Source organism: Ovis aries, chromosome 3 (genome assembly GCF_016772045.2).
Source record: "Ovis aries strain OAR_USU_Benz2616 breed Rambouillet chromosome 3, ARS-UI_Ramb_v3.0, whole genome shotgun sequence".
Classification (NCBI taxonomy): domain Eukaryota; kingdom Metazoa; phylum Chordata; class Mammalia; order Artiodactyla; family Bovidae; genus Ovis; species Ovis aries.
The window spans coordinates 104,712,901-104,856,537 of NC_056056.1; the positions used below are offsets into that span (position 1 = coordinate 104,712,901).

At 45.8% G+C, this 143,637-nt stretch overlaps 3 protein-coding genes and 1 long non-coding RNA gene across 12 annotated transcripts in view; 2 read left to right on the forward strand and 2 right to left on the reverse strand.

The window, feature by feature from the left end:
• Positions 1-3,288: 3,288 nt before the first annotated feature.
• On the reverse strand, positions 3,289-71,337 carry NPHP1 (nephrocystin 1). Of its 8 annotated transcripts, none has more exons than XM_012173874.5 (20): positions 71,254-71,337; positions 68,054-68,127; positions 64,147-64,207; positions 62,923-63,047; positions 55,755-55,983; positions 55,328-55,429; positions 51,869-51,969; positions 51,183-51,225; positions 47,530-47,614; positions 45,654-45,748; positions 45,429-45,557; positions 29,446-29,520; positions 26,474-26,584; positions 25,040-25,122; positions 22,713-22,789; positions 21,404-21,503; positions 9,374-9,486; positions 7,293-7,366; positions 6,130-6,174; positions 3,289-4,110 (listed from the first exon to the last, which is right to left on the reverse strand). In XM_012173874.5, the coding sequence occupies exons 1-20, from the start codon at positions 71,320-71,322 to the stop codon at positions 3,838-3,840; spliced, it is 2,064 nt and encodes a 687-aa protein (XP_012029264.1). In that variant the 5' UTR covers positions 71,323-71,337; the 3' UTR covers positions 3,289-3,837. The 8 variants fall into 8 exon arrangements, with proteins under 8 accessions (XP_012029264.1, XP_004006230.1, XP_060269965.1 ...); XM_004006181.6 differs by having other exon boundaries at positions 47,530-47,617; XM_060413982.1 differs by having other exon boundaries at positions 47,530-47,617; positions 68,054-69,215.
• Positions 7,363-9,956, forward strand: LOC132659605 (uncharacterized). Its single transcript, XR_009600192.1, has 2 exons — positions 7,363-7,788; positions 9,553-9,956. It is a non-coding gene; the product is annotated as an uncharacterized LOC132659605 (long non-coding RNA).
• A 5,397-nt stretch (positions 71,338-76,734) lies between the features above and the next one.
• On the reverse strand, positions 76,735-77,735 carry MTLN (mitoregulin). The gene is made up of 2 exons (XM_027965923.2): positions 77,419-77,735; positions 76,735-76,829 (listed from the first exon to the last, which is right to left on the reverse strand). Exon 1 carries the CDS (start codon positions 77,724-77,726, stop codon positions 77,556-77,558), a length of 171 nt encoding a protein of 56 aa, XP_027821724.2. The 5' UTR covers positions 77,727-77,735; the 3' UTR covers positions 76,735-76,829; positions 77,419-77,555.
• Positions 77,736-94,350: 16,615 nt separating this feature from the next.
• The window catches only part of LOC101117749 (two pore calcium channel protein 1-like), a 58,768-nt gene continuing 9,481 nt past the window's right edge, over positions 94,351-143,637 (forward strand). Inside the window, exons 1-16 of one of the 2 annotated variants that reach the window (XM_042248147.2) lie at positions 94,351-94,569; positions 106,680-106,768; positions 107,790-107,904; positions 110,431-110,559; positions 117,203-117,319; positions 117,895-118,013; positions 118,220-118,321; positions 120,216-120,342; positions 125,946-126,147; positions 134,374-134,518; positions 136,612-136,797; positions 138,071-138,132; positions 139,587-139,674; positions 141,107-141,176; positions 142,403-142,622; positions 142,830-142,920. In XM_042248147.2, coding sequence (XP_042104081.1) covers positions 94,495-94,569; positions 106,680-106,768; positions 107,790-107,904; positions 110,431-110,559; positions 117,203-117,319; positions 117,895-118,013; positions 118,220-118,321; positions 120,216-120,342; positions 125,946-126,147; positions 134,374-134,518; positions 136,612-136,797; positions 138,071-138,132; positions 139,587-139,674; positions 141,107-141,176; positions 142,403-142,622; positions 142,830-142,920 — 1,937 coding nt within the window. In that variant the 5' untranslated portion in view covers positions 94,351-94,494. The remainder of the gene's footprint in view (positions 94,570-106,679; positions 106,769-107,789; positions 107,905-110,430; positions 110,560-117,202; positions 117,320-117,894; positions 118,014-118,219; positions 118,322-120,215; positions 120,343-125,945; positions 126,148-134,373; positions 134,519-136,611; positions 136,798-138,070; positions 138,133-139,586; positions 139,675-141,106; positions 141,177-142,402; positions 142,623-142,829; positions 142,921-143,637) is intronic. The other variant, XM_060413986.1, reaches the window with a different exon arrangement.

The following is a 143,637-nucleotide window of genomic DNA, read 5'->3' on the forward strand; positions in this document are numbered from 1 at the left end:
GTCACTAGAAGTCTGTCAATGAAAGAAAGGAATGTCTTAAAACTCAGAATGGCACCAGGCCCCTCACCCATAAGATGCATTTTGGGATAATCTTGGCACCAAATGGTTCATCCTGGGCTATAAAATGATTAGCTTGAACCTTGAAGGAGGGCAGAGCACCATACAAGTAGTTTCATTCACATATATTAGGGGAACAATATCTGAGTATAACATACTGGTTTGTCAAGTAGGTTCTGAGCCAAGAGGCGGAACCAACTTGAAGACAGAGTTTGGCGTAAATGCATAGTACGTTTGGAGAAGGCAATGGCACCCCACTCCAGTACTCTTGCCTGGAAAATCCCATGGGCAGAGGACCCTGGTAGGCTGCAGACCGTGGGGTCGCTAAGAGTCAGACACGACTGAGCGACTTCCCTTTCACTTTTCACTTTCATGCATTGGAGAAGGGAATGGCAACCCACTCCAGTGTTCTTGCCTGGAGAATTCTAGGGACAGGGGAGCCTGATGGGCTGCTGTCTACGGGGTCGCACAGAGTCGGACACGACTGAAGCAACTTAGCAGCAGCAGCAGCAGCAGCATAGTACATTAGCATAGCTTAAGATAAACATTTCCATAAGAAAAATGCATTGGTTATCTCTAGGTTTGAGAATAGTTAACTTCAGGTGAAACCAGGTGTCATTATGGCAACACAGAATTTTAAGAGAAACCTCCTTTTAAATTTGTATAGAAAAGGAAAAAATATCGCATTTTGTTTCCTCCTGCCACTTAAGAGAGATAAAAATGTCTGACCCTTGCAGGCTATTTCCTCCGTTTGGAGACCCCTGGCCTTCCTGCCCGTTACCCTCTCGCTGGGAAAGACTGAAGGCAGAAGAAGGGGATGACAGAGGATGAGACGGTTGGATGGCATCACCGACTCAATGGACTTGGGTTTAGGTAGACTCCAGCAGTTGGTGATGGACAGGGAGGCCTGGCATGCTGCAGTCCACGGGGTCACAAAGAGTCGGACATGACTGAGCGACTAAACTGAAGTGAGATGCAGCCCAGGAGTTTTGTAATACAATGGGGCTCTAAAAGTAACCGCCTCCTAGACACTGCCCTGGTGGTTCAGTGGTTAAGACCGATTCAGGCGACCTGAGTTCGATCCCTGACCAGGGAACTAAGGTCTCACACGCTGCGTGGTGCAGCCAAATAAAATAAAATAAGTAAATGCTTCCTTTAAGGCAGTACGTTTCAAGACAAGTCCCTCAGTCAGCACTCTGATAATTTAGATTAAACTCTAATTTGATTGTATTTTTCTTCCAACAGCCTTCTCATGCTATATTTCACGTACAATTTTTAAATGTCTCCACTGAGGAGGGGAATGTCTTTGGTTGTAGAAAGTTATACTTGACGTCTCTATGCAGTGTATTAGCTGTGCCACTTACTACCTCTGACCTTAGGCAAATTACCAAATCTGCTTGGCCTGTCTCTTCAGCAGCAGTACTGATAACACTGGAAACCCAGTACTGGCCCCCTATAGCACTTGTGAGCGGTAACCTCGTAAAACAGGACGCCCACAGGAGGCACCCAACAAATGCCAGCTGTACTGTTATCATTAACATGAAAGGCTTGGGACGATTCACCAGCAGTCACAGGATTATTTGAAAGGCAACAAAATCTTTGTTCTTCGACACAGAGGTAAGTCAACACACTGTCCAAAGCCTGAAAGTGTTTTTGTTTGTTTGTTCTTTAATGAGCACTAATTATACGGACTTGAAAAAGGAAACCTGGATTTTGTTTTTATATCTAATTAGAATAAACCTGGGCTTCCCAGGTGGCTCAGGGGGTGAAGAATCCGCCTGCCAATGCAGGAGATTCGGGTTTGATCCCTGGGTGGGGAAGATCCCCTGGAGGAGGAAATGGCAACCTACTCCAGTATTCTTGCCTGAAAAATATCGTGAACAGAGGTGCCTGGTGGGTTACAGACCAGAGGGTTGGAAAAGAGTCGGACATGCCTGAGCCACTGAGCAAAAGAAAGCACGTTCAAATGTTAGACTCAAGTGAGTGATCAATGACACAGCTTTTTCAAACAGATTATCCTGATTTCCTCTTCATTTTATAACATGCATTTTATTAGCAAAAATCACACGTGCGTGCGTGCTCAGTCACTTCTACTGTGTCCAACTCTTTGCAACTCCATGGACTGCAGCCTTCCAGGCTCCTCTGTCCATGGGATTTTTCAAGCAAGAATACTGGAGTGAGTTGCCATGCCCTCCTCCGGGGGATCGTCCCAATTCAGGGGTCAAACCCACATCTCCTGCATTGCAGGTGGATTCTTTATCACTGAGCCACCAGGGAATCCCCATTCTGGATTCTAGACACTTATCAGATACATTATTTGTAAATATCTTCTCCTATTCTGTGGATTATATTTTCGCTTTCTTGAATAATCATAAATTTGACTTTTGATAAAATCTTGCTTTCATACAGATGTAGAGATGGAGTCAACTTAGATGTTAGTTAGTGTAACATATAGAAGGCTTCCCTGCTGGCTCAGGGGTAAAGAACCCGCCCGCCAATGCAGGAGACGCAGGTTCAATCCCTGGGTCAGGACGATCGCCTGGAGAAGGGAATGGCAACCCACTCCAGTGTTCTTGCCTGGGAAATTTCATGGACAGAGGAGCCTGGTAGGTTACAGTCTTTCAGTTCAGCTCAGTCACTCAGTCGTGTCCAACTCTTTGTGACCCCATGAATCGCAGCACACCAGGCCTCCCTGTCCATCACCAACTCCCAGAGTTCACTCAAACTCATGTGCATCAAGTTGGTGATGCCATCCAGCCATCTCATCCTCAGTCGTCCCCTTCTCCTCCTGCCCCCAATCCCTCCCAGCATCAGAGTCTTTTCCAATGAGTCAGCTCTTCACATGAGGTGGCCAAAGTACTCGAGTTTCAGTCCGTGGGGTCACAAAAAGTCAGACATGACTTAGTGAGTAAATAACAACAAATTACATAAAGAACGGATGGACAACAGGTCCTACAATATAGCATTAGGAACTATATCCAATATCCTATGATAAACTGTAAGGGGAAAGAATATTAAAAGAGGATGTATATACGTATGTGTAACTGAGTCACTTTGCTCTACAGAAGAAATTAAGACAACATTGAAATCAATTGTACTTCCATGAAAAAAAAAGAAACAGACACAGAACAAACGTGTTACCAGTGGGGAGAGGAAAACAGGGGCAGGAAAGACAGGGGTAGGCGATTAAGAGATAAAGCTGTTAAGTATGCAATAAACAGTGCGAGGATATATTGTGCAACACAGGGAGTATAGCCAGTATTTTATAGAGCTTTAAAGAGAACATAACTTTTAAAAATTGTTCATCACTGTGTTGTACACCTGAAACTTTCACATTTCACATCAACCACGTTGCTGTTGTTCCGCCACTAAGTTGTGCTTGACACTTCACGACCCCACGGATGGCAGCACGCCAGGCTTCCCTGTCCTTCCCTGTCTCCCAGAGTTTGCTCAGACTCATGTCCGTTCAGTCAGTGATGCCACCTAACCATCCCATCCTCAATATACCATACTCAACTATACTCAATTTTAAAAGAAAAGTAGCAGTTGCTTTTTGAAAAAAAAAAAAAAAAATTCTCTTTAAACTCAAACAACATTACTTATAAAAACTTGTTTTACTGTACTGACCCACATTCAAATTACCAGATAAACGTTTCCTGTAGAATGCGGCCTGTGCAGAAAAGTGACAGGGCCGTTAGTTCCGGTTTGGCCACGTGATGCAGGGCATCGTGGAGGGTCTATCATGTTCAGCGGGGAGCTGAGGGTCAAAGGCCACTGCTGTCAGGCTAGGTTCTTTCTTCTTTCACCCAAGAAGTCATAGGTCTGCTCGGAAATGTCGAAAGGTTCATGGACCCCCTCTGGCGACAGCAGAACCTGGAGGGCGCCCTCATTTTCCTGGTTTTGCTTGAGGAAGTCGGCGATGCCCTTCCACCGGGCAGCCTCAGTCTCCTCCTCTGCCCATCGAGACGGGGGCAGGAGCGCAGAGTGCAGCAGAGGGAGCACGCAGTCGTGGTAAACCAGCAGGAACACCGCCTTCAGGAGCTCCCTGTCTCCCTGGGAAAACACCCGCAACAGCAGTCACTGCGAGCGGACCCAGGCCGTTACTTCTCAAGCATTACATTCTAGGGATTCTGCAAACTAGAAGCTGTCGAGGGAGAGGGTGGGATGGAGGTGCCAGGGATGCCTGGCAGGTAACGGGCTCTGAACCAGCTGTTCAGTCAGGACGTGGACACAGCAGGAGTCACCTCGGGGACAAACGAGAGGTTCTCTCTGAGGGTCTGAGAGGGACTCCTTGAAGCCAGGGCGCCCACCGAGCTCCACTGAGGATCTCGCACATTCCATCAAGGAGACTGGGGCACTGGAGTCTAATTCTGGGGACAAGGGGGCGGTTCCAGGTAAGACACAGTGCAAAGCCCGCTGGAGCACTGAATCAGCTGAGGGTGTTACAGGAGAAGGGCAGCAAGGGCCCTGCCTGAAATCCAGAGAAGGAGCCCAAGGAGTAAACGGTGTGTCGTCAACCCCACCTCCCCCGGAACAGGAGCCAGATGGCATCCCAAGGGCAGGCAGCCCAGCTCCACAGCTCAGGTGGGCACTGTAGGGAGGCAGGCGGTTTGGGATACGACCCCTCCAGGGGGAGCTGGAGAGGCCGCTTCTGCAGGCCCGAGGCCCAGCACCTGTCCACTACCGACCGAGAGCAGCATTAAAGCTGCCAATCTGGGTGGAATGGAAGCTCAAATGAGGATACAATATATACACCTTTTTTTTCTTTCAATTTTTAGTGTCTTTCTTTATTCTCCCATGTTCCTTGAGGAAAAAGTCCAAAAACCATGGACCGTGGGCCCCATGCAGCCCACCTCCATCTCTCTTTATAAACAGTCTCGTAGAACCAGCCCTACTCGGGTGTTTAATACTGCCTGTAGCTGCCTTGCATTACAAAGGCAGAGCTGGGTATTTGAGACAGAGAGCATGTGGCCCGCAAAGCCAAAAATATTTACTCTCTGGCCCTTTACCAAAAAGGTTTGTCAGTCTTGGACTGGAGTAGTCAAGCCGCTGCACACCGATCGCTGCAAGTCAGTCTGGTAACGACACGCGCTGGGCCACGGACGCACAGTCACGCGCGCTCCCAGTGTGAGGCGCAGCGTATGCCGATTTTCCTTACTTCTCCGCACCTGATGTGGACTTTGAGAGCTAGGGATTTTTTTTTTTTTTTTAATGAGAGTAATTTGATAGGCAGCTGGAACATTTTGGCTTAGGAACTTCCCCTCAATTCAATAAAACTCAGTGGTCTGACTCTCTCGGTAAATGTCACATTGCACTTGAAAATACGTGGGGTTATTTTCAAAGATTTTTGGTATTGATTTCTAATATAATTCCACAGTTAGAAACATAAGAGAACAGAGTCTGTATGATTTCAATACCTTAAGACCATCAAATTTTTGTACTTGCTTTATGTCTCTGGATATGTTCCAGTGTCTCCTATAGTCTATGGGAAGCTGAATAGAATTTGTAGCCTACTGTTGTGGGAAAATTGTATACCTCTTAATTACATTGAATTGGTTCATGGTGTCTTTCAGGTCTACTATATCCTTCTACTTTCCTGCATATTCATTCTATTAATTTTTGAGAGCTTGATATTGAAAACACCAACTAAAAATCTTAATTTATCTACTTAAAAAATAACTATAATATACAGTGAAATTGTATGTAACTTTGCTCTATATTTCCAAGTTTCCTGTAAATGTGTTATCACACTTTCATAATTTAAAAAATAAAAAAGAAACAGGAAAAAAAAAATCTCCCCAAGGAACATGGGAGAAGATAAAGACACTAAAAACTGAAAGGAGAAAAAAAAGTGTGTCTGAAATAACTGTGTTGATCAAGTATTTTTTTTTAACGCTTAGAATCGATCACCCGTGCCCTTCTTCGAAGGAGTCTTTGGAACCATAATAACATGGTTGAATTGTCAACAGGGATTATGAGTATGGCTACTCCAGCTCAAGAAGACATGTGATTAGGCCGTGTAGTGAACACAGAGCACGGAACTGTGAAGTTCGGGGCGGACCGTCATGTTACCTTCTCTGATCTTTTTAACGTACTCTCTTTCTCAGCCCAGGAACTCTAAAAAGCAAACAGAAGTACTAGATTAATCTGAGTATTCACAGGTCTTTGCCACATCTCTGTAAGTAAGCTTAAATCAGGGTTAAACATGATGTATAGGTCTGGCACACGTAAGAAGTAGGTCTCTAGTGAGGCATCAAGTCCTAAGGACCCAGAACCAGATGGAGTAGGCGGGATGGATCAGCAAGCGATCCTTCACAAGCTACAAGTCAGAACTAACTTAACACGTTTCCCTGGTGGCTCAGTGATAACGAATACGCCTGCCAACACAGGAGTGCAGGAGACAGGGGTCCAATCCCTGCCGTGGGAGGATCCCACGTGCCCGGACCCACTGAGCCTGCGCACCACAGCTCCTGAGCCTGTGTCTGCAGCCCAGGAGCCGCAGCCACTGAAACCCGTGCACCTGGAGCCTGTGCTCGGCAGCAGAGCCGCCACTGCCGCGAGGAGCTCGGGCGTTAGAGGGTGCTGCAGTCAGAGAACAGCCCCTGCGCACTGCGGCTAGAGAAAGGCCCATGCAAGCACCCCGCCCAGCCAAAAATAAACAAGTAGGCAAAATGAAAAACTAAGAACAGAGTCGGTGAAACGCTAACACGTCCATACAAGTGCACCAACGTAGCGCTTGAACAGTAAGATATCACTAAGCTTTTAAGGTGAGACAGTCACGAAAACAGAAGACTCTGCCAACGCCATGCTTTTGTACAGCTGTATCTGCTGAGGTGAGGAAATGGCCAGGGAGAGACAGAATGAAGGGCAGGCTCCCCTGGGGGCTCAGACAGTAAAGAATCCCCTGCAGTGCAGGGGACAGGGGCTCTATCCCTGGGTCAGGAAGATCCTCTGGAGAAGGGAATGGCCACCCACTCCAGTGTTCTTGCCTGAAGAATCCCATGGCCTGAGGAGCCTGGCGGGCTACAGTCCATGGGGCCGCAAAGAGTCAGACACGGCTGCATGACTAACACTTTCACTTTCACTTGCAAGTAAATATTTCTAATCTGTGCACAAGGTTTCAGAAAAGTGTCTTTAAAGAAATAAAACACCCGGAGTTCAACTAGCCCCATGAAAGTATGAAATGAAGACCTTCTGGGGCCCAGCAGGCCTCCACCATGACACATACTACCTACCCTGAGTGCATCCATTATGTCTGACTCCTCCAAGAGCCTGGGGAAGGTGGCCAGCACTGGATTACTAATTAAATCTGAAATGCAAAAGAACGGGAAGGATTTTATATAAGCTTCACCCAATGCAACTTACGGCAATAGACACACAAATATTCATTCAGATTGAAATTCCTGTGCCAGATGATTTGCTGGTTACACACTCTGCCCACTCCAACCTCTTGGGGGCTGGAAGCTGTCCCCGCCTCATCCCCACCTGTCTCCACATCCACAGCCCGGGGGTTCTGAAATGAGCCTGGTATCAAGTAGAGCCTTCAGGATGGGAGTAAAGTGGCTCTGAACAGAGTAAGACTGGAAAATCCTGATTTTCTTTCTGTGTTTTTTTTTTTTTTCCTACCTCCCTTTCCTCCTCATGACTGAACTGTGGTGTGGTAAGAAGAATCTTCCAATTACAAGGCACCCATGCTCTTGGAAGGCTGAGCGGGAACCAGGAGGCACCAAGGTAAAGGTGGCAGAGGGCGGGCAGGTCAGGCCTGACTCCAGTTCCCCGCTGCTTGGGGAGGACCTCAGCCTGGGGCCAACAGACGGTGCTGGTGATGCTGAAAGGGCTCGGGAGATGGCCGTGCGCCTACATACTATGCAGGAGAATACTGATATTTCACAATCAATGAGGTGCGTGCCAAGACGCACGCCAGGAAGGACACTCCACAAACGGCCAGGGCAGTGGCTTCAACAATCTAGTGTTCTCAGTTGAGAAAAATCCTTCCTCTAGGTCTTACTAGGCTTATTCGGATGCTCAGATCCAAATAAAGTCAACAATTTTGAGTAGCCTTCTTACCTATTAAAAAACCTAATAAGCCTTACCCTCTTTAAGGCGTCATGTCATTCAGGAAGTTTTTCCAGAGGCACCGAAACAAATTCAAAGGCGTGTGGTGACCGAAAGGCTTAACCTGTGCCTCCTTCAGAGTTGCAGTCATTCCTTGAGGAATGCTGGTGCTTCTCTGAGTCCCATTTCTCCTTGCCTACCCAGGTAGTGCGTCTCCGGGAGAGAACTCGTGTCTAAGCGCGAACTCTGTTTGTCCACGAGTGCTAAGCCACCCTGGGGTTCTCTCTCCTTACTCTATTCCAGGCACACTGGCCTGCTTTCAATCTCAATTCCTCCAGTGCACTCAGCACTTTCTTGCCTTGGGTCTTCAGACGTGCTGGTCCTTCTAGCCAGAAGGGACCCAAGCCCACCCATGTCCCCTGTATGTCTCACTCCTGTCTCAGGCCTTGTCTTACATATTCCTTGCTTGGAAAAGCCTTCCTCCATTGCACACATTAATTCAGGTTTTCCTGGTGTACGCTCTTGCTGTGTATTTCCCTTCAGAACATTTAAGGTTAGAAAGGATTATTCACATAGTTTTGTGTTTGAAGTTTGTGGCTCCAGCAGGATAAGGACGACAGTGCCCGTCTCATTCACGACAGGGCCCCGGTGCATAGTACCCACTCGATAAAGAGTATCCAATATAACGAAACGTTTTTAGAGGCAGTTCTTACAACACATGCCAATCTCTGACCAACTGCAATCATGCATGACAACTCACTGATTTTTTTTAAAGTTACTTTTTAACATTTTACTGGGGAAGAGTTTCAAGCTGACGGAAAAAGCTGCAATATAGAACCCCTGAATACCTCTCACTTGGTCTCACCAATTTTACTGATGTTTAAACTTTTTGCATTAAAACCAGTTATCTGGGGGTAATTTGTTCTCTTCCCAAAAAGAGGACATGTATACCAAACACCCAGGAAAAACATTATTAAAGACATTAAGGGAAAGATATGATTATATACGAAATCTGGATCTCAAGTCTCCAGAATTTAAGATGCGAAAAGCGAATGTGGTAAAGAACAGAACGCACACGGAACGCAGGGCGCACGCTGAGCAGGAGACTCGGCATATGAAGCCACTGGCGGCCCCTGGTGCTCTCCTGAATATTTCACCCCAGCTGTCACCACCAGAAGCAGAAGACACAGGCTGGCAGAGGCCACGTTCACTCAGGGCATGGGGCACTGTTACAAGGAGGGGAACGCCAAAGACGTCTCACCTGCACTGTTCAGGCTCATCCTGTCTTTCAGGAGAACATCTCCAAGGATCTGGCGATAAAATATCAACAAATGAACGCAGCACATGCTTCCGATTAATGTTTCTGGTAGTAGACTATTAAAGAAGAAAGAATACATTGTTTAATGTACCCATTAAACAGTCCCCTATGATCCAACCTAGGGTGCTGAAGCTGAAGCTCCAATACTTTGGCCACCTGACACAAAGAACTGACTCATTGGAAAAGACCCTGAAGCTGGGAAAGGTTGAAGGCAGGAGGAGAAGGGGAAGACAGAGGATGAGATGGCTGAAGGCATCACCAGGTCGATGGACATGAATTGGAGCAGGCTCTCGGAGCTGGTGATGGACAGGGAAGCTGGGTGTGCTGCAGTCCATGGGGTCCCAAAGAGTCGGACATGACTGAGCGACTGGACGTGACTGAACTGAACTGACTGTGCTTTTTAAATGTATACTCATCACTCTAATGAAGAGTACTGAGTTTGGCTTAATTATTGAAAAGAATGTTAAGGAAAATTTCCTTAATGTTAAGTATAAGTTAATGTTATATAAATTAACTATAACATTAACTATAAGTTGGCCACGTTAAACTTCAAAAATCTTTTATGTCTATGTATATTTTTAATTTATATAGCATATAAAAATATATACTATTTATATAAATATATAGTATATTTCAAGTCACAACTTTGAGTTACACTTTCTGTTCCACATTTGCATATACAGCCATGTCAAATGTCAAATAGAAAATAAGAGTCATCAATTAGAAAGAACGGGACTAGTCAGCTGTGAGTTTTAACAAAGCCATCTTGCCACCCCCACCCGATGCAATGAATGCAGAGGAAACATGAGCTCAGGCTTTTTGCAGTGCTGGGTGGGACAGGGGAGGGTGCGACAGATCAGACCGAGCTCTCACTTAGCTACTTCCCAGCCATGTGCTTTGGAGTTAATTTTATCCTTGAGTTTTGGTTTCTTCATTTGTAGAATACAGACAGTCATGCCTGCATTTCAGGTTACTAAAGGGATTAAAATGAGGTAAATGTGGAAAGCTTAAGGGAATGCCTGGTACATAGTAAGTGTTCGAGAACAAAAAACTTTCAATATTGAAGGTAAGTTGATATCAGTTTTATTTTTTTATTTTTTTTATTATTTATTTATTTATTTTTTTGATATCAGTTTAAAATAGACCGTAAGAACTTTAGGATGTTGTATGTAATTTTCATAGTAACCACAAAGAAAAAAAATCTTTACACAAAAGGTAATGAAAAGGGATCACTGTGAAAAAATCAATTAAAAACAAATGATGGCAGTAAGGAGGAAAAGAGGGACAAGAAGAAAAAACTTAAGGTGTACAGGAAATGGATAACAAAATGCAGCTGAGCCCTTCCCCATTAGCAATTACTTTAAATGTAAGTGGGTTAAACTCCTCAGTCCAGAGACACAGATTGGCAGAATAGATTGTTTTAAAAGTAGGATCCAACTGTATTCTATCTACAAGAGACCCACTTTAGATGTAAGGACATTCATAGGTTGAAAGTAAAAGGACAGTTAAAGATACTCCGTGCAAATAGTAAACAAAGAGAGAAGACACACTGCTCAGAGATACTGATATCAGACAAAACAGACTTTAAAACCAAAAGCTGTTATAAGAGACAATGAAAGATGTTATATGAAGGTAAGAGGGCCAATTCATTAAGAAAACATAGCAATTACAACCGTATACAATAAACATCAGAGCTCCTAGATATATGCCATGACCACCAACAGGAGTGAAGAGAGAAAAAGACCCCAGTCACAGAGGAGACCTCAGGACTCCACCTCCAATAAGGGGCAGGACAGCCAGCGCACATGCTGCATCGCTGCAGGCGTGTCGGACTCTGTGAGACCTTGGGGACTGCAGCCTGGGACTGCAGCCTGCCAGGCTTCTCCTGCCTGGAGGACAGCCAGACAGATCAGTAGGGAAAGGGAGCCTGCACGCGCTGCAGACCAACTGTAACGGACAGGCATGCGCAGAACACTGCTTGGTAGCAGAATACACATTTTCCTCAAGTGATCAAGGAACATTCTGCAAGACAGCCATATGCTGGGCACAAAATAAGTCCTAACAATTTAAAAGACAAATTATATAAAGTAGGCTTTCTTTTTTGCCTCCAAAGTATCTTTTCTGATCTCAATGGAATGAAGGCAGAAATCAACAGCAGAAGGAAAACTGGAAAATTCACAGCTATGTGGATATTAAACCTGGAGCCTGGGGCTTCTCTGCTGGTCCAGTGACTGAGAGTCTGTCTTGCAATGTAGGGAATGTGGGTTCAATGCCTGGTCAGGGAACTAAGACCCCACATGCTGAGGAGCAACTAAGCCCACGTGCCACAACTACTGGAGCCTGGGCCACAACTGGGGGGCCCACAGAGACCCCAGATGACAACGAAGATGCTGCAAGCATGACAGAGCCGAAGGGGCAATCTCAAAGCCGGACACCGGCTGCACACCAGGCTCTCAGTGGGGATATTGAGCACCGGAGGCAACCTTAGCAGACACTCAGGAAGACGTCCTGAGTCACTCCAAACATACATTTTCTAAGTGTTATTTTTAGAAACACACGAACTCTGTCACTAAGCGTGAAGAATGACCATAGAAGAAATCTCAAAAACCCGGCCAACAATGTGCTCTCTTCAAAGGGGAAGACGTCTTTGAGCTAAGAAAAACCACTTCACGTTACAGAGCAGATCTTACTTTCAGAAATTAATCCTTTATTCTAATTTCTAGGATGAGAATTTTAGAAGGGAAAGTTAATCACACAGCTAACATCCAGGCTTCCAGCCAGTTGGAAGAGAACAGAATGAATGTGACCCCCAGGGGGAGTTTCACATAATGTAGATAAGAAATCTTGACCACTCCGTAACCCTTGCATTTCTAGAAATCTCAAAAATGCAAGGTAGATTCTCTTAGCACACTTAAATTCATACACCACATTTGGCACACAGAGTCAGAAGTCATCTTTTTCCAACCCTGCTAAAATTCTGATCTTGTATATACCCGACCTAGATTTCAAGGACTGGCTGCAGAAAAACATGGCAGCTGCCTTGATGCCACCACATGCCTTCTCGTTCTCACGCTGTGATTCCCAAGGCTTTCCTGCCTCCCACCCTCTGCTCTGTGGCTCATGCGGGCAGCGTTTCAGATGCATGCCCAAACTCGTCTCATGCTGAAAAACAGCCATTAATTCTGCGAGGGGAAGGGGTGGAACCTTCCTTCCATTCTCCCCTCCCCTTCTCTCCCAGACCAGCCCGCTCCATCTGGCAGGCGCCGCAGCCAGCCTGTAGGAGAGGCCTTCAGCGCCCACTGTGTGGGCACTCCTTTCCTTCTGGCACCTCACCATGACACAAAGCAATGCTGCTGGCTCTTTATCAGAGTTTCCTTTAGGGAAATTCTTTGATTTTTCCCAAACCCAAGATGGCCAGAAAGCTCTAAGCTGAAGAAGTAAAGATATACCTTTCTGACCTCACACACAGACCAGCAGAAGTACCATAAACATGATAACAGGCCCCGGGCAAGTAACTTCCTGGTGCTTCCCTGGGGGCTCAGATGGTAAAGAATCTGCCTGCAGTGCAGGAGACCTGGGTTCGATCCCTGGGTCAGGAAGATCTGCTGGAGAAGGGAATGGCAATCCACTCCAGTATTCTTGCCTGGAGAACTCCATGGACAGAGGAGCCTGGCGGGCTTCAGTCCATGAGGCTGCAAATACTTGGATACGACTGAGCAACTAACACCCACAAGTGACACTACTATTTCCTTTATTTTTAGCAACAATACAATGGAAGTAAAGGAGAAAAAAAAGATGAGATACATCAAAAAGGCAAAGGAAAATAAATTTATAGCAAGTTTATACCCAGGCACATAGTCTACTCCCATAGACCAGGGTTTCTCAGGATTCAGAACCCACACGCACTGGGAGCCTGGGTCTAAATTTAGGGCTTTCCCTCATCAGGAGTTTAAAAACATGCCTTTGGTTTAGGATTTGACATGTACACATGGCTGTGTTTAAAATGGATAACCAACAAGGACTTACTGTAAAAAAAAAAAAAATTAAAAAATAATTTAAAAAATTAAAAGGCATAAAGCAGAGAGAGAGAAAAAGCATGCATTTGGTCAAATCGCATCAAGTTACATCCCATCAAAACACAGCTCCAGAATCAGAAAGCCAAGTCTTGGTGAAAGGCAAGGATCGGTTTGCTCTCTCTTTTGTCTCAGCTGAGGGTGTACACAATCACGGCTGCCTCTGTAAAAGGAGAGCCAGGCCCAGGATTCCAGTGCCGCTTCTCTGCTCAAGAAAATGAGTCCTGGCTTTCTCCGGGGGCTCAGTGGTGAAGAATCCGCCTGCCAATGCGGGCGACATGGCTTCCGGGAGGATCCCACGTGCAGCGGGGCAACTGAGCCTGGCTGCCACTACTGGGCTGTGCTCTAGAGCCCCGAAACCACGTCTGCTGAGCCCACGCCCCAGAGCCCTTGCTCTGCAACAAGAAAAGCCATAGCAATGAGCAGCCCAGGCACTGCGACTAGAGAAGAGAAAGCCCGTCAGCAAAGACGAGCCCGCGCGGCCAAACCCAGCCAAACAAACAGAAGGCGGGCCCACATCGGCTCACCTGCCCCTGACCCAGGGCACACTGCTGGCTGGTGAGAGGGCAGGAGGAAGCTGGCCCGCGAGGCTCCTGGGGAACCTGGGCACTGATGCAGATGATACCTGGGCTTCCTGCCCTTGGCTCTACCCACATCGGTGTATGGCCCTTGGCGTACCCCAAAAGAGTCCCTGTCCTTTCTGTTTCAGGCAGAGAAATCTGACTGAACAAAGATGAAGGTGTTTTTTTTTTTTTTTGCAGCATGTGGGACTAGTTCCCTGACCAAAGATAAACCTGTGCCTCCTGCAGCGGAAGTGTGGTATTTCAACCACAGGACTGCCAGGCAAGTCTCAAAAGATGGAGTTCTTAAGCACCGGGGAGTGGGGACAGAGGTGGGGTAGACTTTTGGAGCAGAGAAGGAGGTTGGCTATTGGCAGTGCGTGCGTGTGTGTGTGTGTGTCTCTTTGCAAACCCATGGACTCCGTCAGGCTCCTCTGTTCACGGAATTTTCCAAGCAAGAATACTGCAGTGGGTTGCCATGCCCTCCTCCAGGGCATCTTCCCCAGCCAGGGACAGAATCCACATCTCCAGCATCTCCTGCCTGGCAGGCGGATTCTTTACCGCTCAGCCACTGGGGAAGCCCCGTTGGTAACATTAATGCCTTCTTTTTCCACCCACTATGAGAGGCAGGTCAGGGAGAGGAGACTGAGCAGGGTTAGCCCCACCTCAAGGTCCACCTCCAGGGCGCACCTGAACCCAGCCTCTCACCTTGAACCCACAGCACAGCCCTTGCACCACAGCCCATGGCTCTGCAGCAAGGCCCGGGCCTCTGGCTTCTCCGTGCCCACGGCCTGTCTCTGGGACAGACTGCCTGAGGCCACAGTCCTACTGACAGGTCCCAAGGCCCACAGTGGACCCTACAAGGAGTGCACATTTCTGGATCCTGCAAGTCAGTCAGTCAGTAAGTTCAGCCGCTTAGTCGTGTCTGACTCTGTGATGCTGAACCACAGCACGCCAGGCTTCCCTGTCCATCACCAGCTCCCGGAGTTCACTTAAACGGATGTCCATTGAGCCAGTGATGCCATCCAACCATCTCATCCTCTGTTGTCCCTTTCTCCTCCTGCCTCCAATCCCTCCCAGAATCAGGCTCTTTTCAAATGAATCAGCTCTTCACATCAGGTGGCCAAAGTATTGGATTTAAGCTTCAGCATCAGTCCTTCCAATGAATATTCAGGACTGATTTCCTTTAGGATGGACTGGTTGGATCTCCTTGCAGTCCAAGGGACTCTCAAGAGTCTTCTCCAACACCACACTTCAAAAGCATCAATTCTTCGGTGCTCAGCTTTCTTTATAGTCCAACTCTCACATCCATACATGACTACTGGAAAAACCACAGCCTTGACTAGATGGACCTTTGTTGGCAAAGTAATGTCTCTGCTTTTTAATATACAGTCTAGGTTGGTCGTAACTTTTTTTCCAAGGAGTAAGCATCTTTTAATTTCATGCTGCAATCACCATCTGCAGTAATTTTGGAGTGCAAAAAAGTAAAGTCTGACACTTGCCAGGAGCCAGCGTGAGGAACTCCGCCCATGGCAAAGGTCATGAGGAAGGAGGCTTCGGCATACGCAAAGGCGGGATCGAGCCTCAGGAGACCCCCTGTTCCCGAGCATCTACCCCCCAAAAACCAGAGTGCCTACTTTACTATTTTATGCTCTCACCTACACCTCTGACTTTACGGGGGGCTGTTCCCCACCGGTTCTCTCGGAGAAGGAGTAAACTTGCAGCTCCAGTCAATAAAAATTCCTGGGCGTGACAGGAGTGTTTCGACTTACGAACTCCTCTGAAGGTTACCTAGCCTGCCTGTACAGGTTCGTCCGGCCACATGTGATTGTTTACAGCTTCCCACCCGTGAGAGGCACGAGATGTTTTAGACTTACTAAAGGCAGATTCTTTTAGGAAGTTAGAAATTATTAGTATAGTGGGTTGATTAGGAATTACATTGGTGAAGGGTTTTTCATTTGTGATGCCAATAATTGCTGCTAAGTTTCCATATTCCCTGCCCTGGGTGTGACAAGGGTGTCTCAGGTCAAACCTCTCTGCTGGCAGACTAGTTTGTGTGACATGATTATCCATACTCCTGCCACTACGCACATGATTGTTTACTACCTCTCAACCATAAACAGCATAGAGAGTTTGGAGTATTTTGAAAATCTTAATTAGCATAGGGCTTTTCTCATTGTTGAGTCAATGATTGCCGCCAGGCCTCCATATCCTTAGGCACCTGGGAATATATTAATGTATTTGGAATACAGAAAAGGAAATATAGTAGTTTTTGATGTTAGCAATACTAGACTTTTTGAGTTACTGAATTTTCTTTTGTTATAGACCACTGTACTTTGTTATAAATCACTGTGTCCTTGCTATGTAAAAATGTAACTTTATCACTATCTTAAGACGAAATAGATCTTAAGGGGAACATTGGTGAAGGGTTTTCATTTACTGGGCCAATGTTTGCTGCTAAATCTCCATATTCCCTGCTCTTATAATGAATATAACTAGCATATAGGAGAAATAAGTATTAACCTTTAAGATTAATCATGTTAACCTTAGGTTAAATAAATTCCTTTCTTAGTTGTAACCCACTACACCCTCACTCTATAGGAATGCAACTTTATCTGGTACCTTCAGAGGGTGGCGCCTGGTTTAAGAAAAAACACCCCTGGAAAAAATAAGTTTTCTGGTTAACTGACCGTTATCAGAAAGAAAGGGTCATAAAATATCAGCAGGCCTCATGGCCAGAAGATGATGTAAAACCCCTAAGACCTTTTTTTCATACATTTATGTGAAGCACCTGATTTTGATAAAGGTCAGGACTGCTGACCCCCCTGTGACTTTAAAATTTCCATTTGTCTCTATGTGTAACAAAGGGTATATAAGCAAACCTAAAAAATAAAGAAATCGGATCAGTTTCTGGAAAGACTGATTCCCCCATGTCATTCTTTCTTTCCCCTTCTGGCTGAATTCCCATCTGGAGCGTGGGTGCTCACCACGTCTACTTACTTGCCCTGGCTTCTAAGATCCATGAGACAGGGAGCCCAAGGCGGGGCACCCTCTGATATTCAAGCGGGTGCCGGTGGCCCAACGTAGATGGTGCAAATTCCTTGTTTTGGAGTTTTATTGGTATCCCACGTAATCCGTTTCTAATCTCTCTATATATCTGTAATTAAATAAGTTTTTTCCCAGGACGCTGATTCCGTCTGCCCTTCGAATTACCCTGGATCCACCGGGGCTGGACCCCGACAGACACTGTTTCCATTGTTTCTCCATCTATTTGCCATAAAGTGATGGGGCCGGATGCCATGATCTTCGTTTTCTGAATGTTGAGCTTTAAGCCAACTTTTTCACCCTCCTCTTTCACTTTCATCAAGAGGCTCTTTAGCTCCTTTTCACTTTCTGCCATAAGGGTGGTGTCATCTGCATATCTGAGGTTAGTGATATTTCTCCCAGCAATCTTGATTCCAGCTTGTGCTTCTTCCAGCCCAGCGTTTCTCATGATGTACTCTGCATATAAGTTAAATAAGCAGGGTGACAATATACAGCCTTGACGTACTCCTTTTCCTATTTGGAACCAGTCTGTTGTTTCATGTCCAGTTCTAACTGTTGCTTCCTGACCTGCATATAGTGTTCTCAAGAGGCAGGTCAGGTGGTCTGGTATTCCCATCTCTTTCGGGACTTTCCACAGTTTATTGTGATCCACACAGTCAAAGGCTTTGGCATAGTCAATAAAGCAGAAATAGATGTTTTCTGGAACTCTCTTGCTTTTTCCATGATCCAGCAGATGTTGGCAATTTGATCTCCAGTTCCTTTGCCTTTTCTAAAACCAGCTTGAACATCAGGAAGTTCACAGTTCATGTATTGCTGAAGCCTGGCTTGGAGAATTTTAAGCATTACTTTACTAGCGTGTGAGATGAGTGCAATTGTGTGGCAATTTGAGCATTCTTTGGCATTGCCTTTCTTTGGGATTAGAATGAAAACTGACCTTTTCCAGTCCTGTGGCCACTGCTGAGTTTTCCAAATTTGCTGGCATATTGAGTGCAGCACCGTCCCAGCATCATCTTTTAGGATTTGAAATAGCTCAACTGGAATTCCATCACCTCCACTAGCTTTGTTCATAGTGATGCTTCCTAAGGCCCACTTGACTTCACATTCCAAGATGTCTGGCTCTAGGTGAGTGATCTCACCATTGTGATTATCTGGGTCATGAAGATCTTTTTTGTACAGTTCTTCTGTGTATTCTTGCCACCTCTTCTTAATATCTTCTGCAGTTAGGTCCATACCATTTCTGTCCTTTATTGAGCCTGTCTTTGCATGAAGTGTTCCCTTGGTATCTCTGATCCCTTGGTGTCCCTTGGATCCTCAAAGTGGAGCCCAGTTCATGATGGTCCTCAGGGCTCTCTCTGGGCTCTGAGAGGAGAGTGGCGTGCACACAGAGATGAAACAAGGGGAGGCCAGGGACCACAGGTGGCAGGGCAGAGCTTTTACACCGGCAGGAAGACCTCTACCTTGAAATAACTTCACAAACATTTTTTGGATGCCTACTATGTTCTGCAACCAACAAGGGCCTCTATTCCTGAGGTCGGGGCTGAGGGCTGGGGGCCCTTTGAGAACCCAGTACACAGAAGAACATTAGCGGCTTTGGGAGAATGGGCCCATTGATCTGACCACTGCTCACCCAGTCAGATTGATCTAGATTGTAAAGCATATCTCCAAGCCAGTATTTGAAGCCAAAGAAACACTATTAAAAGCTGTACTTGAAAGATATGCTTGGAAGTGCTTTAGACTCTGGAAAGCTTATCAACCAGAAAAGCAGCAGGTGGTTAAAGAAGTAGGAAGAATGAGGCTGAACAGGATTCTAGCTTTCCTTTTACAAAGACCGCTCCTATGTTCCTGCTTCTTTTTTTATCTTGAAAAATAAAAACTGTCCAAGAAAAGATTGGCCAGAAAGGGGGAGTTTATAGGCTCTATGGACATCCGGGGAGGCGGGCAGGGTGGGGGGCAGCCAAGAGTGAATACTACCCATGAGTACACAATTAATGGTTGTTGAAAGATTGAACTGTTAACACTATCATTATAAAACACATTTCAGTACTAGTGATAAGAGCCAGGGATATTTAAACTGGGAGCATGATCTCAGGCGAGGAAAGCAACCACTCACAGAGAGCTCCAAGTCTCCCTGAGCCTGAGCATCCCCAGCAGTCAGCGTCCCGGCGGGCTGCCCGCCGCCTCCGCCCCCGTTCGCGAGCCACGCGCTCCTGCCCACCTCCTGCGCCCTGTGTCCTCCACAGCCCCACATCGTCACATGGCACCTCCTTCCAAACTTCAAAGCCCGATGTGAATTTCTCTGATCTTACCTGCTACACAGCACATCCTCGTGACAGCGCTGCTATCTGCTATTATATTTACATTTATCTGCACATATGATATTTACATTTATTCACACATATGACAAAACTAGGGCTTCCCTGGTGGCTCGCACAGTAAAGCGATGCAGCAGACCCGGGTTCGATCCCTGGGTCAGGAAGGTCCCCTGGAGAAGGCAGTGGCAACCTACTGTAGCATTCTTGCTTGGGAAATCCCATGGACAGAGGAGCCTGGCGGGCTATACAGTTCACAGGGTCACAAAGAGATGGATATGATTGATCCACTGAGTACACATGTGCCCATATGATAATGAGAGTAACAATCATTGTGATACTTACTGTGTATTACTGTGAGGCACTCACCATAAATACCAGGCAAATGCTTTATATGTTTTCATTTCCTTAAACCCCGTTAGAGCTTGATGGGCTTGATATCATTATGTCCATTTAAAAGACACAGACCTTGAGACCCTGAGAAAGGCGGTAAATGGCTTGTCCAGGAGACTCCTGGGTTGGACATGGATAGACCTGGGATGTTACCCATGTAAAAGCTCCCTAAGGAAGATGCAAACTAGAACCACCATGAGATACCACTGATCACTCATTAAAATGGGCAAAACAGAAAAAAACCAATCATACCAAAGGCTGTCAAGAATACTGGAGTAATTGGAACTCTCATACGTTGCTGGAGAGAGTATAGAATAGCCTGGTCATATTGGAAAACAGTTTGGCAATTTCTCATCAAGTTAAGCAAAGGCCAGATGATCCAGTAGTCTCACAAGAAAGGAAGATATAAGTCCACACACACACAAAAACTCTTATGCAAATATTTAGAGCAGCTTTGTTCATGATTGCCCAAACCTAGAAACAACCCAAATGGCTCCGAACTGGTGAATAAATAAACACACTGTGTATATCCACCAAGTGGAATCCTAGTTAGAACAAAAAGGAACAAACCACTGACACATGGGGCTTCCCAGGTGGCTCAGTGGTAAAGAATCCTGTCAATGCAGGAGACTGGGTTTGATCCCCGGGGATCTCCAAGATCCCCTGGAGAAGGCAATGGCACCCCACTGCAGTATTCTCGCCTGGAAAACCCCATGGACAGAGGAGCCCGGTGGGCTAGTCCATGGGGTCACCTGAGTCAGACACGACTTGGCGACTGAGCACGCAGGCACACGCTAACACATGCAACTGCAGGGCTGCATCTCCGTTATGCTATGCTAAATGAGGAAGCCAGACTCAAAAGGCTGTACCTTGTGTGACGCCATTAGCAGACCATTCCGGAAACGGTAGAACTGGGAGAAGAAAACTGATCGCCTGTTGCCTGAGACCAGAGCCAGAGATCTGATTACAAAGGGGCGTGAGATCACTCTTCCGAGTGACAGAAGCAGTCGTTATCTTGGTTGTCTGCTAGCTACACGACTGTATACACTTGTCACGACTCAAAGAACTTAAAGTAAGAGGGGCAAATGTTACTTGCGTGTGAATCAGACCTCAATAGACCTGACATTTAAAAAAGTTCCCCAGGGAATTTCCTGGCAATCCAGTCGTTAGGACTCTGAGCTCTCACTGCTGAGGCCACGAGTTCAATCCCGGGTCTGGGAACTATGATCCCACGAGCCATGTGGTGTGGCCAAAAAAAAAAATTCATGATGATTTTTTTAAGAAAGTTCCCCAAAGTTCCCTAAGGGAAGGATCATGGATGATAAGCCCTGCTTAGTCAAAAGCTTCTGTACTACTTTGGACCACGTCTACCATTTGTACTAACTGGTAAACTGAAGAGTAAGTTAATCTGAAACGTATTATTATTCCATTTCCCTACTGATCCTTGGCTGAAGAATCAGTGAGGGGAAAACAAACAAACAAACAAACTAACTAACAAACAGTGACTGAGCAGGAAGAGAAGCTGGAAGCAGAGAAGGTCCATAAATTCTGAATGAGCCCAAGTTCGCCAGACAGGTAACAGCGGGTACTAACCTTAGCGTGTTCCGTGATCTTCTGTTCAAAGATCTCAGTTTGACTAGAAGTTGAGGCTGCCTCCTCATTGTCATCAACTGATGGAAAACACTACCATGTGCTTTTAAAAAAGAAAAAATAAATATCAAAACTTAGTGCTTAGGCAGTGAATGTGATAAAACAGTATTTTACATAAAATTTTATAATAGAAATAAGACAAAGTTTTTTCAGCACCAGGAGCACTGAATTGTATGAAAGGCAGCAGCTGCCCATACACCCTAAATGAACTAATGAAGTACGATATGCCCTAAAGACCTTCAGAGGTCTTACCTGATAGCTCAGCTGGTAAAGAATCTGCCTGCAATGCAGGAGACCCCAGTTCGATTCCTGGGTCAGGAAGATCCCCTGGAGAAGAGGTAGGCTACCCATTCCAGTATTCTTGGGCTTCCCTTGTGGCTCAGCTGGTAAAGAATCTGCCCACAATGTGGGAGACCTGGGTTTGATCCCTGGGTTGGGAAGATCCCCTGGAGAAGGGAACACCTACCCTCTCCAGTACTCTGGCCTGGAGAATTCCATGGACTGCATAGTCCACGGGGTTGCAAAGAGTGGGAAATAACTGAGCCACTTTCACTTTCATTTTCAAAGACCCTCAGAAGGTTCCCAACTGGCCAACCCCTGGAGCTGCCACTACGGCAGATTCTTAGCATCATTCTGCCAGATTACAGAGGAGAGGGGAGTCTAAAAAGCATCTCTGACTTCAAGCAGAACTAACTGTATCCCAGACCCCAGGACCTTCCTGTTCAAAGATGGTGGGGCTGGCATTGCTGCATGTCCTAAATCATGAAACAAGGAGACGGCTGTCTGAGGAGCCAGAGGGGAGTTTCAGATCTGCCAGGCTCTGAGATCCGAGAGGCAAGTACCATAAATGTTTGCCTGACTCTCCATGTTCCCATTATCTAGCACATCGCCTGGTCAATGGACACATCGAGAGACGCTCAGTGCTTTTAGAGGGCAGCCTGGCATGTATCCCAGTGACCGAGCAATAGGAAATCACTGAACTGGCCTGTTCCGTCAGTTCTGAGGCCGTGTGCTCAATGAAAAGGAACCAATACAGGGTCCTTACGCTTCCTAATCTCCCATGTTAAAGTCTCACACGTGCTACCGAGGAAATAGAAAGATTGAGATTTTCATATCAAATGACATACGTTTAAAAATGTGAATTCAGGTGAAAAGCGTTAGGCTTTTTAGACTGTAGCTGTCTTCTCTGATGCATCGTCTGCTTGTTTAATCTTTAAGGAAAGGGAAGAAAGCAACAGAAAGAAAGTGGTACCTCTCCTGGATACTGAAGGGTCCACTTCAACGCCTTTTTCATAGGGGGTGCCTCCGTTCAAGAAGAGCTTGTAAGTCCTACAAAAGAAAAGCACGGTGTGCATGCGGCGCTGCCACAGTGGAGGCGGCGGGGGAGCATCATTTCAGCACAAGCACATCCACAGACATTTTATTTACGCCTCATTCACTGGTAAATGAGGATGCAAGCTGGTATCCTTCCCTAGGGTTATCCTCTCAGTAAACTGAGTCTCCTTCTTAACTATGAACTATAGAAAATACATTTTCCGCATTAAAGTGAGAAAGATTAACTGATGTCATTTTGAGACTTTAATGACTTGTGCCATTTAAATGTCTTTTTCAAAAGTTTTGAATCATCATTGGAAATAAAGCTGTTATGAATTTATACTACTTTTAAAATGCAAAAGTAACATGTAGATTGTTGTAAAAACTTCAAATGACATAGAAACAATCAATAAAACCCCGAAAACTCCCTCCCTGTCCTTTCCCGCCTAGCTTGGTAAGCCCCTTGTCCTATCTTTTTCTGTACAAATTATTTTAAAACAAATTCATACACACAATAAATCTCAAACTGACACACATTTCCTTCTAAAGTTGCTTCTTTAACCCTGTGGCACCGCCTCCCCACTTCTGTCCCCAGAGACAACCTCCAGGAACAGTTTCCACAGGCACACAAGCATAGCGCTCTGTGAAAAGAAGGGGGGTCAGCACACATGTGGTTCCACACCTTGCCGGTTTCAGCTAATAACACACACTGGAGATGTTTCTGCATCAATACCCAGGCCTCCATCTCATTAAAAAAAATAGTTTAAGACTTTAAGAAAGATTGGATAGATGCACTTTTCCCTCCCAGTAAGCACAACTAAAAACCCTGAACATTATTAAAAACAGAAAAACAAAAAGCCCACAGGAAGCCTGGGCTTCTACATCTACAGGCAGTACTGGGTTAGGGGGTGAGGGGTGATAGGTGCCCGCCCCCTCCCACCAGAGTGCCATCAGGAGGATTTTTACCTCTGTTCTGTGGTAAGGTCACGCCCACCCCTGTGGGGTCAGTAGAGGAGGAAGGGGGCAGCATTATCTGAATTAAACCTCTGGGATAGGAACTATTATAATCCCATTTTAAAACTGGGGGATAGTGAAGCTTGGAGACATTAAAGCACCCGTTGACAGTTACACGGACAGAGTCCAGGCTATGGCCCTGAATTCTATCATTCCAAATCTAGGGTCTCCATCATCATCCTACTGACTGCCCATCTGCATCCCTTCTGTGAGTTTCTTGTTTATATCCTAGACTTAGACTTGTGTGTGTGCACCCACTTTCAAATTTGGATTCTCTTCTTAGTTTTTGAGAGCTCTTCTTATATTAAAGATAATAATCTTGTGACTGTTAAATACTGGATATATTGCAAATACATTATAAACATTTGCTTTTGGTCTTAAATTTTAAATTTGTTTACAGTGGCTGCTGCTACAATTTCCACTTACCACCTATAGAAGAAAGGTGGAGTCACAGAGACCTGGGGACCCCTCACCTAGCTTTCCCACTCTTTAGTGAGAATTAGGCTCTATCTGGGGCTTCCCTGGTGGCTCAGCAGTAAAGAATTCATCTGCAATGAAGGAGACTTGGGTTCAAACCCTCAGTCAGGAAGAGGCCCTGGAGGAGGGCATGGTAACCCACTCCATGTTCCTGCCTGGAGAAGCCCACGGACAGAGGAGCCTGGTGGGCCACCGCCCACGGGGTCGCAGAGTCGGACAGGACGGAGGTGGACTGAGCGCGTGTACACGCAGGCTCCATCCCGGCACCGTGAAGTGTGCTAATACCACAGGGAACTGCTGAAGAAGCATTCTCGGCAGACGACTGGGGCAAACATCCTTAAAGTACCTTTGCTCTGTGCGCCATTCTCCCCTCCCAGGGTGAGATCACGTGCGCTGTTGTCATATTAAGGTGGAAGTGAAAGTGGTAGTCGCTCAGTCATGTCTGACTCTTTTGCAACACCGTGGACTGTAGCCTGCCAGGCTCCTCTGTCCAGGAGATTTCCCAGGCAAGAATACTGGAGTGGGTAGCCGTGCCCTCCTCCAGGGGATCTTCCCGACCCAGGGATTGAACCTGGGTCTCCTGCATTGCAGGCAGATTCTTTACCACTTGAGCCACCAGGGAGCCCCCCAAAGAACACTAAAATCAACATTAAGAAGCCCTCTCCCATCAAGTTACTGAAATGTGAAACCTCTGGAAACCTGAGGTGTCTAGATTCTAAAAAATGAATTTCCACAAAATTATCCACTTGGAGGGAATATGTAAACCCAACTTACTTTGCTGGAATAGGAATTCCAGTGGCGTCAAAAAGTTTCAGAAACACCCAGCCACAGCTCAACTCTCCTCTTTCACCAGTGGACTAGAAAATAAAACTGGGTATGAACCTTCATGTCTGAATCAGTCAAACCTATAAGCACATACCAAGTTCTCCTAAAAGGAATAAAACTAGAATTTGCCTTTAGAACCAAAAAGTTCTTCACAAGAAAACAAAGGGAAAGCCGGGGAGGCCCGCTGGACTTGCAGGGCAGATGGTAAAGGCAGGGTGTCAGGTGAAGATCTTACCTTGTTAAGTCGCTCCTGAAAAACCCTAAGCCTGACGCTAGGACGACTGCTGCTGTTGCTTCTTGAGTGATACAAATATGCTGGGAAATGATCCCAGATCACATCAACGCTACGTGCAAGCAGGAGGCTTTGGGCCTCAGTGAGAAATGGAATGAGTCAATTGAGTCACTGAAGGGGCTCCCTGCTCAGAACCTCACCCCCTGCCCCCATCAGTCGTCAGAGGCCAGTGCATTCACCTGGGGGTCCCGCTCCTCGCTCCTGTCCTACACAGCAACACTCACGGATGAATGTGCCTTAAAGCAATGCAAGGGCCAGGACCTCCCTGGTGGCGCAGCGAGAACCTGTCTGCCAACGCGGGGGACATGGGTTTGATCCCTGCTCCGGGAAGATTCCATATGCCACGGAGAAACTGAGCCCGTGCGCCCCCACCACTGAGCCCAGGCGCTGTAGCTACTGAGCCCGGGCTCCGCAACAAGAGGAGCCGCCCAGTGAGAGACCGGTCACCAAACGAGGAGCAGCCCCGCCCGCAGCACCAGAAATAAACAATGAGTGAGTTAGTTTTTAAAAAAGAAATGAAAGGACAGCGTAACACCATTAATGGAATTTAACAGCCGGCTCTCCGGGTTGCCATGAAGCCCAGCACACATACCACACCTGTGAAGCTATTATTAAAATATGGAAACATGTTACCACAGACCCACATCCACTGATTCAGGAGTTTATATGATGTAAGTTAATCCAAGTTTCCGATGTTCCTTTAATAAAATGACCTCTCTGCCAGGTCCTTTTATTAGAACCCCCATTTACAAGGTTAAGGGCACTCTGACCCTCAAGGACAGAGGTACAGCTCTGTGCTGGAAAGCCACTGAGCATCTATCACTTCCTGTAAAGTCCCATCTTCCTCAAATCTTCATTCTTACAAAGCACTGGAGTTCACTCCAGCTAAAAATACAAAGACTTGCTTTAAACGCTGCTGAAAAAGCCACATCATAAAAAAAAAAATTAGAATCACTGCCATTCCCGTTCCTCAAGAGGTTAATATTCTATTACACAGAAAAGTCTCAATTATTGTTACTAAGAACAGACATTTAGAAAAAAACTTCCCTTTTGACTGATAATCAGAAAGCTTTATCTTTCAAGTGACATACATTGCGAATATAAGAAATTCCAAGTTCAAATAATATCCCAAGATCTGGAGAGGAAGAATTGGATCTGATGAAACAGTCGCCATCAAGCAGGCAGGGCAAGATGCCAGTAACCTGAAACAAAGCAGAAAACGGAGGTTACTAAGAAACAAGGAGAACGGAGCGGGGAGAAACACCGAGGTCCTGCTGTCGGGCAGGGCGCCCGAGTCACTGCCCTGTGATAAAGCACAACGGGAAAGAGTGTGAGAAAGACTGAACATACATGTGTAGCCTCGTCGCTCTGCTGTACAGCAGTAACCAGTACACACTGTAAATCAACTGCACTTCAATAAAATAAACTTTTTTAAAATGGCAGGACAGTTCAGCTCTATCATCTGCACCATCATAAAGGTCTTTTTTCTTGTAAGATCTTTAAAAAATGTAGACCACTTTGAAAGTCTTTATTGAATTTGTTACAGTATAGCTTATGTTTTCTGTTTTGCTTCTCTGGTTGCGAGACCTGTGGGGTCCTAGCTCCCTGACCAGGGATTGAACCCACAGCCCCCGCATTGCAAGGCCAAATCTCAACCACTGGACCATCAGCGAAGTCCTCAAGGTCTTTTAAAGGAAACAAAAAGCAGATGGATCAGACTCATCTATACCAAAGGTTTGAAATTTTAAAATGTAATTTTTGTGCTAAAGAAAACTACCTTTCCGTTCACTTACCCTTTGCTTAGAGAAGCTGTCCCGAGGTCTTCGGAGGTGCTACAAACACAGTGTGATACGCGGCAAGATTTTTGGAGGGGAGGGGGCATACTGCATGGCACGCGGGACCTTAGACCCCCAACCAGGGGTCAAACCTGTGCCCCTTGCAGTGGAAGCTTGGAGTTCTAACCACTGGACCATCAGGCAAGTTCCTGATGAGATATTTCTATTAACCACTGTCCTTTGCAAACAGGACTAAAATTATAACCTCTATACACACGTGCCCAGCTTCCCTGAGGCAGGCCTCGGGAATTTTCCTTTCCTTTCACTCTCCCTGGACCACAACATCCCTCTTCCTTGCCGATAAAATCCACACATCCTACAAGATCAGTTTCTCTTCTGTAAAGCCTGCTTCTCCATGGTTCCACAGTACCAGGAGCCCCACAACCATTACACTCTGCCTATGTCATAGCTGCCAATAGCACCCACGGCACGGAGCGGCTCTAAGGATTCAATGGGAAGACGCACCTAGCGGCTGCCTCGGAGCCCAGCACACGGTCAGAGCTCCACACACAGAGGATATTGGTGCTGTGTATGTGTCAGTCTCTTCTGCACCAACACAGAAGCTCCCACAGTGTCCAGGAAGCATGCCTCACACCTAAACGACAGACGGTTAATTTCACTCACAAAGGAACCTATACATACTAGTTATCCCTTCCATCAGTTCATCTTTATATCCAGGAGAACATTAGAAAAGTTGTTGGGCCAAAATGAATGCGGAAGGATGCTTAAAAGACCAAACTGGAGGACTTCTCTGGTGGTGCAGAGGGTTAAGACTTCACCTTCCCATGCAGGGGGTGTGGGTTTACTCCTCGGTGGGGGAGCTCAGATCCACATGCCTCTCGACGAGAAACCAAAACAAAAGCCAGAAGCGATGCTGTCACAAACTCAATAAAGACTTTAAAGTGGCTCACGCTTAAAAAAAAGATCCCACTGGACTTGGGGGTGGTGGTGCTGTGGACAAGTGTGGACCTGTGCAGCCCACAGGCGAGGTGGCCGGGCTCCTCCCCGTGCTGTGCCCACGTGGTGAGCCTCTGCCTTGCTGTGAGATCTCTTGATGCAACAGGAGAAGTTTAATGAAGGGTTCTTGGGGTCAGTGACACAAGGGAGTGAACCGTGGGAAGGAAGCAATGAAACTGGAGGTGGAAAAAAGTAAACAGAGCTATAGACAACTAATATTATTAAAAGAACATAAAGGCAACTTCATCTCCCCGGCATCTATATGACACTGACTCAGTGGCTTGAAGCCACTTAACCTCATTCCTGTCTTTGTTTGTTTCAATCTTGACAGTCCCTGGATGTCAAGGGATGATCGGCTCCCTAGCCCATGAGTTTATTTGAAGAAAGCACAGCTCTCCTGAGCACAGCTGGAGACTGCATTTAAAAAAAAAAAAAAAAAAAAACACTTCTTAAGAAATGTTAAGAGTCCCTTTTAAGGTTTTTCTTTTTGTTTTCATTTTCCATCAGACAGAATTTTCTAAAATTGAACCTTGTGATTCACTGAATGAGATGATTCATAGGCATGGTAACTTTGGTGAGGCAGAAACTTGAGTGATTTTTATCAAAGTCCTCCGAGAACATTAAATAATCTAAAGGTTCAAGCCTGGCACCATATATTCTGTGCTAGATAAAAACACGTAATTTCAGGAATCTGTTGTTCTTTTCAGTCACTCAGTTGTGTCCTGCTCTTTGCAACCCCATGAAAGGCAGCACGCCAGGTTTCCCTGTTCTTCACTATCTCCTGGAGTTTGCTCAAACTCATGTCCATTGAGTCAGTGATGCCATGCAACCGTCTTATCCTCTGCCACCTCCTTCCATTGAGTCAGTGATGCCATGCAACCGTCTTATCCTCTGCCACCTCCTTCCATTGAGTCATTGATGCCATGCAACCGTCTTATCCTCTGCCACCTCCTTCTCCTCCTGCCCCCAGCAGCAGGGTCTTTTCCAAGAGTCAGCTCTTCGCATCAGGTGGCCAAAGTGCTAGAGCTTTAATTTCAGCATCAGTCCTTCCAATGAATATTCAGGGGTGATTTCCTTTAGGATTGGCTGGTTTGATCTCCTTGCTGTCCAAGGGACTCCCAAGAGTCTTCTCTAGCAACACCAAATACACCAAAGTGCATTACCAAATACATGTTGATAATCTTACCTTAGAAACGAATTGCATAATACTTAATAATACTTAATGGGTAAAAAACTCATGTTTCACTCAATTCACTCAGCAGATTCCTTACCTGGGGAGAAAAGGTCCATGTTTGGGGCTTCTTAGGTTGCCACGTGGCCCTGACTGTGTGAATGTTGCTCAGAACCTGAAATGAGATTTCCCATTTGGAATCACACTGTTGGAACTTCGCCACCTCCATGCTCCATCAGTGAACAGCGGAGCAGAGGGAAAGGTGGGCATCTTTCTCCTTCGGGCGATTCTGCATTTCTTTTTTTTTTCTTTTTATATCAGCTACATACATAACTTTTTAAATGATTAACAAAAGGGAGCATGTGAATGCTCCTGGAATGGGATGGGGTGTGGGTGGGTCCACAGGGCCTTGGGTAACCGGCAAGCTGAAGTGTGGCCCCATGGGCTGTGCCCTAAGTGTCCCATCGCTGAGACCATCCCACATCTTCACAAAAAGGAATATGTTGGGCTGAAGAGCTGGGTGACCGGGCGGGGCAGGGGCCCAGTGGAGGGAGACAAGGGAGAAGCATGGAAGAAGGTGAGCCTGGCAGGGCTTCCTTGAGGAGCAAACTTGGGTTAGTCGCTCAGTCGTGTCTGACTCTTTGCAACCCCATGGACTGTAGCCCAGGAGGCTCCTCTGTCCATGGGATTCTCAGGCAAGAACACTGGAGTAGGTTGCCATTTCCTTCTCCAGGGGATTTTCCCAACCCAGGGATCAAACCCAGGTCTCCCTCACTGCAGGCGGATTCCTTACCATCTGAGCCACCAGCGAGGCCCGAGAATACTAGAGTGGGTGGCCTATCTGTTCTCCAGCGGAAGAACCAATTCCCTCCCAACCCGGGAACTGAACCGGGGTCTCCTGCATTGCAGGCAGATTCTTTACCAGCTGAAGGAACTAAGCCCACAGTTAATCACACTAAGCCGCTACACACCTCATTACGTTAATAGTGCTATTTCAAACATATCCTTATACAGAAACATACACAAGCAGCCTCGTGAGCGGTCCCGTCTGCTCCAAGCTTCGCCATAATCCTCGGGCACTTCATTATCCCTTTGAAATACCCATTTGTTTGTTCATGTAACATAGAATTGAGATTTTTGTAAACCAGTACTGTTCTAGGCACTGGGAATATACAGCAGTGAACACAACCGACAAGTATCGCTTGTTCATGGAACTGGCAAGAGAAATAACCAAACAGACTCACGAAAAGTGAACAAATCTGCCTGGCGCTGAGGAGCACCACAAAGTAAAAGCTGAGGAGGAGGGTAAGAAGTGTGCTCGGGGGCAGGGGAACAGTGATTAACAAAGCCTAGTGTCACAGCACCTATAAAACAACAAAAGAACTGACGAATTCAGACTCAGACTTCTGCATTAATAATCAACGGTACTAAGTGAAATGCTTAATATCTGAGAGAGATTAACCAGAAAATTAGGAGAAACTTTAGGTATAACTGACCTTTCAAGAAATATGGCCAATGGGAGCATTTTATGTGCAATGATAATAAGATGGGGCAGTGGGGAGTTAAAGCATGTGAGTATCTTGGTGTGTTAGTGAGGAATACAGAAATACAGACTGATTTTAGATTTATGAGAATAATTACAGCTAAGTAGCAAGCCTAGAAATTTACATACTGCAATCTTAGAGGCTTCAAAAGAACTAGGTGACAAGGCCATGGATAGCTTTTTTTTTTTTCCTGCATGTTTCTATGTATTTGAAATAGTTCCTAATTTAACAAATATTGCTAATTTCAATAAAAGTCAGATTGTAGTATAAAATGCATGTAAAAGGAAAAAGAATAAGCAAATTGGAAGTATAATGTTCAAAGATAAGAGTCTAAATGTGAGATTTAGATTTGTTTTCTATTTCTCTAATTATTGGCAAAATAGGTATATAGTTTGTTGATGTATTATTTCTTACTGAGTTCTTAAGGCTTTTCAATCACTGTTTAAGGATGAAACATACAATGATGGTTGATTATAAAACATGTCAAATATACCAGACAAGTTAAAAGAAACTTACAGTACACCCGAAGCTCATCACCTAGATTCTGCCATCAGCATTTTACTTCGCTTGCTTTATCACATATACCACCTAGCCATCCATCAATTCATCTCAGTTTTTGATACACTACAAACTTGCAGACATAAGTAAACTTTTATCTAAATATGTTAACATGCATAGCATAGAGTTCATTATCTGTTCATAGTTCTCTTTTCGATGGAAAATTTAATACAGTGAAATTCAGAAACCTTATTTTTATCCTCTTGTAATGTCCAGAGTGGGGAAAGGAAAGTGGGCTGGCTAGGGACCATAGGTCCTAAGCAATGACACGGCAAGTGCTGTCACTGGAGGCCTACAGAGGAGCCTGAGCCTCATCAGGGTCCCCATGTAAGGAGACACGCCTTTCCCCAGAGGTGTGTGCAGAGGCCCGGAGGCGGCCTCGCTCTCACCTGGCAGGAGTGGCGTCACTGTGTGCGCTACAATAGGGGCAAAACTCATCAAGATCCAGACTCCCCGCTCTCAAATGTCTAGGATACAACTGTTAAAGAAAAAATCATTCATTACACCAAATACCAGGAAAATCTCAACTTAAGTGAGAAAAGAACCAAAAGATAACAACACTAACTCTGCTCAGTGTCTTGTGGCAGCCTGCATGGGAGGGGCGTTTGGGGGAGAATGGATACGTGTGTATGCATGGCTGAGTCCCTTTGCTATCCACCTGAAACCATCACAACGTGGTTAATCAGCTATATTCCAATATAAAGTTAAAAGTTAAAAAAAAAGATACCAACACTAAGATGACTGATGTTGGAATTATTTGAAAAGCATTTTAAAGCAGTCATCTAAAAATACTTCAATAAACAACTATGGAGGTGCTTAAAATAAATTTAAAATATAGAAAGAAATATGGAGTTTCAAGAAAGAAATAAGGAAATTTTAACAAAAAGAAAAAAGAAAAAGAGGACCCTAATGGAAATTCTAGAACTGAAAAATACAATGAAAGTGGAAGTGTTAGTGACTCAGCCAGCAGGCTGCTCTGTCCACGGGATTTTCCAGACAAGAATACTGGAGTGCATTGCCATTTCCTTCTCCAGGGGATCTTCTGACCCAGGGATTGAACCTGGGTCTCCTGTATTGCAGGTAGATTCTTAACTGTCTGAGCCACCAGAGAACCCCAAGTCTGAAAACAGACACACACACACACCTACACAAGTCACTAAATAGACTCAGCCACAGAATAGAAAAGAGGGAAAAGAATCAGTGAGCTTGAAGACAGGCAAACAGAAATTACAGTCTGAACAACCGAACAGAATAGAGGGAAAGGAAATGGTCATAGCTGAGAAAACCTGAAACAGCGTAAGTCCAAGAAACCCATGACAAAGTATATAAACTTCTAGAAACTAAACACAATATCCTGAAAGCAGTGAGAGAGGAACACCACTTAGATTCACCCCTAAGGGTAAAGTCAACTCCAATGAAGCGGAACAGTATTTTTTAAGTGCTTAAAGAAAAGAACTGCCAACCTAGAGTTCTATATCTAGTGAACATACCCACCATGAAGAAAGGGAAAGCAGGCTTTCTCAGATAAAGGAAAACTAGGGGAATCTATAGCCAGCAGACCTACCCTAAAAGAATGGTTAAAGGAAGTTCTCTAAATAGAAAAGAACGTGGGAGCAGAAGGAATCTCTGAGTATCAGGAAGGAAGGAAGGAAGAACAATGGAAAGAGTAGAAACAAGGGTAGGGCTTCCCTAGCGGCTCAGCGGTAAAGAATCTGCCTGCCAAAGCAGGAGACACGGTTCAATCCCTGATCCCGGAAAATCCCACTAAGCCCACGTGCCACAGCTCCTGAGCCTGACTTCAGAGGCCGGGGGCCGAGACTACTGTGCCCCCGTGCGGAAACTGCTGAGGCCCCCGCAGCCGAGAGTCTGTGCTCTGCAACCAAAGAAGCCACAGAGACGAGAAGCCCGCACGTGGCAACTAGAGTAGCCCCTGCTCTCTGCAACTGGGGAAAAGCTTAGTGGTTGAGGCAAAATTATCATACTGTGTGATGCGGTTCTCAATGTATGCAGAGGAAATTCTTAAGATAATTATAAAGCAGTGAGAGGGTTAAAGTTTCTCCTGATCACTTGAACTGGGATGTTGACAAGGAGACTGGGGGAAGTTATGTAGATATAAAATAATACCTACTTATTTTAGTTCAACTACTGAAAAAGCTGTACAAAGAGAGCCACTCAATAACACCGCAGGCACTTCAGAATGGAGTTCTAAAAAAAATGTTTAACACACAGGAAGACAGAAAAAAGAAAACAGAGGAATGAAAAAGAAAGGGAAGGAAGGGAAAAAATAAAACAGCAGGCTCGAGAGTTAAGATTCCCCTCCAGGATCCACCTGCTTTGGGATGCTTGTCAGAGACTTGAGGGAGTGGCGTTTTGTATATTACCCAAAATTTACAGCTGTTCTCACTAGGTTAGTTATTTGGAGAGGAGCTTATTCAGTCATTATTGGAAGCAGTGCTTTCTATTTGTGACTTGGCTTAAATTTACTAAAGAAGTATTCTTAAGTAAATAGATTCTCCAGGCAAGAATACTGAAGTGTGTAGCCATTCCCTTCCCCAGGGGATCTTCCCAACCCAGGAATAAAACCTGGGTCTCCCACATTGGAGACAAATTCTTTACCAGCTGCCAGGGAAGCCCAAATAAATAGAATGAGCATGTAACTATTAAATACGTTCTATAACTCCATGATTTGGAAAATTTGACATAAATTCACTTCATAAACCAACCTCTATTATTTTTATATAAAATAACTTCTATGATTTTGATATATTAGTCAAAATAAAATTCCAGTCTTTATTTTATGTTGTCATGTGTAAGAACAGCGAGAGAGTGAGCAAAAAGTTTGGAACCAGATCTTAGAAGAAAGTGGTTCATCTCTTCTTGAACACTGATGACACCTAGTGGTTCCTCATGGCAGTGGTTTTGTGTGGTTCAGATGAAGCAAAGGCGCTTTCCTCCTGCTGTGAGTGAATATACTCTTAGCTGAGGTGTGTGTGCTCGTGTCTGACTCTCTGCAGCCCCTTGGACTGGGGCCCCCCAGGCTCCTCTATCCATGGGATTTCCCAGGTAAGAATACTGGATGGGTTGCCATGCCCTACCTACTCCAGGGGATTTTCCACACCCAGGGATCCAACCCACGTCTCTTGAGTCTCCTGCATTGACAGGTGGATTTTTTACCACTGCGTTGCCTAGGAAGCCCAATAAATGCTGGAGAAAGTGTGGAGAGAAGGGAACCTCCTACACAGTTGGTGGAAATGTAAGTTGGTGCAGCCACTATGGAAAACAGTATCAGTTCAGTTCAGTCACTCAGTCGTGTCCGACTTTTTGCGACCCCATGAATCGCAGCACGCCAGGCCTCCCTGTCCATCACCAACTCCAGGAATCCACACAAATCCATGTCCATCGAGTCAATGATGCTATCCAGCCATCTCATCCTCTGTCGTCCCCTTCTCCTCCTGCCCCCAATCCCTCTAAGCATCAGAGTCTTTTCCAATGAGTCAACTCTTCGCATGAGGTGGCCAAAGTACTGGAGTTTCAGCTTCTGCATCATTCCCTCCAAAGAAATCCCGCTAAACTCCTTCAGAATGGACTGGCTGGACCTCCTTGCAGTCCAAGGGACTCTCAAGACTCTTCTCCAAAATCACAGTTCAAAAGCATCAATTCTTCAGCACTCAGCTTTCTTCACAGTCCAACTCTCACATCCATCCATGACCACAGGAAAAACCATAGCCTTGACGAGATGGACCTTTGTTGGCAAAGTAATGTCTCTGCTTTTGAATATGCTATCTAGGTTGGTCATAACTTTTCTTCCAAGCAGTAAGTGTCTTTTAATTTCATGGCTGCAGTCACCATCTGCAGTGATTTTGGAGCCCCCCAAAATAAAGTCTGACCCTGTTTCCACTGTTTCCCATTTATTTCCCATGAAGTGATGGGACCAGATGCCATGATCTTCGTTTTCTGAATGTTGAGCTTTAAGCCAACTTTCTCACTCTCCGCTTTCACTTTCATCAAGAGGCTTTTAGTTCCTCTTCACTTTCTGCCATAATAGAGGTTCCTCAAAACTAAAAACAGAGCTACCATATGGCCCTGCAATCCCACCCCTGGGATATATCCAGAGAAAAACATGATCTGAAAAGGCGTGTGCACCCCAGTGCTCACTGCAGCGCTGTCTGCAATAGCCAGGACACGGGAGCAACCAGATGCCCACGGCAGTGCTGTCTCTCAGTTACGGCCTGCTGTCCGTAGCCCCGGGGACCGCAGCCCCCAGGCTCCTCTGTCCACGGGACTTTCCTGGCAAGAATACCAGAGTGGGTGGCCATGCCCTCCTCCAGGGGATCTTCCCAGCCCAGGGATTGAACCCAGTCCTCCTGCATTTCCTGTATTGCGGGCAGATTATTTACTGGGGAGCCACAGGGAAATGAATAAGGAAGATGTGATATATATACACAATGGAATATTACTCAACCATCAGAAAGGAATGAAACAATGCCGTTTGCCGCAACATGGACGGACCGAGAGTGTCACACTGAGGGAAGGAAGTCAGAGAGAGGGAGAAGTGTGTGACATCCATCCTATGTGGAATCTGAAAAGAATCATACAAATGAACTTACAAGACAGAAACAGACTCACAGACTTCGAGAACGAGCTGTGGCTGCTGGGGGAAGGGCGGGGGAGGGGATGGTTAGGGAGTTTGGAAGGTACATGTGCACCCTGCTGTATTTAGAATGGATCACCAACAAGGACCCGCGGTACAGCCCAGGGAGCTCTGCTCAATGTCCTAGGCAGCCTGATGGAAAGGGGGTTTGGGGGAGAATGGATACATGTCTGTGCATGGCTGAGTCCTTTCGCTGTTCACCTAACACTATCACAGCATTGTGTGTTAATTGGCTATACCCCAATACAAAATAAAAGTTTTTTTTTTTTTAAGTAAGTATACTCAGCAGGGACCAAGTTACCCAAGAACTCCTCCACACCTGGCCTGCGATCACTGCTCTCTACCTCATGGCGGGTCCCCGCCATCCCCCCAGACCTGGGAGTCAGAGACCCGGCTTCACGCCTGACGCCCCGCACTCCCGCACTCCCCACACTCAGCCCGTGACAAGCGAAGCCTCCTGAATGTGCCTCCAGCCACAGCCCTCATCTCCACTTCTCTCATCGAGTCTCCATCATCACTCTCCTCTGGTGATCTCACGGTGTTGCATGGGTTGGTGTAAGTGCTTTGTTGTGTTGTTGAGTCGCTCAGTCGTGTCCCACTCTTTGAGACTCCGTGAACCGCTGCACGCCAGCCTTCCCTGTCCGTCACTATCTCCCAGAGTTTGTTCAGATTCATGTCCATTGAGTCAGTGATGCTATCTACCCATCTCATCCTCTGCCGCCCCCTTCTTTTGCCTTCAATCTTTCCCAGCATCACGGTTTTTTCCAGTGAGTTGGCTCTTTGCATCAGGCGGCCAAAGAACTGGAGCTTCAGCATCAGTCCCTCCAATGAACACCCAGGACTGATCTCCTTTAGGCTGGACTGGCTGGATCTCCTTGCAGCCCAAGGGACTCTCAAGAGTCGTCTCCAACACCACAGTTCAAAAGCATCAGTTCTTTGGCGCTCAGCTTTCTTTACAGTCCAACTCTCACATCCATACATGACTACTGGAAAAACCATAGCTTTGACTAAACAGACCTTTGTCAGCAAAGTGATGCCTCTGCTTTTCAATATGCTGTCTAGGTTTGTCATAGGTTTTCTTCCAAGGAGCAAGCGTCTTAATGTCATGACTGCAGTCACTGTCTGCAGTGATTTTGGAGCCCAAGAAAATGAAATCCGCCACTGCTTCCACTTTTTCTCCTTCTATTTGCCATGAAATGATGGGACCAGATGCCAAGATCGTAGTTGTTTAAATGTTGAGTTTTAAGCCAGCTTTTTCACCTTCTTTTTCACCTCCATCAAGAGCTCTTTAGTTCCTCTTCACTTTCTGCCTTTAGAGTGGTATCAGGTGTATATCTGAGGTTGTTGATATTTCTCCTGGCACTCTTGATTCCAACTTGTGAGTCAACCAGCCCAGCATTTCACATGATGTACTCTGCATATAAGTTAAATAAGCAGGATGACAATATACAGCCTTGACATACTCCTTTCCCGATTTGGAACCAGTCTGCTGTTCCATGTCTGGTTCTAACTTGCTTGTTGACTGCACATAAGTTTCTCAGGGGAGGTAAGGTGGTCTGCTATTCCCATCTCTTTAAGAATTTTCCACAGTTTGTTGTGATCCACACAATCAAAGGCTTTAGCATAGTCAATGAAGCAGATGTTTTTCTGGATTTCCCTTGCTTTCTCTATGATCCAGCGAATGTTGGCAATTTGATCTGTGGTTCCTCTGCCTTCTCTAAATCCAGCTTGTACATCTGGAAGTTCTTGACTCATGTACTGCTGAAGCCTACCCTGAAGGACTTTGAGCATAACTTTTCTAGCATATGAAATGAGCACAATTCTGCAGTAGTCTGAACATTCTTCAGCATTGCCCTTGTTTGGGAATGGAATGAAAACTGACCTTTTCCAGTCCTGTGGCCACTGCTGAGTTTTCCAAATATGCTGGCATATTGGGTGCAGCACTTTAACAGCATCATCTTTTAGGATTTGAAATAGCTCAGCTGGAATTTCATCACCTCCACTAGCTTAGCACTTCATTTCACACTCCAGGATGTCTAGCTTTAAGTGATTTACTTACACTAACTTATTTAGTCTTCACATTGACCCTAAGGAAGGTACACCAGAGAGAGCAAGGTAGAGTCATTTGGTCGGCATCCCACATTCAGCTGGTGGAGCCTGGGTTTAATTCCAGGCAAAATGGCTCCAGATTTCAGATTTCATTTTCTTGGAGGAGTGGACCCTTGCTGCCTTTTGACCACTATATCGTGACACAGCTTCCAAATGGTCTACTGGGGTTAGGGGGTCCCTCTGGCCATGCCTCCAATCCATCTCCAGGGAGGAGCCAGAAATCACCCCCAGATGTACATCTAAGTCATGTTACTCTCTTCCAACAGCTTTCCTGTTTTTAGGACAAAGACGAAACTCGCGGCTTACAAGCTCTTACACGGCATCCCCCAGCTCGTCCACCCTGCACTTCCTCGCTCCCTCTGCGCAGCCACGCCAGCGCCCCTTCCCACACCTCTCCTCTCCAGGCCCTGCCTGTGCTCTTGTTCAGTCAGGAGCATACTGCCGTCTCCTTACAGTCTTTTCAACCCTCAGATCTCACGGCAAGCATCACCCCCTTCAGAGTTTAGATTATGGAAGTGACAATTCTTTTCTAGTGTGACAAACTTCCTTCTAAGCAACGCTTTTCTTAACTCATGGATTATTTAGAAACCAGTTGCATAATTTCCAAGGATTTTTTCCTGTTCTCTTTCTGTTTTTGGTTTCTAATTCAACTCCCTGCGATCAAAACCCTACACTGCAAGATTTCAAAATCTGTTCAGGACCATCTATTTTGGTGAATGTTCCATATTCACTAAAAAGAATGCAATTGGGGGTGAAGTGTTTTACAAACTTACAGATTACATCCAGTTTGTTCATGGTGTTATTCTGTTCTTTTATAATCTTACTGATCTTCTGTTTGCCATGACGGAGTGACATGACTTAGATGTACATCTGGGGGTGATTTCTGGCTCCTCCCTGGAGATGGATTGGAGGGGTGGCCAGAGGGACCCCAGGAGACCATTTGGAAGCTGTGTCACAATATGGCGGTCAATCTCCTGTTCTGTTACAGTACTATAGAGAGAAGTATTAAAACCTGTAATTATAAGTACAGCTTTGCCCATTTCTCCCATTAGTTCTATCCATTTCTACCACATGCATTTTGAACCTCTGATGTTGAGTGTATACACACTGAGGACTGGGGCATCTTCTTGCGGAATGGTCCACCCTATCATGTAATGTACCACCTTGTTCCCTATAATGTTCCTTGTTCTGAAGTATACTTTGTCTGATATTAACATCTTTTGAATGGCGTGCCTTTCTCTGCTCTTCAGCTTTTAGCCTGCCTGTATTACTATGTTTAAGGTGGTTTCTTAGTCTATAGTTGGATCTCTTTCACTCTGGTTTTCATTTGCATTTCACAGATGACTTATTATGTGCTCAGTATCTTTTTATATGCCTGTTGGCCTATCATATTTTCTTTTTTTTAAGTGCTTGCTCAAGTCTTTTGTCAATTAAAAAAAAACCTAAGCTATCTTATTTCTTGGGTATCTTTGCATTGTTACTGACCGTAGCGGATAGTGTTCAGTATTTTACATTAATTATGATGATACTAGCTTTGCTTTAGTTTTCTCTTGTTGCCCTTCAACTCACATGACCTTTATATCTACTACCGTGGGCAAGAATCCCTTAGAAGAAATGGAGTAGCCATCAGAGTCAAGAAAAGAGTCCAAAATGCAGTACTTGGATGCAATCTCAAAAATGACAGAATGATCTGTGTTTGTTTCCAAGGCAAACCATTCAATATCACAGTTATCCAAGTCTATGCCCCGACCAGTAATGCTGAAGAAGCTGAAGTTGAACGGTTCTGTGAAGACCTACAACACCTTCTAGAACTGACACCCCAAAAAGACGTCCTTTTCATTATAGGGGACTGGAATTCAAAAGTAGGAAGCCAAGAGATACCTGGAGTAACAGGTAAATTTGGCCTTGGAGAACAGAATGAGGCAGGGCAAAGGCTAATAGAGTTCTGTCAAGAGAACGTACTGGTCATAGCAAACACCCTATTCCAACAACACAAGAGAATACTCTATACATGGACATCACCAAATGATCAACACCGAAATCAGATTGATTATATTCTTTGCAGCTGAAAATGGAGAAGCTCTATACAGCCAGCAAAAAGAGACCAGGAGCTGACTGTGGCTTAGATCATGAACTCCTTATTGCCAAGTTCAGACTTAAATTGAAGAAAGTAGGGAAAACCACTAGACCATTCAGATATGACCTAAATCAAATCCCTTACGATTATACAGTAAAAGTGACAAATAGATTCAAGGGATTAGATCTGATAGAGAGAGTGCCTGAAGAATTATGGATGGAGGTTCGTGACATTGTACAGGAGGCAGGGATCAAGACCACCCCCAAGAAAAAGAAATGCAAAAAGCCAAAACGGTTATCTGAGGAGGCATTACAAATAGCTTAGAAAAGAAAAGAAGTGAAATGCAAAGGAGAAAAGGAAAGATATACCCATTGGAATGCAGAGTTCCAAAGAATAGCAAGGAGAGATAAGAAAGCCTTCCTCAGTGATCAGTGCAAAGAAAAAGAGGAAAACAATAGAATGGGAAAGACTAGAGATCTCTTCAAGAAAATTAGTGATACCAAGGGAACATTTCATGCAAAGATGGGCTCAATAAAGGTCAGAAATGGTATGGACCTAATAGAAGCAGAAGATGTTAAGAAGATGTGGCAAGAATACACAGAAGAACTGTACAAAAAAAATCTTCATGACCCAGATAACCACGATGGTGTGATCACTCAACTAGAACCAGACATCCTGGAATGCGATGTCAAGTGGGCCTTAGGAAGCATCACTATAAACAAAGCTAGTGGAAGGGATGGAATTCCAGTTGAGCTATTTCAAATCTAAAAGATGATGCTGTGAAAGTGCTGCACTTAATATGCCAGCACATTTGGAAAACTCAGCAGTGGCCACAAGACTGGAAAAGATTAGTTTTCATTCCAATCCCAAAGAAAGGCTCTGCCAAAGAATGCTCAAACTACCACACAATTGCACTCATCTCATACACTAGCAAAGTAATGCTCAAAATTCTCCAAGCCAGGCTTCAACAGGACGTGAACCATGAACTTCCTGATGTTCACGCTGGATTTAGAAAAGGCAGAGGAACCAGAGATCAAATTGCCAACATCCGCTGGATCATGGAAAAAGCAAGAGAGTTCCAGAAAAACATCTACTTCTGCTTTATTGACTATGCCAAAGTCTTTGACTGTGTGGATCACAATAAACTGCGGGAAATTCTTAAAGAGATGGGAATACCAGACCACTTTACCTGCCTCCTGAAAAATCTGTATGCAGGTCAAGAAGCAACAGTTAGAACTGGACATGGAACAACAGACTGGTTCCAAATCTGTATTTGGAAATGCTGTATATTGTCACCCTGCTTATTTAAGTTCTATGTAGAGTACATCATGAGAAATGCTGGACTGGATGAAGCACAAGCTGGAATCAAGACTACCAGGAGAAATATCAATAACCTCGGATACACAGATGACACCACTCTTACGGCAGAAAGCGAAGAAGAACTAAAGAACATCTTGATGACAGTTAAAGAGGAAAATGAAACAGTTGGCTTAAAACTCAACATTCAGAAAACTAAGATCATGGCATCCGCTCCCATCACTTCATGGCAAATAGATGGGGGAACAGTGGAAACATGAGACACCTTTTTTGGGCCCCAAAATTGCTGTAGATGGTGACTGCAGCCATGAAATTAAAAGATCCTTGCTGCCAACAAAGGTCCGTCTAGTCAAGGCTATGGTTTTTCCAGTAGTCATGTATGGATGTGAGAGTTGGATTATAAAGAAGGCTTCAGTTCAGTTCAGTTCAGTCGCTCCGCTGAAGAATCGATGCTTTTGAACTGTGGTGTTGGAGAGACTCTTGAGAGTCCCTTGGACTGCAAGGATATCAAACCAGCCCATCCTAAAGGAAATCAGTCCTGAATGTTCATTGACAGGACTGATGTTGAAGCTGAAACTCCAAAACTTTGGCCACTGGATGCGAAGAGCTAACTCATTTGAAAAGACCCTGATGCTGGGAAAGATTGAAGGTGGGAGGATAAGGGGACGACAGAGGATGAGATGGTTTGAAGGCATCACTGACTCAATGGACATGAGTTTGAGCAAGCTCTGGGAATTGGTGATGAACAGGGAGGCCTGGTGTGCTGCAGTCCATGGGGCTGCAAAGAGTCAGACACGACTGAGCAACTGAATTGTTGCCCTTTACCAACCTGAAGTTCCCTTCTGTTCTTAATTTGGTGAGAACTTTTTAAAGAATCGTAAATGGGTGTTAATGTTTGTCAAATGCTTTTTCCATTTCTATTGAATGATCACATGTTTTTTTTTCTTCGTTAGTTATGTTAATATGGCAAATTACAATGATCTATTCTCAAATGTTAAATACTGACTACACAGGAGGGTACCTTTGAGTTCCTGGAATAATCCCAATTAATCATGATATATTGTCCTTTTTTATCTTCCCAGGTGGTGCAGTGGTTAAGAATCCTCCTGCCAATGCAGGAGACTCAAGAGACACACGGTCAATCCCTGGGCTGGAAAGATCCCCTGGAGTAGGATAATGGCAACCCATTCCAGTATTCTTGCCTAGAAAATCCCATGGACAGAAAAGCCTGGCAGGGTACAGTCCTTGGGGTCGCTAAGAGTCTCCATGACTGAGCACGCACATGCGCCTGGACTTCAAGGGAGAGCTGCATGCTAACAACGCTAACTAACGTCAACAGACGAGCAGGTAAGTTAAGTGTAGTATAGATTCGAGCTGGATAATCATCAATCAGGTTCAATTCACTCATATTTGGTTTAGGGTTTTAGCTTATTATATTCGTGAGGAGTACTGGTCTTGTAATTTTTCCTTTTTGTAATGTGTTGTCTTATTTTGGCAGCATGTTTTCCTGGCCTCCTGAAACAAGGCGGGAAGCATTCCCGCTTCATCTGTTCTCTGGAAGGGTTTGTGTGTCAGGGGTACTATGTCTTCCTTAAATGTTCAGTGGAAACTGCAAGTGAAACCATCTGGGCTCTGGAGTTTCTTCAGCTGGAAGAACTCTAATCTCAGTTCCAATATCTTTACCAGGGGTTATTCAAACTGTTCTAGTTCTTCTCAGGTCAGTTTCATTAAATCGTGGTTTTTGAAGAATTCCTCTGTTTAGCGATGTTATCAAATGTACTGCCATAAAGTTATTTATAATATCACCCTTGTCTTCTTTCAGGCTTCCCAGGTAGCACTAGTGGTAAAGAACCCACTTGCCAATGCAGGAGACACAAGAGACATGGGTTTGATCCCTGGGTGGGTAAGATCCCCTGGAGGAGGGCATGGCAACCTGCTTCAGTGTTCTTGCCTGGAGAATCCCATGGACAGAAGAGTCTGGCGGGCTGCAGTCCACGAGCTGGCCACACCATGCTCCTCTAACACTGTAAGACTTCTCACTGCCCCTCTTCACTACCTCACCTCCAGGGTGGGACACACAGTTTTGAGGGCCTTCGCCAGCTGTGGAGCCCTTTGCCTGGCAAAGCAATAAAAGCTACTCTTTTCTACTTCACCCAAAACTCTGCCTCCGTGTTCCTGTTCGGCACCAGTGAACAGAGGCTGAGTTTTGGCAACAATCGTTTGTTTTCTTTCTTTCTCTCTTTTTAAAATGTATTCTTAAAATTATTTATTTTTGGTCCCACTAAGGCATGTGGGATCCTGGTTCCCCAACTAGAGATCAAACCTCTGCCCCCCACGTTGGAAGGTGAAGCCTTAACCAATGGACCACCAGGGAAGTCTCTCTTTTTAAAATGTCTTGATCAGGCTCACTAGGCTTCTCTCAGTTTTATTAGTCTTGTTAAAGACTGAGCTTTGCCTTTCCTGACTTTCTCTTTCGCTTCCTATTTCATTAGTTTCTACTCTTTACTAGTTCCTCCCTTCTACTTTCCTCAGGTTTCACTCACTCTTTTCTAGACTCTTGAGTTCGAGCTTAGATCACTGATTCAAAATCTTTCTTCTTGCCGAGTATATTCAGTCATAAATTTCCATCTCAGCATTGTTTTAGCTGTATCTCCTAAACAAATCAGTTAACAAAGAGTCATTCAAGTTCTTTGGTAGGTAGTGGGCGGAAAATGTTCTCTTAGGAATTAGAGGGAAAGGGGGTGGAAGAAGACGCAAGGAAACTCTGGCAGGTGATGGTAATGCTCCACAGGCTGGCTGGAATGCTGGTTACACAGGTGCGCACACCTGTCAGAAACGCAACACTCAGACTTCCCTGGTGGTCCGGTGATAAGAATCCACCTGCCACTCCAGGGGACACGAATTTGATCCCTGCCCCAGGAAGATTCTTCATGCTGCAGAGCAGCTAAGCCAGGGGGCCACAACTACTGAAGCCCTTGGGCTCTCGAGCCCACGCTCTGCAGCAGAGAAGCTGCTGCAAGGAGAAGCCTGCACACCACAGCTAGACAGTAGCCCCCACGGGCCTCAACCAGGGAAAGCCCAGTGCAGCAACAAAAGTCCAGCACAGCCGCAAGTAAACAAATGTTTCAAGGTGCAATCCTCTATACTTAAAACCTGAACTGTATATAGTACTAGGAGGTAGGCATCAGGACCTTTTTGTAAGTGAAAAATCTACGGCTCACGGGAGCTAACTGTGATATATAAATGTCACACATTTAGCCAGCGAAAGAGTCTGGAGTTAATAAACCTGTATCATCAGAACCCTTGCTGTTTGCATGCTACCATACATTATTTGGGGCTTCCCCGGTAGCTCAGATGATAAAGAATCCGCCTACAGTGCAGGAGACCTGGGTCTGATTCCTGGGTCGGGAAGATCCCCTGGAGAAAGCAATGGCAACCCACTCTAATATTCTTGCCTGGGAAATCCCAAGGACAGAGGAGCCTGGCAGGCTACAGTCCATGAGGTCGCAAAGAGTTAGACACAACTGAGCAACTAACAGTACACATTATTTTATCTAGATACTTATACACACAGAGAGAGATTGAGAGAGACAGACAGACAGACAGATCCTACGCAGCATGCATTTAATATGCGGTTGGGAGGGAGGGGGGTTTGGAGGACAATGGGTACACGTATATGCATGGCTGAGTCGCTTCACTGTTCATCTGAAACTATCACAACATTGCTAATCAGCTATATTCCACTACAAAATGTTTTTGGTGTTAAAAAAAATTAAATTAAAAAAATGCATGTGGCGGGAACTAGTTGGACTCCCCAGCAAGCTCACCTCACTGCCGTCAAACAGACAGAGGCGCACGTGTCTGCTCAGAACTTGGATGCTCACCCCTGGAAGAGGAATCACCTTGCAGCTCCAGAGAGTCAGAATCAAGGAGACACGGCTCGGTCTTGACCTAATCTGCAAGAACAATCAGTTACGAGGAAGGTCTGCTTTTATGACTTATGAGACAAATTCACTTTCCGAGCACCTTTTGTAAAGAGTAACCATACTTACAGAGCCGGTTTTTGCATCCCATATTAGATCTCTGAAGGCCAGTTGGGAAGGTGTGAGCTCTGGCTGTAAGAAGTAACTTGCTCGAAATTGATTCCCTGCAAAAACAATTTTTCCTTTATATTCTTACTAAGAATGAATGAAGTTCAAAACCCCAAATCCATGATGTTATGGTACAAACTTAGGGAACAGAGATTGAAAATACCATGCATGCTGTCTGCTAGAAACTTGCTTCCTAAGACAGACATACCAGCAGAGATAAGAACAACAGGAGGAAACGAAAAGATGGAAGCACATAAGAGCTGATCTCAAGCGGCTTTAGGAAAGGCCTTAAAGACTGTCAGGCTGGTGACATGCCCCCTGATGAAGATGACCCATTCGAATATTTTTGTAAAATGCAGAAAATCTGTAACCACTTGCTGGACATTCTAGAAAAACTGTATCATCATTAATTTTACTTCTTTACATAAAAGTATTTTAATGCTGTTTTTCCATAATTTAGTCATGAATACTTATTACAAAATCTATTCCTCAGAGAGTCCCTTAACAGCAAGGAGATCAAACCAGTCCGTCCTAAAGGAAATCAACCCTGAATATTCATTGGAAGAACTGATGCTGAAGCCCTAATACATTGGCCAACTGACACGAAGAGTTGATTCTCTGAAAAAGACCCTGATGTTGGGAAAGACTGAAGGCAAGAGAAGGGAGTGACAGAGGATGAGATGGTTGGATAGCATCACCCACCGACTCAGTGGACATGAATCTGAGCAAATTCCAGGAGACAGTGAAGGACCCGAGAGCCCTGGCATGCTGTGGTCCAGGGGATTGCAAAGAGTCAGACATGACTTAGTAACCGAACAACAACAACCAACCTGCTAGGAACTGGAAACACAAACGTGAATCAGAGAAATACGTGCCCTGCCCCCATGAGCTTACAGCTCAGTGGACGAAAGTAATTAAGAAAAATAAGTAGGCAAAAGACTAAATAAAATGATTATAAGCTGACTTAGACCTACAAAGGGTACCGACATGGATGAGCACAGGAGAGCCTACAAGGAAGGTGTCTCTGGGAAGGCGGCATTTTATCCTGAGACAGAAGCATGAGGAAGAGGTGGGTGCTGAGGGGGCACTGGGGAGAGCCTCCCAACAGAGGAGCCTCAAAGCAGCCCCTACATAGATAACAACTCAGAGAATACAGGTGAGCCTCTCCCCAAAATCGCTGCTCTTCAAAATGAGCTAAGACTCCAAATTCCCAACGCGGGGAGTCTGCGTTCAATCCCTGGTCAGGGAACTAGACTCTGCATGCTGCTACTGAACGTCTCACGTGTCAAAACGAAAAAGGCCTTGCATGTTGTAATGAAAATCAAAGATCCTGTATGCTGCAACTAAGACCTGGTACAGCCAAATAAACGAATACATATTTAAAAATAAAATAAAATGAGCTTATGCACAAATGGTGACAAGTACAGGGCAATCCAAGAAAGAAAATAGAAACAGTGAATAGAGATAACTCTTGGGAAAAGTCTTGATGTGAAGAAAAGCAGAGAAAGGGAGGCTTCAGCTAGAGTGGGACAGGGCTGAGGGGGGCTGGTGCTAGGGACTACTGTGAGGCAATGAGCCGGCGCGGGAGGGGAGGGCAGCACAGCAAAGGGGCGATCGCTGAGAGTCCTCTTTCCAAAATAAATGAAGGGGGGCTTGGCGTCCGATAGGATCAGGCTCCCTCCTCCTGTTACTGGCAAGATGAGGGGCAAGATGAGCATCCAAGAGATGTGAGATTCAACATCTTTATCAACAACCTTCTCTGGCTGTGCCAGAAAAGTCAGATGTAAACCATGATGGCTTCACTAAAAGTCTGTGCTGGGTGATGGACACCTGCTACCTTCCTCCAGGAGCTGGAAGAGGGTGGAAGGCCTGAACCCGGCAGGAATAGCTCCCATCGCGGTCAGCACGTCGACGGTGTTTATCTGCTGAAGAGAGTAAAACAAAACTGACTTGTTTGCGTTCATCCAGGTTTTCTCACCTCTAGAATACTCTCTTTATCACTATAGCAACTACAAGTCCCAAAGCAAAAATACAAATGTCCAGACTTCAGTGGAAGAATACAGCAGTTTAACCCCCAATTATGAGAAGATGCCATCGCTGATACCTGGCTTTTCCCAAGCCCCATGCAGTGCTCCGGGCGCCAAGCTCTGTGCTTTAGACTGGCTGCTTCTGCGTGGTCCCTGTCAAAACAGCCTGTCCTGCCCCCCAAGGGAGTGCGCCATGTTACAGATGAGCGGACACCATGAGCTGATGTGCGCTGAAGAGCGAACGGCTTTCTGTGTGTGTGTGTGTATATACATAACACATACACATGCATGTGCACCCATGTCCATAAACAATAACAACACACACGCATGTGCACACGCACCCGTGTCCATAAACGATAACACACACGCATGTGCACACGCACCCGTGTCCATAAACGATAACACACACGCATGTGCACACGCACCCGTGTCCATAAACGATAATAACACACACGCATGTGCACACGCACCCGTGTCCATAAACGATAACACACACGCATGTGCACACGCACCCGTGTCCATAAACGATAACACACACGCATGTGCACACGCACCCGTGTCCATAAACGATAACACACACGCATGTGCACACGCACCCGTGTCCATAAACGATAACACACACGCATGTGCACACGCACCCGTGTCCATAAACGATAATAACACACACGCATGTGCACACGCACCCGTGTCCATAAACGATAATAACACACACGCATGTGCACACGCACCCGTGTCCATAAACGATAATAACACACACGCATGTGCACACGCACCCGTGTCCATAAACGATAACACACACGCATGTGCACACGCACCCGTGTCCATAAACGATAACACACACGCATGTGCACACGCACCCATGTCCATAAACGATAACACACACGCATGTGCACACGCACCCGTGTCCATAAACGATAACACACACGCATGTGCACACGCACCCGTGTCCATAAACGATAACACACACGCATGTGCACACGCACCCGTGTCCATAAACGACAACACACACGTATGTGCACACGCACCCATGTCCATAAACGATAACACACACGCATGTGCACACGCACCCATGTCCATAAACAACATACACGCATGTGCACACGCACCCATGTCCATAAACAATAACAACACACACGCATGTGCACACGCACCCATGTCCATAAACGATAACACACACGCATGTGCACACGCACCCATGTCCATAAACGATAACACACACACATGTGCACACGCACCCGTGTCCATAAATGATAACAACACACACGCATGTGCACACGCACCCATGTCCATAAACAATAACACACACGCATGTGCACACGCACCCATGTCCATAAACGATAACACACACGCATGTGCACACGCACCCGTGTCCATAAACGATAACACACACGCATGTGCACACGCACCCATGTCCATAAACAATAACACACACGCATGTGCACACGCACCCATGTCCATAAACGATAACATACACGCATGTGCGCACGCACCCATGTCCATAAACGATAATAACACACACGCATGTGCACACGCACCCGTGTCCATAAACGACAACACACACGCATGTGCACACGCACCCATGTCCATAAACGATAACAACACACACGCATGTGCACACGCACCCATGTCCATAAACGATAACACACACGCATGTGCACACGCACCCATGTCCATAAACGATAATAACACACACGCATGTGCACACGCACCCATGTCCATAAACAATAACACACACGCATGTGCACACGCACCCATGTCCATAAACAATAACACACACGCATGTGCACACACACCCGTGTCCATAAATGATAACACACACGCATGTGCACACGCACCCATGTCCATAAACGATAACATACACGCATGTGCGCACGCACCCATGTCCATAAACAATAACACACACGCATGTGCACACGCACCCGTGTCCATAAACGACAACACACACGCATGTGCACACGCACCCGTGTCCATAAACGATAACACACACGCATGTGCACACGCACCCGTGTCCATAAACGACAACACACACGCATGTGCACACGCACCCGTGTCCATAAACGACAACACACACGTATGTGCACACGCACCCATGTCCATAAACGACATACACGCATGTGCACACGCACCCATGTCCATAAACGATAATAACACACACGCATGTGCACACGCACCCATGTCCATAAACGATAATAACACACACGCATGTGCACACGCACCCATGTCCATAAACAATAACACACACGCATGTGCACACGCACCCATGTCCATAAACGATAATAACACACACGCATGTGCACACGCACCCATGTCCATAAACGATAACACACACGCATGTGCACACGCACCCATGTCCATAAACGATAATAACACACACACATGTGCACACGCACCCATGTCCATAAACAATAACACACACGCATGTGCACACGCACCCATGTCCATAAACGATAACGCACACACATGTGCACACGCACCCATGTCCATAACACACACGCATGTGCACACGCACCCATGTCCATAAACAATAACACACACGCATGTGCACACACACCCGTGTCCATAAATGATAACACACACGCATGTGCACACGCACCCATGTCCATAAACAATAACACACACGCATGTGCACACGCACCCATGTCCATAAACAATAACACACACGCATGTGCACACACACCCGTGTCCATAAATGATAACACACACGCATGTGCACACGCACCCATGTCCATAAACAATAACAACACACACGCATGTGCACACGCACCCGTGTCCATAAGCGATAAGTAAAGTGAAAACCCCAGAAAGGATACATTGACTAAATGGTTAGTGGTGATTACTTATGGAAGGAGTGGAGTTTCATTTCATTATGTAACTTTTTAAATGACAGGATTATGGGTAGTTTCTTACTTTTTTGAGCTTTTTGGAATTTTTAAATGTTACAAAACTAAAATTTAACAATTGTCTTTACCCAAATGACAGAAAATTCAAGCAGAATCAAAGTGAGACATTTCCAAGCCCTCAAATCTACCCTTCTGAACAGAAAAGACCTAATGGGAAACGCTACTCGGAGTAGAGACTTGCTAAACCAGAGGTACGTTTTCATGTTACGTGCATTCCAGGCCCTGTACCCACTTAAGATCCAACGCTTTCATTTAAAGTTGTTTTGAATCTGAACTCTTACCAAAACTATTCGGTAACAACATGAGGCGTTATTAATAAGATGAAGTGAAAAGGGCAAGCGTTAGTCGCTCGGTCGTGTCCGACTCTTTATCACCCTATGGACTACAGTCCGCCAGGCTCCTCTGTCCATGGGATTCTCCAGGCAAGAATACTGGAGTGGGTTGCTATGCCCTTCTCCAGAGGATCACCCCAACCCAGGGATAGAACACACGTCTCCTGCATTGCAGGCAGATTCCCACTGAGCCACCAGGGAAGCCCCACTAATAAGACAGGAGATACCAACCTCTGAGATGGCCTTCCGGACAGCACTCCAGTGAGAATCGGCTCTAGGGAGACAGGGTGGGTAGGTGAGTGCACAGAAAGCTTATGCCTGTTCACTCAATCAGCTGCTGCTGCTGCTGCTGCTGCTGCTGCTGCTGCTGCTGCTGCTGCTGCTGCGTCGCTGCAGTCGGGTCCGACTCTGTGCGACCCCATAGACGGCAGCCCACCAGGCTCCCCGTCTCTGGGATTCTCCAGGCAAGAACACTAGAGTGGGTTGCCATTTCCTTCTTCAATGCATGAAAGTGAAAAGTGAAAGTGAAGTCGCTCAGTCGTGTCCGACTCTTCGTGACCCCATGGACTGCAGCCCACCAGGCTCCTTTGTTCATGGGATTTTCCAGGCAAGAGTACTGGAGTGGGGTGCCATTGTCTTCTCCTCACTCAATCAGAGAACTTCATTAATCAAAGAACAAAGTATATCATTGTATCTTCTGACAATCTAACACTGCCTACATGAAACTAAGAATAATATCACTGCTCAAAGTAACCACAAATTTAAAGTTGTAATAACCTTTAAGCAAATGCTAATGAAAAAGCTCCCAAACTATAAGTTGTTCCCATTACAAGAAATTCTTCCATTATTTATAACAGTAAAGATAAACAAATGAAGCATCTCGTGAACCCACTTTGCGTCCGCTCACACCCTTTTACCTTGGCTTGGCCTCTGCTCCTTCTGCGGTTTCATCCCCTACCTCTGTATCCTCTTCACTGCCTTCTTCACTTGATTCTTGACCTTCTTCTTTATTATAGGGCTGGAAAATAATATGAAATGTGAAGTGCCTTTTACCTAATGGGAAAATCAACCAATAAATGTACTTTCAGAAAGATCTGAGTGTAAGTAGGGGTTTAGTATCGGAGAAGGCAATGGCACCCCACTCCAGTGCTCTTGCCTGGAAAATCCCATGGATGGAGGAGCCTGGTGGGCTGCAGTCCATGGGGTCGCTGGGAGTCGGACACGACTGAGTGACTTCACTTTCATTTTTCACTTTCATGCATTGGAGAAGGAAATGGCAACCCACTCCAGTGTTCTTGCCTGGAGAACCCCAGGGATGGGGGAGCCTGGTGGGCTGCCGTCTATGGGGTCACACAGAGTCAGACACGACTGAAGTGACTTAGCAGCAGTAGCAGCAGCAGGGGTTTAGTATATGACAGACGTATCAAAAATCAGTGGATAAAAGCTCAAATAATGATGTCATTATTTGAAAAAAGTACAAGGATAAAGGTAGAGAACAAGTTTACTCAACGTAAGTGCCAGATGGAACTGATTCAAATGTAAAAAAAGAAGAAAAGATATAAATAAAAGAACTACAGAAGTGTTAGAAGAAAACAATCTTGAGATGGGGGAAGCCCTCCCACTCATGAAAGCAAAACCACAGCTCATAAGTGGAACACTGACAGACTTAACTACCTAAAAGTAAGTCTGGGTGAAAGTCAACAAAGACGATATCTGCCTCAAGTTTCCAAGGCTTAATATCCTTATTATGAAGATAATACAAAAACTCTTCCAAAGCAATACAGTTTTCAAAAATCCCTTTGAAAAATGAATTTAAAAGGCAATTTTCAAAGAATAAATAGAAATAGAAATAAATAAAGCAAATGAGATGACACTCAACCTCACTAGCAATACAATAAACACAAGTAAAAAACAATCGTGAGCCCCTCTGTTCTCGGTCGTCACTCTGGCAAAAGACTGATGACAACCATCAGTGGCAAGTGTGCAGACAGACAGACATTCTCAGCTGCTGCTGGTGGGAGTCCAAAGAAGAATAACTTTCCTAATTTGCAAAATGGCAAATTTGACCAAAATACCAAGGTGTAAACCCCTGTCGGCAGCAATGAGCATCTAGGAATTTAAGGGGAATAATGCGACAAGGTTCCTGCAGACTGATCCCAATGCAGTTTCTTCTTTTCCAAGAGTCCCTGATTATAGCAATGAATCAAGCTAAAAGGGGCTTCCCAGGTGCCTCAGTGGTAAAGAATCCTCCTGCCAATGAAGGAGAGACGTGGGTTCGATCCCTGGGTCGGAAAGATCCCCTGGAGAAGGAAATGGCAACCCACTCCAGTATCCTTGCCTGGGAAAGCCCACAGACGGGGAGCTTGATAGGGTACAGTCCATGGAGTTGCAAAGATTCAGACATAACTGAGCATGCACGCAACCTAAGAAAAGTACATTTTCCAAGCCCTCCTCACAGCTAGGTGTTGTCAAGAAACTAAAGCTGGTCCAGGAGATATAACTGGAAGCTTTTTGTGTAACTTCCAGGAAACCTTTTATAAAAGACTGCAGCTCTTGCCTTTTGACTTCTTCCTCACTTCTCTCTCCCTGCTTGGAATTGTTAAAAGATATAGCTGCCAACCTAGAGATAACAGCCCTAGGGAGAGCTGATGGCACCTAACCACAGAGCAAAATATTGCTTTGTTGTTTAATCGCTGTCATGTCAGAGTGTTTTGCTACGCTATGGACTGTAGCCCACCAGGCTCCTCTGTCCGTGGGAGTGAGTGGCCATTTCCTTCCCCAGGGAATCTTCCTGACCCGGGGATCCACCCTGTGTCTCCTGCATTGGCAGGTGGATTCTTTACCACTGAGCCACCAGGGAACCCCGAGTAAAACAGGAGGCAGGGCCTTGCCATGCCTTGACTGCCCATCTCCGCACTTCCTCCGCACACAAGAGAAATGTGCGTCTGCCTTACGTGGGCCGCGATTTCAGAGATCTTCAGCTCATAATGGACGCTAACCCGAGCTCCCACGAATGTCACTTCTAGGTATGGACTGCTGCTGCTGCTCTGCTCAGCTGCGTCTAACTCTTTGCGACCTCATGAAGGAGCCTGCCAGGCTCCTCTGTCCAAGCAATTTTAAAAATATTTTATTTACTGATTGATTCATCGATTGACTGAATCTTGGCTGTGCTGTGTCTTCACTGTGAGCGAGGGCTAATCTCTCCGTGCAGTGTGCAGGCTCCTCACTGGTGGGTCCTCTCGTTGCAGGGCACGGGCCCTCGGCAGATTCGGTTTCCAGGTTCACAAGTGTGGGTTAAGTAGTTGTGGTCTACTTTACATATAAGTTATATATAACTTAAATATAAGTTGAGGCTTAGCTTGAGCCTGCATCCCCGGCATTGGCAGGCAGACTCTCAACCACTGGACCACCAGGGAAGTCCCCAGAGTAGGGCAGTCTTGCGGGCTGTGCCCTTATCTTGTGGGGTCTGTGCTAAGTCCAGGAGTTAGTGCTAGAGTTGAACTGCATTGCTGGACACCTGGTTGGCTTCAAAGAAACAGTGTGGAAAACAACATGTATTTGGAGTCAAAAAAAAAACAAACCCTCACGCAGCTAGTGTCAGAAGTGGTATGAGGGAAAACAAGACATCTCAGCGTGGTTACTAAAAAATTTCTAATTACACTTGTGGTTTGCATTATACTTCTCCTGAACAGCACTGATCCATATACACTGGACAGCAAATGACCATGCCATCTTATGAAATAAGAAAGAACTAGACGGTCAACACGCATATACACTAGGCTCACATCTTAGTAAAGGATCATGTATTTGTGGAACGTAAGACAAAGTTAACTGCAGTTTTCTTTCACAGCAGAAAATAAATGTCTACTCATTTTTATGATCGACACGAACCCACAGAGCATCTTCAGTGTGCGACGACACTCTAGAGCTCACCGGCATACGAGCAGACCGCCGCGCTTACTGCGCAGTCACTCAGTGTGCTAGGGCTCACCTGCATAAGAGCGGACCACTGAAATCACTGCTGAGTCACTAAGTCGTGTCCGACTCTTTGTGGCCCCATGGCCTGTAGCCCGCCAGGCTCCTCTGTCCACGGGATTTCCCAGGCAAGAACACTGGAGTGAGTTGCCATTTCCTTCTTCAGGCAATCTTCCCAACCCAGGATCAAACCCGTGTCTTCTGGATCGGCAGGCAGATTCTTTTACCACTGAGCCACCAGGGAAGCCCCCAATTTTTCTCATGCTCTGATCCTCCAAAACTGAAGCAAATTCTATATCTTAAGTCATTCACTAGCCAATTGATCAAAGAGTACAACTTAGTGTTTTATTATAAATGGGAAAAAAAAGTCTTAAAGGAAGGAACAAACAAAAAAGACTGACCTCCAAGTAGGTTTTAGGAATAAGGCCTTTGTTTCCTTTGGCGTTCTTAGCCATCCACCAACCATCAGAGTTTTTTTTGATTATACAGAGAATTTCTCCTTTCTTAAGGCAAAATAAAAGTAAAATGTTTTAATTAGAATTTACCCCTAAGCTCAGAATTATCAACATTAAAACTATTGTATTTTCAAAACCAGAGGAGCATCTACTCTTCTTTTTTTCTTACCATTTTACTACCAGGTAGCTCTGATAACAGAATTTTATGACTACTGCTTGTAAATCGTAACTGTCACTTATTTTATTTAAACAGACTGAGTCTTTAAAAAGTTAGTATCAGGACTCTCTAATCCAGATGTACAGGTAGAGTCTTCTTACTCTGTTAGGTATGCAAATTTATCCTTAGGTTCGCTTCCGGTTTGTTCCCACTTACTTTAAATGTGAGGTCTCCCACTTGCTGAGCCATAAAATCTCCAAGAGCGATGTATTCTCCGCTCGTGGCCTCTGGGTGAGATTCACCTTCCTGTTTCTCTTCCTCTTCCTCTTCTGCTTCTTCATCCTCGCCCCTACTTTCTTCACTTTCTTCTTCGTCGTCTTCGTCTTCTTCCTCATCTTCTTCAGCAGAATTCTCCTCTTCCTCTCTTTCAGTGAGTGCCCCAGTTCTGCAAAAAATAATTGATGAGGATCACTAGAAATGATGCAGAAGAACAGATCACGTATAACTTCTACATACCAAAGAACTGGCCCCTATTTATAACAGGCAAACTTTAAAAAAAAAAAAAAAGGGAAAGTACAACTAACAGTCTTTACCATCTAGCAAAGAACATGCGACCTGAGAGTAATGAAGGAGTTAAAATATCTGAGGAATGTGTTGACATGGTGGAGCAAGTGCCGGTCTTGAGGCCAGGAGACTTGAATTTAAGTCCTGGATTCATCCGTTCAGCAAATGCTGCTTGAGCATCACGGCACGGTGGTTAGAGCATGGATTCTGAGATGAAGTTCGGGTTCTATCTCCTCTTCGTTGATTGGTCTTGGGTACATTTCTTTTAGACTCTCCATTTCTCATTGGTAAAGTAGAGATAATAACAGAACCTGCTTCATAAGGTCCTCACGAAGATTGGAGGAGTTACAAACTTGCAAAGTGTTTACAACAGTGTCTGACCACAGCAAGCTCCCGATAAAAGTTGGCAGTGACGATGATCATGATGTTACCTGTCAGTTTCCACGTCAGACACAGTGGAAACAAAGGTAAATCAGACAATTCTCTGTCCTCCAGGAGAACAGTGAGGCAACCTAGCAGACAGATACTTTCAATATAGTTCAACAGATACTGCGGCAGAGGTAAACAGGGCGTGTTAAGGAAACACACAAGATGGGCACCTAACCAGGACTGCACGGGTGGGGATCAGGAAAGGCTTAGAATTAGGACTTGATGGATGAGCTGAAGTTAATCAGGTAAAGGGGCGGGGGGTGGGTAAGAAGGTAGGGAAAGGAGTGGAGGAAGAAGGCTGGAAAAGAGGGAACCTCAAGTAGCTCATGAATGGTGGGAAGAGGCCTGGGAGAAATGAGCAAGAGATGAGGTGGACAAGAGATGAGCAAAATGCAGCCCATGTGAGCTTTATCTTGAAGGTGTTCCCTAAAAATGAAGGCAGGGAAGGGTGTGATCTGACCTGCTCTGAGAAAGATAATCACGCTCCACGGAGACTGGAAGAAAGGCTAAACACAAAGATGGTTATTAAAAGTGAGGCATGAAATATATAAACTAAGGAAGCCTGAAGCTCAGCTTCTCTGAATATCGGTGCCAAATGGAAAGACAGAATTTTGGGCAAAGCAGGAAAGGACCGGGCTTCCCAGGTGGTGCTAGTGGTAAAGAGCCTGCTGGCCAGTGCAGGAGACATAAGAGACCTGGGTTCAGTCCCTGGGTCGGGAAGATCCCCTGGAGGAGGGCGTGGCAACCACTCCAGGATTCTTGCCTGGAGAATCCCATGGACAGAGAAGCCTGGTGGGCCACAGTTTGTGGGGTCTCAAAGAGTCTGGACAAGACGGACACAATGGACAGGACAGAGCGACTAACAAAACTTTGAAGCAAATAGTCATTGCTAACCATAAAACTAGCCAACTGACTCTTATTATGCTAATACAGTAAATTTCAATTACTGATTTTTTCAGTGTTGATCTAATCTTGCAGGGACTTCCCTGGTGGTCCACTGGGGTGTTCCCAACGCACGGTGCCGAGGTTTGATCCCAGGTGGGGGAACTAGTAATAGATTTCACACGCTGCAACTGAGAGCACACCACAAGGAAGACCAAAGCTCCCCGAGTGCTGCAACCAAGACCCGGCACAGCAAGTAAGTAAAAATAAATGCTAAATTAATCTTGCATTCTAGAATAAATCCCACTTAGTCGTGATGTACTGTCCTTTTTATGTGCGCTGGATTTTATTTGCTAACACTTTATATTGAGTTTGTGCATTTGTTCATTATGGCTTTCTATTTATAATATTTTTATCATGTCTTGATATTGAGCTTCCCTGGTGGCTCAGATGGTAAAGAATCAGCCTGTGATGTGGGAGACCCAGATTCGATCTCTGGGTCAGGAAGATCTCCTGGAGAAGGGAATAGCTACTCACTCCAGTATTCTTTGGAGAAGGAAATGGCAACCCGCTCCAGTGTTCTTGCCTGGAGAATCCCAGGGACAGAGGAGCCTGATAGGCTGTCGTCTATGGGGTCGCACAGAGTCGGACACGACTAAAGTGACTTAGCAGTAGCAGCCAGCATTCTTGCTTGGGAAATCCCGTGGACAGAGAAGCCTGACGGGCTACTGTCCAACGGGTCACAAAGAGTTGGACACAGCTGAGCGACTAACACTTTCACTTTTCATAATGCTCATAAAATGATTTGGAAATGTTTCTTTTTTTGTTCTCTGGAAAGATTTCATAATACTGGTACTATGTCTTACTGAATTGCTGCAGAAATTTGTGTCAGTGAAACAACCTGAGGATTTATTCTGTGGAAAGGGTTTTAATTATGCATTCAACTTTTTTAGTAGATATTTTGGTAGGATTATTAAGATTTTCTATTTATCTTATGTCAATTTGAGTACATTTTATTTTTCAAGGGACTTATTTCATCTGTATTTTCAAATTTATTGGCATAAAGTTTTTCATAGCATCTTCACAGTATCTTTTAAATTTCTGTAGGCTCTGAGTGGCTAATTTTCATCCTTGTTTTTTGCTAGTGTTTTCCCTTTCTCTTTTCTTGATCAGTCTTGCTAGGAATTTACTCATTTAATTACTTTTTCTAAAGAACTAACTTTTGGCTTATTGATTTTATCCACTATATGTCAGTATATTATTCAGTTTTCTCTCTTATTTTTATTTTTTCCTTATTTCTGTTTTCCCTGGGTTTAATTTGCTGTTCGTTTTCTGGCTTCTTCAGTTGGAAACTTTAGTAGATGATTTTCAACTTTTCTTATTTTCTAAATGTTGCACTTAAAGCCATAAATTTCCCTCCAAGCACTGCTTTAGCTGCAGCCCACAACTGCATTTTTATTATTCAAAATATTTAGTTTTCCATTGTAATATTTTCTTTGCTCTTTAGGTTATATAGAAGTATGTGATTCTTTTTTAATTATTTATTTATTTGGCTGCATTGGGTCTTAGTTTAGGCACATGGAATACTTTGTCATGCTATATGGGACCTTTTGCTGAGGCACGTGGGCTCTGGAGCATATGAAATCTTAGTTCCCCGACCAGGAATTAATCCCACATCCCCTGTGTTACACGGCAGATTCTTAACCACTGAGCTACCAGGGAAGTCCCAGAAATGTGTGATTTAATTTGCAAACATTTGGAGATTTTTATTCATTTCTCTGTCATTTGAGTTTTCCTTCCTTAACTGAGATGCAGTTGACATTCACCGTGGCATTAGTGTTGGATCGTCACTGAGCTTTAACGTAATTCCAAGTCACCAAAACTGCTGCATGATTTCAGTCCTCCGACATTTGTTGACAATTGCTTTATGGTCCCTTAAGATTCATTTTGGTTACTGTTATATATGCACTTGGAAGAGATGTGCATTACCTAGTGGGATACAGTGTCCTACAAATACATTTTTAATTAGGGGGTTAAAGTTTGTGGATTATATTGTCAGCTGCCCAGTAGTGCTGACAATTTTTGCTTCATATGTTGTAAAGCAGCTATTAGATGCCTACACATTAAGGATAATCTCTTCCTACTGAAGCAGTCCCTTTATTACTATAAAATGTCTTACTCTATTAAATTAGTTTTGACCTTAGAGTCTATTTCCCCTGATATTACTGCAACTGCATCACCTTGTTTTGGTTAGGGTAAGCATGGACTATCTTTTTCCAATCTTTTACTTGCAACCCACTTATGCTATCTTAAATGGCCCCCAAACACCGTGCTGAAATGGTATGTAGTGGTCCCAAGCAGAAGAAAGCTGTGTGATATACCCAATGGAGAAAATTAGTGTGTTATTATTAGATTTCTTCAGGCATAAATTACAGGGCTGTCGGCTGAGTTCAATATTAATGAATCAATAATATACATTGAATAAGGTATCTTTACACAGAAACACACAAAAAACAAGGACGTATATTATTCAGTTGACAAAAAACATTTTGTTCACTGTTTCACAGGAACCTAGCTTCTCCTAGAAGCTACAGGCCAGTGCTTACTATTCAGGGTCTGCAACAATTTTGTGGGGTGTAACTACTGCAAATAATGAAAACTGACTGTATATCATAAATTCTCAAATTTACATTTGCTTTACACAATCAAGTGTTTTTTTTAAAAGACATTTAGAGAAGAAAAATAGTCTTTTCTGTTTACCCACATACCAGGGCTCTTCACTCCTTTTTGCAGATCCAAGTTTGCACCTGGGATTATTTCCTTCTAGCCTGAAGGACTTCCTATAGCAAATGCCTCAGTTCTTGTCTGACAGATTCCCTCAACTTTTGTTTGTCTGAAAATGTCTCCATTCCACTTTAATTTCTAAAAGATACTTTTGCTCTATATAGAATTCTGGGTTGGCAGATTTTTTTTTTCCTTTCAATTCTTTTATGATGTCACTGCATTATCCTCTGACCTGTATTTTTTTCTAACAAGATGTCAACTCTAATTTGAATTGTTTGCCTGTACATGTTTATTTCCCTGGCTGCTTTTATGATTTTCCATTATGTTTCATTTTCAGCAGTTTAACTGACACACCTATGTGTAGTTTCTATATACTTATTGTTTGGGCTTGTCTGAGGTTCTTGGATCACTGAATCAATAATTTTTAAAAAATCTCAATTAAAATTTTATTGACATATTCCCTGAGCTCCATGCTCTCTCTCCGCCCCTTCTGGGACTTCAGTTACGCGTGGGCTGTGACTTGTGACCATGTCCTAAACCATTCCTATGTTCTGTTCTTCTCATTCTTTTTTTCCTTTTGTGCACGAGTTTGAAAGGTTTTCATTGCTCAGTGTTTGGGTTCGCTAATCTTTTCCTCTATTGTATCTATCTGTCAAGCCACCAATTCAAAAAATTTTTTTTATATACTGTGTTTTTTAGGTTCAGAGTTTCCATTTTTGGTCTGTATTAGTTTTCATTTCTCTCCTTAAGATCCTCTCTAATCAACCAATCTGCCTATCTCTCCAACAAATTCCTTAACACACTGAAAACAGTTCTTTGATAGTTCTGGTGTGCTAATTTTCACATCTGGGTCACCTAGGTTTCCACTGACTATTTTTTCTCTTCATTATAAGACATTTTCGGACCTTTTTGAAGCTATGTATTGAATCAGACTTAGAAAGCTCCCAGCCATTATTCTATCAGGTATTATATTTTACTGTTGTAGAATGTTCATTAGATTATTTTCTACATTTGAATTCTCTCAAAATATTCTTTTTTTCCCATTTCACCCATTTTTTCTTCTATTTTCTTTAACATATTAATCATATTGCTTAAAAATCCCAGTCAGGTTACTCTACCGTCTAGCTCAGATCTGGGCCTGTTTTTATTGACTGTCACTGCTTAGTTATCTATTATTTATTTTCCCCTACTTTTTTTTGCATTTCTAGTCATTATTTTTAATAATTACTGCACATTGTGGATGATATATTTACAGACTCTAGATTATGTTGTCATCCTTTAATGAGTAGTGAATTTTGTCCTGTTATCTTTTTCCTGTTCAGGTCTGGTTTAGGTTTTGTTGGGAAAGAGTTCCTTCAGTTTTGTCTGTATTTCAAGATCACAGTTTTGAATACCAGGGTGTACTCTGTACTCCTTACTCCTAGATGTGGGTCTTACGTGCTCTCTAGCCAGATGCATGAAGCATTCACCAAGGTCTCTCTGCTCTAGCTGGGTATGAACCCCAGCATTTTTCCAGGGTTCTGTGACCTCCAGAGTCTTTTAAGCTCTGTTTCCCAGCAGGTGCTTCCTGCCAGGCCTTCTGGATTCTAGCTCTGTATAGCCCAGGAGTCCCCTCAGATTTCTGGAGTGGTCTCTCTGAAAGTCTTTTCCCTCTCCCCACATGTCCCAGGAGCCTCAGCAACTCCAGAACTTTTAAGACCTTTTCTTTTTTATGTGGGTCATTTTTAAAGTCTTTACTGAAACTGTTACAATACTGTTCATGTTTTATGTTTTGGGGTTCTGGCCCCAAGGCATGTGGGATCTCAGCTCCCTGCACTGGAAGGTAAAGTCTTAACCACTGAACCACTAGGTCCCAGCAACTCCAGAATTCGATCTCTGGAGCCCAGAGAGATTGCTGCTCCCTGTCTGGGATCTACCTTCCTGCATCACACAGAGCCCATAAACTATCGCCAAGGAGAGGGTCTGGGTGAATACAGGAGTCACCTCTTGTGTCTCTCTGTATTAAGGATATCAGCCCTGCTCAGCTGATGCTCAATGAGTTCAGAAAGCCCTTCTGTATATTTTGTCCAGATTCTACAGTGTTTCTTTGGTAGGAAGGTTAAGTCCAATACCAGCCACTTTGTCTTTCTCAGCACTGGAAATCAATGGAAATTCTAGAAACCTTCTAATAATATATTCTTTGATGTTTTTTTCCCCCAGAATACAGTGTAAAAGTATGGGAACAGCATTTGAAGAGTCTAAATAGTTGACTTTTCCCTTTTTATCTCCCTATGAATTGGGTTTGTTTACACTATCAAGTTTTCTTTCCACTTTACAAAGCCTATTACTAACATCCACTCCATCAGGAAAAGAATGCATATTTCTGCTTCCATTTGTAAAAGAATATTTATAAAAGGAGGAAATAAGCAAATAGATAATTCAGATAATTTTGTTTTTACACATCAACCCTGACATTAAAGGCATGATCCTTACTTTCTAACGTCTGTTTCCCGAGCTTTTCACATCTCTATTTCGCTCCCAAAACTAGCTTATGAATTACCTGAGAGATTACGGCTTCTACTTTACATCTCTCCTGGGAGTTCACACTTTCTTCTGTGTACAATAAGTAACTGTTGACAGATTATACTGTTACAGTTTTACCTATATGCAACTTTATTCTGAATAAAGCATTTAAACTGTTGGTGATATCATATTTGAAAGGAAGAAAGAAAGGAAGGGCGCATACTCAGTGACATTTTCTCTGCTTATGGACACAGCAAGCTCCTGCAGTTGGTGGGTAAGCTTATCCAAAAGATTGTGCTCCTCTTCTTTCTTCTGATAGTAATTTCCCACAGGTGCAGGTTCATCAGCCTATGAGAGAATAAAAGTCTACTTCACTAAAAAAAAAAATTCCATTTTTATTTCATTTATTGTAATAGAAAAAAAACTCCAATAAGTGATATAAGACAAAGCAAATATCAATATGAGACTATGCCTATCTTAGATAAATAAGCTTAAAAGAAATGTAGATTATGCTAGAACATGAATCAGATGGCATAATAAAGTTATACCTCTAATTTGTTTTGTTTTGTTGCTAGGTATTGCAGACCCTCTAGAGCCAGTAAGGGACAGGTTCCAGACAGAGGACTGGCTTTGGAGTTAAAAAGACAGGTGCCAAGTCCAGGTTCTGTCGCCTGCTGGCAGTGAGACACTGGGAAAACCGCTACACCTTTGCAAGCCCCAGCGGTCAGGGTTTCTAATTTAGGGTCAGTCAGTCTCCTGAATTACAGTTTTTCATCCCTGGAGAAATTCGGAAGAGATGCTTAGAAACCACCTGTCTCCAATGCAGTAAAGGAGACTCACTCACAGGCAGGGCGACGACTCCTGCGCGCCTTCCACCCTAAGTGCTGTCTGAGTCTCTGGCCCTGAACACTTTGCTCAAGTTCAGGCTCATATTAAAAGAGGAGATCCTGATGGAATTGGCAAGAGAAAATTCTGCTGCTGCTGCTGCTGCTAAGTCGCTTCAGTCGTGTCCGACTCTGTGCAACTCCATAGATGGCAGCCCACCCAGTTCCTCTGTCCCTGGGGTTAGTTCCCCCCATTTCTGCAGAGTCACCGATCTCAGAACTGCTGTGTGATTCAGGAAGCTTCTCTACCTTGTACCCTCTGGGCCAAATAATCTACTTCCCCACAGTGTGATTAAAATGAAAATAATTCTAAACTGTAAAACATAAAACTTACACAACGCAATAATAAAAATAGCTTCTTCCAAGTTCTTCCGAGTCCTCAGTGCTGGGTGAGTTCATCACAGCTGAACTTTTTTCAGTATTTGGGGCCCTGGTTCACATTTTAACACTTATATGAACCCAGGAACCTACCCACTCTAGGGGTAGGAACTCCCACTTAATAAAATATTTGGGTAAAAACAGATTAAAAATAAAATAGTAATGTGACCAACTATAATACTTACTTTTTTTAATTTTTGAAGAGCATTTTTATTTTCATCTATTGCCTGTTTTAATTGGATACATCTAAATTTTCAAAAAGAAAGAAAAATATTGATTTTTTAAGTGTCATAACCAAAAAGCTATTTTATAAAATCATTTGTTCAGTCTTTAAGCAGGCAAGGCAATTTCTATTGTATGAATGATGTTTAAAAACTCATATGTAAGTGTCTTTCCACTCATTAGCTTGGGTGATCCTCACAGCAAGATCTAGGGTATGGGGTATGATAATCAAAACTCAGAAGACAAGTGACTCTGGGCTTCAGTCTCCTAGCTCTAAAATAAGGAAAGCACTGGGCTTTTAACTGCTTCCATAACTCTGAAATTCCATAAACCCAGGATTCAGCCCAGAAGACAATATGATATGCCTCATCAAAGAAAGAAGAGACAAAACCACGTGATCATCTCAACAAATGCAGAAAGAGCATTTGATAAAATTCAACATCCATTCACTATAAAAGCGCTTACCAAAGCGGGTGTAGAGGGAACATATCTCAACATAATACAAGCTACTTATGACAAACCCATAGCCAATACAATACTCAGCGCTGAAAAGCTGAGAGCCATCCTGCTAAACTCTGGAACAAGACAAGGATGCTCACTCTCACCACTCCAACATAGTACTGGAAGTCCTAGTCATAGCAATCAAGTAATACAAAGAAATAAAAGGTATCCAACTTGGAAGAGAAGAGTATGCAAATTACATGATACTATATATAGAAAACCCTAAAGACTCCACACAAAAACTACTATAACTGATAAATTCAGCAAGGTAGCAGGATACAAGATTCACAGGCAGAAATTGGTCGTGTTTCTTTATCCTAAAAATGAAATATCAGAAAGAGAAAGTAAAAATAATAATTCCTTTTAAAATTGCATCAGAAAATAAAATAAAATACTCTATGTGGAATCTAAAGTATAATACAAATCAACATATCTATGATATAGAAACAGACTTACGGACACAGGAAACAGACTTGTGGTTGACAAGGGATGAGGGGAGGGAAGGTCTGGGGGTTTGGGATTAGCAGAGGCAAACTATCATATAGAGGATGGATAAACAGTAAGGTTCTACTGTATAGCACAGAGAACTATAGTCGATATCCTGTGACAAACCGTAACAGAAAAGAATATGAAAAAGAATGTGTGTGCGTGTGTGTGTGCGTGTGTGTGCATGTGTGTGTGTGTGCGTGTGTGTGTGTGTGTGAGACACTGAGTCATTTTGCTGTAGAGAAGAGATTAACACAACAGTATAAATCAACCATGCTTCAATAAAATTAAAAAAATAAAATTCTCAGGAATAAATGACCACGGAGGCGAAACATATGCTGAGAGCTGTAAAACAACGATAAAGGAAACTAAAGATAATTCAAAGAAACAGGAAGATGGTCCATGTTCTTGGACAGTGTGCACGCTTGGCTGCTCAGTTAGGCCCCACTCTTTGCAACCCCATGGACTGTAGCCTGCCAGGACCCAGGAGATTTTTTCAGCAGAAACACTGGAGTGGGTCGCCATTTCTTCCTCCAGGGGATCTTCCTGACCCAAGGATGGAATCTGCGTCTCCTGTGACTCCTGCATTGGCAGGTGGATTCTTTACCACTGAGCCACCTGGAAATTCCAGGTTCTTGGATTGGAAGGATTATTATCAAAATGGCCATATTATCCAAAACAATCTACAGATTTCATATAATCCCTATCAAATTACCCATGGTATTTTTCACAGAACTAGAACCAATAATCTTGAAATTTATACAGAACCAGAATTGCCAAAGCAACCCTGAGGAAAAAGAACAAAGCTAGAGGCACAGCCCTCCCAGATTTCAGACAACAGTACAAAACTACAATAATCAAAACAGCATGGTCCTGGCACAAAAACAGACATAGATCAATGCAGCAGAATAGAGAACCTAGAAACAAACCCACACACCTAAAGTCGATTAATCTTTGACAAAGGAGGCAAGAATATACAATGAAGAAAAGACAGTCTCTTCGGCAAGTGGTGTTGGGAAAGCTGGACAGCACATGTAAATCAGTGAAGCTGGAACACACCCTCACACCAAACACAAAAACAAACTCGAAATGGCTTAAAGACTTAAATACGACATGACACCATAAAACTCCTAGGAAAGAGTATAAGCAAAACATTCTCTGACATAAACCATACCAATGTTTTCTTAGGTCAGTCTAGTAACACCAAGGCAATAGAAAATAAAAGCAAAAATAAACAAATGGAACCTAATCAAACTTATAAGCTTTTGCACAGCAAAGGAAACCATAAACAAACTGAAAAGATAACATATGAACTGGGAGAAAATATTTGCAAACAATGCGACCAAAAGGGCTTAATTTCCAAAATATACACACAGCTCATACAACTCAATAACAACAACAACTGCAACAAACCAACAAGCACTCAGTCAAAAAACGGGCAGAAGACATAAGCAGACATTCCTCCAAAAACGGCATACAGATCGCCAGCAGGCACGTGAAAAGATGCTCAACATGGCTAATTACTAGAGGAATGCAAATCAAAACTACAATGAGGTATCACCTCACACCAGTCAGAATGGGCATCATTAAAAAGTCTGTAAGAAAACAAATGCTGGAGAGGGTGTGGAGAAAAGGGGCAGCCTCCTACACTGCTGGTCGGAATATAAACTGGTAAAGCCACAGAGGAAAACAGTACGGAGGTTCCTCAAAAAAGCTAACATTAGAGCTGGCCTATTGACCCAGCAATCCTACTCCTGGGTATGCTTCTGAAGAGAGCTCGAACTTGGAAAGATACACCTTATGCTCACAGCGGCACTATCTGCAATAGCCAAGACATGGAAACAACCTGAACATCCGCTAAAAGGCGAATGGATAAAGCAGGTGTGGCATGCGCACGTTAATATAATGAAATACTGCTCGGCCACTAAAAAGAAGAAAAGAAGGCCATTTGCAGCCACATGTATGGCCCTGGGATTATCATACTAACGGAAGTAGGCCAGAAAGGGAAAGACAATCGGCATGATATGAGATCACTTACGTGTAAAATCTAATATATGACACATATAAACCTCTCTAGGAAACAGAGACACAATCACAAGCGAAGACAACAGACTGGCGGCTGCCAAGGGCGGGGAGGGGAGGAGAGGGTGGACTGGAGTTTGGGATTAGCAGACGAAAACTGTTATATAGAGGATGGATAAACAACAAGGCCCTACTGTGCAGCACTGGGAACTCTATCCAATATCTTGTGATAAACTATAATGGAAAAGAATCTGAAAAAGAATATATATATATTTATAACTGAATCACTCTGCTTTACGCCAGAAACTAACACATCATACTAATAAATCAACTGTACTGAAATAAATAAATTCTGCATTTCTTGTTGGTTTTAAAACATTTTTATTGCCTTCCCACTTTGATGTTTTATAGCTGAGTAATATTAGACATATTAATTAATCACTGCAAACCTTAATTTTTTCATCTATATTAATAAGTAGCTCACTAACTTTCAGGAACTTTCAGATGTTATTATGGAAAGTTAATTAAGAAAAAATTCTTAGAGCGCAGACCACACTGTCTGGTATATACAAAAGTACAAAATCAATGTAAGCTACTTCTTTTTAACAACTGTCATCCTCTATTTAACCTTATTCCAATATTTAGGCTTGGTAGACGTAGATAACTGTAAGAAATATTTCAAAATACTTTTGGAAAATTTCATTCATTTTTACCTCAGTATTATTTCCTATTATTACTCTTTCTTTTCAGAAATTGTATTAATTTAAAAAAATATAGTGCCTCAATTTCTATGCTGTAAATACTGCTCATTGAAATCTAAGTACAGCCTCTACAAAGCTTACATAACTCAGCATACTTTACCTTTGGTACATATCTCTCCTTTTACTTGCTTCTAGAGCTCCTTTCAGCTGACTCTCAAAAAGCAACCCATCGACCTACAATAAATGGAGACTGTCTGAAGTATCACATTGTTAAATACCATATAACCTTAGGACATAAACTTTTAATTTTTCCCCAAATATTTTATAATGAACACTTTGAAACACACGATAAAGCGGAAAGAATCATACAGTGAACATCCATACACCCACCACCTGGATTCGACCATTAGTATTTTACTCTACTTTTTTGATCCATCTATTCATCAACCCATCTAATTTTTTACGTATTACGAAGAAAATTACAATCACCAGTATATTTTCCCTTAAACAATACATCATGGGCATCACTAAGTAGAGTGCAGTATTTGGTGTGAATTTTATTTACAATGAAATATACATTGCATCATAAGACTGTAGTTGCTTAGTTCCGGCAAGTGCCATGTAATCCAAATCCCTATCAACCTATAGAAAATTACTATTACTCCAGAAAGTTCCTAGAATGTACTCTTTCGTGTAATCATTTCTGAGATACTTCCATATCGGAAGGATACTTCCATATACACTGCTGTCTGTATCGTTGGTTTATTCTTTCTTACTGCTGACTAATACTCCCTGTATGAATAAACCACAAGTTTTTTTCTTTCTTATCCTCATTCTTATATCTTATACTGTGACTTAGCAATTTCCAAATACTACCTGTAACTTTGCCAACATACCCACAAAAGAGGCACATATATCTTTCGGGTTCTGTAGATGTGGAAAAGATAAAGTGATTGAAAAAAAGAAATAAAAATTCTCTACTCTTGCCATTGTGCGTCTGTTATTCACAACGTCACACACGTGGTGACAGTCAGTCATCACGGGCATAACCCAGATGGGTCCTTCATAACTTGTCCCATGGACAGCAGGGTGGAAGTCTGTGCCACGTTTTGCTTCACGTGTCCTCTGCGGAGGCCTCCCTGGTGGCTCAGACAGTGAAGAATCTGCCTGCCAATGTAGGAGACGTGGGTTCGATCCCTGGGTTGGGAAGATCCTCTGGAGAAGGAAATGGCAAAACACTCTAGTATTCTTGCCTGGAGAATTCCATGGACAGAGGAGCCTGGAGGGCTACAGTCGTTGGGATCCTGAAAAGTCGGACACGCCTGAACATGAGCAGAAGTACATTAATATGGGGTCAGGGAAGAAGGACCCCCCAATATCACACAGCCCTTCCCAGACACACAGGGTACCAAAAGGCTCAAGAGCCAACTGGGTTCCAGCTTGAACAACCCTGGTGACTGTTTCATTTCATCTTTATATCAGTAACAATTGTTGTGGCTTACTTCTACGACTTTTCCTGGTTCTGTCAATGTCCAACTAAATTTAAAATTCAATGCAATATAAAGCATCTGGCCAAAGCTCAGCTTAAGTTAGTGTCTCATTAACTTTTATTTTTATTCCTACCAGAAGAGTATTCTATTCTGTTGTACCACTATAATTCCAATAGAGTTCCTTAAGAAATATTTATCTACCCAATCTTTTGTACTTTTTAAATGAAAGTCCAAAACTGGATAAAATATGAGCATTCAGTACATCTTCTGTCTGCTAAAGATTATAAAAATAATTTTATTTAGTGGAAATAATACTTGGTAATATTAACAGATCAGTTTAGTTCCGTCACTCAGTCATGTCTGACTCTTTGCGACCCCATGAACTGCAGCATGCCAGGCCTCCCTGTCCATCACCAGCTCCCAGAGTCCACCCAAGCCCATGTCCATTGAGTCGATGATGCCATCCAGCCATCTCATCCTCTGTCATCCTCTTCTCCTCCTGCCCTCAATCCTTCCCAGCATCAGGGTCTTTTCAAATGAGTCAGCTCTTCAAATCAGGTGGCCAAAGTACTGGATTTAAGCTTCAACATCAGTCCTTCCAATGAACACCCAGGACTGATCTCCTTTAGGATGGACTGGTTGGATCTCCTTGCAGTCCAAGGGACTCTTAAGAGTCTTCCCCAACACCACAGTTCATAAGCATCAATTCTTCAGCCCTCAGCTTTCTTTATAGTCCAACTCTCACATCCATACATGACTACTGGAAAACCATAGCCTTGATTAGATGGACCTTTGTTGGCAAAGTAATGTCTTTGCTTTTTAATATGCTGTCTAGGTTGGTCATAATTTTCCTTCCAAGGAGTAAGCATCTTTTAATTTCATGGCTTGCAGTCACCATCTGCAGTGATTTTGGAGCCCAGAAAAATAAAGTCAGCCACTGTTTCCACTGTTGCCCCGTCTATTTCCCATGAAGTGATGGGACCAGATGCCATGATCTTCGTTTTCTGAATGTTGAGCTTTAAGTCTACTTTTTCACTCTCCTCTTTCACTTTCATCAAGAAGCTCTTTAGTTTTTCTTCACTTTCTGCCATAAGGGTGGTGTCATCTGAGGTTATTGATATTTCTCCCAGCAATCTTAATTCCAGCTTGTGCTTCCTCCTGGAAATGCAATTACACAGTCTAGGAGCATAAATATCTTCTACATCTTGTCAAGGTGCTTTCCAGAAATGCTGTGCCTTATACCCTGGGGCAGTAAAAGTGCCTGTTTCATCACAGCCTCCCCATCAAGAGCATCAAGATTTTTAAAGTGTTTGTGGTATCTTATATTCTTTGCAATTGCTTATCTTCGAAGTCAACTTTTCTCATGTTTATGTGACTAGTATTTCTTCTTTAGCTCATGTCCTTTGCTCACTTGGCAGGTCTTAACATTTTTCTTATATATTATTCCTTGATGCATATTTGGCTTGGCTTTATGGGAAGCAAAAACACTCAAGAGCCTCCACTGGATGGGAGAGAAAGGAAAGGAAGCATGCAGAATGGAGGAAAGTGATGTTGAGTGCAGAGATGGTTGGGATGTTATTATTCGTTTAGATTTGGAGGTGAGATGGGATAGAAGAGGTGTTAGGTTGCAGATGGAGCTGTTAGGTGGGGTGGAGGGAGAGGAGGACAGCACTTAGTCGAGGATCCCATGTTCTAGCCTCCCCGGGGTTGGGTTGGGAGCGTGAGGGGTTAGAATCAGGGTTTGGTCCCGGTACGTTGCGGGTGGGGGAGGTTACAACTTGGAAAGGGTGGGTTGGGGTTGACTCTCAGAGTTAGGGTGCGCCCCGGAGCTCGCCCGCCGCCAGAGCCCAGGTCTCTCACCAGACGGTACCTGCTGCTTCAGCTCCTGACTGCGGCGCTGCAAGGACTGGAGTGGGTCGCGCTGCCGCCTCGCCAGCATCTCCGTCACCTAGGCGCGGAGAGCACAGCGGTCGCCAGGGAAACCATGGCGGCTGCACCGGGACGTGACGCCATCACTACGCGTCCGCCTCAGCGCCCTGCAGCCCGCCGGGAAGCTGATTCTGCAAGTGTGGGGTTGGTCCTCTCCTGAGGAAGCGGCTCCTTCAATCCGCAGGGCCGGAGCTCGCTTTTCAGGTCCACTGCCCAGCAAGTCACTTTTTCCTGGCCAGTCCCAAAGGATCGGGGTGGAGGTGGGGGAGAATATGCCGCTGCGTCCGAAACTACAAGTCCCATAATACTCAGTATTACCACGTTCCTGCAGGGTTACTGGGAGTCCGCAGTGGCTCAGCGGTAAAGAACCCGCCGGCAATGCAGAAGCCAGCAGGGTGGGGAAGATCTCCTGGACGAGGGTGTGGCAACCCACTCCAATATTCTTTACTAGAGAATCCCATGGACAGAGGAGCCTGGCGGGCTACAGTTCATAGGGTCGGAAAGAGTCGGACACGACTGAAGCGACTGAGCCTGCACGTACCAGTTTTGCTAAACTAATCTTGTGTTAGTCGCTCAGTCAGCCATGGCGGACTCTTGCGATCCCATGGCTCCTCTGTCCATGGAATTCTCTAGGCAAGAATACTGGAGTGAGTTGCCATTCCCTTCTCCAGATCTTCCCCACCCAAGGATCAAACCCAGGTCTCCTGCATTGCAGGTGGACTCTTTGCCGTCTGAACCACCAAGGTCCTTGAAGCTTCTTAATGTCTTAAATGTACAGATCGTTTTCTTACATGGCTTATACAGGATACGTGGTTCTGCTGCATACTCTGACTTCACAAAGGCAGTATTTAATTCTTTTCTATTTGGGATATTGCTGGAGTATCACTTAACTGTAGTTTTTGCATCCTCAATTCTATGGTCTAGGGATGGTCATTCTGTTCTACAGGAAGTCTATACACCATGATTATGTGCTGCATTTTACATCTCTCATGGAGGCTGTAATCACATTTCCTCAAGTGGGACTCATTCCTATAAAATCCAATTCCCAAACTCTCCCCACTACACGGAAGCTCACTTTTTAAAAGATGAACCACATTGATACCCATTTACAAGTTAATCCCACAGGCCAAGAGCCATGCTATTTGTGTTCTTTCTTCAACAGAAAAGGGACAAGAACCCCCTCACTTAATTTTCACTTTGAACACAGCTCCATGTAACATCAACCAGATTTGGATCCTGATAGTATCCAACATCCTAGCAGTCTTCCCTTTCTTCTAGTCCTCGCCCACCTCCACTCTTCCACTCAGAGTAAACACCACCCCAACTCCACAAGCTGGGATCAAGATTGCCGGGAGAAATATCAATCACCTCAGATATGCAGATGACACCCCCCTTATGGCAGAAAGTGAAGAGGAACTAAAGAGCCTCTTGATGAAAGAGAAGAGTGAAAAAGTTGGCTTAAAGCTCAACATTCAGAAAACGAAGATCATGGCATCTGGTCCCATCACTTCATGGGAAATAGATGGGGAAATGGTGGAAACAGTGTCAGACTTTATTTTGAGGGGCTCCAAAATCCCTGCAGATGGTGATTGCAGCCATGAAATTAAAAGATGCTTACTCCCTGGAAGGAAAGTTATGACTAACCTAGATAGCATATTCAAAAGCAGAGACATTACTTTGCCATCAAAGGTCCGTCTAGTCAAGGCTATGGTTTTTCCAGTGGTCACGTATGGATATGAGAGTTGGAGTATGAAGAAAGCTGAGTGCCAAAGAATTGATGCTCTTGAACTGTGGTGTTGGAGAAGACTCTTGAGAGTCCCTTGGACTGCAAGGAGATCCAACCAGTCCATCCTAAAGATCAGTCCTGGGTGTTCTTTGGAAGGAATGATGCTAAAGGTGAAACTCCAGTACTTTGGCCACCTCATGTAAAGAGTTGACTCATTGGAAAAGACTCTGATGCTGCGAGGGATTGGGGGCAGGAGGAAAAGGGGACAACAGAGGATGAGATGGCTGGATGGCATCACTGACTCTATGGACGTGAGTCTGAGTGAACTCCGGGAGTTGGTGATGGACAGGGAGGCCTGGCGTGCTGCAATTCATGGGGTCGCAGTTGGACATGACTGAGCGACTGAACTGAACTGACCCCAACTTCTAACTGTAAAAATCTGTCTTGCTTCCTTTTGAACTGAATAATGGATTCACACAGTGTACTGGCATCTTGTCAGGCTTCTTTCGCTCAGTTTGTGCAACGCATCTATGTCACCGTGTAGGCTGTAGGTTGTTCCCTCATTGCTCTTTGACATTTCACTGTGTGACATATTCTAGTATACTCAACTATTCTACTGTTGCTCTGCTCTATTTATAGCTCCTGTCTTTATTTTGAATAAACTTCATTACAGCTCATGATACTTCAAATTCACTTAGCCAGTTTTTCCACTAAAAATCCAACAACTGAGTAGTGTTATATTGTCAGATGGACTGACAAATCAGTACTTCTAATGATCTTGTAAGAGGTAAGAAGAAAGAAAAAAAAACTGCACTAAAAACAATCTGTCATTTAGGAAATCCTTATTTATTTTACATATATGTCTCTAAATAAATTAGGACAACTTTCTGTTTTATAGGGAGCTCCATATTTTAAATGAAAAACATTACAGGGTCATGAAGATGGTACAATTCTATGTTGGTAAAAATAAACAAACCCCTTACATATGTGTACATGTATGAGGAATGCTGCTGCTGCTGCTGCTGCTAAGTCGCTTCAGTTGTGTCCGACTCTGTGCGACCCCATAGACGGCAGCCCACCAGGCTCCCCCGTCCCTGGGATTCTCCAAGCAAGAACACTGGAGTGGGTTGCCATTTCCTTCTCCAATGCATGAAAATGAAAAGTGAAAGTGAAGTTGCTCAGTCATGTCCAACTCTTTGCGACCCCATGGACTGCAGCCCACCAGGCTCCTCTGTCCATGGGATTTTCCAGGCAAGAGTACTGGAGTGGGGTGCCACTGCCTTCTCCATGTATGAGGAATGAGGAAGGATGAAAAAGTTTCTTTCTCTTGTTTACCTCCAGTGGAAAGATGACAGATTTTATACACTGCTGTACCCTACTCAGAATGACAAGCATTTCCTGAGTCTCCGATTGGCATCGTCACCACCTGCAAGTCTGTTGGAAACGCCTCTTCTCAGGCCTCAGCCCAGAACTACAGGATCAGAATGTGCTCTGTAATACTCCTCCATGGCTTTATGCACACATTCAAGGTTGAGGAAAACCACTTCAGTATTCACCATGCTGTAAGGAATGCGACCACTCAGCTGTTCTTTTTTAATTTACATTTTTTTACTTGTAACCCTCAGCATAGTCACTTTAACGCTAGTCACTGCTTCTCCATTGTCATCCCTTAATGCCCTTATGAAAACCAAGAGTAACGTTAAGACAAGACAGTTCTGAAGTGAGGCGGCCAAAACCAAAGCAAACCACAGCCATTGTTTCTCCTGAAAACAATCTATTTCATAAAACTCATTATGATTTTCTTCCATCAGAGTGTCACAGCGAACATCAACCTTGTATGGCTTCCTCATAGGAGCTATTGAAAAAGAATTTAACAGCTTTGGAAGAGGCTTGTAGTGGAGAACTAGTTCACTATGAGCCTCTGAAACTTAAAATTTTACATCTCTCAGGGAGGTTTGTAATAACATTTCCCCACCCAGGGGTCATTCCTATAAATCCAATTCCCAAACTCCTCCCCCTACACCAATGATCTGAGCTCACTTTTAAAAAGATGAAAAAGAATTTAACAGCTTCAGAGAGACTCATAGTGAAGAACTAGTGGCTAACATGGAGAAGGCAATGGCACCCCACTCCAGTACTCTTGCCTGGAAAATCCTATCGGCAGAGGAGCCTGGTAGGCTGCAGTCCATGGGGTTGCTAAGAGTCAGACACAACTGAGCGACTTCACTTTCTCTTTTCACCTTCATATACTGGAGGAGGAAATGGCAACCCACTCCAGTGTTCTTGCCTGGAGAATCCCAGGATGGAGGAGCCTAGTGGGCTGCCATCTGTGGGGTTGCACTGAGTCGGACACGACTGAAGCAGCAGCAGAAGCAGTGGCTAACAGGGAAAAAGTAACATCTCCAAGTAAGGTAGTTTTTTCAAGGAAAAAAAACCCCACACATTTAAGTAGGGCAAGGGGTAGACATAGAGGAGAAACAGTGAGAGGCAATGTCAGAGGTAGCTGTCCACCACAGGGATGGGAACACCTGGGCACGGGGTAAAGATGCAATAGGCAGAAATTAAGGGGCAGATGAGGAGTGCTGTGGGCCGGTTTAAAAACCACGTAAGGACGAGGCAAAACTTGGGGCTGAACAGCACAGGCACTGGGGGGCAGGGATATGAACACTGAGGTGAGACAGGAGAGGGAGACGAGTGTGTCCAGAGGCTACACATAAGTACTAGAAAAGGAGTCAACATTGGAAAGAACAGCCCCAGAGAGAACCAGTCATAACCCAGATGCTTAACTGGGCACGTACTAACAGTCTGGAGGCACCACCATCTTCCCAGGTGGTGCTAATGGTAAAGAACCCGCCTGCCAGTGCAGGAGACGTAAGAGAGCTGGGTTCTGTCCTTAGGTCGGGAAGACCCCCTGGAGGAGGAAATGGCAACCCACTCCAGTGTTCTTGCCTGGAGAATCCCATGGACAGAAGACCCTAGTGGGCCACAGTCCATAGGGTCACAAAGAGTCAGACACGACTGAAGCGACTTAGCACATAGGGACTTGGTCACTCACTCTTGATTTTTAGACACAGACGTCCCTTGGTACCATTGGAGGACTGGTTCCAGGAGCTGCGACGGATACCAAAATCTAAGGATGCTCAAGGGGCATAGTCGACCATTCCTGTCCACGTTTCCACATGCATGGACTCAACCAACCATGGACAGTAAGTGGATAATGGTTCACTTACATGGAGATTTATCGAAAAAAATCCACACGTAAGTGGATCTGTGCAATTCAAACCCATGTTGTTCAACAGTCAACTGTATTTGGGATTTATCACTAAGCTCTATTCAGTGAGTTTTCTCCTTTACATGTATATTTTGATAACGCTACAAAAGAAATTTGTCAATAAAAACTTATACTTTGTGCTTGGAGTATGTTGTTACCCTCAGAAGTGTAAAGGTCTTACATATATTCCCTTACCTCCGGTATTTTTACACAGTTGTTTGGTTTCCAGAATAGCTCCAGCAAATCTGCTGAGCAAAGGGACTGGTAATGGTTCCTAGACCAACTTTGCTTTGCAGTTGGACCAATGAACCAGCACAGATTCCTTAGAAAACAAGGTATGTGATCAAAAACAGTAATTATCAGTTTTGAGGCTCCAGCTCTCTTAATGCAATGATACTCTTTTCCCTTTTAATAAAAGGTTCAAATACGTTTACATTTTTTTATTTTAAAAATAAAATTGATTCATAAAGTGCAAGGAGAAATTATTTCTGTCCAGTTCTCCATATCCACCTTCAATGAGCTGTTGGAAACATAAAAGAAAAATAAAAATTAGAAATACATAATGGATAACTTCAAATTATTTTTACTGTTTAAACCATGACCAACAAGATCTGGTGTTACAGATAATAAAACTGAGACCCTGGAAGTCTGCAGAGCTCTAATGAAAAAGCCAAGACTAGATTCAAAGCTCCTGACTTACAAGCCACTGTTCTTTCCACTTTCCCGGCCTGCCAGAAAGCTAAGAATTTAGACTGCAGATGACAAAGCATGAATGCAAAGATGTACTATGGTGCTATCAAAGATATTTTTAAATATAAACTGATCAGGGAGAGAAGAGTGGTAGGAACACCTCCACGGTCCATCTTTTTTCTATTCTTTCGAGTGTTTTCCATTTAGAAGCTTAATGTTGTCAAGGTGCAATGACTTTGCACGTGGTTAAGGGAGTCTCGTTAAACACGCGCAGGGAACTGACCTATGGCACCAAAGTGTGCGTTACCACGGAAAACAGAACTTTCTCTTCTTTCTGGGGCCCTTGAAACCCCCTTGCCGCAAGATATTGGTCTATCCCCAAAATCCCCCCTTAAAGCGCTGCTATAAATACTGCTCACCAACTCCAAGACAAGCCTGGCACTGCGCGCGGAGGGCGTGAGACGGGCCTAGCTATGGCCGAGGCCCCGCACGGGACAGGCTAGATGCCCTCGAGGTGGTCGCGCGGGAGTCGGCGGGGACCAACAGAGCGGGGATCTCAGGCCAGATCCAGCTTCTTCTGCGTCGCCGCTAGCTTGTCTTGCAGCCTCTTCTTCCTCCAGTCCAGGTAGCGCCGCCGCAGCCTGTTTGCCTGCCAGCCCACGAGCACTCCGGAGGCGAAAGCCACCAGTACAGACAACTGCAGCGTCCTCTCGGACACGTCCGCCATTGCGAACCCGGGGCGTGAAGCGCGGCTACGGCGGGGCGGCGGGGTCAAAAGACCCAGCGCGTTCCGGGCGGGGCACATCCTGCGGCGCATCTCTTGAATCTTGTGGGTGTGTAGAGAATACGCTGCAATGCAAGAGACCCGAGTTCGATCCCGAGGTCGGCCATGGACAGAGGAGCCTGTCCATGGAGTCGCAAGAGTCAGACAGAGAAGAGCGACTAAACCACCACCGCCTGTTGAAGACTTGCTCGGCTCTCCTACATCCCATCTTTCCCTCCTCAGAGCACTTACTGCACATGTTGTTTGGCGTTCATCAGATATTTCCTTGCATTATTACCTAACTTCAGTGGTGCCTCTTTCTAACCCCATGGGCAGTTCAACCCCTTTATATTTTCTCGAAGCAGTAGAATGTGAACCAAGGATGTGACTTTAAATTTTCTGGAAAAAAAAAAATGAATTTTCTGGTAACATTAAAAATGCGAACAGATGAAATTGTTAATAATGCATTTTACTTAGTTTACATAGAAGAAGTTATTATGAGGTTTTTTAATTCTTTTTTTATATCGAAAGTCTATGAAATCTGTTGTAGATGGTATAATTAACCGAACATCTCAATTTGAACAGTAAATTTTTAGTGCAGATATATGATCATTTTCTAGAATTTGTTAAAGTTAGTTGAAAAGTTAGAGTCATATACCCACATCGTTCCAAGTACGTGTAAAAATTTCTCCAATGACTGAGTTGAATATTGGTTTTTATATTTAAATTCATTAAATTGTTTTTATAGATTTATTTTATTTGGTTGCAGCAGGTCTTGGTTGCAGAACACAAGATCTTTTCAGGTGTGGCATGGTAGCTTTTGGCCTTTCCTGGTAGCTTAGCTGGTAAAGAATCTGCCTGCAATGCAGGAGACCTTGCTGGAGAAGGAATAGGCTACTACCCACTCCAGTACTCTGGCCTGGAGAATTACATGGACTGTATAGTCCATGGGGTTGCAAAGAGTCAGACCCGGCTGAGTGACTTTCACTTTCACTTGTGAGCTTTTAGGTGTGGCATTTGAGCTCTTAATTGCAGCCTGTGGGGTCTAGTTCCCTGACCGGGTATCAAACTTGGGTTCTTTGCCCTGGGAGTTTGGAATCTTAGCCACTGGACCACCAAGGAAGTCCCTAAAATGTTTTTAAAAATTCAAACATTGGTTCTTCAGTCACGCTAATCACATAGGCGGCTTTGTTGTTCAGTCGCTGGTTGTGTCTGACTCTCCGGGACCCCGTGGACTGCAGCACACCTGTATCCACTGTTTCCCAGAGTTTGCTCAAACTCATGTCCATTGAGTCAGTGATGTTATCTAGCCATCTCGTCTTCTGCCGTCCCCTTCTCCTCCTGCCCTCAGTCTTTCCCAGCATCAGGGTCTTTTCCAATGAGTCAGCTCTTCACATCAGGTGGCCAAAGTATTGGAACTACAGCTCCAGCATCAGTCCTTCCAATGAATACTCAGGGTTGATTTCCTTTCTGAGTGACTGCTTTGATTTCCTTGCAGTGCAAGGGTCTGAGAAAACCATAATTCAAACAGACATATGCTCATTGTTTATTGTACTCACTAGGCAGGGTGCTACCTGAAAACATTTCCAGGTGCAGTCTTCCTGCTTGGTATACTTTCCCCCTAGATACCTTCAGGACTAACTCCTTCACCTCCTTTAGGTTTTTGTCAACTGTCACTTTCTCAAAGGGACCTATTTAAAAGTCACAAGCCCAACAAATCCCCACTCTCTGCTACTTCTGCTGTTTTCCTGCTTTGTTCTCCTACTCCATCCTTACCACCCTCCACATGCTGTAGAATTTATTGGGTTGGCAAAAAAATTCATTCAGGGTTTCCATACTACTTTACCAAAAATCCAAACATTTTGGCCAACCCAATACTTACCTAATACGAAAACTGTTTATCTCCAGCTCCCCTGCTACTACGTAAGCTACTCGAGGGTGGGTTTTTTGGGTTTTTTTGGTCTCAGTTTGTGTACTGATGAGTCCCAAGTGCCTACAGTAATGGCTGACACATGGTGCTACTTGCTCAGTCATGTCTGACTCTGTGTGACCCATGGACTGTAGCCTGCCAGGCTCCTCCATCCATGGGATTCTCTGGGCTAGTATACTGGAGTGGGTAGTCATTCTCTTCTCCAGGAGATCTTCCTGACCCAGGGATCAAAACTGGGTCTCCGTCACTGCCAGCGGATTTTTTAGCATCTGAGGTTTGCATGTAACAGACACTCAGTAAACATTTGCTGTTGAGTGACAGGCGGGGAGTGGTTACAAGAGGCTTATTTGTGGGTGACTGAATCCAGTACTTTGGCCACCTCATGCGAAGAGTTGACTCATTGGAAAAGACCCTGATGCTGGGAGGGATTAGGGGCAGGAGGAGAAGGGGACGACAGAGGATGAGATGGCTGGATGGCATCACTGACTCGATGGACGTGAGTCTGAGTGAACTCCGGGAGTTGGTGAAGGACAGGGAGGCCTGGCGTGCTGCGATTCATGGGGTCGCAGAGTCGGACACGACTGAGCGGCTGAACTGAACTAAATCTTAAGTGGGATAGATAAATAGGATAATCCAAATAAAAAACGTAATTTCCCTGAATCTTCATTTTCTCAGTTGTAAAATGAGCAGTTTGGTATGATTCAATAGCTCTGAGGCATGTTTAAAAGCCAGTTTTGGCAGCCTGACATTGTGTACTTGGGCCACTGCTGATATTGCAATTTGAGCTTCATTTGGAATTCATGCCTCATCCCTAAGTGGCCCTTGGGTTAAAAATAAGTCAGATCATGTACACGGGAGCCTTGAATATGGGAGAAGCTTAGACACATAGATCTGGCAGAGACCATAGAAAATTGCCCTTGTTTTATTTTCATAATATTTATTTTTTTTATTTGGCTGTTCAGGGTTTTAGTGTGGCATGTGGGATCCTTGATCTTCATTGAGGCATGCAGAATCTTAGTTAGAGCATGTGGGATTTAGTTCCCTGACCAAGGTCCCTGCATTGGGAATGCACAGTCTTAGCCACTGGACCACTAGGGAAGTCCCCAGACCCTCTTGTTTTAGCAGGACGTAACTCGGTCCCGAAGGATGAATAGAGCTGATGGGAAGGAGTTCAGAGGTATAAGATTTAAATCCCTCTTAAAAAGCTAGTGTGCCCCTGACTTGAGATTTTGTATTTTTCTCCCAGGTACATTGTTTCAGTGGGGCATTTTAGTAGACTTGATAATGGTCAACTGGCTTTGAGGTGATGATTACTGGGGATTTACAGGCTGAATAGTCAAGTGTAATGAGTTAAAGGATTACAAGAGTGTATTTTGAATGATACATTAACTCCCACTGTTGAGTCTGCATTTTGAAGTGCTTGCCAAGCGAAAGATATTACCACTTACAGTATTAGACTTACATTTGTTGTAAGTTCATTTAATGTATGTATGTAAATAGAATTGGTTTCCTCTACAACTCTTTTTGTTGTTACCTGTGCGTTCTGTATTATACCAAGAAATCATTGCAAGTCCCATGTCATGAAAGTGTTTCCCTATGTTTTCCTCTAAGAATTGTATAGTTTTCAGTTCAATTCAGTTCAGTTCAATTGCTCAGTCGTGTCCGACTCTTTGTGACCCCATGAATGGCAGCATGCCAGGCCTCCCTGTCCATCACCAACTCCCAGAGTTCACTCAAACTCACGTCCATCGAGTCCGTGATGCCATCCTGCCATCTCATCCTGTCGTCTCCTTCTCCTCCTGCCCCCAATCCCTCCCAGCATCAGAGTCTTTTCCAATGAGTCAACTCCTCTCATGAGGTGGCCAAAGTATTGGAGTTTCAGCTTTAGCATCAGTCCTTCCAAAGAACACCCAGGACTGATCTCCTTTAGGATGGACTGGGTGGACCTCCTTGCAGTCCAAAGGACTCTCAAGAGTCTTCTCCAACACCACAGTTTAAAAGCATCAGTTCTTCGGTGCTCAGCTTTCTTCACAGTCCGACTCTCACATCCATACATGACTGCTGGAAAAACAATAATCTTGACTAGACGGACCTTGGTTGGCAAAGTAATGTCTCTGCTTTTTAATATGCTATCTAGGTTGGTCATAACTTTCCTTCCAAGGAGGAAGCGTCTTTTAATTTCATGGCTGCAATCACCATCTGCAGTGATTTTGAAGCCCCCAAAAATAAAGTCAGCCAGTGTTTCCACTGTTTCCCCATCTATTTGCCATGAAGTGATCGGACCAGATGCCGTGATCTTCACTTTCTGAATGTTGAGCTTCAAGCCAAATTTTTCACTCTCTTCTTTCACTTTCATCAAGAGGCTTTTGAGTTCATCTTCACTTTCTGCCATAAGGGTGGTGTCATCTGCGTATCTGAGGTTATTGATATTTCTCCTGGCAATCTTGATTCCAGCTTGTGCTTCTTCCAGCCCAGCATTTCTCATGATATACTCTGCATAGAAGTTAAATAAGCAGGGTGACAATATACAGCCTTGACGTATTCCTTTTCCTATTTGGAACCAGTCTGTTGTTCCATGTCCAGTTCTAACTGTTGCTTCCTGACCTGCATACAGGTTTCTCAGGAGGCAGGTCAGGTGGTCTGGTATTCCTATCTCTTTCAGAATTTTCCACAGTTTATTGTGATCCACATAGTCAAAGGCTTTGGCATAGTCAATAAAGCAGAAATAGATGTTTTTCTGGAACTCTCTTGCTATTTCCATGATCCAGCAGATGTTGTCAATTTGATCTCTGGTTCCTCTGCCTTTTCTAAAACCAGCTTGAACATCTGGAAGTTCATGGTTCATGTATTGCTGAAGCCTGGCTTGGAGAATTTTGAGTATTACTTTACTAGCGTGTGAGATGAGTGCAATTGTGCAGTAGTTTGAGCATTCTTTGGCATTGCCTTTCTTGGGATTGGAATGAAGCTGAACTTTTCCAGTCCTGTGGCCACTGCTGAGTTTTCCAAATTTGCTGGCATATTGAGTGCAGCACTTTCACAGCATCATCTTTTAGGATTTGAAAGAGCTCAACTGGAATTCCACCACCTCCACTAGCTTTGTTCGTAGTCCTGACTACTTTTATTTAAATTCTGTGTATATATTTTAATCCCACAAACAGTTCTTATTGTTGTTTTACGCAGCCAATATTCATTAAGATTCACCCACATTTTTATTGGGGTGAATAAATTGCTTTCTATTGCTCTTCATACCTCTTTTGTCTCTGTGCTTCCATGTAGAATTATGTTCCTTCTACCTAAAAACTCCACTTAATATATTCTATAGCAAATCTGCTGCTAAAGAAATTTCTCAATTGTAATTTGCCGAATTATCCTTATTTCACTTTTGCTTTGGAAGGATAATTTTCAGGGCATAGAATTCTAGGTTATCGGTTATGTTTCTTTGTTGCTTTGAAGGTATCATTTCCTTTTCTTCGGGCTGAGAAGTCAGTCATAAGGTTTGCTTTTGTGTCTTTCATGGTAGCATGAATTTTTACCTTTCTTCTGGCCAATTTTAGCATTTTCTCCTTTAATTTTTGGTAATTTGATATGCTGTTTTTAAGTGAGTTTTTATTTGTATTGATCCATCTTGTGTTCATCGTTTCTTGGATCTGTGACTTGTTGCTGTCCTTTATCTCATTTTGGCAGCACCACAAAGCTTACAGGATCTTAGTTCCCTACTAGGGACTGAACCAGGACTCCCGGCAATGAAAGCACTGAGTCCTAACCACTGGACCACCAGGGAATTCCCTAAAAAAAAATTATTGATAATTTGAATCTTTGGATAATATCATAATCCAGAGAGAATTTATCTTGCTTCCAAGGCAGAACTTATTATTCCCTTTTCCATCTTTATTAGTTCATTAATTATGCATTCTTTTACTTTTGATATTTTCCCTAGACATTATGACATCCATCTTTGACTTACTAGAGACTAACATAACTGTGTCCCATTAGGGACTGAATGAGTTAGAAGGTAGGTTTCAGTCCTTATAAAGGCGGGTCTATTTCTACTTCATACTTCGTTATAGACTGTATGCCTTTAGGGTCCATCCTGAAAGCCTGAGGTGTTCTTCGTTTGGCAGGTCCTGAACCCGAGTGTTTGTCGGTGCACGTGTTCTTAGTTGCCTCAGTCGTGTCCGACTCTTTGTGACCCCATGGACTGTAGTCTGCCAGGCCCTTCTGTCCATGGGATTCTCCAGGCAAGAATACTGGAGTGGGTTGCCATGCCCTGCTCTAGGCGATCTTCCCAATCCAGGGATCAAACCCTTGGCTCTTCCATCTCCTGCATTGGCAGGCGGGTTCTTCACCACTAGCGCCACCCGGGAAGCCCCTGAGTATTTGTTCTGCCAGCTCTGACACATCACCAGCTCTGCCTTCAGCATCTCAGCATCCCATCTGCTGCTCTTGGCTCAGCCTGTCAGTCCCCACTTGCCAATTGGCAAATGCCTTGAAGGGAGAAGTCGAGCCTAGTTCAAGCTCACTCTCTAGGTCCCTTTCTTCCAGGATGCTGGCTCCCTGAGGTTCCCTGTAGCTCCTTGCTGCCTTAGATTTTAAAAAAATCTTTTTTTGTCACGATTTTCTAGTTATTCTCAGTGGGAAGTCTGCCTGAAACAAGCCATGGCCAGAAGCAAAGTGGCATATTAAAATCTGACATATTAAAATCAAATTGCCATACCAATCCCTCTCTCAGAGGGATTCACTGGCATTCAAATACCACCATCTATCATGCATTCAAAAGCCATGTGAGCAAGCCCTTCAGTAACAGGGTCTTCCCAGATTTGATCTTACTTCAATATGTATTTTTATGCTTATACGTAATTTGTTCCTACGCCCCCCATACACGGGGCTTCCCTGGTGACTGTAGCCCGCCTGCCAATGCAGGAGGCACGTGTTCAGTCCCTGGATTGAAGATCCCCTGGAGAAGGAAATGGCAACCACTCCAGTATTCTTGCCTGGAGAATCCCATGAACAGAGGAGCCTGGTGGGCTACAGTCCATGGGGTTGAAAAGAGTCAGATACAGCTTAGGGCTTGAACAGCAGCAGCAGCTGCTGCTACATGATAGGTGAATACATTTAATTTCCTGTAAGAAATGTATTCTAACAAATATCATTTTCAAAAAAATTTCAGTCTATTCTAACAAATACGTATTTCCAAATATAATTTCCAAACTCATTTCCAGGATGAGTTATATTTACTCATTCTGTAAATTATATTTGTTAGCATAGAACAAATAATATATATTATATTATATTATAACATATATTATATTATATTATATATACACTATAATATATATATTATTTACATATATATATGGAGTCACCCACCAGACTCCTCTGTCCATGGAATTTTTCAGGCGAGAATACTGGAGTGGGTTGGTATGCTCTTCTCCAGGGGGACTTCCTGACCCAGGGATTGAACTCGCGTCTACTGTATTGGCAGGCAGATTCTTTACCACTGCGCCACCTGGGAAGCCTAGCGTACGCCTACTTGCTTGCCATCAGCCTAGATCAGTTTAATGCAATCTCAGACCTCCTGTTACTTTATCCATCAACATTTTGGTATAAGGACTCTGAAAAATAATCTAAACACCATTGTCACATCTAAAAATTGAAGAATGCCTTTATATGACTAAATATCCAGTCAGTTCAAATTTCTGTTTCATTGTTTTCTTTTTCAATCTATTTGTGGAAGAAATCAGGTGCTTTATGGAAATAACCTGATATTGGTACAGAAATATTAATAAAGTCAGAATTCTGTGAGCCGCACCCCTTGGTGTCATTAAGCACATTCCTCAGTTCTTCACGCAGGCATAAGGTGTTTTATTGCACTTTGCTTTATTTTGCTTTGCGGAAATTGCATTTTTTACAAGTTGAAGGTTTGTGGCAACCCTGCATTGGCAGATGATGGTTGGTATTTTTTAAGCAATATCACAATTTAAAATGAAGGGATGTACATTTTTTAAAGAAATAGTGCTATTGCACACTTAATAGATTACAGTATCGACATAACTGAGAAACCAAAAAATTCATGAGACTTGTTTTGTTGCAATATTCACTTTATTGAGGGGTCTGGAACCAAACCTGCCGTATTGAACTATGCCTGTATTCCTCAAAACTGATAGTTTGATCTAGAGTTTTGATCGTATTAGGTGCTAGTTTGGGGCAAGAGTATGCCATAGGCAGTGGTATGTTCTCCTATAAGGATGCAAAAGACATTGCTTCTCTCTCTCTCTTTACATTAGAAGTCATGGATAATCATTGCCTGAATTCATTGACTCATCATGGATTGCAAATGGTCATATTTTAATTCTGCTCTTCTTCATTATTCAGCTGTAATAGTTCAATAAAGAGAAACTTCCTATCAGCCACTCTTTAAAAATTTTTTTATTTATTTTTGGTTGTGCTGGGTCTTTGTTGCCGCATGTGAGCTTTCTCTAGCGGTGGTGCGAGGGCTTCTCATTGTGGTGGCTTCTCTTGTTGTGGAGCAGGGCTTCTAGGCACGCAAACTTCAGTGGTTGTGGCACACAGGCTTAGTTGTTCCACAGCGCGTGGGATCTTCCTGGGCCAGGGATTGAACCTGCATCCCCTGCATCGGCAGGCAGATTCTTAACCGCTGGACCACCAGGGAAGTCCCAGTCATTCACTCTTAATTACTCTGAGTATCATTTGATGGAGAAAGGTGAGACAGGGGCTTGCATCTTCCCCTCTGTTTACCAATTTTCCAAATAACGATTTAGTTTCCTAGCATTCTGTAGCTATCTTTTAAAAGGATCATTAGAAACGCAGAGATTTTAACACACATAATATGTCTCTATATATTGGATTGTATTCCTCACTAGTGTTAAGATCATTCCATTGTCGGCCAGTGGGAACTGTTCAGTCATCCGTGCTCACTGCCACGCATCACAGCCAGGAGGCCACCGTCCAGGACTCCACCAGATCAGGCGACTGGAAGCTCTGCGTCGCAGAGCGCTCTGCTCCATGGACTCTGTCCTATGCACTCTGCCCTTGGCTGGTTTTCATCTGTATCCTTCCTTGTAATAAACCATAGCTATGAGCATAACAGCTTTCAATGAGTTCTGTGAGTCTTTACAGCAAATTACTGGTGGCCTTGGGAATGCCCCAAATTTGTGATTGGTGTCAGAAGTGATGGCAGTCTTCTGGGGAATGCTTCCTAGACTTGGCAATTTGGCTCACTTCTCATACCAAGAAACTAAGGCGAGAACTCCTCTTTTTAATATAAAGAAGTTTTTCTTTTTGTTTTTCTTTTCTACAATTTATTTATTTATTGTGGCCACGCGGCATGTGGGATCCTAGTTTCCCGGCCAGAGATTGAACCCGTGCCCCACCCCCAGTGGAAGCTCAGAGTCTTAACTGCTGGACCACGAGGGAACCTCTTCAAAAGCAGAGACTTCACAAAAGAAGAAATGACTCCAGCAAAATGGAACCATAAACAGCTTTTATGTGAAATCATCCACAGTGATGCTTCATTTCATCCATTGCTTTAATGACTCAGTTTTGTTTATAAAATGTTCAACTTGGAATAGATCAGCAGTTTAGGCTGAGAACTATTTTTGGACTCTCATGTGGCTTCAAAGGATACCTAGGTAGTTCAGATTGGAGTTCTGGCCCTGAGCCTTCAGCCGGGGGCGGGGGGAGGGGGAAACAAGCCATCACCCCCAGTGAGAACACAGGCAAGATGCCAAACAGGGCTGTGGGCTTCCCACGGGGCCCAGGGAGGGGGCAGGGAGCCCTGAGAAAACTGTGTCCTCTGGGAACCGAAAGCACAGAATAACCTCCCACATCCTCTTTTCTGTGGTTAATTGGAAGGTCTTCATGGAAGCCATTCCAAACTACTTCCAGAAATTTCCATTCAATACACACTATTGAAAACCTTTTATTTTCCAGATACTGTATCAGATGCTTTGAGAGCTGTCTGTGGACAAGATCAAGATTTCTACCCTTGTGGACATTACATTACAGCATAGCCCCTTCCCTGGTGGCTCAGAAGGTTAAAGCGTCTGCCTGGTATGCGAGAGACCCGGGTTCAATCCCTGGGTCGGGAAGATCCCCTGGAGAAGGAAATGGCAACCCACTCCAGTACTCTTGCCTGGAGAATCCCATGGAGGGAGGAGCCTGGTGGGTTACAGTCCATGGGGTCGCAAAGAGTTGGAAACGACTAAGCAGCTTCACTCTCTCTCATAGATAATAAACAATAAACATGAGAGATGAGAAATTGTGTCCTAAGGCTGAAGGTGATAAGGGCAATGCAGGAAAGTGAGAGACGAGGAAGAGGGGTCAGAAGGACAGGAATGGAGAATTAAGGGGGACAGTCAGGGCCCCCGAGAAGGTGGGGGCTGAGCAGAGAGGGGCAGGGAGCTGGGCAGGTGGGTGTGGGGGAACGAGCCATCTGGGCTGAAGGAACAGCTGGAGCAAAGACCCTGAGAAATGTTTGAGCAACAGAATGGAAGCCAGCGAGGCTGGAGCAGAGCACGTGAGGAGGAGGAGATGCATGGAGTCCACGGCAGCAGGGTGGCAGCTGGGCTGTGCTGCCAGAGAAATATGTTTGAGAAGGGTTTTTGTTGTTGTTGCTCTTTTACAATTTATTCACTCACTTGGGCTGCACAGCATGTGGAACATTAGTTCCCAGGACCAGGGATTGAGCACACAGCCCCCGCATTGGAAGTGCAAAGTCTCAGCCACTGGACCAGCAGGGAAGTCCTGTTTGAGGTTTGCCCCCTACTGTCCCTAGTGTCTCAGTCAGTAAAGAATCCGCAGCTGGACGTGGGCTGGATCCCTGGTCGGGGAGATCCCCTGGAGAAGAAAATGGCAACCCACTCCAGTATTCTTGCCTGAAAATCCCATGGACAGAGGAGCCTGGTGGGGCTACAGTCCCTGGGGTCGCAAAGAGTTGAATATGACTTAGCGACTGAACCACCACCACCAGCTTGTCAACCATGACCACCTGTCAACCATGTGTCCTAACTGGCTGCCTTGCAGTGTCCAAAATACTTCTACAAATCTCATGGGATTTTAGGGGATAATTGGCAGATTCTTTGGTTAGGCAGAATTAGGCAGACGTCTTTGGTAAAATATGAACTTTTTCATTTTCTCAACTGAAATTCCCCTGGAGCTATTTCTGGACAGAGCAGAGTGAGTGGAGTGGAAATTCCACAATGCCAGAAGCTCTGGGTTTGTGATCCTGATGTTACACTTCCACGCTGTGTGACCTAGGACAGCTTGATTCTCTTCTCTGAGCTTCTTTTTTCTTAAATCTAAAGCCGGCACGCTTGGTCGCTTGGTTGTGACCAACTCTCTGTGATCCCAGGGACTGCAGCCCACCAGTCTTCTCTCTCCATGGAATTCTCCAGGTAAGAATACAGGAGTGGGTTGGTATTCTCTTCTCCAGGGGGCCTTCCTGACTGAGGGATCGAACTCACGTCTTGTGCATTGGCAGGCGAATTCTTTACCGCTGAGCCACCAGGGAACTGTAACCAATACCTGTATGGGCCTAATTATGTCCCCGGTCACTCCAAATTCATATGCTGAAGAGCTAACCCCCCAGCACCTCCAAAGGTGAAGTTTATTTTTTTGCTGCATGATCGTTTGCAGCATATGAGCTTCTCTCTAGTTGAGGCTTAGTTGCCCTGCAGCATATGAGACCTTAGTTCTCTAACCTGGGATGGAACTCACATCTGCTGCATTTGGAGGCAGATTCTTAAACCACTAGACCACCAGGGAAGTTCCAGAGTTAGGGTTTGTTTTGTTTTGTTTTGTTTTGTTTTTTTACAAAGGTAATTAAGTTAAAATGAAATCATTTTGGGTGGATATTTGCCAACTTCTCATACAGTGTCTGAAAAATAAAAGATTTCAGTAAGTATTTGTTGAATGGAAATTTCTGGAAGTGGGGTGGGGTGGTTTCCATCAACAGCTTGCAAGTAATCATTGTTCTTATAAGAGGGAAATTTGGACAGGGACAGGCAGAGCAGGAACCTATGTCAAGACACAAGGAGGAGAAGACGGCAATTTACAAGCCAAAGGGAGAAGCCTCAGAAGAGACCTACCTGCCAACACCTGGAACTTGAAGTTCTAGCCTCTAGGACAGTGGGAAAACACATTTCTACTGTTGAAGTCCCCCACCTCCCCGCCTGAATTGGTAAACCAATTCAGTACTCCAAAAGGCTGTAACGGTGTGCTTTGTTTCATCTGGCCTCTAAAAGCAGTGCTTTCTAAACTGAATTCCTTCTTACCCTGCAAAGGTGTATTTCCCTACTAGCAGAGATGCTGCCAGGAACAGGCATTTTCAGACATAATCATCAGTTTTAATCTTTTCCATTACAGAAAATATTTTTTCATTAAATATCCAAAATAGCTACTTAAGTTCCATCCCTCATCCTTGTGAATTTTCTGATGTGCAAACACATGAGAGTAATAGAGTGAAAATGAAACCTTATTGAAAAGTGTAAAATGAGAGGAAATAAGTTCTTCTCACTTCATGTTTCTATTCCCTATTGTTTCAGTTTTGTGCCCAAAGGCAAACCGATTACAGTTTCCTGATGTATCCTTTCAGGAAAATACTTTATGCATTTATCAGAAAATAGAGGTATGTGCATCCTTTTAAAATTGTATACAAAAGAGATCAAACTCCTTGCAGCATACTGCCACCCTTAACTATCTTGCTTTTTTTTTCCTTCCCCCCTATCAGCCATAGAGGTCTACCACATTTTGTCTCCTGGGTCCTATGATACAGCTCACATAATTCTCAGGGCCTGGCCTTCCCTGGGGGCCCAGCTGGTAAAGAATCTGCCTGCAGTTCAGGAGAAAGACCCACGTTCGATCTCTGGGTCAGGAAGATCCCCTGGAGAAGGGAATGGCAACCCACTCCAGTATTCTTGCCTGGAGAATCCCATTGACAGAGGAGTCTGGTGGGCTACAGTCCATGGGGTCACAAAGAGTTGGACACGACTGAGAGACTAACACACACACACATAATTCTCGGGGCAAAGCTCATGTTAGGGGAGGCACCCTGACGGGAGGCACCCTGACGGAAGCCGCCCGCCCTGGCCAGGCACCTCAGTAACCATGTGCATGAGTTTTATGACAGGAGGTCCTGGTAAGGAACACAGGACTAATAAGCCACCATCAACCGGAAGAGTTCAGGAAAGTTCAAAAGGAGACACCACATGTCAGACCGCCTCCCAGAATCCTCTCTGGCATCCATCTTGGCTGAACAAGGCACGCACCCCCAGGAAGGACTCTGAGTCAAATGATTGGCTAAAGACAACCGGGAAACTAATCCCATCACCATAAAACCCGAGACTGTGAGCCACGTGGCAGAGCAGTTCTCCTGGGTTCCCTTACCCTACTGCCCTCCACCCTTTCCCAATAAACTCTCTTGCTTTGTCAGCACAGGCGTCTCCTCGGACAATGCATTTCCGAGTGTTAGACAAGAGCCCAGTTTCCGGGGCCCGCCTTCCTGCAATAGTTAGACAGTTGTAAGGAGGCAGGTACCAAAAAGCAATCTCTCCACAAGGTCCTCAGAGACCTGGATGCCTGTATGTATCTCTCTGCTCTGCCATCCACAGCATCATCCTTACCCAAGGCTGGCTGGAAGATGGTTGTCAGTGGCCATTAGGAAAATGTGTTTCTTGAGTTTTAAAAATTTACATTTATAGAAAGGGAGGGAAGAGAGAGAAAAAGTCTTTGCTCTCAAGCCAATAGCTTTTTTAAAAAAGTATTTCCAGGCTGTGTGTGGGGTTCTTCATTGCTGAGAGTGGGCTTTCTCTAGGTGCGGCGAGCAGAGGCTTCTCTCCAGTTTTGGCTCTTCTCTTGTGGTGGAGCATGCGATCTCGGGTGGGCAGGCTTCAGAAGCTGTGACTCCTGACCTCCGGAGCACAGGCTCAGCAGTTGTGGCACACGGGCTTAGCTGCTTGGCAGCATGGGAGATTTTCCCAGACCAGGGATCAAACCAGTGCCCCCTGCATTGCGAGGAGGATTCTTAACTACAGGGAAAGCCCAGCCCACGGCTTTTTAAAAATGGGTTGAGCTACCTCAAGAAGTTACATTCTTCCCTCGGTAACTGTTGGCAGGAAACACCTTGTATAGATTAGCCTGTATAGATTCTCCTCTAGTGAGGGTGGAAGCCTGGCCTGATTCCGGGTTCCTGGGTAGGAAGGACGTAGATAGAAGATGAACAGCATCTGCAGGGTAGAATGTAATCTCATGCACACAGAACTGCATACATGTACGTTTGTGCGCACAGGTAGAGACGTGGAGAAGGCTGCTCGCTGAAACGCACTAACCAGGTTATCTTTGATGAGCTGTGTCTACTTTACAATGCACGCATTTATACTATACTGATGAAAAGCCATTTTAAAAGACCCCACCATAAAACACAACCATCCCATACGTCGTGATTTTGGGTAGAAACAGAATCACTGTCTTTTCTCAAGAGCATGTAGAGAGTTTTAGGGTAATCCACACGATAAACAGTGACAATAACTCAATATCGCGGACACCCTGTAGACAAGAACCACTGGCCACAAGCTGGTATGAATTCCGTTTTTGCATTTCACTTAACTACCACGTGCCTGCTCTGTGCCAGGAACTGGAGATTCAGACCTCATGGTTCCCAGTCCCTCCTCCACCAGGTGCTGGTGGCCCAGTGGTGTGTGACGGCATATACAAATAGAAGAACTGAGGCACCACACAGCTGTTTTCACGAAGAGCATGGGACCACACAGGGGAAGTGATCCACTGGCTGGGAGAAGTTGAGGAAGGGCCTCCCAGGGGGTGTAAAGCTTCAGTTGAGGGGGAACAACCAGAAGAGGTGGATGGTGTCAAATGCAGTGCCCAGCATGCCTACTAAGGACCTGGGGCCACCTGCCATTCTCACTGTAGGCCAGCCTCACCGCAAGAAGTTGGCTCCGGCATTGAAAAGCAGTCTAGGGTCCTGTATTCATTTTCTCTTGCATGTAACCAAGTTCCACAAACTTAGGGGCTTAAATGAACATCCATTTATTAGCACGGTCTGTGGTCAGAAGTCCAGGAAGGCATGGCTGGATTCTACGCCCTGAGTCTCAAACCACTGAAAGTTGCTGTGTTCTTTCCTGGAGATTCTGGGGAGAATTCCCATTCAGGCCCATTTAAGCTGATGGCAGATTCGGTTCCTTGTAGCTCCCCTTCATCTTTAAGACAGCAGCATTCCCACCAGGCACACCTTCCAGGACCATCATCTCTCACCTCCCCTTCTGCGTTCCTCATGTGATTGCACTGGGTCACTTTAGATAATCCAGGACAACCTGTATTTTAAGATCAGCTGATCAGTAACAGTACTGTGAAGTCTTTTTAGAGCAGTTGTCCTCAAACTTTTTGGCACCAGGGACCAATTTCATGGAAGACAACTTTTCCACAGATGCGGTAGGGGGATGGTTTGGGGATACATCTATTGTGACTGTATTTCTATTATCATTACATCAACTCCATTTCAGATCAAGCATGAGATCTGGAAGGTTGGGGACTCCTGCTTTAGAGGAGTAAAGTAACAGATTCACAGTCCTAGGGATCAGGATCTGGAATCTTGGGGTGGGTGATAATTCTGCCCACCACAGTACCCCACCTGGACCTTGGCGTCCATCAGTACCAAGCACAGAGTAGCCCTGATGAGCCCAGAAGAACACTGTGCCTCTTGCTAGGTGACCAGGGTCAGGCCCTGCCCTGCCAGGCTTCTTCCTCCTTTGAGAGGTGTTAGTGAAATTCATGGGCTTTCCTGGTGGCTCAGTGGTAAAGAATCCACCTGCCAACGCAGGAGACAGGGATTTGATCACTGGTCCGGGAAGAGTCCCCTGGAGGAGGTAATGGCAACCCACTCCAGTATTCTTGCCTGGAGAACCCCATAGACAGAGGAGCTTGGCAGGCTACAGTCCATGGGGTCACAAAGAGTCAGGCAGGACTGAGCAACTAACAGTTTCACTTTTCAGTGAAGATCATTGGTGCAGGAGCCCAGCATTGCTGCCCTACAAGAAAAAAAAAAAATTAAAAACACATGTAAACATTCATTATTATTTTTTAAAATTCATTCCAACATTAAAAATATCAGGAATAGTCTCATGAAAATCTAATCTGCTTTCTTTCCAAATTCAGCGGCTCTGGTAACCCCAAGTTCCTGGCCAGGCTGACACTGGGGTGCACCAGGGAAGGGAGGAGGGTTCGCACACCCCTTCTCAGAGGTATCTGCCCCAAGAGGCCCTTCTCTGGGCCCACACCCAGCTCTCCAGGGGGTTCCACTCGGAAGGAAACATAATTTACCGGGCACCTGCCAATGGCAGCAACTGAGTACAGTAAGTCCTTTAATTCTCGCAACAACCCTGGGAGGAAGGTCTTGTTCCTATTGTATCGATACAGAAAGCTAGGCGCAGTCACGCGCCCAGGGCGCACGGCTGGGACCCTTCGCCAGCTTGGCCTCTAGCCCCTCGGATCCGCTCAGCCGCTAGCGTCCCGCCCTCTACCGCCGCCGCCCCGGCTCGGGGCGAGACCGCGTCCCCGCCCCCGGCTCCAGCGCCACTCAGGGGCAGGGCGGGAAGGGGCCAGAGCCGGGGACGCGCCGCGCCCGCCGCCAATCCTCCACCCGCGGGGCCCCGCCGCAGTCACACGAAGGGCCGCGCGGAGCGCGCCAAGCCCGGGCCTCCAGCAGCCGGAGGGCTGAGTCCGCTGCCCGGGGCCCCGGTCTGCCCCATCCCCGCCCCGCGCGTCGCCGCCGCGATGCCCGGGGACAGCCGAGCCGCGGGGACGCCTCACTCGCGCCCGTCGTCCTCCGAGGAGCCGCCGGGCCTGGAGGTAACGGCGCCCCGAGGGCTGGTGGCTGCACGCGGGCGGCAGCGCCCCCAGCCCCGCGTCCGCAGTCCTCGGGCCTCCTGGGTGGAGAGCGACCCCGAGCCCAGCCAGTGCCAGCCGCTGGGAACGAGGGCCCCGAGGTGGAGATGCGGCGGCAGAGCCCCGCCGCCCCCGGGCTGCTTCGGTCTTCTGGGTGCTCGGGTGCGGGAGGCGCCGCGCCCCTGGCCGCAGCCCCGCGCGTTCGGCTCGTTACTGGAGCTGTCAAGGAGGCGGGGGCCAAGCTGGGATCGGCGCTCCGGCTGCGTGTTGGGGGTCCTGTCTCCAGGTGGCGCGGCCCCGGGTCTGGGTGCCCGTGCCCGCCGCACGGCGCTCCGTGGCGGAGGGTCCCGCTCAAGGGAAACGCCCGGGAGGCTGGAGGATGTGGGGCGGGGAGCGCTGCTGTCGCCCTGGCTCTTCGGATCCCTGCGGCCGGGGGGACGCGCTGCGCAGTCGCTCAGCTCCGCTTTCACCCAGACCGCCTGAGCTTGGGAAGACTGGGAACTGAAAAGAGTTCTTCTCGGGCTGTTTCCTTTCCCTGGACAAGAACTCAGCGGAGAGGCAGGCAGGGCGCCAATGGAAAGAGCCTCGGCTCTGATTCAGGAAATTTTAGCTGTGAATGACAAGACGCTGGAAGCCTCTGGTTTCCCGCTTTGTAAGGGTGGCGGTGATAAATCACACCCGTCTCCAGAAGACGGTGTCGGTGAGGCCCAGGGCACCTTGCTTGGCACACGGAGGCGTTTCCTTTAGTCCTGCAAGCGTGTGGGAGGTGATAGGTGGTGTCTCCTTGAGTGTATGGAGAAGTCTTCCCCTTCCTCCCCCCTTCAGCTATGTGGCCCCTGCCACCTGCTCAGGATGGTCCAAGGGGCAGGCTTCTGGGTGGGGTTAAATGCCCTGGTCCCCCAGTGCTCCCTGGCCTACTGGCCTCCCAAGGGGCTTGGCAACTTCCAGCAGGCAGATTCTACCATGTCCCCTGTCCCTTAAAGGGTTAAGCAGAGAAAAGCAGGTCAAGCAGGAAGAGAAGGAAAAGGATTCTTGGTCCCTGGCTCCAACCCAACCCAGGTCTTGCTCCCCTCATTCTGCAAACTGATGACGCTGGCGGTGAGCACCAGTCTTCTGCGGCAGGAAGATCTTTTGAGACTGTCAGGTGTCTCACTGTGTGTTTAATGCTTCTTTGTCAAAATTAAAGCATGTAGAAAAGTCACTGCAGGCCTCCAGAAATGCCAGGAGGGCTGAAAACAGCCCAGAGTCCCAGCTGAGTCCTGAGTGAGACATAAGCTTAACGGATGGCTGCAGGGGCCAGCCTGGGAGCAGGCGGAGCGGATGAAGAGCCTGGTACCAACAGGTCACTGTCAGCAGAACCCTAGTTTCTGAGATAACAGTATTGACTAAGTCATTGAACTGCAGCTCAGCCCTCAGCCACTTGGTACCAATCTGACCTGGTTAACCTTTTTAAAAGTTAGTTTGGGGTCACTTAATAAGAAACTGCCTAGTCACCTGAAATGCATTTCTGCCCTCTCCTTTGAAGCAGTTTTTTAGAACCCTTTTCAACCTAGTGTTGCTTTTGGCTGCCAAGCCAGGCTTCAGCAATATGTGAACCATGAACTTCCAGATGTCAAGCTGATTTTAGAAAAGGCAGAGGAACCAGAGATCAAATTGACAACATCTGCTGGATCATGGAAAAAGCAAGAGAGTTCCAGAAAAACATCTATTTCTGCTTTATTGACTATGCCATAGCCTTTGACTGTGTGGATCACAATAAACTGTGGAGAATTCTGAAAGAGATGGGAATACCAGACCACCTGACCTGCCTCTTGAGAAACCTATACACAGGTCAGGAAGCAACAGTTGGAACTGGACATGGGACAGACTGGTTCCAAGTAGGAAAAGGAGTACGTCAAGGCTGTATAATGTCACCCTGCTTATTTAACCTATATGTAGAGTACATCATGAGAAACACTGGGCTGGAAGAAGCAGAAGCTGGAATCAAGATTGCCGGGAGAAATATCAATAACCTCAGATATGCAGATGATACCACCCTTATGGCAGAAAGTGAAGAGGAACTCAAAAGCCTCTTGATGAAAGTGAAAGAGGAGAGTGAAAAAGTTGGCTTAAAGCTCAATATTCAGAAAACAAAGATCATGGCATCTGGTCCCATCACTTCATGGGAAATAGATGGGGAAACAGTGGAAACAGTGTCAGACTTTATTTTTCTGGGCTCCATAATCACTGCAGATGGTGACTGTAGCCGTGAAATTAAAAGATGCTTACCCCTTGGAAGGAAAGTTATGACCAACCTAGATAGCATATTCAAAAGCAGAGATATTACTTTGCCAACAAAGGTCAGTCTAGTCAAGGCTCTGGTTTTTCCAGTGGTCATGTATGGATTGAGCATTACTTTACTAGCATGTGAGATGAGTGCAATTATGTGGTAGTTTGAGCATTCTTTGGCATTGCCTTTCTTTGGAACTGGAATGAAAACTGAACTTTTCCAGTCCTGTGGCCACTGCTGAGTTTTCCAAATTTGCTGGCATATTGAGTGCAGCACTTTCACAGCATCATCTTTCAGGATTTGAAATAGCTCAACTGGAATTCCATCACCTCCACTAGCTTTGTTCATAGTGATGCTTTCTAAGGCCCACTTGACTTCACATTCCAGGATGTCTGGCTCTAGGTGAGTGATCACACCATCGTGATTATCTGGGTCATGAAGATCTTTTTTGTACAGTTGCTCTGTGTATTCTTGCCACCTCTTCTTAATATCTTCTGCTTCTGTGAGGTCCAGACCATTTCTGTCCTTTATCGAGCCCATATTTGCATGAAATGTTCCCTTGGTATCTCTAATTTTTTTGAAGAGATCTCTAGTCTTTCCCATTCTGTTGTTTTCCTCTATTTCTTTGCATTGATCACTGAAGAAGGCTTTCTTATCTCTCCTTGCTATTCTTTGGAACTCTGCATTCAGATGCTTATATCTTTCGTTTTCTCTTTGCTTTTTGCCTCCCTTCTTTTCACAGCTATTTGTAAGGCCTCCCCAGATAGCCATTTTGCTTTTTTGCATTTCTTTTCCATGGGGATGGTCTTGATCCCTGTCTCCTGTACAATGTCACGAACCTCATTCCATAGTTCATCAGGCACTCTATCTATCAGATCTAGGCCCTTAAATCTATTTCTCACTTCCACTGTATAATCATAAGGGATTTGATTCAAGTCATACCTGAATGGTCTAGTGGTTTTCCCTACTTTCTTCAATTTAAGTCTGAATTTGGTAATAAGGAGTTCATGATCTGAGCCACAGTCAGCTCCTGGTCTTCTTTTTGTTGACTGTATAGAGCTTTTCCGTCTTTGGCTGCAAAGAATATAATCAATCTGATTTCGGTGTGGACCATCTGGTGATGTCCGTGTGTAGAGTCTTCTCTTGTGTTGTTGGAAGAGGGTGTTTGCTATGACCAGTGCGTTCTCTTGGCAAAACTCTATTAGTCTTTGCCCTGCTTCATTCCTCATTCCAAGGCCAAATTTGCCTGTTACTCCAGGTGTTTCTTGACTTCCTTCTTTTGCATTCCAGTCCCCTATAATGAAAAGGACATCTTTTTTGGGTGTTAGTTCTAAAAGGTCTTGTAGGTCTTCATAAAACCGTTCAACTTCAGTTTCTTCAGCATTACTGATTGGGGCATAGACTTGGATAACTGTGATATTGAATGGTTTGCCTTGGAGACGAACAGAGATCATTCTGTCATTTTTGAGACTGCATCCAAGTACTGCATTTCGGACTCTTTTGTTGACCGTGATGGCTACTCCATTTCTTCCGAGGGATTCCTGCCTGCAGTAGTAGATATTGCACCCATCTCACATGCTAGTAAAGTAATGCTCAACATTCTCCAAGCCAGGCTTCAGCAATACGTGAACCGTGAACTCCCTGATGTTCAAGCTGGTTTTAGAAAAGGCAGAGAAACCAGAGATCAAATTGACAACATCTGCTGGATCATGGAAAAAGCAAGAGAGTTCCAGAAAAACATCTATTTCTGCTTTATTGACTATGCCAAAGCCTTTGACTGTGTGGATCACAACAAACTGTGGAAAATTCTGAAAGAGATAGGAATACCAGACCACCTAACCTGCCTCTTGAGAAATCTGTATGCAGGTCAGGAAACAACAGTTAGAACTGGACATGGAACAACAGACTGGTTCCAAGTAGGAAAAGGAGTACATCAAAGCTGTATATTGTCACCCTGCTTATTTAACTTATATGCAGAGTACATCATGAGAAACGCTGGGCTGGAAGAAGCAGAAGCTGGAATCAAGATTGCCGGGAGAAATATCAACAACCTCAGATATGCAGATGACACCACCCTTATGGCAGAAGTGAAGAGGAGCTAAAAAGCCTCTTGACGAAAGTGAAAGAGGAGAGTGAAAAAGCTGGCTTAAAGCTCAACATTCAGAAAACGAAGATCATGGCCTCTGGTCCCATCACTTCATGGGAAATAGATGGGGAAACAGTAGAAACAGTGTCAGACTTTATTTTTTGGGGCTCCAAAATCACTGCAGATGGTGATTGCAGCCATGAAATTAAAAGACACTTACTCCTTGGAAGAAAAGTTATGACCAACCTAGACAGCATATTCAAAAGCAGAGACATTACTTTGCCAACAAAGGTCTGTCTAGTCAAGGCTATGGTTTTTCCTGTGGTCATGTATGGATACGAGAGTTGGACTGTGAAGAAGGCTGAGCGCCGAAGAATTGATGCTTTTGAACTGAGGTGTTGGAGAAGACTCTTGAGAGTCCCTTGGACTGCACGGAGGTCCAACCAGTCCATCCTAAATGAGATCAGTCCTGGGTGTTCTTTGGAAGGACTGATGCTGAGGCTGAAACTCCAGTATTTTGGCCACCTCATGTGAAGAGTTGACTCATTGGAAAAGATCCTGATGCTGGGAGGGATTGGGGGCAGGAGGAGAAGGGGACGACAGAGGATGAGATGGCTGGATGCATCACTGATGGCACATGAGTTTGAGTGAACTCTGGGAGTTGGTGATGGACAGGGAGGCCTGGCATGCTGCGATTCATGGGGTCACAAAGAGTCAGACATGACTGAGCGACTGAACTGAGATGGAAAGCCATTCTGGTGCTTTGACCAATACTTTCAGTTTTGAAATAGAAATAATCCGATGCTAGTGATTCTCTGCCTTACTGCTGGGCAGAATTACCCAGGGAGTTTTTAGAAATGTTTCTCGGTTTGGTGGGAGGTGAGAGGGAGGTTCAAGGGGTAGGGGACATAAGTATACCTATGCCTGGTTCGTGTGGATAGATGACAGAAACCAACACAATATTGTAAAGCAATCAGCCTCCAATTAAAAATAAATAAATTATTTAAAAAAAGAAATTATCTGGGTTTAGACTCTACCTTGAGATTCTGATTTAATTGACCTGGGTGTGGCCTGGGCAATAGTAATTTTTTTCTCCTGATTTTGGCTGCACCTTGCAGAATGCAGGATCTTCCCAGTCAGGGATCAAACCCACACCCTGTGTATTGGAGTGTGGAGTCTTAACCACTGGACCGCCAGAGAAGTCCCAGCAACAGTAATTTTAAAGCTACTAAGTATTGAACGGGGCAGCCAAGGCTGAGAGCCCATGTCCTAGGCTGTTTCCTTGTGACTCTATGTGATTACCTCTTGATACTTCTTTTGTATCAAAAGGTAATCTTGTGCTTCTTTTTTTGTGTTCTTCTTAAACCTGTTCATCCAACTCTTAGATCACCCTGTCTGGGGGCTTTTGGTTCACTGGTGTTCCCTTATAGCAATTTTCAGAGAGGTTCCTTGCAGGAGGAAAGGGCAGTGACCAGGAGGGCTTGGGAAGGTGTTAATTAAATCAGGTAGAGATCAACTCATGCACGTGTCTGCAGTCCTGTCTCATTCTGCGCGACCCCACGGGCTGCAGCCCGCCAGGCTCCTCTGTCCATGGGATTCTCCAGGCAAGAACACTGGAGTGGGTTGCCATTTCCTCCTCCAGGGGAACTTCCCAACCCAAGGACTGAATGTGCATTTCTTGGGTCCTGAACTGGCAGGCAGATTTTTTATCACTGCGTCACCTGGGAAACCCTAAATCAGGTGTGGTCACAAGCTGAAATGTCCACAGGGGCCAGGGAGCAACATAAAAGTAGTGACCTGGATAGGAATAATCCAGCTGGGGAGGGGACTGGGGCTTGTGACCTGGAGGGCACATCCTCCGGACAATGAAGACCACAGCTACCCACCTCCAGTTGGTTGTGCCACGTGGGCTATCAATTGCAAAAATGGCCACACACTCCATCTTGGATCTATTCCCCGTCTGCAACGGGCCTTTGCAACCCCTTACATCAGGAGGTGGAGTCTATTTCTCCAGCCCTTGAGACCACTGGCCGTGAAACTTGCTCTGGCCAGTGGGAGGCTGGCAGATGTGACGCCAGCAGAGGTATGGAAATCACTGGAGCGCTGGTGTGTGTCCTCCAGATGCTTCTGGGGACCCACTGACCACGTAGCAAAGGGCCCTGGCCAGCCTGCTGCGTGCTGCACACAGCCGAGACGTGTGAGTGCAGCTGGTTCCAGACCATCTAGCCCCAGATGACCCTAGAGACCAGCTAAGTTGGCCCTGACTGGAAGGACTGCCTGGCTAACCCATAAAACTGGGGAAAATACTCAGCGTCCCTTCAGGTGACTGAGTACCAGGGCGGGCTGCAAACACTTACAGCAGTGCAACCCAGCCTGGCCAGATGTCACGATCTTTTGAAGAGAAACCAGAAGTTCACATTTCTGTGTTGGCTCCAGCTTTGTAAAAAGTTTGAGTCAGTAGCCAGCATCCAGAAAGCACTCTCTAGGCCGAACAAAACATATCTTCAGGCTGCCCTTGGCCCTTAGGCTGTTGCTTTCTGCATGGAGGCACACGATTTGTTTATACCCACACCAAGTGGTCACTGATATTCTCGCCCTTCCTGCCCAGGTTAGCCTCCGAAGCCATTTCTTTGTATGGAACACTCGCCACACACTTCGAAAGCATCCCTTGGCTGTCTTCCCACATGGAAATGGAAGTTGCTAGCGTTGGCAGTCCTCAAGGAGAAAGAGAAATTTGAGATGGGTCTCCATGGAGGAGGGTGGAAAGGATATTCCTGGCTTTAGGCATGCAAGGGATCAGGCGTGGGCGTGGAGCTGGGAGTGGGACAGTCAGTCCATCAGTTTGGGACAGAGAAGGGGATCCCTGTAGGGAAAGTGGGGGAGCCAAGGCAGGAGGGAGAGGCCCTAAGGGCTAAGCCAGGGGGTTGACGTTTGATTTTGTGGGCACGCCAGGCAAAGTGTTGTTGACTGAAGGTTTGAGTGAGGTGCATGGGGAAGCAATGATCTACTGTATTCTGGACATCAGAGTGCCCTATGGGAGGAGAGAAGGGAGGCAGAGAGAGAGACAGAGAGAGGGGACAGTGTTTCTAATGACATGGGGAAACTGACAAGGAGAAGCATGTTGCTTAAAATTTATGGTAACTTCTCTTTACCTTAAGTTTTATAAATTTTCTTCTATATCTAAATAAGACATTTTGGCTTTTTTCTCTCTTTGATTTTTTTTTTTTTTTTGATGTGGACCATTTTAAAAGTCTTTATTAAACTTGTTGGGGCTTCCCTGGTGGCTCAGTGGTAAACTACCCACCTGCCATTGCAGGAGACTGGGTTCGCTCTGTTGTCAGGAATACCCTCTGGAGAAAGAAATGGCAACCTGCTCCATTATTCTTGCCTAGGAAATCCCATGGTCAGAGAAGTCTGGTGGGCTACAGTCCTTGGGGTCACAAAAGAGTCAGACTCCTGACTTAGATTTAGCAACTAAACAACAACATTTAACTTGTTACAATATTGTTTCTGCTTTTATGTTTTGTTTTCTTTGGCTGTGAGGCATGTGGGATCCTAGCTGCCCAAGAAGGAATCAAACCTGTAACCCCTGCATTGGAAGGTGAAGCCTTAGCCGCTAGACTGCCAGGGAAATCCCTTGGCATTTTTCAAAGCGCCTTTATCAACAGCTTCTGTTTTATCAGGGCTTCTGAACTTAAAGGTTTCTGGAGCTTACAGTTGTTCATTCCACCGGAACTTCTGGACTCCATCTCCCCCTCCCTCCCGGACAAACCTCCTCCCTCTTGCCCTGAGGGATTTAAATTATTCACCTTCCTCAGAATGAAGGCTTACAAAGTGGGGAGGGTAGGAGGAGAAAATGCAAAACTCTTACATATGTTTTTAAGTCTTGGGAAGTGGAAAGGAAATGTCATGGCTCTGAGAAAAGGGAAGGAAAAAAAATCAGGAGAAGTCAATTATTGTCCAAGTGCCATGAAAATACAAAACCTATGAGAAACAGTAGTAAAATGGCCATATTTAGACCAGTGATGTTTTGATCTTGACTGCACATTGGAATCCCCTGGCAGCTTTAAAAGTTCAGCGCTGGGTCCCACCTCCCAGATAACTATGTAATTTGTCTGGGCTGCAAGGTCTTTACAAGAAAATGCTCTGAAGGTGATTGTATTGTGCCTGGGAGGTGAGATCTATTGTCCGGGCAGTCAGCAGTGTCTCCCCTAGACTGTGGCTGCTGTTTTGAGATATGAAGCCACTTTTCAGCTATGTCTGGAGGAATGCCTGATATCCAGTCTTCGCCATTTTCACAGTAGACGTGGGCGTGCATACGTGCTAAGCTGGCTCAATTGTTTCCAACTCTTTGCAACCCTGTAGACTCTAACCCACTAGGATCTTCTGTCCATGGGATTCTCCAGGCAGGAATACTGAAGTGGGTTGCCGTGCCCTCCTGCAGGAGATCTTCCTGAGCCAGGGGTTGAACCCATATCTCTTATGTCTCCTGCACTGGCAGGCGGGTTCTTTACGATGAATGCCACTGGGTAGTGATTCCCAGGTAAACTTGAAAAGTATATGCAGTTTTGGAATGGCATGTCTAACATAAGCCACATTCTTGGGTTGGATGAAAAGTCATTCATTTTACGAGGAGGATACAAATGGGCTTAACACAGGTGAGAAAGCTCCTGTACCATAACTCTGCCTGTTGAGAGTACTTCTTCCCAAGCTCAAATGGGCAGGAGACTTAGAAGTCGTACACACGTGGGATGGAGGAAAGGAAGAAAAGAAAAACCAGAGGACAGAGCAGATGGGATCCTAAGAAGAGATACGTGTCAGAAACAGAATAGCCGTTAAGAATGGGAAGGCTTTGAAACATTAATGTAAGTTAGCTGTTATGAAAGTGTAAGCCTATTTAAAAATGACAGGCATGAGTTTGGCTGGCAAGGGGTCATTTGGATGGGGTGCCATGATGCTTACATATTTAATACAGGGAGTCTGGGTGGGGTCTGAGGGAGGTAGCCCCAGATACCCAGGGGCCAATCGCCTGAGAAATTACTCTGGACACCTGATATGAAGAGGCGACTCATTAGAAAAGACCCTGATGTTGGGAAGGGTTGAGGGCAGGAGAAGGGGAGGTCAGAGGATGAGATGGTTGGATGGCATCACCGACTCAATGGACATGAATTTGCACAAACTCCAGGAGATGGTGAAGGACAGGGAAGCCTGGCAAGCTGCAGTCCATGGGGTTGCAAAGAGTTGGATACGACTGAGCACTGAGCGACTGAACAGTAACAATGTTTGTTTTTTTCCCCATTCTCCACATGGAGGCTGTGTGGATGATTGCCCTCAAATTCGTAGCTGTCCACCTGTTTATATTTGTGGACAAACGGTTTCCCTGGGACTGGAAAGATTTTCTTGTATGTATGTGTGTGTGTGGCATGTGGGATCTTAGTTCCCTGACCAGTGATCGCTAGAGAACTAACCTGAACAGTGAAAGTGTAGAGGCTTAGCACTGGGCCACCAGGGAGTTCCCTCATCATTGAATAATAATAATAATTAATTTGCAGTGGGTCTGAGTCGCGGCATGCAGGATCTCTAGTTGTGACATGCAAACTCTTGGTTGCTGCATGTAGAATCTAGCTCCCTGACCAGGGGTCAACCCCAGTCTCCTGCACTGGGAGCACAGCATCTTAGCCACGGGTCCATTAGGGAAGTCCCTCTTGGAAATAGTAATGCCTAAAGGAGATCCGCCCTGGGTGTTCTTTGGAAGGACTGATGCTAAAGCTGAAACTCCAGTACTCTGGCCACCTCATGCGAAGAGTTGACTCACTGGGAAAGACTCATGCTGGGAGGGATTGTGGGCAGGAGGAGATGGGGATGACCGAGGATGAGATGGCTGGATGGCATCACGGACTCGATGGACGTGAGTCTGAGTGAACTCCGGGGGTTGGTGATGGACAGGGAGGCCTGGCATGCTGCAATTCATGGGGTCGCAATGAGTCGGACACGACTGAGCGACTGAACTGAACACGTATGGATGTGAGAGTTGGACTGTGAAGAAAGCTGATCACCGAATAATTGATGCTTTTGAACTGTGATGTTGGAGAAGACTCTTGAGAGTCCCTTGGACTGCAAGGAGGTCCTACCAGTCCATCCTAAAGGAGATCAGTCCTGGGTATTCTTTGGAAGGACTGATGCTGAGGCTGAAAACTAATACTTTGGCCACCTCATGCGAAGAGTTGACTCATTGGAAAAGATCCTGATGCTGGGAGGGATTGGGGGCAGGAGGAGAAGGGGACGACCGAGGATGAGATGGCTGGATGGCATCACGGACTCGATGGACGTGAGTCTGAGTGAACTCCGGGAGTTGGTGATGGACAGGAAGGCCTAGTGTGCTGCGATTCATGGGTTCGCAAAGAGTTGGACACGACTGAGCGACTGAACTAACTAACTAAAGTGAAGTGAAGTGAAGTCGCTCAGTCGTGTCCAACTCTTTGCAACCCCATGGACTGCAGCCTACCAGGCTCCTCCCTCCATGGGATTCTCCAGGCAAGAGTACTGGAGTGGGGTGCCATTGCCTTCTCCAGAACTAACTAACTAACTAATGCCTTAAAGAGGCATTAAATATTTTCTTTAAAAAAACTTCGGTATCAGAATTCTTTGCTGTCCCAGTGTGATCTTTGGGGAGCTTAATGGAATTTTCTTAAATTTAATGTGTTTATTAAAAAAAAAATAAACTTTTGTTGATGCCAGCTATTTTATAACTAAAATATTATAGCTGTCTAAGCATGCCCTGGGGAACTCTAGTGTTCCTAAAGGTTCAAGATATTCCGCAGAACAATAATTGATATTAGGTTTTCTACTAAAATATTTTTTAACTGCATGAAGGAAAATATGTAGTAATTGTTTAACACATTTATATGATGTTTCTTAGGCTTTAATGACCTCTCTTTAAGACCCCTGAGAATGCATGTGAATCAGTAGATGTTATATTCTTATAGCAGTTAATTCACCTGTGAGATTATTGTTCCACATCAAGTTTTAATCCAAATGTTTTGTTGTTGTTGTTGTTGTTGTTGGGGGGAGGGCAATTTTTAACAACTTCATTGAACTATAATTAATATGCACCAAACCATACTTGTTTAAAGTCTATAGTTTAAGGCTTGGTGTATGAATGTGCTCAGATGCTCAGTCATGTCCAGCTCTTTGTGAACCCATATTCGGCAGCCCGCCAGACTCCTCAGTCCGTGGGATTCTCCAGGCAAGAATACTGGAGTGGGTTGCCATGCTCTCCTCCAGGGGATCCTCCCAGGGACTGAACCTTCATCTCTTAGGTCTCCTGCACTGGCAGGCAGGTTCTTTATTACTAGGGCCACCTGGGAAGCCCAATAGGAACGTAGAAATATACCATTTAAGCACATTTATTAATAGATCTATGCGGCTTCCCTGGTGGCTCAGACAGTACAGAATCTGCGGTGTTACCCAGGTGGCTTTCATCTCTTCCTCTGAGAGCCTGTATTTGAATTTCCGAAAGCTAAGCAGGCTTCTCGCTGCCCAGAAAGCACCTGGAGGCGACCATGCGGCAGCGTTAATACTGGCTCCTCCCTGCGGGGCGGGGGGCGGCACCGGGCCGCGGGCGAAAAGAGGGCTTTCCTTTCGCGCTCAGTGCTTCCGAACAGAAACGCCGGTGTCCTTTCTGGCCCTGACTTGCTCTCCGCTCTCTCTCCCACTGAGGACCGGGAGCTCCTCCTGGCCGCTGCCTACGTCTCGGACGCCCAGTACAACAGAAACGTCCCGTTTGAGACATCCCCTCAAGCCATCAGGTAATTCAAGTGTCCGACTGGCAGCGCTTGAAACAGTGTGAAACCTAGAGGCGCCTGCCCTTCAGCACTTCGTGTTCTTGAAGTTGAGCCCAAACTAAAGTCACTGAATCGACTAATACTTGGAGCAATGTTTGGGGTCTGGCGCGTGGCGTCGGGCAAACCCCAGGGCTGGTGCTCTTCCACGTTTTAGGAGCGCGGTGCCTCGCGCTAGGGCGGCACTCAGCGCACGTGCCAAGGCCAGATAAGCGGGTGCCACCGGGACAGGGAGACGTCCGAGCGGGGAGACGTCCGAGCGGGAAACGCGGCGTCTTTTTCACCAGGTTGTCCTCTTGGAGCTTCCCACGGGAAAAGAAGACGTGTTCTTTTACTTTCGATTGCCTTTTGGCGGGACTCATATGTTCTTTTCATGACAATTCAGCGTTTTCTCCCTAAGCCCCTAAAGGTTGAACTAAAACCAAAGATTCAGCTCAGAATAAGAAAAAAAAAAAAAAAATCTTACCATCAGGACTGAGGTGTCAGTACCTCCAAAGGCAGCAGCGGATGCCTCATACCTGGATGCTGTCTGGCAGGTTTGGGGGATACCCCCTACAGGAAGAGAGCCGTGCGACCGCAGGATCTCTCTGGGTCCACCATGCCGAGATGGGCTGATATATATTATAAATCAGTTAGGCTCCTTCACCATGTAATATTAATAACAGGTCACCCTGACTGAAGGTTTGCTCTGTGTCAGCCCTCCAAAAGTACATCTCAGGGTCGGGGGTCACCAACACCCCACCAGGAGGGTATTCATCCTAGCTTGAGACTGTTAAGAGACTGCACTTTGAGAGCTGGTGAGTTTTTTCGCTGTGAACATTTTGTAGTGCGCGCTCAGTCAAACGCTACCCCTCGCTTCCTAGGATTGAAAGAGTGGTCAGAGCCTGGCCTTTGCAGCTCACCTCCCATTCCTCCTCTTCGAATGGGGCTTGGGGTAGCTGTTTAACTCCTGCTCCTCGCTTGTAACTTCCTCTGTTCTCTGCTCCAGACTTTACCACTTCTATAACCACTGGACGATGCGGGCAGCCACCTACTTCTTCATTTGGGTCGACCTTGCGCTTGCCCTCTTTGAGGAACCAGCCGTGTTCCCGCTCCCTTTCTTGGTAAGCTCTCAGCACAGAATGGCTAATCAGACTTTGTCACAGATGAATTCAGTCGCATTTTTCCCCTCAGATTTTCAGTATGTATGAATTTGGTTTCATTTTTCTTTCCGGGGGAAGGGGTTGGAAGAATTCTATTTCCCCAGCTGATGCTTTTCCTCAGTAAACGTTGGAAGCAAAGTGGCGGTTTTGGGTCCTCTCTGCATACAAGGGCACGTTGGACAGACAAGTGATGTTTGAGGGCATGTTTATTTAATGTTGAGTAGACACTGTGACCATACAGTGTAATATGTGTCTTGTACTTGCCACACTCCAGCTTTTTTCATAGTCATAAGTTATTATTTATAGGTGCTTTGAAGTAAAGCATCAGATTACCCAGCTATTGCAGATGGGTTCCAAGTAATAAATTGATGACCTGCTCACATTAATTCCCAACTCACACTGCTCTCGCCTCTCAGTGTACCTGTGACAGAGACTGTATGACTTGCAAAGCCTAAAATATTTACTGTCTGGTCCTTTGACAGATAAAGTTCATTTGACCCTTGCCTTAAAGAACAAGGTTTTCCTGCCTCCCATGAGTCTGCGGGTGACTGGCTCAACTGGGCAGATTTTTCTCTTGGCTGGGGTAGTGGGTCTGGCAGGCAGCTGGGGGCTCACAGAGAGCCCCTGCTCTCTGCTCTGCTCTCTCTCGGCCTTTCCCTGTGGCTCAGGCTTCTCCCTGTGGATGGGGGTCTAAGAAGGAGCTGCATCCTAACATGCAAGCACCATCAACCTCCGCTCACACCATATTTACCAATGCCCAGGTGCCCAGAGCCCATCACATGCCCAAGCCCTGAGTCAACAGGGGAGGACCCTGCACAGGGAGGTAAAAAATCGAGGTTTGTTGGGTGCCATGAAAGTTGGCAATCTTCCGTGGGTGCTTCCAAGGTTGGTGGTATCCATTTGATGAGGATGTCACAATTAGTGATGTCTCTGGGCAGAAAACTTTTAGCCCAGTGTCTGTCAAAACAAACACCAAACCTGAAGAAGCAGAGCTGTGCGTTCACAGACCTGAACAGAGCTGGTCCCCGCCCTCGCCGCCCGACACTGGACGAGGTGCGCTCCCGTGGATCTCTTCTCAGCCCCTTGCGTCTCTTCTGTGTCCCCACCCTGCTGTTGATTATTGCTCACACACAGCTTGGGCTTGGCTATCTGATCAGCCAGTGTTTGCACTTCACGTCTCTAAAGTCAAATTATGGGAGATGGGTGGAAGAGGGGACGACAGAGGATGAGATGGCTGGATGGCATCACTGATTCAATGGACAGGAGCTAGAGCAAACTCTGGAGATAGTGAAGGACAGGGAAGCCTGGCATGCTGCAGTCTGTGGGGTCACAACTTAGTGGCTGAACAACAGCAACAGCATTACCAAGAAAATCTCATCTTGAGCCAGGGTGTCCTGGAATGCCCCCGGCCCTTTTGTAAGCCTGGTCTTGACAGTAAGTCTCTATAGCCCCTCAAGGATGAACAGGCTGAGAGCTGGACAGTTCGAAGGGGCTGCAGCCCATATCTGAGCCCAGGGCTCATGAGGGCTGGGGTCAGGGGTGGAGAAATTGTGCCACCTGCTGCTTTTGGGGCCCAGAGCCAGCCCCTTCCTCCTTCCCTTGAGAGGTTCATTCCCTCCACCCTCACGGAGCTCTTCTCTCCCCACTGGTGGAGAGTACTCCTGTTAGGGAGGATTTACTGTCTCCTGGCAACCGCAGGCAAAGTATTAATATGAGTTGCACTCACAGACTGCAAAGCTAGCTGCCTGTGGGAGTTTGGAATTGATACCCATAGCTCAAGGAGGAGATGGTCAGGACATCGAGGTGGGTCTGGTAGCATCCAGCGAAATCCGGGCAGCAGGGCGGGAGGGCAGCGATCTAAGGAATGGTCCGGCATTTCAAAACACATCTCTGGAGCGTTGTTATTGGAGACACTGAACTTCTAGTTGTCTGTTCTGAGTATGAACACGGGGAATTTGAGAGCATAGCAGATGCCCATTTCTGCCAATCCCTGACCCCAGCTTTTCTGAGGAAATGCCCTCTGGGGGTCCTCTGCATGCTGATTTACCCACCGCACCCCACCCCTTCCAGGAAACCCTGTCAGTTGGGTCATGGGATTCGTGGTTGAGAGGCATGTTCCGTTTTAAGAGAAAGAAAACATTCCAACCAGTAAGAATTTCGCTGTAACTTTCAGCAATGTTAAGCTAAGTATTAGTTGCTCAGTTGTGTCCAACTCTTTGTGACCCCATGAGCTGTACCCTCCAGGTTCCTTGTCCATGGAATTCTTCAGGCAAGAGCACTGGAGTGGGTTGCCATTGCCTCCTCCAGGGGGCCTTCCTGACCCAGGGATGGAACCTGCGTCTCCCGCATTGCAGGCAGATTCTTTACCATCTGAGCCACCAGGGAAGCCCAAGCAAAACTGAGGGACGTTGCTAAGTCTCACGGGGTGGTGCCAGGGAGTAAGAGAGCATGAAGCCATAGCTCTTGTTTTTTTTTTTTTTGCCACAGGTTACCTCGATAGCAGAAGTGCTCTGTCTGACTGCCTTCTTCGGGAGACTGGTTCACTTTGCGAAAGTCACTCCTCAGAAGGTCTTCTGGAAGGATACAAAAAACATCTGCGTCATGGTAACCATAGTGGTGAGTGCTCGTTACAGAGCCTTCGAGGCTGTGGTCAAAGGCAGAAAGTATGAAAAGACTCGGTAGGTTTGAGTGGGTTCAGGAGAATCACAGATGCTGGGAGAGCAAGCACCAGCGGCACAACTGCCAGAAAACCACAAGGGAAGCGCACATTGGGCAAAAAGTGATGGTGGGAGTATTTTACTGTTTCAAGGGCACTTCCAAATTAAAGGGAAAAGAAACAGAAACTACAGTTTTAAAAACTGTGCTGCAGGGCAGCCTCAGGACAGAGTGGTAGTTCCAACTCTGGCATATATCCTTCCATTCCTTTTTCCTTGAATTGCATTTACACATGTGAACATGATTATTTTGTTCCCTGCTGTGTGTTCATACTTAAGTTCAGGAACATAGTACCTGTATTGTATATACCTATACATAGTATATCTGTATGAATGCTGCCCAGTCATTGAGATTGAAAGATTAATGTATTAATTGACAGTTTCTTAGCTTTTTCATAGTTCAGTGTAGCATAAAGACCAAATAGATGTTTTGATTTTTTTTAATAAAAATGCTCAACTTTTCTATGAAAAGTATGTGCTGAAAATTGGTGATGGCATCTCCTAAAAGAGGAAGTAAATACTAGCAAATATGAAAAATATGTTTAACTTGACTAATTAAGAAATATATATGGGAGGGCATGGATCTTGAGAGGCTAGCCTACTGTGTTCCCCCTTTTCCTGGAAAAGAAATAAAGCCACTCTTTATGCGGCTGCTGCTAAGTCACTTCAGTCGTGTCCGACTCTTTGCGACCCCATGGACTGCAGCCTACCAGGCTCCTCCGTCCACAGGAGTTTCCAGGCAAGAGGACTGGAGTGGGGTGCCATCACCTTCTCCGGCCACTCTTTATAAACCCCTCCCCCGCATAAAGTAACTATACATGAAAGCAACAATAAAAGGCCATGCGTTTGCCTGTAAAGCAATCATAGCAAGATTGAAAACAGTTCAGTCCTTTCATCCCTTCAACTTTGTCATCCCTTACTCTAGGGAAGAAACAGTTGTTTCTTCTGGAAGGCTGGTTAGCAATTCCTTTGGAAAAGCCTTTTGTGTGCAAGTGCTTGCTCCCATATTTCCATTCCTGGGAGTTGATCTTTAGGGAAGAAGGATGTGTTCAAAGATTTATCCACAAGATTGGTCATGGCTGAGCTGTTCTTAGTATTGAAAAATTGGAAACAACTGGATTTCCTGACAATCAGTTCAGTTCTATTCAGTCAATTGTGTCCAATTCTTTTTGACCCCATGGGCTGCAGCACGCCAGGCCTCCCTGTCCATCACCAACTCTCGGAGCTTGCTCAAACTCATGTCCATTGAGTCAGTGATGCCATCCAGCCATCTCATCCTCTGTTGTCCCCTTCTCTTCCTGCCTTCAATCTTTCCCAGCATCAAGGTCTTTTCAAATGAGTCAGCTCTTTGCATCAGGTGGCCAAAGTATTGGAGCTTCAGTATCAGTCCTTCCATTGAATATTCAGGGTTGATTTCCTTTAAGATTAAGTGGTTGGATCTCCTTGCAGTGCAAGGGACTCTCAAGAATCTTCTCCAACACCACAGTTCAAAGGCACCAGTTCTTTGGCGCTCATCTTTGTTTATGGTCCATACATGACTACTGGGAAGACCATAGCTTGGACTTGATGGACTTTTGTTGGTGAAGTAATGTTTCTGCTTTTTAATATGCTGTCTAGGTTTGTAATAGCTTTTCTTCCCAGGAGCAAGTGTCTTTTAATTTCATGGCTGCAGTCACCATCTGCAGTGATTTTGGAGCCCCCCAAAATAAAGTCTGACACTATTTCCATTGTTTCCCCATCTATTTGCCATGAAGTGATGGGACCAGATGCCATGATCTTCGTTTTCTGAATGTTGAGCTTTAAGCCAGCTTTTTCACTCTCCTCTTTCACTTTCATCAAGAGGCTTTTGAGTTCCTCTTCACTTTCTGCCATAAGGGTGTTGTCATCTGCATATCTGAGGTTATTGGTATTTCTCCCTGCAGTCTTGGTTCCAACTTGTGCTTCATCGAGCCCAGTGTTTCTCATGATGTACTCCGCTGCTGCTGCTAAATCGCTTAAATCATGTCCGACTGTGTGCGACCCCATAGATGGCAGCCCACCAGGCTCCCTGATCCCTGGGATTCTCCAGGCAAGAATACTGGAGTGGGTTGCCATTTCCTTCTCCAATGCATGAAAGTGAAAAGTGAAAGTGAAGTCGCTCAGTCGTATCCAGCTCCTAGCGACCCCATGGACTGAAGCCCACCAGGCTCCTCCGTCCATGGGATTTTCCAGGCAAGAGTACTGGAGTGGGCTGCTTTTGCCTTCTCTGGATGTACTCTGCATATAAGTTAAATAAGCAGGGTTACCGTATACAGCCTTGACATACTCCTTTCCCAATTTGGAACCAGTCCATTGGTTCTAACTGTTGCTTCTTGACCTGCACACAGATTTTTCAGAAGGCAGGTAAGGTGGTCTGGTGTGAAGCAGAAGTAGGTGTTTTTCTGGAACTCTCTTGCTTTTTCAATGAGCCAACAGATGTTGGCAATTTGATCTCTGGTTCCTCTGCCTTTTCTAAATCCACCTTGAACATCTGGAAGTTCCCGATTCATGTTCTGTTGGAGCCTGGCTTGGAGAATTTTCCGCATTACTTTGATCGCACGTGAGATGAATGCAACTGTGCAGTAGTTTGAGCATTCTTTGGCATTGCCTTTCTTTGGGAGTGGAATGAAAACTGACCTTTTCCAGTCCTGTGGCCACTGCTGAGTTTTCCAAATTTGCTGACAAATTGAGTGCAGAACTTTCACAGCATCATCTTTTAGGATTTGAAATAGCTCAACTGGAATTCCATCACCTCCGCTAGCTTTGATCGGAGTGATGCTTCCTAAGGCCCACTTGACTTTGCAGTTCAGTCTGGCTCTAGGTGAGTGAGCACACTGTCATGGTTATCTGGGTCATTAGGATCTTTTTTGTAGAGTTCTTCTGTGTATTCTGCCACCTCTTCTTAATATCTTCTGCTTCTGTTAGGTCCATCCATACAGTTTCTGTCCTTTATGGAGCCCATCTTTGCATGAAATGTTCCCTTGGTATCTCTAATTTTCTTGAAGAGATCTCTAGTCTTTCCCATTCTATTGTTTTACTTTATTTTTTTGCACTGATCACTGAGGAAGGCTTTCTTATCTCTCCTTGCTAGTATTTGGAACTCTTCATTCAGATGGATATATCTTTCCTTTTCTCCTTTGCCTTTCACTTCTTTTCTTTTCCTGACAATAGGAGATAAATAAAATATGGTACATGCACATCTGTTACAATGGCCTTATATACACTTATGTGTCTATGATCAAGGAGAGATTACTTCTTGTTTATTAGGTCAAAAGAGCAGGTTACAGTATAGTTGGAACTCATCTTTGTTAAAGGAAAAGAAGAAACAGTAATAGAGCGTCATAGAATGATCTGGAAGGACACCAGCTAAGGGGTTATGCCAAGTGAGGCAGGGTGATGTATTCTGAAATGCTGCTGTGATGGGAGTGGTCCTGGGCGGTGAATAGCTGAGGGCACTTTATAATTAGCATCTCAGCACAGCAGCCAGCCTGCCTCAGCCTAGAGTGTCCACTCTCTTTTCTCACCCTTTCTCAATTTGTTTTGAGTTCCTTCATACATCTGCTGAACTCCTGAAATACACAGAGTTGTCTCTCTGGTCTCATTTTTTTTTTTTTTAGAAATATCTTCACTTCCTATTATTAAAAAATGAACACAGTAAGTCCCCTGCATGCGAACCTGCAACTTGCAAACTTTCAAAGATGTGACCTGTGTTCACATGCCCGGTCGTGTGAGTCGTTCACGTGTCTGGTGTGTATATTGTCATGTGCGTGTGTCTTCTGCAAGTCGGTGTGCTTTTGTGTACTTTTCTGTACAGGACTGTATAGAGTACCTCTGTACGTATCTTTAGTTCAATTCCAAGAGGTCCATGAGCAATCGTAAAGGCAGCAGTGATGTAACTGATACTACTGTACTTTTCAAGGTACTGTACTCTAAGATTAAAAATGTTTTTTTAAATTTTTTGTGTTTGTTTTATCTAAAATGTATTTTATGTGAAAAGTATTATAAACCTTTACAACAGTAAAGCTGTTGCTGTTGCTTAGTCACTAAGTTGCGTCTGACTCTTTTTCGACCCCATGATCTATAGCCCGCCAGGCTCCTCTGTCCATGGAATTCTCCAGGCAAGAATACTGGAGTGGGTAGCCATTCCCTTCTCCAGGGGAGCTTCCCAACCCAGGGATCGAACCTGCATCTCCTGCATTGCAGGCAGATTCTTTACCTCTGAGCCACCAGGGAAGCCCCATAATAGTAAAATACTGTAAAGTAAAGTACTATATAGTAAAGTACTGTGTATAATATTCATATATGAGTGTCTTACTGTACAAGAACCCTAGGTCTGAGATGGGACTTATGACGACATCTTCAGTTCAGTCCATAACATGGTATCGCCTGACACAGGAAGGTGGAGGATGAGATGGATGGGGAAACTTAAAAAAAAGGGAAGAATTGGAAGCGCATGTACACTTTCATGGCCGTGTTTGCTGCATGACCCCCGCCTGGGACAGGGTCGGAAGTCCGTCCTCATCTCCTAAGACTTCCAGCACGGAGCCGTGGCTGTGATGGACGCGTGAGCACTTTTCAAGCCCACGTCTGACCTGGTCGCCGTGCTCTCTTCTCTAGAGCGTCCCGAATCCCACCAGAGAAAAGCCAAAGTCCGTGTCGGAGGCTGTGTGTCCCTCCCGCCGGAGGTCCTCCCCTCCTAGACCTGCACGGCCATCCCTGCCACGCCACCTCCTCAGAGCCCCGCCCCGCGCACCCTCAGCCCCTGTCTCATCCGGGTTTCCTCCGGAGAGCTCTGAGCGCTTTCTCTCTCTAGAGCTGGGACAATGCCTTGCGTGGAAGAGGCACTCCTCAGAGGTGTATGGAGTGAACCGGGTGAGGGTGCAGGGTGCCCCATCCAGGTCTGTCCTGCATTTATAGCCCAAAGGGTCTCAGTCCTTCACCTCCATCAGCCTTATTTGAAATACTTTCTGGGCTCCCCAGGCTCTGGGAATAAGACTTATCTTTTTAGCCTGATCCTCAAATTCACCTGCCCTCAGTCTGAGGTCTTGTCACTTCCTGCTCCCCTCTGCCCCCACTGCCAGGAATCCCTGCTTCCTGAGCATCCCTTTGCTGTGTCTGCCTGCCACGGCTCTTGACTTCTCAGAGTTGTGTGCTTTTAAAGCTTTTATTTGCTTTAAGATTACATCAAAGGGGACTTCCCTGATGGTCCAGTGGTTAAGAATCCGCCTGCCAGTGCAGGGGACCCAGGTTCGATCACTGGTCTGAGAAGATTCTATATAAGGTGGGGCAACTAGATCCACGTGCTGCAACTGCTGAAGCCTGCACGCCCTAGAGCCTGGACTCTGCAGCTAGAGAAGCCGCTGCAGTGAGAAGCCCCTGCACCATGGTTAGAGAGTAGCCCTTGCTCGCTGCAACTAGCGAAAGCCTGAGCACAGCAGCAAAGACCTGTGCAGCCAAAAATTTAAAAATTAATCAACAGCAACAACGAAAGATTGCATCAGGGAGTGCTTCCTCCAGGAAGCCTCCCCAGATACCGTGACCCTTGGTGAGCTGTCTGTCCATCCCTGCTGCCCTGGAATAACCCCTCTGACTCCCTCCAGGTGGTGCTCCGTGCAGCGGCTAGCACCAGCCTCTTTCTGAGTCTGTATTTTCTCTCCCACTGTGATTGAGCTTTCTCAGTCCTCGTTGCCTTGCCTCCAAAGGGACTGATCTAACATTTCTGATGATGGTAGATTATTCTTCTTTAACTTATATTTTTCTAAACTGCTCCGGGACCTTCTTCCTTTGTCCATCCTCAGGATCACCTTAATAAGGATTGATAAGAATTTTCTGTAATCCGGATATTTTTATCCTGTTGTGTGTGTGCATGCTCCGTCTTGTCCAATTCTTTGTGACCCCCTGGACTGTAGACCAGTAGACTGATTCTCCAGGCAAAGTTACTGGAGCGGGTTGCCATTTCCTACTCCAGGGGATCTTCCCAACCCAGGGATCGAACCTGCGTCTCTTGCATCTCCTGCCTTGGCAGGCAGGTTCTTTACCACGGGTGCCACCTGGGAACTGGGCTAGAAAACCTGCCTCATATGTGGAACTGAAGGAAAGTACCACATGGTGTGGACACGTGGTAGTGCTGGTAACTGGCGAGGCTCTGTTACCAAGCCTTCTGGGGTCCAGTCCCAGGCCTGCCCCTCTTGCTGGCTGTGTGAGTGGGGCCTCATGATCTCCCTGTCTGTATGTCAAACATTTCCATCCAGGAGTGGTACCCTCTGCAGGGGGCGTGGAATAGTCTGTGCAAAGCTCACTAGAGGTCATGGCACATGGTGAACTCTCAGAGGCCATGGCCCATGGTGAACTCCCAGATGACAGCTGCTGTTAATGTTCTGCTATGAAACTGGATTATGCTGTTTATGAATGGGGTTCTTTTCCTGTGATACATTGTGACCTTCCTCCTGGGTCAGTGAACATGCATCTGTATGGCACTTCCTCAGTCCTCTCGCAGTACTGACATCTCCACCCCATGTCTGTCACAGCTGACCTTGATTGATCTGGTCATCTATGCGTCCCTGGAAGCTGTTAACATCCGAGGAGTTCGATGGTCAAGGGCCTTGAGACCAGTCTTCCTCATTAACTTCCCTGAAAGTCGTCAGGTAAGGATATGATTTAGGATACACAAGAGGGTGTTTTTTTTTTTTTTTTTTAACTGAAGTGTACTTGAATTATAGAGTTGTGTTAATTGTTGCTGTACAATAAAGTGACTCAAAAAAAAAAAAAGTGACTCAGTTACGCATTTATATGTACATTCTTTTTCGTGTTCTTTTCCACCGTGGGTAGGGTGTGAGCGCAGCTATCACGGGATACTGAGTATAGTTCCCTATACACAGTAGGGCCTTGTTTATCCATTCTCCGCACACCAGTTTGGCTTCCCTGGAGGCTCAGTGGTAAAGAATCCCCCTGCCAATGCAGGAGACGTGGGTTAGATCCCTGGTTTGGGAACATCCCCTGGAAAAGGAAATGGCAACCCACTCCAATATTCTTGCCTGGGAAATCCCTTGAACAGGGGAGCCTGGTGGGCTACTGTCCATGGGGTTGCAAAAGAGTCGGATACGACTTAGCAACTAAAACAACAACATATCCCAGTCTGCATCTGCTAAGCGAGTGGGGTTTTGTTTCAGCAGGAAATTCGCTGATTGTGTGTAAATGAAACGAAGTTTTGTCTTCACAGATCCGAAGGGCTTTCCGAAGCATCCGGAACACGCTGCCCGACATCCTCTACGTGTTCCTCCTGTTCCTCTTCAGTATGATGATTTTCTCCCTCATGGCCTTGAAGCTTTTCGGGGACAGGTGAGCAGGCTACTCCGGAGCTTCCTGCTGGAGATCTCTCCCGTGTGTGTGTTCAGCCTGCCGGTGCCAGAATCGGTCGGCAGTGGCTGTCTTCCCGGTTCAGACCCTGCAGGAGGGCTCCAGCAAGGGGAAAAGGGTGTCGGAAACCACAGCTTCATTTCTGTCTGTGGGCTTTTTTTCACTCTGTGTCACTGATTGCTCTTTAGGGATCTCAGAACGGTGGAAGGGTCGCCGTACTTCACCAACATCCTGGACATAGCGTTTGAGCTCTATGTGCTGGTCACCACTGCAAACAGCCCGGATGTCATGTACGTGAGTCACCAGTTCATATCCACTGACATCTGTTATATAACAGAATCCACTTTCTTAAAAGCCACTGTAGGAGAAAAAAATGGCGATTTTCTGTTTATTCATATTTGTTGTAAAATTTTTATACAGTATTTTTTTTTTGGCCACACCATGTGGCATGCAGGGTCTTAGTTCTCCCACCAGGGCTCCCTCACCCTCAGGGGAAGTCCCTATGTAAATTTAGATTTAAATAGAGAGGGTAGGCTAGTGCCAACACTTGGCACTCTTCAAAAATTTTATGAGGGACTTCCCCTGCAGTCCAGTGGCTAAGACTCTGAGCTTCCCTTGCAGGGGGTGCTGGTTTGATCCCTGGTTGGGGAGCTAAGATCCTGCATGCTGAACAACATGGCCAAAAAGAAAATAAATAGGCTAAATTAAAACTAGATTTAGATGACCTTTTTAAAAAAACCAAAAGCAACAAGAGACATCTCTGGAGACATCACTTAAGTGTTTGAACTCAACTCTGCTCTGGAATGTTCTTTGAGTCTTGAGTTGAAACACCTAAGCCATTTTCGTAAAGGAAGCACAGCTTTTCTCCTAAGCATTGATGTGGTTTTCTGGCTAAATGAAACAGGAAAGAAATGTAAAGATTAGGAGCTGTCCTCTCCCCCAGTGCCAATTCTCCACACATGTGGACATTATTTAGGAGAAAAACATCAGGCTTTTTTTTCCCCCCTAATATCCTGTGTATTAGGGATTTGCCTTATTTGTGGATGTAAGATTATTCAACAGTGCCCCCTGAGTAGATGACTCCTGGGTCCTAGAGTGTGGCTGGAGCTCTAACTGCGAATGTCCGCTGTGGGGGAAGGGCAGGCTTCCTGTTGTCTAGTTGTGCTTAGGACCGTTGTGTCAACTTGTCCTGGGTTCCTGCTCACTCCGAGGCATGTCTCTAGCAAAAAGTGAGCGAGGTGAAGCTCCTGGCCCTCCTGTTTTTTCTTGGCTCTTTCCCTCGGCGGACTCCCTTAGTGTCCCCTGCTGTACAAAACCCAGTTTCCATGAACGGGGGTGTGAGCATGCATCCTGATCGATGCCTTTTGTCCCGGCGCTGTCATTTTTTAAAATTACTTTTTGTTTATTTTCGGTTATGCTGGGTCTTGGTTGCTGCACTGGGGCTTTCTCTGGTTGTGGCGAGTGGGGTCTGCTCTTCACTGTGGGACGTGGGCTTCTCATCGTGGTGATTCCTCCTGTTGCGGAGCGCTGGCTCTAGGCTCCCAGCTTCAGCAGTCGCAGCACACGGCCTCGGTTGTTGTCCTCCACAGATTTAGTTGCGCTGTAGCATATGGAATCTTCCTGGGCCAGGGATCGAACCCGTGTGCCCTGCATTGCCAGGCGGATTCCTATCCATTGTACTTCCAGGGAAGGGCCCAGTGCCATTATCAAGGGTACTTCTTTCATTCTTATAGTCCGAATGTGGATAGAAAACTATCTGCCTTCCCCGCATCCTGGCAAGGCATTCTAGTGTCCCTGAAAAGCCTTGAGTGTAAACCCAGGTCACAGTTCAGATTCTTTCTATAATTCTGGGCAAGCGGATCTCCTTTCTGGGCTTGGATTTTCTCATTGGGAGGGGAGGGAGTGGGATGGGGGCATCTCCCAGATCTTGCCTGCTCTGGAAGTTGGCACCTCTCTAAGGCACTAAGAACTTCAGAAGGCAGGTCTGGAGTGAGCCATTTAGCATGAAGCATGGTGATGGCTTTGAGGCCCCATTGCTCTATCTGGGGGAGACTTAGACTGAGACAAGGTTTTCCTCGCCCCATGCACGTGGACTGTCCATGTGGGATGTCACCTATGGTCAGCTTTCTATGCACTGTGGACCTAGGGCACGGAAAACCATGACAGATGGTTATTTCCTTCTAGGATGCCTGCCTACGAGCTCAACTGGTGGTATTCTCTGTACTTCATCGCCTACATCATCATCAACACCTACATCTTCATGTCCGTCTTCCTGGCTGTTGTCTACAACAACTACAGGAAGCACCTGAAGGTAAGACGCCTGAGCTGGGGGGCCAGCGGGGGCCAGGCACCTGGCTGGGGCGGGAGCAGGGAGGCCACAGGAAGCACTTGAAGGTAAGACGCCTGAGCTGGGGGGCCAGCGGGGGTCCAGCACGTGGCTGGGGCAGGAGCAGGGAGGCCACAGGAAGCGCTAAGGTAAGACGCCTGAGCTGGGGGGCCAGCGGGGGCCAGGCACCTGGCTGGGGTGGGAGCAGGGAGGCCACAGGAAGCACTTGAAGGTAGGACGCCTGAGCTGGAGGTCCAGCGGGGGTCCAGCACCTGGCTGGGGCGGGAGCAGGGAGGCTAGCCTGTGCACTTGCTAATTTGAATGTGCTCATTTTCCTTTTGTTTGATGAATCTGAAGATTCACTTGCCTTGCTGAACTCTGCTGGGCCAGGTGGCTCTTTGTCAGTCTGGTGTGGCTCTGACAGTGTGTCCCAGCTTCAGAGCAGATCCCGGATTTGCTCCTTACTCTTTTTTTGGTCTCTTTTTGACTGGGCCACTTGGCATGTGAGATCCTGGTTCCCGACCAGGGATTGAACCCTATAGTGGAAGTGCAGAGTCTTAACCACCCGACCACCAGGGAGGTTCCTTGTCCCTCACTCTTAATGCATCTGATTGTCCGTGGCTCCTTGAAATCTTTTCTTCTTTATTTTAGTGTTTTTATGGACTTAGTTTTAAATTTTTATTGAGTATTAAGATAAAATCTTTATTTTAGTGTTTTTATTTTTAGATTTTTAGTTGATTTACAATGTTGCCTTAGTTTCAGGTGTACAGCAAAGTGATCCAGTTGTGCATATACAGATATCCACTCTGTTCTAGATTCTTTTCCCCATACAGGCCGTTACAGAGTGCTGAGCAGCGTTCCTGTGCTATACAGTGGGTCTATTTCATTATCCGTTTTATATATAGTAGTTCACTTCTCACTTTCCTGCATTGGAGAAGGAAATGGCAACCCACTCCAGTGTTCTTGCCTGGAGAATCCCAAGGATGGGGGAGCCTGGTGGGCTGCTGTCTCTGGGGTCGCACACAGTCGGACACGACTGAAGCGACTTAGCATCAGCAGCAGCAGCAGTGAAAAGTGAAAGTGAAGTTGCTCAGTCGTGTCCGACTCTTTGCGACCCCATGGTCTGTAGCCTACCAGGCTCCTCTGTCCATGGGATTTTCCAGGCAACAGTACTGGAGTGGGTTGCCATTTCCTTCTCCATGGGATCTTCCCGCCCCAGGGATCGAACCCGGGTCTCCCGCATTGTAGACAGACGCTTTTCCGTCTGGGCCGCCGGGGAGGTCCAGCTGTATATAGTAGTGGGCATATGTTAATCGCCGTCTTCCCATTCATCCCTCCCTGGCCTTCCTCCCTGGTAACCATGCCTGTCTTCCATATCTGTGACTCTATTTCTGTTTCCTAAATAAGCTCATTTTTACTATTTTTTTTAGATTTCCCATATAAGCAATATCATATGATATTTGTCCTTTTCTGTCTGACTTACTTCATACGAAGTATGAAGGAGCCAAAGCTGATGAAGACATAGCTGCACCCATTAAGAATTTAAGGTCTTTAAATAATAAATGCTAAAGAGGGTGTTTGGAAAAGACCCTGATGCTGGGAGGGATTGGGGGCACGAGGAGACGGGGACGACTGAGGATGAGATGGCTGGATGGCATCATGGACTCGATGGACATGAGTCTGAGGGAACTCCAGGAGGTGGCGATGGACAGGGAGGCCTGGCGTGCTGCGTGCGATTCAGGGGGTCGCAAAGAGTCGGACACGACCGAGCGACTGAACTGAACTGAGAGAGGGTGTGGAGAAAAGGGAACCCTCCTACATGCTGATGGGAGTGTAAACGGGCATAGTCACTATGGAAAACAGTGCGGAGGTTCCTTAAAAAACTAAAAATAGAGTTACCTTATGATCCAGCAATCCCCCTCCTGGATGTATATTCAGGAAAAACTGATTCAAAGAGGTAGCTGTACTCCCAGGTTCACTGCGGCACTATTCACGACAGCCAAGTCATGGAAGCGAGCTAGGTGTCCATCAGCAGGTGAGCGGATGAACAAAAAGTGGTGCATATTTACAGCAGGGCGTAAAGAGGATGGGGGGAGCCATTCGCAGCAACACGGGGGGAGCTCGAGACGGTCCTACTAAGCGAAGTAAGCCAGAAAGAGGAAGACAAGCATCATATGATGTCACAGATACGCGGAATCTGAAATATTATGCCAATTAACTCATTTACAGAAAAGAAATAGACTCACAGGTATAGAAAACAGACTTGTGATTACTAAAGGGGAAAAGCAGGGAGGGGTCTATTCAGTTCAGTTCAGTTCAGTTCACTTGCTCAGTCGTGTCTGACTCTTTGCGACCCCATGGACTGCAGCATGCCAGGCCTCCCCGTCCATCACCGACTCCCAGAGCTTCCTCAAACTCATGTCCATTGAGTTGGTGATGCCATCCAACCATCTCATCCTCTGTTGTCCCCTTCTCCTCCTGCTCTCAATCCTTCCCAGAATCAGGGTCTTTTCAAATGAGTCAGCTCTTTGCATCAGGTGGCCAAAGTATTGGAGTTTCAGCTTCAGCATCAGTCCTTCCAATGAACACCCAGGACTGATTTCCTTTAGGATGCACTGGTTGGATCTCCTTGCAGTCCAAGGGATTCTCAAGAGTCTTCTCCAACACCACAGTTCAAAAGCATCAATTCTTCCATGCTCAGCTTCTTTATAGTCCAACTCTCACATCCATACATGACCACTGGAAAAACCACAGCTTTGACTAAATGGACCTTTGTTGACAAAGTAATGTCTCTGCTTTTCAATATGCTGTCTAGGTTGGTCATAACTTTCCTTCCAAGGAGTAAGTGTCTTTTAACTTCACAGCTGCAGTCACCATCTGCAGTGATTCTGGAGCCCCCCAAAATAAAGTCTGACACTGTTTCCCTTGTTTCCACATCTATTTGCCATGAAGTGATGGGACCAGATGCCATGATCTTCGTTTTCTGAATGTTGAGTTTTAAGCCAGCTTTTTCACTCTCTTCTTTCACTTTCATCAAGAGGCTCTTAAGTTCTTCTTTGCTTTCTCCCATAAGGGGGCTGTCATCTGCATATCTGAGGTTATTGATATTTCTCCTGGCAGTCTTGATTCCAGCTTGTGCTTCATCCAGCCCAGCGTTTCTTGTGATGTACTCTGCATGTAAGTTAAATAAGCAGGGTGACAATATACAGCCTTGACGTACTCCTTTTCCTATTTGGACGTGTCCAGTTCTAACTGTTGCTTCCTGACCTGCATACAGGTTTCTCAGGAGGCAGGTCAGGTGGTCTGGTATTCCCATCTCTTTCAGAATTTTCCACAGTTTATTGTGATCCACACAGTCAAAGGCTTTGGCATAGTCAATAAAGCAGAAATAGATGTTTTCCTGGAACTCTCTTGCTTTTCCATGATCCAGCGGATGTTGGCAATTTGATCTCTGGTTCCTCTGCCTTTTCTAAAACCAGCTTGAACATCTGGAAGTTCATGGTTCATGTATTGCTGAAGCCTGGGTTGGAGAATTTTGAGCATTACTTTGCTAGTGTGTGAGATGAGTGCAATTCTGTGAGAGTTCTTTGGCATTGCCTTTCTTTGGGATTGGAATGAAAACTGACCTTTTCCAGTCCTGTGGCCACTGCTGAGTTTTCCAAATTTCCTGGCGTATTGAGTGCAGCACTTCCATAGCACCATCTTTTAGGATTTGAAACAGCTCAACAGGAATTCCATCACCTCCACTAGCTTTGTTCATAGTGATGCTTCCTAAGGCCCACTTGACTTCACATTCCAGGATGTCTGGCTCTAGGTTAGTGTTCACACCATCATGATTATCTTGGTCATGAAGATCTCTTTTGTATAGTTCTTCTGTGTATTCTTGCCACTTCTTCTTAATATCTTCTGCTTTTGTTAGGTCCATACCATTTCTGTCATTTATCGAGCCCATCTTTGCATGAAATGTTCCCTTGGTATCTCTAATTTTCTTGAAGAGATCTCTAGTCTTTCCCATTCTGTTGTTTTCCCTCTATTTCTTCGCATTGATCACTGAGGAAGGCTTCTTATCTCCTCTTGCTATTCTTTGGAACTCTGCATTCAGATGGGTATATATTTCCTTTTCTCCTTTGCCTTTTGCTTCTTTTCTTTTTATAGTTGTTTGTAAGGCCTCCTCAGACAGCCATTTTGCCTTTTTTGCATTTCCTTTTCTTGGGGGTGGTCTTGATCACTGCCTCCTGTACAACGTCACAAACCTCCGTCCATGGTTCTTCATGCACTCTGTCAGTCAGATCTAATCCCTTGAATCTGCTTGTCACTTCCACTGTATAGTCATAGGGGATTGGATTTAGGTCATACCTGAATGGTCTAGTGGTTTTCCCTACTTTGTTCAATTTAAGTCTGAGTTTCGCGATAAAGAGTTCATGATTTGAGCCGTGTGTGTGTGTGTGTGTGTGTGTGTGTATGTGTGTGTATACATATATGCAACTGTGTGTGCTGAGTTGCTTCAGATTAAGTCTGTGACCCCATGCATTGTAGCCCCCCGGCTCCTCTGTTCATGGGGATTCGCCAGTCAGGAATACTGGAGTGGCTTCCCATGCCCTCCTTCAGGGGATCTTCCCGACCCAGGGATCAGAGCTGCGTCTCTTGTCTCCTGTATTAGCAGGCGGATTCTTTACCACTAGTGTTGCCTGGGAAGCCCTATCTGTCTTCCCTATCTATCTATATATAATTGAATCGCTTTGCTGTACACCTGAAACGAACTCGACATTGTAAACCAACTCTGCTCAATTTGAGAAAGAGAATTTCTGGTCTAGCTATGTTATCAGCTTACAGGGGGCAGTAGGGATGGGCGTCACATGGCCCATTATAACATGAAGTGGGGTTCTCCTCTTCTGGAAGATTCTCTGTGTACCGTCAGGCTTCATGGCAGCCCTGGACCCCTTCCTTCCAGGCCACTTGTAGCCTCATTTCACTCCGCTGCTCCCCCGCCCTCCTCTGTGTCCTCATTGAGCTTCCCCCCCCCCCCCCCCGGGTCTTCATCGACCTAATGGCGGGTCTGGCTTCTCCCTGCCGGCGGCTCGCTCCCTCTCAGCAGCGCGCCTCATCTCCTTCGTTTCTGGCGTCTGCTCCTGGGCGGAGCGGAGTGTGGGCCTGCCTGCCTCCTGCTACCTTGTTTCTCGGCGTTCCGATTGTCCTTCATGGGTTTGTTCACTTGCACGTGGTCAGCGGACTTGTGCTTCTTCAGACGCTGGGTGGTTACCCATCTCTGGAGCGGGGAAGGGATTTTGTACCTTGCGATTTAGCAGACTCATCAGTGACTTCTCTCTGCGATGCCTCCTGTGGCATGAGTTCCTGGGTTGCTATTGTTGTAAACCCAGGAGCAGGAGATATTAGGAGTCTTTGTTAGGCATGGTGAGACCTTTACACGTGGGTATCTTCTGCTCATCCAGAAAGGATACACGTGGTCCCCAGGACGCACTCATCTCAACTCTTCCATTACTGTGAAATGTTTAAGGCCAAGAAATGAGGCTTCCTTGAATCTTCCTCTTAAAAAAAAATGCACACACTTCTGGTTTTTTTTTTTCAAGAATGAGATCCACACACTGGCATACCTGAAGCGTCACAAAATGACAGAAGCTTTCAACATCCTGAAAGTCAAGGTGGGCACAGAGTTTGTGGTGAAGGAGGCCCGGTGGAGGCGGCTGGTCAAGGTGGTGGCACCAGGTATCAGCAGTTCCCACCTGGAGCTCCTGTTGAGGATCTCCGACGAGGGACAGACGGGGCACGTGGGTAAGAAGCCTCAGTGAGAAGTGAGGGGATGGGATATTTTTTCATTTTCTTTTTAAAAAAGCTGTGTATTTATCTGGCTGAGTCCCATCTTGGTTGGGACACATTGGGGGATGGGATGTTGTTTTCGTTTTCTTTTTTAAAAAGCTGTGCATTTATCTGACTGAGTCCCGTCTTGGTTGGGACACATGGGTTTCTCTCTAGCTGTAGCACGTGGGCTTAGTCGCCTGTGGGTCTTAGTTCCCTGATCAGGGATCGAACCCTCAGCCCCTGCAGTGGGAGGCAAGCTCCTGACCCCTGGGCCACCAGAGAAGTCCCTCATTTTCTCACGTTTGCAAATAGAGATGTGTATTGGCTGGCAGTGTTACAGTGGAATGAGGGTCCTGAGCTGCGACTGAGCGACTTCACTTTCCCTTTTCACTTTCATGCATTGGAGAAGGAAATGGCAACCCACTCCAGTGTTCTTGCCTGGAGAATCCCAGGGACGGGGGAGCCTGGTGGGCTGCAGTCCATGGGGTCGCGAAGACAGGACTGAGGTGGCTTGGCGGCGGCGGTGGCAGCTGTATTCTGCCCAGGGTGCATGTTGTCAGCATGTGATGAGCCTTCCAGATGCCCTTTACCTTGTAACTCGGTCATCCCCTGTCTGGGATCCTGCTTTAAGGAGCACATCTAAAACATGGAAAATGGCTATGCAAATAAACGCCTGAAGTGCATTTAGCATTTCCAAGTGAGAAGTTGAAAGTCACCTCCATTTTCCTGTATGAGTGGCTGATAGCGATTTTCAGTAACGCTTGATATTGGTAGCGTGTTTGCTGTGTGTGTGCCACTGTTGTGATTGTTGTGTGTGATCATCCCCAAACTCACTGAGGTGGGGGTCTTGTTATCCTCTTATATCAGTATGGGAGCTGAGCCTCAGAGAGGTCAAGTCATTTGCCCAGGGCCACACAGCTGCAGTGTGGCACAGGCTATCTAGACTCCACAGCCCCTGCCTTTTCCATTATTCTAAACTGCCCCAAATTCTAAGGGTCGCTAAACAGGAAATGTTGGTGACATCATCATCAAAAATGATCATGAAGGGACTTCCATGGTGGGCCAGTGGCTATGACTCCACGCTTCCAAGGCAAGGGCCATGGGTTTGATCCCTGGTTGGGAAACTAACATCCCACATGCCGTGCAGTGTGGCCGCATAAATAAATACATTTTAAAAGATGCTTTTGAAAATGACCATAATGATGAGGTAGCAATGGGGAAAGATATATGATGACTGCAATACATCCCAACTTCAGTTTACCAGTTTCAGGAAGAGTCTAGGGGGAGACGCATCCAAATGGAGTGGTAAGTCTGAGAGGATGTAAATTTACATGAGACAAGGAGTCTCAAACCAGCCCAGCAGAGCCAGGGCTTTATTAGGACTCACTGCCTGTGTGAGAAGAAGGAGCCAGTGGCAGTGACCCTCTGGAACTTACGAGAGTGTCCAGGGAAAAGAGGGCACTGTGTGGCCAGGCACTGTTGAACAGGGAGTGCCAGCGTCCTCCAGTGAGGGTTTTGGATACCAGAGGCAAGGTCAGCAGGGTTTGACAGGCGTCTTTGCTGAGCCGTGGGCATGTGCCTTCAGCCACCCAACTCGATGGCTCAGAAGCCAGGCTTCTCAGACCCTGAAGAGTCGGCTTTGGTGGCTCTGTTAGCGATTGGCAGTGACACATTGTGGGTCCTCATGTCAGACTTAACGTTCTGCTAATGATGGGGGGAGAGTGGCTGGGTAACCCTTGAGCACCAAACTTTCCAAGGTCTTTGAAAAGTGCATGAAGCTTTTAAATTTCTAGCCCGCCATGGATCTGTATACTTGGGTAAAATACAGCAAAGATGAATGCCTAGAAAGGTGGAACTAAAAAAAACACGTAAAATTCAAGTCCCAATTTTTCATTATTAAATTTTCCCTCCTGGGTGGATATTTTTTTTCTTTTTAAGTTTTTTTGTCCACACTGTGCTGCATGTGGGATCTTAGTTCCCCGACCTGGGATCGAACCTGCATCTTCTGCAATGCAAGGTAGATTCTTAACCACTGGACTGCCAGGGAAGTCCCTCCTCTTCTTATTAAGGGCACCAGTCATATGAGATCAGGGCCCACCCTAATGACCTCCTTTCTGCCTAATTACCTCGTCAGAGGCTCCATCTCCAAAATACAGGCACACTCAGAGGTGCTGGGAGCTAAGCGTTCAGCATATTAAGTCTCAGGGGACACAGATCAGCCCATAACTCCTGTTTGGCTGGTTCTGGCCTTAGACTGTTGCCTTCTCTAGAACTTTCTTCTGTCTCCAGTTTACCATCCCCCACGCCCTAGCACTGCTAATCTTCGAAAGCTTGTGTTGGATTTATCGCCTTAGGTTATCAAAACCTCCAACTTGAACATTTACTCAAAGCACAGCACTGCCGTGGTTCCGCTTCATCCGCGGCTTTCGCCCTCACATGATGTGAGTCCAGCTGCTCTGAGGCTGCAAAGCGGCAGCATGATGGCAGCCAGACCTCACCCAGGCAGTGTCCTGACTTTCTGATGCCCTGGGGACATTCAGCAAAGGACACTGTACGGCCTTCTGGGCAGGTGAGGGGGGCAAAGGAGGTCGGCAGATGCCCTTGAGACATACATACCCATGACCTTGGCGGCCATTGGTTGGTTCATGGCTGAAGTCAGCAGGCCTCAGTCCTCAGCTCTGAGCCCTGCTCAGTTTTTTGTTTTTAAACTTTTTATTTTGTATTGGGTTATAGCTGATTAACCATGTTGTGACAGTTTCAAGTGGACAGCAAAGGGACTCAGCCATCCATATACATGTATCCATTCTCCTCCAAACTCCCCTCCCATCCAGGTTGCTGCATAACATCAAGCAGTGTTCCTGTCCTTATTCACTATGCATTTTAATTATAGCAATGTGTACATGTCTATCCCAAACTCCCTAACTATCCCTTCCCCCCATCTTTTCCTCCAGCAACGTTTGTTCTGTTAGTCTGAGTCTCTTTCTGTTTTATAAGTTGATTTGTATCATTTCTTTTTAGATTCTACAGGTAAGGGGTGCCATATAATATTTCTCCCTCTCTGTCTGACTTACTTCACTCAGTATGACAGTCTCTAGGTCCATCCACCCATGTTGCTGCAAATGACATTATTTCATTCTTCTTAATGGCTAAAGCAGTGGCAACCTACTCCAATGCTCTTGCCTGGAAAATCCTATGGACGGAGGAGCCTGGTGGGCTGCAGTCCCTGGGGTCTCGAAGAGTAGACATGACTGAGCGACTTCACTTTTGTTTTTCACTTTCATGCATTAGAGAAGGAAAGGGCAACCCACTCCAGTGTTCTTGCCTGGAGAATCCCAGGGACGGGGGAGCCTGGTGAGCTGCCGTCTGTGGGGTCGCACAGAGTCGGACACAACTGAAGCGACTTGGCAGCAGCAGCAGCAGCTGAGTAATCCACTGTATACATCCACCACATCGCCTTTATCTATTCTTCTGTCCATGAACATTTAGGTTGTCCATGTCTTAGCTGTTGTAAACAATGCTGCAATGAGCACTGGGAGGCAGGCATCCTTTTGGATCACGTTTTTCCCCAGATATATGCCCAGGAAGCCCTGCTCAGTTTTGCCACCTGAGTCATGATCCTGTCTGTAAATTAAATGAGACCAGGACTCACCTAGTTTGAAAAAAAGGAGTCTGTCTGAGTCACAGATTTTATGAGCGCTCCATGTAAGTGGCAAGAAGGTGCCCGTGAACTCATGGCTTAGCAGACTTCCCCAGGATTTTGCCTTTCACAAAACAGGAATGTCAATTTAAAAACTGTCACCAGGGCAAACATGTCCTTAAGGAAGACAGCCAATTAGATTTGTTAACTTCTAGGGAGCGTAGGTTATCTTTAGGGGAGATAGCAGTTATTTCTGAGGGTGTGCAAAGACTCCTTTGGTTAACCAACACTTTCTTTTTTTAAAATTTATTAAAGGTTTTTTTGATACGGATCCTTTTTCTAAGTCTTCATAGAACTGGTTGCAATATTGCTTCTGTTTGATGTTTGGCCTCAAGGCATGTGGGATCTTAGGCCCCCTCCAGGGATGGAACCCCAACTTCCTGCATAAAAAGGTGACGTCTTAATCACTGGACCACCAGGGAAGTCCCTAAGCAACACTTTCAAAGACAGTTTTAATAACAGAAAGACGAACAGAATTTCACACATCGCTGTAGTCTCCACTCAGTACAAGCAGGGAGATCAGTAGTTCTGTGAGGCATGATCACTTTCTGCCTTGATCTATAACCATGGGCATATGTGGTTTCCAAGATTAAAGGCTGGAATTCTGTTAGTGCCAAAAGCGTTAGACTTAAATCTGGTGTTAAACTGAGAAAGGTGAAACTTATAGACATGGAAAGAAAAGAGCTGAATAGAACTGTTAACAGTATAGAGAATAGACTCAGAACTAGAGTTGGTAGACTGTGATCCGCAGGCTGTATGTGGTCACTGCCGGTTTTTATAAACGCATTTTGCTGGAACACAGCCAGGCTCATTCAGTTGTGTTTTGCTTATGGCTGCTCTCATGCTAAAGTGGCAGAATTGACAAGTTGAAACAGGGATCAGTTGGTCCACAAAACTTAACATATTTACTCTTTGCAGAAAAGAATTTGCTGACCCCTAATCTCCAACATATAGTACCAGATGGGCACAAATTTCTTGACACAAAATTACCATAATTTGGATTCTCTTTGTCCTTTCTTGTTCTTTTTTTAAAAAAATGTTTATTTATGTATTTGGCCCTGCTGGGTCATAGATGCAGCATATGGAATCTTTAGTTGCAGCACATGGGATCTAGTTCCCTCACCTGGGATCGAACCCTGGCCCCCGGGATCTAGTTCCCTGACCTGGGATCGAACCCTGGCCCCCTGCACTGGGAGCACGGAGTCTTAGCCAGTGGACCACCAGGGAAGTCCTGTCCTTTCTTGTTCTACAGAATCTTCTGGATGAAAAGATGTGAGCCCAGTGATACTGATAGAGTCCCTGTTGGGTGAGGTTATTTGACGACTGAGGTTTTGGCTGGATTCTGTACACACACGGAGTTTTATTTATTTATTTGACTTGTCAGGTCTTAGTTGCAGTACCTGGACTCTTTTTTTTTTTTTTTTTTTGGTGTTTTCTTCATTGCAGTTTATTCTCTTTTTTAAAAAAAATATTTATTTATTTTATTTATTTATTTATTTTTTACTTTACAATACTGTATTGGTTTTGCCATACATCAACATGAATCTGCCACGGGTGTACTTAAGTTCCCACTCCTGAACCCCCCTCCCACCTCCCTCCCCGTACCATCCCTCTGGGTCATCCCAGTGCACCAGCCCCAAGCATCCTGTATCCTGCATTGAACCTAGACTGGCGATTCGTTTCTTATATGATATTATACATGTTTCAGTGCCATTCTCCCAAATCATCCCGCCCTCTCCCTCTCCCACAGAGTCAAAAAGTCTGTTCTATACATCTGTGTGTCTTTTGCTGTCTCGCATACAGGGTTATTGTTACCATCTTTCTAAATTCCATATATATGCGTTAGTATACTATATTGGTGTTTTTCTTTCTGGCTTACTTCACTCTATAATCGGCTCCAGTTTCATCCACCTCATTAGAACTGATTAAAATGTATTCTTTTTGATGGCTGAGTAATACTCCATTGTGTATATGTACCACAGCTTTCTTATCCATTCATCTGCTGATGGACATCTAGGTTGCTTCCATGTCCTGGCTATTATAAACAGTGCTGTGATGAATATTGGGATACACGTGTCTCTTTTAATTCTGGTTTCTTCGGTGTGTATGCCCAGCAGTGGGATTGCTGGGTCATAAGGCAGTTCTATTTCCAGTTTTTTAAGGAATCTCCACACTGTTCTCCATAGTGGATTCTATAGTTGTGGCCTTCGAACTCTTAGTTGCAGCATGTGGGATCGAGCTCCCTCCCCAGAGACTGAACCCCAGGCCCCTGCATTGGGACCTCAGAGCCTTAGCCGCTGAGCCACCAGGGAAGCCCCTCGGCTGGACTCTTATCAGTAGGTTCCCGGAGCCCTATTTGCGGTTGTCATGCCAGTGTCCCCCTGCCCTCTGAAGGTGGATCTCACATAGCCCAAGTCTCTGAACTCAAGTTATCACATCAACCAATTTTCCCAGGCTGCCCTTCCCCTGACTGGGTGCTACATGCCTTTGGCTGTTAAGACAAATATATGTGTTTTGGTTCTAACTCTAAAGACCCAGAATCGAATCTAAGAATAAGATATTCTTAGATATCCTAAGATATCTAAGAATGCTTTCACCCACCTTGATGTTCTTAGGATCACTGAGTGTGTAGTGTTAATCTCTTTGTCATGTCCGATTCTTTGCAACCCCGTGGACTATCGCCTGCCAGGCTCCTCTGTCCATGGGATTCTCCAGGCCAGAACACTGAAATGGGTTGCCATTTCCTTCTCCAGGGGTCTTCCCAACCCAGGGACTGAACCTGGATCTTCCGCATGCAGGCCGCTTCTTTACTGTGGCACTCCTAGAGAATATAGGCACCATGACTGCTGAGTATCACTCGGAGTTTCGTCTGACTCAGGCTGCTCACTCGGATGAGGCCGCGCTTTGAGCATGGCTGGGGCTTTCTCTTTGCCTGGGTGTCTGTTGATCGTCTTAAATTAATCATTATGGTGACATCTGTAGAGCCATGACTGGTTGTTTACTTCCGAAACTTGGGGACCTGGCCATCATCTAGGCCTCTAACCAAGAAGCATTCTAGAATTTAAAACCTCTATCCCAGAACTTCCCTGGTGGTCCAGTGGCTAAGAATATGTGCTCCCAAGGCTGGGGGCCTGCGTTCCATCCCTGGTCAGGCAACTAGATCCCATATGTCGCAACCAAGAGCTTGCATGCCACAAGTAAAGGTCCCACATGCCACAACGAAGATAAGAGATCCTGCAGTTAAGACCCAGCACAGCCAAATGAATAAATATTTTTTAAAAATACTTCTTTAAAAAAAAAAAATCCATCCCACTCTTTAACAACTATCTTGGCTATACCTGAATCTGTACCTGCAATTTACAACTTTCTTTAAAACTTAACAAAGCCTTCAACTTGGTTTTCAAAGAAGCAGCAACACTCTTGCGTACAGTCTGATTTCATCCATCGATGTGATGTTTCTTTAAGTTGTATGTAACAGGAGGTTCGTACATGAACAGTGGACTCCTGTTCATGCAGCCCAGTGGACTCTTGGTCAGCACCCCACATGCCTGGTTGGGGAGAGGTGCGCGGGGTGATGTAGAATAGTCTGCTGGCCCTGGGCATTCAGCAGGTCCTGAGAGCGTTGGCTCAGCAGCTGGGTGGGTCCAGGCTCGTCAGGAAAGTGATCCCTGTGGACCTCCCTGGTGGTCCAAGAATCCACCTGACCACGCAGGGGACACAGGTTCTATTCCTGGTCTGGGAAGTTCCCAAGCCCCGTGCCAAGGGGTGCCTGAGCCCTTGTGCCACAACTACAAGCCCGTGCTCTGGAACCCATGCTCTGCAACAAGAGAAGCCGCTGCAGTGAGAAGCCCGCACGCTGCGTCTAGAGAGCGGCCCCGCCAGCCGCAGCCCTGCCCGCCGCACCCCTGCCCGCCGCACCCCTGCCTGCTTCAACTCGAGAAAGCCTGCACAGCAGTGAAGACCCAGCGCAGCCAAGCATTCATTACCTAATTATTTTTAAAAAGAAAGTGATCACTGTGCTGTGGTCTGGGACGATGCGCCAGTGTGTTGTGGAGGCTGTGGGTTTGAGTGAGTCCCTGAGAAGGGGCAGAGAGGAGAGTGGGCCGAGAAAAGGGTAGGGGTTGAAGGGAAAGGGTTATACCTACCTTGGAGGTTTTGAGGCTGGGATGGGGCATGGGATTGAGGCTGGTAATGCAGGTCAGGCAGATATGGGAGGCAGCGACTGTCTTCACTGAGGAGGGAAATGAGGTGGGAGGCAGGGAGGGAGGCAGTGGCGTCTGTGAACCAGCAAAGCACATGCTTGGTCGGGCTGCTTTAGGCTGGCTCAGGGTCTGCGTGAGGACAGGCGGGAGGTGGGGCCACTCGTTGGCCCTGTGGCCTTGACCTTTGAGGCTTCAGGTCTTCATCTGTGAAATGTAGATCCAAGAGTGCTGTGTCGGTGTCACTCTTTGGACCTTAGTGTCACAGCGGCCCCCTACTGGGGGGTCGTCTTTTCATTGCAGACAAAATGAACTTTCTACGCTTGGCTGACCTCCTCAACATCCGGGTGGTCGCCATCAACATCAAGAAACACCCACTGGAAACTTGGATGCCTCGGGTATACCAGTCGTCCACAAGCCTCTTGGTCCAGAAGATGGTTCAACACAGGCAAGTGAGATGGGGCCAGTTTTCTCTCAAGTTGTTTTCAAAGTAGTGGAATCAGTTAGTGCTTTCTGGACTGAATACATTTCACCACTGAAGCTATAAGTCACCCCCTGCTCGCTGTGTTTGTTTTTTCAGGGAGGCATGGAAAGGGTTTTGGACAAGCTGTGTTTAACCTTAGCCAGAGGCCAGGCTTTTAGATTTTGCTTCCTTCTTCGATTTTTTTTTTTAATGCTCAAGAGCCACAGACTGGCTGTGTTTCCTGAGTCAGTGAAGCGAATCACTCTCTGATTTCATAAAGTTCCAGCCCTATCAGAGTCATTAGGAAGTTGATGGCAAGTGTATTCTGACTCTGTAAAGTATGTGGTAGGAAGACATGACTTAGCATCACTAGAATGACTGCTAAGAATGTCAGCTGAATCTTTTCTTCTCAAGTAGATGGACTTGGTGAAAAGCAACTGATTGGAAAAGACCCTGATGCTGGGAAAGACTGAGGGCAGGAGGAGAATGGGGGGCAGACTGATGGTTGGATAGCATCATCGATACAGTGGACGTGAGTTTGAGTAAACTCCAGGAGATGGTGACGCACAGGGAAGCCTGGAGTGCTGCAGTTCATGGGGTCGCAAAGAGTCAGACGTGACTGAACAGCACAATGGACTCCAGCAAGAGTCCTTTATCCTGGGTGGAGACCTTATTTTTACTACGTGTTGCCTGGAATACACCTATCAGCAGAGATTCCCCCTCTTGCCGTCTTTGAATTTCTTGTCTCATAAAAGTGAATGATGGGACGCCCCTGGTGGTCCAGTGGTTAAGACTCCACACTCACAGTGCAAGGAACCTGAGTTCTGTCCCTGGTGGGAACTAGATCCCACATGCCGTGACTAAAGATCTTGAATGCTGCAAGAAAGATCTAAGATCCCACGTGCCACAGCTAAGACCTGTTGCAAATAAATATTTTTTTTTAAGAAAGTAAATGGTTCAGAAGTCCTTGAAAGTAGCCCTGCCTATGATGCAGGTAAATATCCCTTTCAGCGCCCATATTCTGTATTAACCAAAACCCTCCATGTAAAGGGTCCCTTCCATTCATCTCCACACTGAGCTACAGATGTGTTTCACACGATGGATGTTTGTGTGTCCACACGTGGCATCCAGGGCTGGCCCCTAGAGTCTGAAGCTTCCCCAGAACAGTGGGCTAGGACTCTATCTTCCTGCAGCCACGTCCAGGATCCACCCAGGAGCACAGCACACAGATGCCTGCTTGGGGCAACCCGCTCTGGCGTTGAAAAGTTGATGCTGAGCCCAAATAGCACATTTTTTTTATCCCTTTTCACCCCTGACTTGGTGAGAAAATAGGACATGTTGACTCCCTGGAAGTCTTGTGTGTGTATAAAGCGACTATATCCCAATTTTAAAAAAGACCCACAAGAAGACGCACACATACACACCGGATTTCAAAGACTTCATACCAAAAAAGGATGCCAAATATCTCGCTTGTAATTTTTACCATCATTACATGTTAAGCAGGTGGTAGTTTGGATGTACTGTGTTAAATAGAAAATATTGTTAAAATAATCTTAACCTGTTTAGAAAAATAAAAGAGAATTTGGTTTAAAAAAAGAAAAGGAAGTTTTCAGGAGCTTTCTTAGCAAAAGATTCCAGTTTTCCAGGGACAAGCAGTGGAGATACAGTGGTTCCTAAACCTTCTCCTTGCCCCCTGATTCTACTGAACCTTTCCTCTGACCCAGCCGCTGTGCTGGAAAGGTGAACTTGGGAACACTAGGCCTTCATCCTGCTCCCTCGCTCTGTCTTCATTTTCTCCTTGGCAGGAAAGCCTGGGAGGCAGGTGAATTTCAGGGCCCTGACCATGCTGGAACCTTTCTTTCCATGAGGGGTGACTCTGTGTGTGTGTGTGTGTGTGTGTGTGTGTGTGTGTGTGTGTGTGTGTGTGTGTGTGTGTGTTGGTGGAGTGGGAGGTGGTGAGTGTATCACATTCATCACATTGACAGGAAACACATCTGTCCCTGGAGGGCTCTAAAACTGCCTTTTTCTCTTTTAACTGCAATATATGACAGAATCTCATCTTTTTTTCCTCCTGCCAGGATTTTTGTCTGGGTTTACGATGTCATCATTCTAATAAATGCCATATTCATTGCTTTGGATGAGAAGGACTCCTTAATTTCCTACGCAGAATGGCTTTTCCTTTCTCTGTATATCATTGAGATTCTCCTGAAATTGTACACGTATGAACCCAGCGCTTATTTTGGAAGGAAGCAGTTCTGGAACTGGTGAGTCTGTGTGTTTTTTTGTGGGTGGCCGGGGGACCATGGGTGAAGACAGGGCTTCCTGTCACACTGTGGGAACACAGCTTCGTCTGCCTAGTTTTGAGGTTTCTTTTTTGTTGCTTTCTGCTCATTAGTCTTGTTTTGTTTTTTTTGACCACGCTACAGAGCATGAGGGATCTTGGTTCTTGGTCCTCCCAGGAATCGAAGCTGTGCCCCCTGCAGTGAAAGTGTGGCATCTTAACCACTGGACTTCAGGGAAGTCCCCAGTCTTCTTATAATGAAGTCTTGAGGACATGGGAACATCTGGTTGTCAGAGCTGTGATTTATGATGTCGGTTCGAATGACTGGCTAAAATTAGAATCACATCTTGAATTTGAAAAGGAATCTTAGGACACACACCCAGTGAGACAGTTCCCTCCAGAACTACCGGGCCCCACGCTCGTCTAGTCTTATTATCAGAAAACATGGGCTGCGTGGCTGAATGATGTGGACCTTAGCGAGCTCTTTGCTGGGCTGGATGTGTCTTTGTGACCTTCTGTCCTCCAGGCTGTGTACCTCCCTGCCTCAAACCATTGCCCGCGTGCTGCACACCATCTCAGGTGCTGCTGAGTGTCAGGCATCACGGAATACCAGCTTTAGGAGGACACAGTTTGGAAAGTTGGATCTCTGTAGTCACTACTTTCAGTGCCAAGAAACTCACTAGAGTTCTTGTGTGGCCCAACAGGAGGGACCTGACCAGTGTTGTCCAGGACCACGGCGCTTCTGTCAGAAATAAAAGTAATGGCATGATAAATTTCATCTTTAATTAGGAAGTTGCAGAACCTCCCTGGTGGTCCAGTGGTTAAGACTCCATGCTTCCAATACAGGGGATGTGGGTTTGATCCTGCTCAGTGTAGCCAAAACACAAAAAGAAAAAAAAAATTTTAAGTTGCAATGCATTTAGTAAAATTAATACCAAGAAAAATTATACTGTGTCTTCTGAAAATGTGTCAGTGTTCTTGCAAGTATGTAGCTATGCTGGAAGGCAGAGTGATATGAATTAGTTGATTTCTACAGATTGCCTGGAATGGTTCATTGGTGCAGCCAGTCAGTGATCAAACACAGTCTTTCTTTATTTGTATCTGGTGTCCTAAGAATCATGGAAATGAGTCTGATGGCTGGATCTTGGCTTTCCCTAGGAGATTGGATTATTCAGCATTTTCTTAGGATTCACTGTATCCTGAGCTTGACAGACCTTTCCCTTGATTCCTTACTGATGTTGCTTCTTCACTGTTAGGTTCGATACGCTGATCATCATCGCAGCCCTGCTGGCCACTGTGGCCAACACCACCATTCAAGGTCAGTGTCATCACCCACTGCCAGCTTCTCTGCTTCCTGGATCATGTGTTCAGTCAGCAATCTTTGTAGAACATCCATGGTGCACTCTTGGGGTGTTTGGAGCGATGCAGAGGGGATGAAGGAGAGTCAGTAAGAACGCTCCATGTTCTGGAGAGGGATGGCAGCTTTGTCTGTGTTTAGCTGTGTGCTTGTTGTTGTTCAGCTGCTCATTCGTGTCCAGCTCTTTGTGACTCCATGGACCACAGCACGCCAGGCTTCCCTGTCCTCCACCATCTCCCAGAGTTTGCTCAGACTCACATCCATCGAGTCGGTGATGCCATCCAACCATCTCATCCTGTCGTCCCCTTTTCCTCCTGCCTTCAATCTTTCCCAGCATCAGGGGCTTTTCCAGTGAGTCAGTTCTTCGCATCAGGTGGCCAAAGTATTGGAGTTTCAGCTTCAGCATCAGTCCTTCTAATGAATATTCAGGGTTTAGTTCCTTTAGGATTGACTGGTTAGATCTCCTTGCTGTCCAGGGGACTCTCAACAGTCTTCTCCAGCACCACAGTTCAAAAGCATCAAGTCTTCGGTGCTCAGCTTCTTTATGTAGAGATTCATGTGCAGGCATCATCATACCAAACACTCACCTGGTTATTTCTCCAAAACTGCCCTTGGTCTCAGGGCTCACCCTTGACCTTCTGCCCATGCTGGCCCCTGGCCCCGGATCCAGATGTGGCGTCAGCCTCTGCCCACCGTCCTCCCACCCTCTTCCTTCCACCCTCCTCTGGCTTCCCGACACGTGCCCTCAGCACCCGCACCCTCCTTCCTGTAGAGGCAGAGAAGATTATTCACAGATAAAGCAGGTTATCTTTTTTCCTCAAATGCTTATTTATTTATATTTCTGGCTGTGCTGGGTCTTCATTGCTGTGCGTGGCCTTTGCTGGTTGCAGTGCACAGGCTCGCGGGTTCTCATCGCAGTAGCTTTTCCTGTTGCAGAGCCCGGGCTCTGGAGCACAGGCTCAGTAGTTCTGGCATGGCCTAGTCACCCCGTGGCACACGGGATCTTCCCAGATGAGGGACTGAACCCATGTCCCCTGCATTGGCAGTCGGACTCTTAACCACGGGGTCACCAGGGAATCCCAGACAGAGCAGCTTAACCTGACTATGAAATGAATGCTGGGGGAGAAGGGCTTGCTGAAACGTGCTCCGCAGCACGGGGCCCACAGTCACTTCTTGATGATGGTCTGCAGTCTGGTCCTGCGCTCACGAGCCTTTGCTCTAGGGCTGGCAGGGCTGCTCAGCCCGCTCTGATCAGCTTGCAGAGCCCTCCCTTCCTGTTGCTTGGAGCCGTCACCCTGTTCTTGAAGTGAAGTGCATGTTTCCCCAGGACCCCCAGAGTCTCAGGCGTTGTTGAATTAAGGAACAAGCTGGAGGCTCAGAAAGAACAATGAGAGTTGACTGTGTTCTTTTTCCAGCGAGAAAATACAACAGTCAGCAGGTACTGGATATTGTCTTGATTTTGAGAATACTCCGGCTTCTACGGGTCATCGTCAGCATTCAGAGGTAAGGATGAAGCCATGGGGAACCATTGCACCTGAACGGTTTCCCCTCTCTGGGGCTCGACAGAAACCATCCTGCCTGGGAGCTAGAAACATGCCCACCTGTGTCCCCAGGGTGGAGCTTGTATAGAGGACCTGGGTTCTCTGGGGGCCGTGGGCGGGGGCAGTGGGCAGGGGCAGGGAGCCTGTGAAGATGCTGAAGGGGACCCGTGGCAGCTCCCTGAGGGCAGGAAGTCAGTCCATCACTTTCATCCCCGTGACCTGGTCCCCCAACCGTGCTTGCCTGTCATGACGGCAGCTAATGCTGGCAGCTAATGCTAACAGTGTGATAACCATTGTCTTACTGTTGTTCAGCCCCCAAGTCGTGTCTGACTCTTTGTGGCCCCATAAACTGCAGCACTCTAGGTTCCCCTGTCCTTCATTGTCATGTCCATTGAGTGATGCCATCCAGCCATCTCACCCTGTCACCCCTCCTCCTCCTGCCCTTAATCTTTCCTAGCATCAGGGTCTTTTCCAATGAGCCGGCTCTTTGCATCAGGTGGCCAAAGTATTGGCGCTTGTTAAATGCTTCCAACAATGCTTGATGTAGGGGCTTTGATGATCCTGAGTTCGTGGGTCATGGCATTGGAGCTCAGAGAGAGCGAGAGGTTTCCCCAGTGATGCACAGCTAGAAAGAGACAGAACTAGGGCACAGACCTAGCAGTCTGCTCCCCAAGCCTGGAAAAGCCACTCTGTTTTGGATAGGCGTGGTTCCTTCCTAGGAGTGTAGGGGGATGCCTCCATTCCAGCACTGGCTTGCTACTCCACAAAATACTCACTCTTTCAACCTAAGTCTCCAAGGAAGCTTTAATACAGACTGGATTTTTGATGTAGAAAAAGGTAGAGGAAAAAATCAGATGAGACTGTATGGTTTTTCTTTTTTTTTTAAAGTTTTTTGTTGTTGTGGACCATCTTTAAAGTCTTTATTGAATTTATTACAATATTATTTCTGTTTTATTTTTTGTTTTTTTTTTTTTTTTTGCCACAAGGCACGTGGAATCTTAGCTTCCCAACCGGGGATCAAACCCTCACCCACCTGCATTGAAAGATAAAGTTTTAATTGCTGGTCCACCAGGGAAGTCCCAGGCTGGATTTCAGCCTTTGTCTTACTGGTGAAACTGATTATCTTTCTCATGGTTTTGTTTTTTTTTTTCTTTTTTTTTTTTTAACTGGCTTGCTTTGCTCTAGGTGAAATACAAGTTAACCACCTGCTGCCCCTCCCACCCAGTTCGGTAGATGGACTGACATTGACAAAATTGTAAAGGCAGATTCCTAGCGGCATTTAGAGAACAGATCCAGGACGGGAGGGCGAGGCATTAAACCAAAGGTGCTAGGATGCTGTCAGTTTTATTCTTACCCGCCCTGTTCCTTGTGTCAGAAACTTCATTTTATCCCAGGTTCCGGGTGATCGTGACCACCTTAATTAACATTGGCCCCACAATGCTGACATTCGGCGGCCTGGTCTTGGTGAGTGTTTTCTTTCTGATCCACGTGAAGCAAGTGGTAAGACGTTCATTTTTTAAAACTTACTTTCTCATTTCTGGCTGCACTGGGCCTCCGTTGCTTTGCATGGGCTAGCTCTAGCTGTGCCGAGCCGCGGCTACTCTCCGCTGCAGTGGGTGGGCTCTTCATCGTGGAGGCTTCTCTTGCTGCAGAGCGCAGATTCTAGGGCTTCGGTAGTGGCAGCACCCGGGCTCATTAGCTGTGGCTCACGGGCTTTCGCTGCCCAGGGCATGTGGAATCTTCCCGGACCAGGGATCAAACTGTGTCCTCTGCTTTGACAGGCAGATTCTTAGCCACCGTACCACCAGGGGAGTCTAAGAGATTCATTCTTAGCAGCTCTCTCTGAGCCTTATTTTAAGTGAGGGAAAGAAAGAGATGAAATCAATGAGGTCAGTGGTTTCTAGGAGCCATTTTTAAAAATATCAAATGTGTATAAACGTCCGGCCTTTATACCAGCAAACAGTTCAGCTATGCTGGCTGCTGTAATGAACATCCCAGCCTCAGCGGGTTAATCTCGTCACAGTTTTTCTCACCCGCAGTCCAGGGGGGTATTCCTAGCCGTAACCACCAGGTGGTTCTCAGGGATTTAAGCTCCTTCCAGTGCATGGCTCTTGTATCTGGATTGTTTTTTAAACTCTACTGGGAAATCGCTATACAGTATGACAAATATTCGAAATCTAATGAGTCGGGCTTTCCTGGTGGCTCAGCAATAAAGAATCCACCTGCCAATTCAGGAGACGTGGGTTAGATCCCTGGGTCAGAAAACCCCCCTGGAGAAGGAAATGGCAACCCGCTGCAGTATGCTTGCCTGGACATTCCCATGGACAGAGGAGCCAGGTGGGGTGCATGCCATGGGGTCACAGAGTCAGACGGGAGTGAACAGCAAGAGCAAATTGGGTGCCCTGGCTTGCTGGCGGCATCACTGTAACTTTGTAAATGGAGACTCTGGGAGAGGCCAAGGTGTGGTCCCGCCAGTGTGTCTCCTGGCCCTGAACACCCCAGTGTTCGGTGGGCAAACCCCAGCCACCCTTTTTGCTGATGTTGCTGGAACTCATGGCTAGGGGCAGCCGTTCCTGGAATGAGGGCAGCAGCCTTTCCTGCTGGCTGTTGTCACGTGGCCCACCCCCGTCCATGTCCTCCTGCCTCCCCTCACCCCGCGTGCCACCCCATGACCCTGCCGCCCACCCTAGGTGGTCTACTATGCATTTGCCATCATTGGGATGGAAGCATTCCACGGCAAAGTCCACTTCCTGGACCCCAGTTCTGGCAGTCCTGATGCCGCGGTGTGTGGGAACCCAGCCTTAAAAGACTCAGCATTTGCCCGAGGCAGGTACTGCAAAAACAACTTCAACGACCTGGCGTCCTCCCTCGTCCTGCTGACGGAGCTCACCGTGGTTAACCAGTGGCACGATATCCTTTCTGAGGAGGAGGCGTGGTGGGGGCTGCTCAGAGCAGCTTCTGGGAGGAGAAGGAAGTGGGAGCCCGCTCCAGTATTCTTGCCTGGGAAATCCCGTGGACAGAGGAGCCTGGCGGGCTACCGTCCAGGGGTCGCAAAGAGGGGGGCACGACTGAGCAACTGAGCTACAGCCTCGCAGGTTTGGTGCCTTAGCTTTGCACTCCTCGCGGACGGCTTCGCCCTCGCGACACACCAGGCAGCAAAGCTGTATTTCATCGGCTTCCACGTTGTGGTCGTCATTCTCATTGTGAAGTGAGTGTCCTCCTGCCAGTGGGCCTTTCCAGATCTGCCCCACCACCACCACCCTCAGACCTACAGCCGCTCGCACCTCCCTCCTCCCTGGCTCCACCCTGGAGTTCCCTGAGGATGGGTCACCTCTCCCTTGCTAGATGGCCAGGACACCAGAAGGGAGGCGTCTAACTTCTATTCACACTTGTGTTCCTCAGCGTCAGCCAGCCGTGCATATCAATATGTCATATACATCTCACAGCCTCACAAGTTGGTTGCGTCAGAAGGGCTCTGGGGTCCTGGTGGGTCTCCCTACCCTTCCTCTCTGGGATGAACATCCTTGTGAATTGCATCCACCCTCTGCTGAAATCTGCCCAACTCCTGGGACTCGTTAGAACCTAAACGAGCTAGTTTCCTTGTTGTCCAGCTCTGGTCCTCACCTGTCCTTGCGCAGGTAGAATGGAAAGGTGCCACTGGTTAACTCTCTTCACTGGTTCCAGTTCTGTCCTGATCTGTCTTCCGGGGGTTGGGGGAGCTCAGCCACTCTTTGAAAGCAGTTACGACATCTCAGCGCTTCAGAGGGCTTTCCTTCCAGCTTGCCGATCTCTCTGATTCCAGTTCCATTGTTCCTTGTGGGAATCTGAGTCCCCCTGATCACGGGTTTGCATTTTCTAAGTAACTTTGGTCGTTTGTTTGCTCATTGGCTGTGCTGGGTCTTGGCAGCTGCTCAGGCTCTTCTCT

Coding starts and splice junctions, on each gene's coding strand:
- MTLN (XM_027965923.2), bottom strand. CDS start 77,726: ATGGCGGACGTGTCCGAGAGGACGCTGCAGTTGTCTGTACTGGTGGCT.
- NPHP1 (XM_004006181.6), bottom strand. CDS start 71,322: ATGCTGGCGAGGCGGCAGCGCGACCCACTCCAGTCCTTGCAGCGCCGC. Junction 45,558..45,653: donor GGGATGCAAAAACCGGCTCT/GTAAGTATGGTT, acceptor TTGTTCTTGCAG/ATTAGGTCAAGACCGAGCCG. Junction 4,111..6,129: donor CGTTAAAAAGATCAGAGAAG/GTAACATGACGG, acceptor GTGTTTTCCCAG/GGAGACAGGGAGCTCCTGAA.